At 45.9% G+C, this 127,965-nt stretch overlaps 1 protein-coding gene across 1 annotated transcript; it reads left to right on the plus strand.

Annotated features, from left to right (window-relative positions):
* Positions 1–22,375: 22,375 nt before the first annotated feature.
* On the plus strand, positions 22,376–117,568 carry LOC109896497 (fibroblast growth factor 14-like). The gene is made up of 5 exons (XM_031831351.1): positions 22,376–22,418; positions 27,239–27,382; positions 44,269–44,372; positions 115,580–115,778; positions 115,957–117,568. The coding sequence occupies exons 1-5, from the start codon at positions 22,376–22,378 to the stop codon at positions 116,097–116,099; spliced, it is 633 nt and encodes a 210-aa protein (XP_031687211.1). The 3' UTR covers positions 116,100–117,568.
* Positions 117,569–127,965: the final 10,397 nt, after the last annotated feature.

Consider the following 127,965-nt stretch of genomic DNA (forward strand, 5'->3'; position numbering starts at 1 on the left):
ATACTACGCTGTAGAGAAAATAACATGCTACACTGTAGAGTAGAGAAAACAACATGCTACACTGTAGAGTAGAGAAAACAACATGCTACACTGTAGAGAAAACAACATGCTACACTGTAGAGGAAACAACATGCTATACTGTAGAGGAAACAACATACTACGCTGTAGAGAAAATAACATGCTACACTGTAGAGGAAACAACATTCTACACTATAGAGGAAACACATGCTACATTACAGAGGAAACAACATGCTACACTGTAGCGAAAACAACATGCTACACTGTAGAGGAAACAACATGCTACACTGTAGAGGAAACAACATGCTACACTGTAGAGGAAACAACATGCTACACTGTAGAGGAAACAACATGCTACACTGTAGAGGAAACAACATGCTACACTATAGAGGAAACAACATGCTACACTGTAGAGGAAACAACATGCTACACCATAGAGAAAACAACATGCTACACCGTATAGAAAACAACATGCTACACCATAGAGAAAACAACATGCTACACCGTATAGAAAACAACATGCTACACCGTAGAGTGGAGAAAACAACATGCTACACTGCAGAGGAAACAACATGCTACACTGTAGAGGAAACAACATTCTACACTGTAGAGAAAACAACATGCTACACTGTAGAGAAAACAACATGCTACACTATAGAGGAAACAACATGCTACACTGTAGAGGAAACAACATTCCACACCGTAGAGAAAACAACATGCTACACCGTATAGAAAACAACATGCTACACCGTAGAGTGGAGAAAACAACATGCTACACTGCAGAGGAAACAACATGCTACACTGTAGAGGAAACAACATTCTACACTGTAAAGGAAACAACATGCTACACTATAGAGGAAACAACATGCTACACTGTAGAGGAAACAACATGCTACACTGTAGAGAAAACAACATGCTACACTGTAGAGGAAACAACATGCTACACTGTAGAGGAAACAACATTCTACACTGTAGAGAAAACAACATGCTACACTGTAGAGAAAACAACATGCTACACCGTAGAGAAAACAACATGCTACACTGTAGAGAAAACAACATGCTACACTGTAGAGAAAACAACATGCTACACTGTAGAGAAAACAACATGCTACACTGTAGAGAAAACAACATGCTACACCGTAGAGAAAACAACATGCTACACTGTAGAGAAAACAACATGCTACACTGTAGAGAAAACAACATGCTACACTGTAGAGAAAACAACATGCTACAGTAATGGAACAGGTATACATCATTATTATAATTAATGTAGAATTAGATGTTTACTTTTCATCTCTATAATAGGGATGTTACTCTATATAATAGAGTAGTATATAATATAATATTGTGCTTATCTTCAGTGTTAGTGAAGGGGGACTGGTCAAAAGTAGTGCACTATGTAGGGGATACAGTACCATTTTGGATGCCACCCTGCATCCCATTTGGGAGTCTAGATGCTGCTGAGAGTGGTGTTGGAGGGCCAGTAGGAGGAACTCTTTCCTCTGGTACAAAAAACTATCTCAATACTCCAGGACAGTGATTGGGGACATTGCTCTGTGTAGGGTGCCGTCTTTCGGATGGGATGTTAAACGATAGTACTGATTCTCTGTGGTCACGAAAGAGCCAATGGCAATATCATAGGGTTGTTAACCCCGGTGCCCTGGCTAAATTCCCAATCTGACCCTCATACCATCATGGCTACATAATCATCCCCAGCTTCCAATTGGCTCATTCATTCAACTACTCCTTGGTAATCCAAGATGGCATAGTAGTCGGACGTGTGTTTTGTTTTGTCAAGCCCTGTCCCTTGAATATATTGTTTTCTTTGTATATATTTTGTATATATTTTAATCTCACTTTCCATCTACGGTCTGAATATACTCTCCTGCAACCCGCCTCACCCAATGTGGTACGGATCTGCTATTTCTATACTTTAGAACCGGAACCCTCATCAGAAGCTAGCCAGCTAACTAGCTATCCTTGACTTCGGCGATGTCATTTACAAAATAGCCCCCAACACTCTACTCAGCAAACTGGATGCAGTCTATCACAGTGCCATCCATTTTGTCACCAAAGCCCAATATACTACCCACCATTGCAACATGTATGCTCTCGTCGGCTGGCCCTCACTACATATTTGTTGCCAAACTCACTGTCTCCAGGTCATCTATAAGTCTTTGCTAGGTGGTCACCATAGCAACACCCACCCGTAGCATGTGCTCCAGCAGGTATTTTTCACTGGTCATCCCTAAAGCCCACACTTCCTTTGGCCGTCTTTCCTTCCAGTTCTCTGCTGCCAATGACTGGAACTAATTGCAAAAATCACTGAAGCTGTAGTCTTATCTCCCTCTCTAACTTTAAGCATCAGCTATCAGAGCAGCTTACCGATCACTGCACCTGTACACAGCTATTCTGTAAATAGCACACCCAACTACCTCATCCCCATATTGTTATTTATCCTCTTTCTCTTTTGCACCCCAGTATCTCTACTTGCACATCATCATCTGCACATCTATCAGTCCAGTGTTAATGCTCAATTGTATTTGTTTTGCCTCTATGGCCTATTTATTGTCTTACCTCCCTACTCTTCTACATTTGCACACAATGTACATAGATTTTTCTATTGTGTTATTGACTGTACGTTTGTTTATGTGTAACTCTGTGTTCTTGTTTTTGTCGCACTGCTTTTCTTGATCTTGGCCAGGTCGCAGTTGTAAATGAGAACTTGTTCTCAACTGGCCTACCTGGTTAAATAAAGGTGAAATAAATAAAATACTTCAACTATTCCCCAGGTCGTTGCTGTAAATTAGAATGTGTCCTGAGTCAACTTACCTGTTTAGTGTAGCAGAACACCCTCCTCAAAGTAGGCTTTATAGTTACATGTGTATCCTGAGTATCCCCCACCACCCCAAAGTTTTACAGTAATAAATGAGACAGTATTTTAACAGAGTAAGAGCTCTTTGAGTATCTGTGGTATGTACTGTATTTCCGGTACGAAAGGTGCAGTACACCCTTTGGGGGTGGTGTTGTGTTTGTGGTGACGCTGAGAAGTTTTCAGACCCACTTATATCACATGGCGGGTGTTATAAATGTTGGATGGCAATCAGGAGGACCGGGAGGGACGATCTGAGAGAGGGGCTGTAATCATCATGTAATCATGTAGTAACCACAAAAGAGTTAAATAAATCAAAACATATTTAATATCTTAGATTCTTCAAAGTAGCCACCCTTTGCCTTGATGGCAGCTTTGCACACTCTTGCACACTCCAACAGACTTGAAGAAGTTTCCACATGTGCTGAGCACTTGTTGGCTGCTTTTCCTTCACTCTGCGGTCCAACTCATCCCAAACCATCTCAATTGGGTTGAGGTCAGGTGATAGTGGAGGCCAGGTCATCTGATGCAGCACTCCATCACTGTCCTTCTTGGTCAAATAGCCCTTACACAGCCTGGAGGTGTGTTGGGTCATTGTCCTGTTGAAAAACAAATGATAGTCCCACTAAGCGCAAACCAGAAGGGATGGTGTATCGCTGCATAAAGCTGTGGTAGCCATGCTGGTTAAGTGTGCCTTGAATTCTAAATAAATCACAGACAGTGCCACCAACAAAGCACCCCCACACCATCACACCTCCTCCTCCATGCTTCCCGGTGGGAACCACACATGCAGAGATCATCCGTTCACCACCGGTCTAATGCTCATTGCTAGTGTTTCTTTGCAAAATAAAGTCTATTCTTCTTATTGCTGTCCTTTAGTAGTGGTTTCTTTGCAGCAATTCGACCATGAAGGTCTGATTCACGCAGTCTCCTCTGAACAGTTGATGTTGAGATGTGTCTATTACCTGAACTCTGTGAAGCATTTGTGAAACACTAATGAACTTATCCTCTGTAGCAGAGTTAACTCTGGGTGTTCCTTTCCTGTGGTGGTCCTCATGAGAGCCAGTTTCATTACAGTGCTTGATGGCTTTTAAGACATTTTCTGGATTGACTGACCATGTCTTAAAGTAATGATGGACTGTCATTTCTCTTTGCTTTTTTTGAGCTGTTCTTGCCATAATATGGACTTGGTCTTTTACCAAAAAGGGCTATCTTCTGTATACCACTCCTACCTTGTCACAACACAACTGATTGGCTCAAACCTTTAAGAAGGAAGGAAATTCCTAAATTAAATTTAAACAAGGCACACCTGTTAATTGAAATGCATTTCAGGTGACTATCTTATGAAGCTGTTTGAGAGAATGCCAAGAGTGTGTAAAGTTGTCATCAAGGCAAAGGGTGGCTACTTTGAAGAATCTCAAATATAACATATATTTTGTTTAAGACTTTATTGGTTACTACATGATTCCATATGTGTTATTTCATAGTTTTGATGTCTTCACTATTATTCTTCAGTGTATACAATAGTAAAAATAAGGAAAAACCCTGTGTGTCCAAACTTTGACTGGTACTGTATGTGTACGTATCGGGCTATTGTGTGTGTGTGTGTGTGTGTGTGTAACTTTGCTTCCTTGCTTCCGTGCGTCTGTCACATGCATTAGTTTGCAGAGTGACTGAAGCGTGTATGGGGACCGACAGCACAGTAAGTTGTGTGATGTAAGTTCCTTGTGGCCAAGACATATGGCTGGTGAGGAAAATATCTTCTGAGAGTGACCGTGACCTCCTGAAAATGTTGTTGTAGTGTTAAAATTGATTTTATTGTAGTAGGAAGAGGCTGTGGCCTCGGCAACATATGGGCTGTTTGTGTTTGTTGTTGTTTTTGTTGACAGGATTTCATGATAATGGATCTCTCTCTCTCTCTCTCTCTTTTACCTCCCCATCTCTCTCCCTCAATCTCTCTCTTTACCTCTCTCAAAGTAAATTAAGCTATTACTTAGTTAAAACTGTCCAACTCCTCTCTCATTATCCCATAGCTAAAGGGCTTTGACAACAGTAATTGCTAAAAGACTGCATCCCACCCACACGCAATTAAGAGAAAACATTGGAAGGATTCCGGGGGTTTTCCCCTGTATTCCAATTAAACACAGAAAGAGAGAGCGCAGGGACAGAGATAGAGAAGAGAGACAGAGAGAGAATAATAAGAAGGGGAGAACAGAGAATCCCTCCCTCCCTCCATCCATCTCCCTCTCTTCTCCTCTCCTCTCCTCTAAAACCCATCTTTTAAACTAAACTCCAGGGACCGGAGGGTGGAAGCAATTACTAATGTTTCCCCTTGTATTGCATGATGATAATGATTAGACTGATGATGAACCACGGGGGTTGCCAGATGCTTGGAAAAACTCTTTTTAACTGACCAGTTTTTTTTTTACCCGGTGGCCTTTCTCCAGGAAAGAGCCAAATAGACATGATGAGACTGCACAAGCCTTTGTGAGTGGAGGGTTGTGTGTTACAGTATCCAACCTGGCAGTCCCTGAGAAATTAAAGACATAATGAGTGAGTCACTACCTAGGTTTCCATCCAATTGGTGACTAAAAACAATTTCCACCAGAGTTGTGCTTCTATCAAATTGACAAGTTGCGGATAAAAGACTGTGCGTGATGATGTAGTGCACATAAAATGTACTTCTGTGGTTAAGTTCCCATGTACCCATTGTGGAAATTCTTACACAGGGACACTCAAAGTCAATCTTAAATGTATTGTCAGCACGCTGGAGAGGTTCCAACAAACTTAATACACCATAGTGAACATCTGTCAGAAGCTCTGCTGGGGCAGTCCCAGCAGTTGTCTTATATACAGCTATACACAGACAAGTTATATTTGCATGATTTAACAGAATTAATTCATCATTAGCATTTTGTTTCATTCATGTGACCGAACCAATCATGACATGTGACAGACCAATAACTCACGAGGCCTCTTCTCTCTAAGCTGAGACCTTGAAACAGATCTTTTGTTCTCAAAACAAGGTCTGGGCGTACTGCCAAATTGCAGACACTGATAATGAGGATTTGTTCAGTCAGTCACTTGCACAAACACAGAAATTGGTAAATAGAAAAGCACTAGTATAACATTTCCATCACATACCAAATAAAAAATACAAGTTAAGTGGGTTTCCATCACATTTTCAACTCTGCTGATGGTATTGTCCCCACAAAGATTTGATTGCGAACTTGTCCACTCTGAACTCTGGCACACAGTGATAAAGTGCGGGTAAGCTTGCCTACATGATGAGCTTGTATTTGTCAAATGGCAGCAAAACATTGATCGATCATCATCATTTAATACATTTTACAGACATAAAAAGATCCCACCTTCTCTATCGTATTTTGTTTTGTCATCTGGACATCTGGAAAGTTTACCGACAAATCTGCTGCTTCCATCAGGCCTGTCTTGACATTTTTTATCTGATATAAAAAGGATGAATGCAGGTTTGGGTAGGTTACTTCATAAATGCAATCTGTTACAGTTACTAGTTACCTGTCCAAAATTGTGATCAGTCAGTAATGTAACTTTTTAATTACCCAAACTCAGTTACATAATCTGATTACTTTCAGTTACTTTACCCCTTAAGAGGCATTAGAACGAGACTAAAATAATCCATCACAAACATGTGGTGTGTCATCATAGGGGTCTCTGACTTGTGGTCAGTCTCGTTTAGGTGGAAGAAACGTAATTTTTTCAATGCTGAATTTAATGTCAATGAGAAAACAGAAATGTGTCATAATGTATTATATTTCGCAAACATCCTTTCTGAATTTAAAAGTAATCATCTAGGTTTTTCAAAAGTATCTGTATTCTGATTACAATATTTGACCGACCGCCTTGATTTCGGTCTTATGTAGCAATATTTGAAATTGTGATTTTTACATTGGATAAAAGCAGAGACACAGAGTTACAACATCTTATATCATACACTGCATTTGAGGAACAATGGGGAAAGTAATTCTGCTTTGAAAGTTGATAAACTTGTAACCTCACTTTTGAGAAAATGGCCTTTGAATATTTTGGTACATTCTGGAGAGCTCTTCTTTGTCTACACCCATTCAGCATCATTCACGATAAGCTTTAGCCCCCACCCAAACTCTGATCATTTTACTCGCCTTAGCAGAGCTGGTTAGGCTGTTTTCATGTTATCCAGAGCGTTGGTGACTGTAACTGTGCTGCTGGTAACAATTTAATTGCTTTTTTTGCCAACGTTTACTGACACCGGCCATATTCAACGGGTGTTGAGCGTTCGTAAATTCGCCTGTTATTCTGTGCTCTGGCACACTCAGACGAGAGTTCTCTGTAATCAGAGAAGATGGCCAGACTGAATTTATGAACACACCCGAAATGGTTAATTGTATAATGGAGTCTTTCGTTAAAACTTCTTAGGGCTGCAATCCCATTAACGCGGTGATATGACAACAGCCAGTGAAACTGCAGGGCGCCAAATTCAAAACAACAGAAATCTCATAATTACAATTCCTCAAACATACATGTATCTTATACCGTTTTAAAGGTAATCCTGTTGTTAATCCCACCACAGTGTTCGATTTCAAATAGGCTTTACAGCGAAAGCACCACAAATGATTAAGTTAGGTGACCACCATATTTATATAAAAAAAATCTTACATTGGCGCGTTACGTTCACTAGTTCCAAAAACATCCAGTGATTTTGCATAGCCACATCAATTCAACAGAAATACTCATCATAAATGTAGATGAAAATACAAGTTATACACATGGAATTATAGATATACCTCTCCATAATGCAACCGCTGTGTCAGATTTTTTTTTAACTTTACGAAAAAGAAAACCATACAATAATCTGAGACGGCGCTCAGAAAATAAATACAATTATCCGCGATGTTGGAGTCAACAGAAATCAGAAATCACATTATAAATATTCCCTTTCCTTTGATGATCTTCATCAGAATGTACTCCCAGGAATCCTAGTTCCACAATAAATGCTTGATTTGTTCGATAATGTCCATTATTTATGTCCAAGTAGCTACTTTTGTTAGTGGTTTAGTACACAAATCCAAACGCTCGTGCAGGTCCATCCAAACGTCGGACGAAAACTTCAAAAACGTATATTAGAGGTCGAAGAACCTGGTCAAACTAAGTATATAGAATCAATCTTTAGGGTGTTGTTATCATAAATCTTCAATAAAGTTCCAACCGGAACCGGAGCCATGGAACGCAGGTCGCTATCATGTGAATTGCGCGTGACTGCTCTCTGCCAGACACCTGACTCATTCAGCTCCCATTCATCCCCACAACACAGTAGAAGCCTCATTCAAGTTTCTAAAGACGGTTGACATCTAGTGGAAGCCCTGGGAAGTGCAACTTCATCCATATCCCACTGTGAATTCAATAGGGGCTGGGTTGAAAATCGACCAACCTCAGATTTCTCACTTCTGTTTGGATTTCTTCTCAGGTTTTTGCCTGCCATATGAGTTATGTTATACTCACATACATCATTCAAACAGTTTTAGAAACTGCAGAGTGTTTTCTATCCAATACTAATAATAATATGCATATATTAGCAACTGGGACTGAAGAGCAGGCCGTTTACTCTGGGCACCTCTGGTCACCTTTCATCCAAGCTACTCAATACTGCCCCTGCAGCCATAAGAAGTTAAGACATGTAGCTAGCTAAACAATGAACCATAATGCCAACTCTTGACGTTACTACCCTGCATGAATCTGCAGGTAGCTCACCAACCAGGTTCAATGTTAGCTAGCTAACATTAGACTATAACTAGCCAAGCAAATGGCTCTGAGATACGAATAATAAGATCATACGAGCCAGCCAGCTAACGTTAGCTAGCTAGCTAACAGTACACTAACTTGAAATGAAAAGATTAGAAACTTGTAAAATCTGAAAATGTAGCTAGCTAGACTATCTTACCCGTGGTCTGAAATCGGAGTAGATAGCCAGAGCGAATTTACCAGCTAGTGCGTCTATCAACAGTTGATGCAGTGGCATTCTATTAAAATGGATACTTGCAAAGTGGAGTCTTTTGTTAAGACATGTAGCTAGCTAGCTAAACAATGAACCATAATCCCAATTCATGACATTACTACCCTGCATGGATCTGCAGGTAGCTAACACACCAGGTTCAATGTTAGCTAGCTAACATTAGGCTATAACTAGCCAAGAAAATGGCTCTGAGATACGATGATCATAATATGATCATACACGTAACCTTACGTAGCGAGCCAGCCAGCTAACGTTAACTAGCTAACAGTACACTTTAACTTGAAATGAAACCACTTTCTGTCAAAATTAGAAGCATGTAATATCTGAAAAAGGTAGCTAGCAAGACTATCTTACATCATGGATGTATCCGTATACATCATGGATGGATTCCTTTCCTGTCGGATGCCATAGTTGCCCGTAGTTTGAAGACGTAATCCGTAAACACAGGTGTTTTCTCCATCTCCTTAGCTATCATACACAAATTCCACTGATTTCAACACTCGGTCCTCCAGAAAGTGGAGACACTTATGCAGTTTTACTACGCAATACAAAATATATATATACTTGCGTTATTCATTATTACCTAGACATACTGACCAGCTCAAATAGACAGAAGTGTGCTATATGGCAGACCAAACTAAACACATCTCTCGGCATGTCCAGCCCACTCATTATCTCAGCCAATCATGGCTAGTGGGAAGGTTGCTGTGTTTTTCTTCGGCTAAACCAACTAGGCCCGTAATTTAACAATTGCATTTTGTATTTACAGATGGCATGCATGTTTATTATTAAAGCACATGAAAGTTCACATGTTCGAGAAAGCAATTCTGCCAAAAAAACTGATTTCGATTTAAAAAAAAAGAAGTTTACGTACAAACGGCTCCTGTGAATCAGTGACCCGCGACATATGCCTAGTTTCCTGAAACGGGTTACATATGTTTGCTGGTAACGTAACTGATTACAGTTTTTTTGTAATGAGATTACTTATAACTCTCTACATTTACAATTGTCTTTCTACATACAATCAGTTTCTCCCCAACCTTGAGAGAGATTGAGAGAGAGAAAGAGAAAGATAAAAGGGTGATAAAAGGATGAACAGATGGAGCAGGAAGCACCTGCTGCAACTGTAAACCATGTGGGTAGCCTTGCTGGCTGGCAGAGAGAGAGAGAAAAAGAAACCACACCACTGCTCTCCCTGTCTCCCTTTGTGGTAGACTTACTACAGACCACACTGGGGTAGGATAGCAGTATTTTGGTTCAGTGGCCAGGAGACAAAAACACAGAACCACCGTTGCGAAAGCATTAAGTGAACAATATGAAACAATCATAAAAAGAATAACACTTCATTTGGTCCTGACCAAACTCTGTATCAGGACATGGTAGCCACAATTGATTTGAGCAGTTAGAGATGATTACGCAGGAGGTGGAAACAGCAGTGGTACAAATGAATGGGGGAAATTATTAGGACTAATATTTCAGGTGATTGCAGGGCAATCATGGGGGAATGATTGGTGTGTGTGTGGGTGCAGGCACTGACTGCGTGTGTGCGTGTAGCGGGGGAGCGGATAAACTGAGGACAGAATCAGAGAGGGACATAGAGACTCCCAGCAAATCAGATTAATTAAAGAGTTTTGATGCATGAGATTAGATTGGGAGCCTATGGTGTAAAGGATATGATTACACGAGAGAGAGAGAGAGAGAGAGAGAGAGAGAGACAGACAGACAGAGGAAAGATAAATACTGAGAAAGGGAGAACGAGATGGAGAGAGGCGAGTGAGAAAGACCAGATAAACAGAAGAAAGAGAGACCTCCCACCAACTCTCTCAATTGCCCACAGAGACTAAACAGTGTGCTTTTGCTTGGTTGCCAAGGCACCCAAGGTATTTCCTGTTGTCGTGGCAACGCCAGCTGACATGTGGGTGACTGTGACATTTACGGCTGTGTGCGCGTCGGCCTGTCACACACACACACACACACACTCTGTCCTCCAGTCCCTAATTAGGAATGTCACCCAGAAGAAGGTGACAAGACAGGGCCTGCCGGAGAGAGAGAGAGCCAGCGAGCTTAATCACACACACACACGATATGTCAGGACACCCATAGCATTTATTTGTCAACACACGCAGTGTCACACGTCACTGAATATGACAGTGAGAATACTAAATATGTCAGGTCTTTAATTTGTTTCTATCTTTATGGAGGACAGCTGTGAAATAGGGTGTGTGTGTGTGTGTGTGTGTGTGTATGTGAGACCATTAAGTTGCATAGTTACTTGCCCCCGTGGGAATTGACAGGGATGTATATAGAGATAGATTTTGGAGTAACGGAGGGAATGTGTGAGGGAGGGAAGTAAAGAGGTAAATAGCTAGCTGAGGTTTGTTTGTTTTTATGACTCCTGACACAAGGTAGTCAGGGTGTTTTTGAGCGAGAGAGAAAGAGAGAGAGAGAGAGGGAGAGAGAGAGAGAGAGAGGGAGAGGGAGAGATGTACACCATTGAAAGCTGATTAGCATTGTGGTCCATGTCCCACTGCCGTGGCTTCGACTCACCGCTAAAAAGAGAGAGAGAGATAGATAGAAAGACAGAGGGATGGAGAGAGAAAGTGGCAGAATCGCTGCCTCAGCACTCTGGGGCGGAGGAGAAGAGAGGAGTCTGGTGAACCTGTGTATTTAGAGAAAGAGAAAGAGAGATGGAGGGAGAGCGAGAGGGGGAGAGAAGGGAGAGAGAGAAGGGTGGAACTGCAGACAAGAGGGCACTTCACCCTCATACAGGATAATTGACACTTCTCTCTTCCTCCTCTCTGTCCTCTATCTTCCCCCCGTTCTCTGTGTCTGTGGTGCCTCATTGAACTGTGGTAATAAAACAGCTAGGTATTGCTCTTCTTCTTTTTCTCCTTCTGTTCTTCTTCCTGTCCTCCGCCGTCATTCTTTTCTCTCTTCTCGCTGTTGGGGGTGTGTCCTCTTCTCTCGTCCTGTGCATTGCTGCTGACGTGCTAAAAACACTCTGCTCCATACGGGTGTTTAAGGAGACAGCACATAGACTGTACACCGCTCAGACACAGTCACACACTGGTGCTCGCCGGGCGAACGGTGCAGCGGTCATTAACTAATGGACTGCGGGGAGAGCGTGCCCACCGCTGCCCGCCACACAGGGGTCAGTGGGGCACTGATGCAAGAGAACACCAGTCCATCGGAGGGTCACTCCACCCCATCTATCTCTGTCATACTGCCGTGCCAACACAACACACACGCACACTAGCTGTTAAACACATACACACACTCACTATCACACACTCGTTGATAAACACACAGGCAAACACACATGCACACTGATAAACACACACACTCGCTGATCAACACACAGATGAATGGAGCCGTCTTCAAAAACTGCTGAGAGAGAGATGTGTGTGTGCGTACGTGTAAGGCATTGGCAGCCACACACTGTCTCTCCTCAGCTCAGTGAGTCAGACACAGAACAGTAGCACTGCAGTGGGAGGACAAAGTCTCAGCTCACAATAGGAATTTGCAAGGTGATACGAATAGCTGCCTGGAAGAAGTGTTAACTGTGAAATATACAGTTGTATGGAATAGTGAGTCAGACTGTAGAATGATGCCAATCAGTAACTGTCTCCCTGAGAGTGACGGGACAGAGGTTTGAGAGGCAGATTAAGGGAATATCTAGAATGTATCTGTCCATAGGTCATACTACTTTAACATTACCACGTTGGATCACTTTCCTGTTAAATGTATTGGGTATTAAACCATTTAAACAGCTCAAAGACGAGTAGGGTTCCTCGATTGGTTCGTAGCCATCCTCCAACTTTGACGCCCTTTAACGATGCAAGTTGCAACGCAAGAGTTCAAGCTAGATAGATTTTTTCCCCCACTCCTTCGCTGACTCCGCCCCGCCTTTGATTTTCTCGCTCACCCTCGTTCTCGCTCACCCTTTCCCTTCCTCTCCCTTTTCTCTCTCGCTCATTCTCTCCTCCTCCTTCCACTCCTCTCTCTTTTCCCACGTTCTCTCTCCTTTCCTCTCCACTCCCTCCCTTCCTTTTCTCTCTTCCCCCTCCCTCTCCCCTCCATCCTCACCACTCTCTTTTCTTTATCTTGTTCCCTCTCTCCGCTCCTCCCTGTTCTATCAGGTGTTGGGTGGAGGCCAGACACCAGAGCATTGTGGGTCTAATCGTTAACGTCATTAACATCACTAACGGCTCGGCTTGGGAAACCTCCGCAATGGCTCTCTCCTTCACGCTTTCTCTCCATCTCGCTCTCCCTTCCCTCTCTCTCTCTTTAACTCTATCCATCTGTCTGTCTGTCAATTTGCCTGTCACTCTACCCGTCTGTCTGTTCATTTGTCTCTGTCTGCCTTCCTGCCCGCCTGTCTGTCTGTCTGTCGGTCTGTAAGTTAGTCTGCCTTTCTCACTCTTCCTATTTTCTCCTCTGAACATGACAGCCCCCAAGGGAAACTTTCCTCTTCTAGAGCATTGTCATGCCTCCCTCCCTCCCTCCCTTCTTTCCCCTCTCTTTTATCCCTCCCTCCCTTCCTCCCTCCCTCCCTCCCTGCCTCCCTTCTTTGCCCTCTCTTTTCTCCCTCCCTCCCTTCCTCTCTCCCTCCCTCCCTGCCTCCCTTCTTTCCCCTCTTTTCTCCCTCCCTCCCTCCCTTCTTTTCCCTCATTTTTCTTCCTCTCTCTCTTCCATATCAATACTCCCCTTCAACCTCCCTCTTATCTCTTCCTCGTTAGCCCATCGCTCACTCATTTCTCTGACAGCTGCTTTTCTTTCTCCGCCTTCTCCTTTCTCTGGCTCCCTCTATCTCTATCTCGGTCTTAATCATTCTGCTGTCCGTTAAGCTACAAATCATTAAGCTTTACAGACAAACTGCTCATTAGTCGCTCTTTAATTAATCCTCAACTCCCCTCCTTCACTCTGACCTCTCAGCGGGGTGTGTGTGTGTGTCGTGTGTGTGCATGTGTCTGTGTGTGTGCATCTGTTCGTATGTGTATGAGTGAATATCTGTGTGTGCGTGTGTGTTCTGTGTATAAGTGTCCTGTGTGTGTGTGTGTGTGTGTGTGACTGCCTTTCAGGAAGTAGATGGAGATAAATGTGATGTATGGCTTTGTGTCTTAGCCTCTCTGCCTTCATTGCATGTATCTAGTCTCTCTGGATATAGAGACAGACATTATGGAATTAGACTGAGACAGCTGACAAATATCCACTTTATCTCCTACTCACACACTTTCCCTTCCTTTTCTGTCCATTTTTGCCCATTTCTTAGGCCGCCATTGGCCAAATCTGCGTCCAAAAATGTACATATCTACGTCCTATGGCAGCCTATTTCCTAACTGCACTATATGTGATTACGGTGCCATTTAGGGCATATCCCAAGAGATGTGTACCATCTTCATTGGCTAGCTGTCATCTCTCTTCAGCCAATGCAATGTCAGGAGAGAAATACTGTCCCAGTTGGTGAGCCATTGTAACTTACTTAGTGGTCTAAGTGACAGCAAGGGTTGGAGCTGTTGTACGTCGTGACAGGGCTTCATTTCATTGGACCTGGTTGCTTTTTCCTCTTCCTATCACTAACCTTTCCTAACACGTTAATAGATGTCCAATAAGCTCCACAACCATTCATTTATCAACACCGAATAAATCCCTTTCATTAATTATCATTATCGATTTCCCTAAAAGCAGGCGTTGGGCGGGCTGCAGAGTCAGAGCAGCGGGGAGAAAATAGTTTGTTTTAAAGTGTCACCACGCCCATCTCTAGATGAATGATGAGGAAGTCTTTCACAGCCAGATATGATTGATGGTCCCACTAAATACGCCCATTAGGAAGTGGGCTCTCCCTGCCTCCCTCCCCATTACTCTTACTCACACAGGGCCACCAAGAGCAGCCATGGTCATTTGATGCAATTTAAATGCAGAGCTATCGTGAATATGAATATGTGAAAATGTGATGGAAGATACACCTAGAGCTTTTTATGCCTCCTGTGTGTGTGTGTGTGTGTGTGTGTGTGTGTGTGTGTGTGTGTATTTCTCTCAAACGCTCTAACTGCTCTCTAGAGTTTTGTTATTGGGCGTGACAGGAACAGCGATGGGAGATGTTGCAGCTTCACCGACAGCAGCTTTTGGTACAGTAGAGAAACCTGCTACATCCCAAAATGGCACCCTGCTCCCTTTGTAGTGCACTGCCTTTGACCAGGGCACATAGGGCTTTGGTCAAAAGTAGTGAACCGCATAGGGCATAGGGTTCCATTTGGGACACAAGCACAATTGTGTGTAGGTAAGAAGTGGTAGCTTGTTCTTTAGTGTTATTACTAATACTATTATTATTATATTAGTCTTCTTCTTCTTCTTATTATTATTAATTGGGTACCTTCAGTCCAGGTGATTTGCCATGGATGCAATAAATGGTTCAATGTGAAATATTAACGCTACAGTCGTGGCCAAAAGCTTTGAGAATGACACAAATATTAATCTTCACAGTCTGCAGCCTCAGTTTGTATGATGGCAATTTGCATATACTCCAGAATGTTATGAAGAGTGATCAGATGAATTGCAATTCATTGCAAAGTCCCTATTTGCCATGCAAATAAACTGAATCCCCCAAAAACATTTTCACTGCATTTCAGCCCTGCCACAAAAGGACCAGCTGACATCATGTCAGTGATTCTCTCGTTAACACAGATGTGAGTGTTGACGAGGACAAGGCTGGAGATCACTCTGTCATGCTGATTGAGTTCGAATAACAGACTGGAAGCTTCAAAAGGAGGGTGGTGCTTGGAATCATTGTTCATCCTCTGTCAACCATGATTACCTGCAAGGAAACACGTGCCGTCATCATTGCTTTGCACAAAAAGGGCTTCACAGGCAAGGATATTGCTGCCAGTAAGATTGCACCTAAATCAACCATTTACCGGATCATCAAGAACTTCAAGGAGACCGGTTCAATTGTTGTGAAGAAAGCTTCAGGGCGCCCAAGAAAGTCCAGCAAGCGCCAGGACTGTCTCCTAAAGTTGATTCAGCAGCGGAATCGGGGCACCACCAGTACAGAGATTGCTCAGGAATGGCAGCAGGCAGGTGTGAGTGCATCTAGATGCACAGTGAGGCAAATACTTTTGGAGGGTGGCCTGTTGTCACGAAGGGCAGCAAAGAAGCCACTTCTCTCCAGGAAAAACATCAGGGACAGACTGATATTCTACAAAAGGGATTGGACTGCTGAGAACTGAGGTAAAGTCATTTTCAATGGTGTATCCACTTTCCGATTGTTTGGGGCATCCGGAAAAAAACTTGTCCGGAGAAGACAAGGTGAGCGCTACCATCAGTCCTGTGTCATGCCAACAGTATAGCATCCTGAGACCATTCATGTGTGGGGTTGCTTCTCAGCCAAGGGAGTGGGCTCACTCACAATTTTGCCTAAGAACACAGCTATGAATAAAGAATGGTACCAACACATTCTCCCGAGAGCAACTTCTCCCAACCACCCAGGATGATGGAGCACCTTGCCATAAGGCAAAAGTGATAACTAAGTGGCTTGGGGAACAAAACATCAATATTTTGGGTCCATGGCCAGGATACTCCCCAGACCTTAATCCCATTGAGAACTTGCGGTCAATCCTCAAGAGGAGGGTGGCCAAACAAAACCCCACAAGTTCTGACAAACTCCAAGCATTGATTAAGCAAGAATGGGCTGCCATCAGTCAGGATGTGGCCCAGAAGATAATTGACAGCATGCCAGGGCGGATTGCGGAGGTCTTGAAAAAGAAGGGTCAACACTGCAAATATTGACTCTTTGCATCAACTTCATGTAATTGTCAATAAAAGCCTTTGACATTTATGAAATGCTTGTAATTATACTTCAGTATTCCGTAGTAACATCTGACAAAAATATCTAAAGATACTGAAGCAGCAAACTTTGTGGAAATTAATATTTGTGTCATTCTCAAAACTTTTGGCCACGACTCTACACCCTTAGAAAAAAAATGCTAAAAGGGTTTTTCTATTGTCCCCATAAGAGAACGCTTTTGGTTTGAGATAAAACCCATTCCACCAGGTTGGTTCTACATGGAAGCCAAAAGGGTTCTACCGGGAACCAAAAAGGGAAAGCCATGTAGTAAAGAGTGTAGTAAAAACCAATGTGGGTGTCTTAAAAGCCGTAAGTTGTGATTGAGGGAGCAAAGACAATATTAGCTGCAGTAAGGGGTAACACGGTGACTGGCTTAACAAGAGAGGAGAAGGAATCCGGAATCTATGCCAAACTATTGCAATTTGAGTTATTTGAGCTATTTGACCAGTATACGGAACAGCACCGTCTCACCCTCCAGTGTGTCTCAGCAGACAGACAGACTGATTTGCTTAAGCACGGTCTCGCCTCAGTGCTTTATTGACGTTGGGCGTGACGAGCCCTCCTCTTTTATTTAGTGTGAATCTCTCCTAATGAAATAACAGTGTCATTCCGCGTTACACTGCAGCCACGCTATTCCCACACACCCCTCCCTCATTATCTCTCCTTCTTACTCTCTACTCTCCCTCTCTTCCTTTTGTTTCTCTCTCTCTCACTTCCTTCTCTTCCTCTTCCTTCTCTCTTTATCTTTGTCTTAAAAGGCTAAACTGATCCTAGATTCAGCACTCATACTCTGAGCATACACTACATGACCAAAAGTATGTCGACACCTGCTCGTCGAACATCTCATTCCAAAATCATGGACATTAATATGGAGTTGGTTCCTCCCTTTGCTGCTAGAACAGCCTCCACTCTTCTGGGAAGGCTTGTTCCAACTACATGTTGGAACATTGCTGCGGCGACTTGCTTCCATTCACCCACAAGCATTAGTGAGGGTAGGCACTGATGTTGGGCGATTAGGCCTGGCTCGCAGTCGGCGTTCCAATTCATCCCAAAGGTGTTCAAAGGGGTTGAGGTCAGGGCTCTGTGCAGGCCAGTCAAGTTCTTCCACATCGATCTCGACAAGCCATTTCTGTATGGATCTCGATTTGTACCTGGGGGCATTGTCATACTGAAACAGGAAAGGGCGCAGTTGGAAGCGCAGCATCATCTAGAAAGTCATTGTAGGCTGTAGCTTTAAGAGTTCCCCTCACTGAAACTAAGGGGCCTAGCCCGAAACATGAAAAACAGCCCCAGACCATTATTCCTCTTCCACCAATCTTTACGGTTGGCACTATGCATTCGGGCAGGTAGTGTTCTCCTGGCATCCGCCAAACCCAGATCCATCTGTCGGACTGCCAGATGGTGAAGCGTATTCATCACTCCAGAGAACGCGTTTCAACTGCTCCACCACTTCAGCTTTACACTTTGGTGGTGGTAAAGTGGGAGATTTGTACAGGGTAAAAGGGATCTTGAAGAAGGAACTCCATACCCTGTGGATGGCGCTTAATTGGAGCCAATTTCCTCCTTCCTGCAGCAAGAAGCAGTCAGCTGGTATTCTGTCTATAATGTGTGGCCAGCACAGTCACCGGATCTCAACCCTATTGAGCTGTTGTTCAGCCACTCCAGCCGATGCTTGGCATTGCGCATGGTGATCTTAGGCTTGTGTGCGGCTGCTCGGCCATGAAAACTAATTTCATGAAGGCCCTGACGAAAGGTTCTTGTGCTGACGTTGCTTCCAGTGGCAGTTCAGCACTCGGTGGTCCCGTTCTGTGAGCTTGTGTGACCTACCACTTCGTGGCTGAGCCGTTGTTGCTCCTAAGCTTTTCCACTTCACAATAACAGCACTGACAGTTGACTGGAGCAGCTCTAGCAGAGCAGAAATTTGACAAACTGACTTGTTGGAAAGGTGGCATCCTGTGATGATGCCATGTTGAAAGTCACTGAGCTTTTCAGTAAGGCCATTCTACTGCCAATGTTTGTCTATGGAGATTGCATGGCGGTGGGCTCGATTTTATACACCTGTCAGCAACGGTGTGGCTGAAATAGCCGAATCCACTATTTTGAAGGGGTCTCCACATACTTTTGTATATATTGTGTATCTCTTTCCACCCTCTCTCTCTTTCCTCTCACTCCCACTTTCTTGCTTCCTTTTTAAAATGTACCCTCTCTCACTCTTTCCCTCTTTCTCCCCTCTCTCTTTCAGCAGAGAAAAGTAATGACTTGGTATCCCCTGCTGATTGTTTGATGTACACTACCATTCAAAGTTTGGGGTCACTCAGGATTTTTTTTGTTTTTGAAAGAAAATCATATTTTATGTCCATTAAAATAACATCAAATTGATCATAAATACAGTGTAGACATTGTTAATGTTGTAAATGACTATTGTAGCTGGAAAGGGCAGATTGTTAATGGAATATCTACATACTGTAGGCGTACAGAGGCCCATTATCAGCAACCATCACTCCTGTGTTCCAATGGCACGTTGTGTTAGCTAATCCAAGTATATAATTTTAAAAGGCTAATTGATCATTAGGAAACCCTTTTTGCAATTATGTTAGCACAGTTGAAAACTGTTGTTCTGATTAAAGAAGCAATAAAACTGGCCTTCTTCAGACGATTACAGGCTCAAAATGGCCAGAAATAAAGACTAGTCTATTCTTGTTCTGAGAAATGAAGGCTATTCCATGCTAGAAATTGCCAAGAAACTGAACATTTGTCTCTAACCAGAATAGAAAGAGGAGTGGGAGGCCCCGGTGCACAACTCAGGACAAGTACATTAGAGTGTCTAGTTTGAGAAACAGATGCCTCACAAGTCCTCAACTGGCAGCTTCATTAAATAGTACCCACAAAACACCAGTCTCAACGTCAACAGTGAAGATGTGACTCCAGGATGCTGGTCTTCTAGGCAGAGTTGCAAAGAAAAAGCCATATCTCAGACTGGCCAATAAAAAGAAAAGATTAAGATGAGCAAAAGAACACAGATACTGGACAGAGGAAGATTGGAAAAAAGGACAGACAAATCTAAGCTTGAGGTGTTTGGATCACAGAAGAAGAACATTCGTGAGACGCATAAAAAATGAAAAGATGCTGGAGGAGTGCTTGACGCCATCTGTCAAGCATGGTGGAGGCAATGTGATGGTCTGGGGGTGCTCTGGTGGTGGTAAAGTGGGAGATTTGTACAGGGTAAAAGGGATCTTGAAGAAGGAAGGCTATCACCTCATTTTGCAACGCCATACCCTGTGGACGGCGCTTAATTGGAGACAATTTCCTCCCTTTTTAGGGAAGAAGCAGGAAGCAGCAAGAAGCAGTCAGCTGGTATTCTGTCTATAATGGAGTGGCCAACACAGTCACCGGATCTCAACCCTATTGAGCTGTTGTGAAGGACACAATTATTATTTCAATTATAAATCATTATTTATAACCTTCCTATTAATTTTGCAACTCATTTCATGTATGTTTTCATGGAAAACAGGGACATTTCTAAGTGACCCCAAACCTTTGAACGGTTGTGTGCATGGAGAGAGAGAGAGAGAGAGAGAGAGAAGGAAAGATAAAGAGAGAGCGAGGGAGGGAAAGACAGGAGACTAGAAAGAAGAGATGGAGAGTAGAGAGAAAGAAAGAGGGAGAAACATTGCCAGTGAGGTCCCGTGTGGCTCTGTTGGTAGAGCATATGCTAGCTTGCAATGCTAGTGTTGTGGGTTTGATTCTCACAGGGGACCAGTACGAAAGTGTATGCACTCACTACTGTAAGTCGCTCTGGGTAACAGAGTCTGCTAAATGACTAAAATGTAAACTGAAAAAAATAGAGTGAGGTCCCACTGTGGGCATCTCTCTGTGTGTGACGGCTCCAGTCTTTGGCATGTCTGCTTCACCCCTCTGCCCCCTGCCAACCCCATTCCTTAAGATGTGTCCCTCACTGCCATTCTCTGGGATGAGGCCTGCCAACACTCATATGTCCATCTCAGAACTTGCACACACACATCCATATCAGAACTCTCAGATCCTACACACAGCCCTCCGACATGACAAAGAAACCAATGGGAATGGGTCAAGTTAGATGGGAGTCACAGGGGTATATTGGGACTGACAAGTCTTCTTACCTTTTGCTTCACAACCAGAATAGAAACAATGTCCTGTACAGCCCTGAGAGCCCTAACCCTGGATCGATGGCTCTCTCTATCAGGCGCCGGTGATGGCTGGGGCTTGGGATGAGCTGGGTGGGACTGTCTGTGTGTGCATGTGAGATGGTGTAGAGTGGTAGTGCCGCTGCAGTGTTTAGCATACAGAACAAGGGAGGGTCCGTCTAACAGCTTGTCCAGCCCTGGCAGGAGGCACTCAGGAGGGGGAAGCTCTCCTCAGCTCGCACCTGCCCTCTCCAGAACCCCCAGACGTCCTGCTGAACACAGCCCAGTGTAATTGACATGATCCCCCGCCTCCACACCACTCACAGCGGATACTGCTGCTTTTAACCTTGACTGGAGGGGGAGTGTGAGTGTGTTTGTGTGTGGTTTTGTGTCTGTGTATGCGTGTGTGATGTTACTGCAACATTTTTTTTGAAGAGTGAAGAATACTCCAGTCCAGAATGGAGATTACAGATTACAACCAAGTTGTCGAACTCTGACCCTGTTTGTCTGATGTTTGACCACCCATGTGATCTTTTTGTTGTTACTTGGAAGCAAAAATGTTAGTTCTTTGGGGACAGCCGAAGAACCCTTTTGGAACCCTTTTTCCTAATAGTGTATCCTCATGGATATTTGAATATCGTTCCTTAAATCTTGATTGCGGCGCTTAACTATTCTGACATTCCCTGTCATACAGTATTTCCCTGCTCTTCGGAGGTCTAAAGTAAAGGATTATCTCTGTTGTGTATAATATTGAGTTCCGCACCAGAATGTGACTGGCAGAATGGGTGTTGTATGTGGAGGATGAGGGCTGAAGTAGATATCTCAGATAGGGGATTGAGGCCTAAGAGGGTTTTATAAATAAACATCAACCAGTGGGTCTTGCGACGGGTATACAGAGATGACCAGTGTACAGAAGAGTATAGAGTGCAGTGATGTGTCCTATAGGGAGCATTGGTGGCAAATCTGATGGCCGAATGGTAAAGAACATCGAGCCGCTCGAGAGCACCCTTACCTGCCAATCTCTAAATTACGTCTCCATAATCTATCATGGGTAGGATGGTCATCTGAATCAGGGTTAGTTTGGCAGCTGGGGTGAAAGAGGAGTGATTACAATAGAGGAAACCAAGTTTAGATTCAACTTTAGCCTACAGCTTTGAAATGTGCTGAGAGAAAAACAGTGTACCGTCTAGCCATACTCCCAAATACTTGTATGAGGTGACTACCTCAAGCTCTAAACCTTCAGAGGTAGTAATAACACTTGTGGGAAGAGGGGCATTCTTCTTACCAAACCACATGACCTTTGTTTTGGAGGTGTTCAGAACAAGGTTAAGGGCAGGGAAAGCTTGTTGGACACTAAGAAAGCTTTGTTGTAGAGCATTGAAACACAAAATCCGGGGAGGGGCCCGCTGAGTATAAGACTGTACCATCTGCATAAAAATGGATGAGAGTTGATGCAAATTGAGAAGAGCATGGGGCCTATGATCGAGTCTTGGGGTACACCCTTGGTGACAGGCAGTGGATGAGACAGCAGATGTTCTGACTTTATACAATGCACTCTTTGAGAGGTAGTTAGCAAACCAGGCCAAAGACCCCTCAGAGACACCAATACTCCTTAGCCGGCCCACTAGAATGGAATGGTCTACCGTATCAAAAGCTTTGGCTAAGTCAATAAAAATAGCAGCAGAACATTGCTTAGAATCAAGGGAAATGGTGACATCATTGAGGACCTTTAAGGTTGCAGTGACACATCTATAACCTGAGTGGAAATCAGATTGCATACCAGAGAGAATACTATAGGCATCAAGAAAGCCAGTCAGTTGATTATTGAGAAGTTTTTCCAACACTTTTGATAAACAGGGCAAAATAGAAATAGGCCTATACCAGTTAGAACATTCACCCTCTGAATGGCATACAGAATCCATGTCTCAATTGTCTCAAGGCTTAAAAATCCTTATTTAACTTGTCTCTTCCCCTTCATCTACACTGACTCAAGTGGATTTAAGTGACACCAATAAGGGATCATAGCTTTCACATGGATTCACCTTGTCAGCTGTACTTAATGTGTTGTACACTCAGTGTATAGCACAGTGTTAGCTAGCTAGGATGCTACATAAGATGCAACACACTTCATGTCATACAGTAGTTCCCTGCTCTTTTGAGCTCTACATTGTAGGATTCTGTTGTGTGGAGGCAGAAAACAACAACTGCGGCTGTCCTGTAGCATTAGCTAGCACGCTACAGTAGCTCTCAACAGGCTACATAATTCCAGGTGTATTTCCTTGCTCTTTGGAGGTTGAAAGGGGAGGATTCTCTCGAAATAGCACAGCTGTCCCATAGCATTAGCTAGCACGCTAGCTGTCAACAGGAAGCTACACACGATGTTACATATTATTTCCCTGCTCTTTTGAGGTCTTATGGGAAAGATTTTCTCTGTTGTAGGAAGGGCCGTAACCAGGGTTTGAGTTTTAGTGAGTTCCGGAATAAGTTTACTGCATTTCGATACAATTAAAACACTTAAAAATGTTGTATGGAGAACAGAAATCAACAAGCAAAAGTGACCCTAGCCATTATCACCTTGGCTGCTGTAGGTTTATTCAGTCAATCTACAAACACATAGCCTATTAGATATGCAATTGTGATGTTATACCCCTGAAAGGGGGAAATATGAGAAGTGATTCACACTGACAAGTAGCATCAGCAACTCTTCAGTCAGTTGTAATGATGAATTCCATAAAATGCTCAACTCTACATAAATACAGTGCATTCGGAAAGTATTCAGACATTTTGTTACATTACAGCCTTATTCTTAAATGGATTAAATTGTTTTTTTTCTTCTCCTCTTCATTCTACACACAATACCCCATAATGACAAAGCAAAAACAGGTTTTTGGAATTTGTTGCAAATTTAAAAAAAAATTTTAAACTGAAATATCACATTCACGTAAGTATTCAGACCCTTTACTCAGTACTTTGTTGAAGCACTTTTGGCAGCAATTACAGCCTCAAAGGATTTCACGTGGCCAAACTCCTAAATCCCCCAAATGGGAAAATGAAACTATGTCCACTTGTGAGAATGGTCCGTGGACACTTAAGTTATGTTGAGTGTGTTTCACTTGGTGACCTCACACAACTATATCTCTGAATGTATACATTTCTCAATTATGGTGTTTTCATCTAATTATTGTATAAAATGAATGAGTAAAGATGAAACTATTTGTGAAATGATGTATGAGATGTTAACCTTTAATTTTGAGAGAATTGTATTCCCTGTAAAAATGTAACTAGTCAGCGGCCACGCCCCCATGAGCACAGACATGATCTGGCATCATGGAACCGCCCTCTTCTACTGTTACGAATAAAAGCCCCTCCTGAGAAAATCCTCTTAAGACTAAGCAAACCCACAGCGTGAGCTGTGTTTGCGAATAGTTAAGACCACAAAAACCTCAGTGTAAGCTAAGGTTGCAATGGTTGTTGAATTCCTAACCATACCACGTGGAGCATTGGCTACACAGCTGGAAATAAACTCAGACTATCGATCCCTAAAGAATGAGAGTAGAATAATCTTAGATACTAATTACTTGCTAGAAATTATGCAAACCTCGGAAGCGAATAACGACAACAGCTGAAACATTTATTCTAAGAACAATGGACGCCTGACGGTTCCATTACAACAGATACTATCAGGAGTCGCCACCATGAGTAGCCAGAGACTCTCTGATGAACTGACCAACGATTCCAACAGAGAAGACAACAACTACACAATGGCGTAAATATATTGATTGCAATTATTCCCGAATGAGCGAGCGTTCATGTGCAAAGGATTAGCATTTCAATGAATACAATTATCCACTGTGTGTAGTGATCCATTTTGTCTTTCCCGCTCTTTCTCTTCCACACCCCCTTCCCTTTGTGCACCAAGCCGTTATATCTCTTTAGCCCACTAGGGGATCTTCCCGATCATTGTTAGTAACCAATATTTGTTTGTTTATGCATTTCTGTGAGTTTATGCATTTCTGTTACTTAGTAAATAAATTATTAAGCCAATTGGTGTATGGATGATTCATAGTTTAGGCTGGGTTCGTGCAGAACCCAACAATTTACAATGTTTAGAATGAGACTGGCGTGAGGTAAAGAATAATTCATTAATAGAAGACTAATTGATCAAATATTAAAATATCTGAAGAGTTATATTCGGAAAAGTATAACTTTATAGTCTGAAGATTTTCCGTGGTGCCCCAACTATGACCATAGTTGATTTTCTTTATTGAGTACAAAATATACAGTACTGACATTCTCTCAACCAGCTTCATGAGGTAGTTACCTGGAATGCATTTCAATTAACAGGTGTGCCTTGTTAAAAGTTCATTTGTGGAATTTCTTTCCTTCTTAATGCGTTTGAGCCAATCAGTTGGGTTGTGACAAGGTAGGGGTGGTATACAGAAGATAGCCTTTTTTGGTAAAAGACCAAGTCCATATTATTGCAAGAACAGCTCAAATATGCAAAGAAAAATGACAGTCTATCATTACTTTAAGACACGAAGGTCAGTTAATATGGATAATTTCATAAAAGTTTCAAGTGCAGTCGCAAAAACCATCTAGCGCTATGATGAAACAGGCTCTCATGAGGACCGCCACAGGAAAGGAAGACCCAGAGTTACCTCTGCTGCAGAGAATAAGTTCATTAGAGTTACCAGCCTCAGAAATTGCAGACCAAATAAATGCTTCACGGAGTTCAAGTAACAGACACATCACAACATCGACTGTTCAGAGGAGACTGCGTGAATCAGGCCTTTATGGTCGAATTGCTGCAAAGAAACCACTACTAAAGGACACCAATAATAATAAGAGACTTGCTTGGGTCAAGAAACACAAGCAATGGACATTAGACCGGAAATCTGTCCTTTGATCTGATTGAGTCCGAATTTGAGATGTTTGGTTCCAACTGCTGTGTCTTCGAGAGACACAGAGTAGGTGAACGGATGATCTCTGCATGCGTAGTTCCCACCGGGATGCTTGCTGGTGACCCTGTCAGTGATTTATTTAGAAATCAAGACACACTTAGCCAGCATGGCTACCACAGCATTCTGCAGCGATATGCCATCCCATCTGGTTTGGGCTTATTGGGACTATCATTTATTTTTTAACAGGACAATGACCGAACACACCTCCAGGCTATGTAAGGGATATTTGACCCAGAAGGAGAGTGATGGATTTCTGCATCAGTTGACCTGGCCTCCACAATCACCCGACTTCAACCCAATTGAGACGGTTTGGAATGAGTTGGACAGCAGATTGAAGGAAAAGCAGCCAGCAAGTGCTCAGCATATGTGTGAACTCCTTCAAGATTGTTGGAAAAGCATTCCAGGTGAAGCTGGTTGAGAGAATGCCAAGAGTGTGCAAAGTTGTCATCAAGGCAATGGGTGGCTACTTTGAAGAATCTCAAATATAAAATAGATTTGGATTTGTTTAACACTTTTTTGGTTACTACATGATTGTGTTATTTTTATTGTTGGTATTTTCACTATTATTCTACAATTCTTTTGACTGGTTAATTTTTCTTCTCAGAAAAAAATTGCGGAGGCCCAGACCTGTGTCCTCATATGTAGTTACAGCCAGGGTTATGGGGAAGGGTAAACGACTGCTGTTGTCCCGTAGCATTAGCTAGCACGCTTGCTGTCAACCAGAAGCTACTACACAATAAGAGCCTGCAAATGTAGCAGGTAAACTCTGTTCATCTGGAGATACAAATCCCAGTTAGCTCTACAAACAATTTTTCTGCCTCAGAACATACTCTGTAAACAACAAAACGGAGCGTCACAGTAGATGGAAGACGTGGTCCCGTGTCATTAAACTTTTAGTAGCTCAGTCGAGTTTTTCTTGTTTGTGTTTTTGTCTTTAGCGCTCCTCCTATCTCTCTCTCTCACTCCTCTGCCTTATCGCGAACAGAGTAGGACAGCCTCACATGCTATTCATCTTTAACGAAGCATTCTCCGTGCTAGGCAGTAGGCAGGCACACACACCCTACCTCCCCTCATCGTAGACGCGGACCCTTTTTAAGCAGGCACCAAGGTCCCATCAATAGTCCGTCATTGTAAATAAGAATTTGTTCTTAACTGACTTGCCTAGTTAAATAAATGTTAGATAAACAATACAAAATAAAGGCCACTGTGGACACAGATGCTGCCTTTCAGTGTAAATCACGTTGTAATATATTTGGGAGAAAATACATTCGAGTGTAGAATCTTCCTTTACTGTTGTTTGTTCCCAGATGCTGAGTTTGAGTGCAAACATCACTGACTATCATGCAATATGAGGACACAAATTAACCCTGTCCTGTCCCCCTGCAGAGCCCCAACTGAAAGGCATTGTCACGAGACTCTACAACCGGCATGGCTTCTACCTCCAGATGCTTCCGGATGGCACCATGGACGGCACAAAGGACGAAAGCAGCTCCTTCTGTAAGTCTGTCTATCTGTCTCACACCTGTCTGTCTGTCTGTCTGTCTCTATAACCCTGCTGTCCTTCTGTAAGTCTGTCTATCTGTCTCACACCTGTCTGTCTGTCTGTCTCTATAACCCTGCTGTCTGTCTATCTGTCTGTCTCACACCTGTCTGTCTGTCTGTCTCTATAACCCTGCTGTCCTTCTGTAAGTCTCACACCCGTCTGTCTGTCTCTATAACCCTGCTGTCTGTCTATCTGTCTCACACCTGTCTGTCTGTCTCTATAACCCTGCTGTCCTTCTGTAAGTCTCACACCTGTCTGTCTGTCTCTATAACCCTGCTGTCTGTCTATCTGTCTCACACCTGTCTGTCTGTCTGTCTGTCTCTATAACCCTGCTGTCCTTCTGTAAGTCTCACACCTGTCTGTCTGTCTCTATAACCCTGCTGTCTGTCTATCTGTCTCACACCTGTCTGTCTGTCTGTCTGTCTGTCTGTCTGTCTGTCTCTATAACCCTGCTGTCTGTCTATCTGTCTCACACCTGTCTTTTTGTCTGTCTCTATAACCCTGCTGTCTGTCTATCTGTCTCACACCTGTCTTTTTGGCTGTCTCTATAACCCTGCTGTCTGTCTATCTGTCTCACACCTGTCTGTCTGTCTGTCTGTCTGTCTGTCTGTCTGTCTGTCTGTCTGTCTGTCTGTCTGTCTGTCTGTCTGTCTGTCTGTCTGTCTGTCTGTCTGTCTGTCTGTCTGTCTGTCTGTCTGTCTGTCTGTCTGTCTGTCTCTATAACCCTGCTGTCCTTCTGTAAGTCTCACACCTGTCTTTCTGTGTCTGTCTGTCTCTATAACCCTGCTGTCCTTCTGTAAGTCTCACACCTGTCTTTCTGTGTCTGTCTGTCTCTATAATCCTGCTGTCTGTCTATCTGTCTCACACCTGTCTTTTTGGCTGTCTCTATAACCTTGCTGTCTGTCTATCTGTCTCACACCTGTCTGTCTGTCTGTCTGTCTGTCTCTATAACCCTGCTGTCCTTCTGTAAGTCTCACACCTGTCTGTCTGTCTGTCTGTCTGTCTCTATAACCCTGCTGTCCTTCTGTAAGTCTCACACCTGTCTGTCTGTCTGTCTGTCTGTCTGTCTGTCTGTCTGTCTGTCTGTCTGTCTGTCTGTCTGTCTGTCTGTCTGTCTGTCTGTCTGTCTGTCTGTCTGTCTGTCTGTCTCTATAACCCTGCTGTCTGTCTGTAAGTCTCACACCTGTCTGTCTGTCTGTCTGTCTGTCTGTCTGTCTGTCTGTCTGTCTGTCTGTCTGTCTGTCTGTCTGTCTGTCTGTCTGTCTGTCTGTCTGTCTGTCTGTCTGTCTGTCTGTCTGTCTGTCTGTCTCTATAACCCTGCTGTCCTTCTGTAAGTCTCACACATGTCTGTCTGTCTGTCTGCCTGTCTGTCTCTCCACAGTTTGTATTGAAATATAAAAGTCTGTATAGGCACAGTGAGAATCTTTAGACAGTACGTATTTTTAGACAGTTATTGTACACAAGTTATTGCATAACAGTCTGTGAATCTTAAATATATTGTCGATGTGTACAGGGCTCTCACACTTTAGCCAGTGTGGACACTTTTTTAGGTAGGTACAGTATAGAAACTGTAAGCACAGTAAATCACTGCATAACATAACAGGTCCCGGTTGGGGTATTAAAGTTTGGACAACTGTGAAGTGTTTTTGAGTGTGAGTTACGGTATATTTCATAACAACTATAACTCTATCAATCCTTACATCAGGCTTACTGTTACTGTGAGCTTTCTGTAAGGGGAACAGGCTTAGGGGAGAGGAAGAGGCGAAGTGCAGGATGGGAGAGGGAGGCAGGGAAGGGTGAAGAGCGAGAGGAAAGAGGTGTAGAGAGAGAGAGAGAGAGAGGTGAAGAGCGATAAAAAGAGAGAGGGAGAGAGAGAAAGAGGCGGATGGAGGGAGATCTGGCATGTACAGCCCAGTACAGGACTCATAAATCGTTCACATTTCATTCAAAGCAGATTATTTATTCATTCCCACAGCACGGTAGAATTGTTGAGTGATTGACATCACAACGGCATAATCATCTACCCCACCGCACAGAATATTGAATGGGATAGATTAGTGTTTTGCGTGTGTGTATGTGTGTGTGTGTGTGTGTGTGTGTGTGTGTGTGTGTGTGTGTGTGTATGTGTGTGTGTGTGTGTGTGTGTGTGTGTATGTGTGTGTGTGTGTGTGTGTGTGTGTGTGTGTGTGTGTGTGTGTGTGTGTGTGTATGTGTGTGTGTGTGTGTGTGTGTGTGTGTATGTGTGTGTGTGTGTGTGTGTGTATGTGTGTGTGTGTGTGTGTGTGTGTGTATGTGTGTGTGTGTGTGTATGTGTGTGTGTGTGTGTGTGTGTGTGTGTGTGTGTGTGCGAAGTGTGTGCATGCGTCTCTGTTTGTGTATATGTTTGAGCGTCTATGATCAAGGTCTGGAATATCTCATTTTGTATTTACTGTAGGCCAGAACAGAATGGCAGGCCTCCCTGTGGAGGGAGCAGAAGTTCCTCTCATACACCACAACTGTGGTTCTGAGTGGCTGATGGACCTGCCTAGCTTTTTGTCTCACTACAGCGTAGCCTCCTCAGCCTCTCTCCTTCTCCCCCTCTCTTTCTCTCTGCCTTCAGCCCCAGGGTGGGACCCCCAACCTGTTCCCTGACCTCTCCTATGAAAAAAGTGTGTGTTTACGTGCATGCCCGGATGCGTGTGTGTGTGTCTGCCTGTGTACATGTCCATGTGTGTGTGTGTTTGCATGCGTGTGTCTCCATGTGTGTAATTACACACCCCACTGCAGAGTGCGCTGAGGCCAGTCAGTAAAGGGCCAAATCAGCAGCAAATGGAGATAAATAATTAAGGAGGAAACAGTCAGATTCATATCTGAGTTCTACAGAGACAAGCTGCCTCCCAAATTGCACCAGGCCTACCCAGGCTTCCCCTCCTCTCTCTTGCTAACAGGACAAACACACGCTACTTTCACACACACACACACACACACACACACACACACACACACACACACACACACACACACACACACACACACACACACACACACACACACACACACACACACACACACACACACACACACACGCACACACACACACGCCATTCAGCAATATGCTTTATCACAGGGGACAATTTTAGGGCTCATCATTGAGTCCTAAAATCCCACAAAAATGTGGGCTGGACCTCTCTGTCTGGAAGAAGAAAGCTGCATTCTCTTTGATTTATTTACAAAGCAATCAAACAGAAACTCCCTCTACATGTAACATCATTCATTAAGATAAAATCATGAGTTACCAAACCTGTTCACAGGAATGGATAACACTAGAGATCCCTCCAGTCTCCACAGATTTGGGAAAATCTGTGTTTGTATTTTTTTGCCCCTAATTTGTGGAACAATCTGCAGAGTTCACTGCAGTTAGATGTGCTGGTGTCACTCAGGCATTTCCATTATTGATTGAGGACCTCTATGTCGTTGAATATGATTTTTTGTTGTTGTGCTGAATTGTATTGTTTTATACACATGTGTACAGTCGTGGCCAAACGTTTTGAGAATGACACAAATATTAAGTCTGCTTGTCACACCCTGACCATAGTTTGCTTTGTATGTTTCTATGTTTTGGTTGGTCAGGGTGTGATCTGAGTGGGCATTCTATGTTGGATGTCTTGTTTGTCTATGTCTATGTCTGGCCTGATATGGTTCTCAATCAGAGGCAGGTGTTAGTCATTGTCTCTGATTGGGAACCATATTTAGAGTGGGCATCGAGCCAAGTGCCATGAAGCCGGCTCTACGCATCTGGTCTCCAGTGCGTCTCCTTGGGCCGGCTTACATGGCACCAGCCTTGCGCACGGTGTACCCGGTTCGCCTGCATAGCCCAGTGCGGGCCATTCCACCTCGCCGCACTGGCAGGGCGACCGGGACCATTCAACCGGGTAAGGTTGGGCAGGCTCGGTGCTCAAGAGCTCCAGTGCGCCTGCACGGTCCGGTCTATCCGTCACCACCTCCACGCACCAGCCCTCCGGTGGCAGCCCCCCGCACCAGGCTGTCTCTCCGGCTCATCCTTACAGAGGCTACCGCCTGTCCGGCGCTGCTGCCGGAGTCTCCCGCCTGTCCGGCGCTGCTGCCGGAGTCTCCCGCCTGTCCGGCGCTGCTGCCGGAATCTCCCGCCTGTCCGGCGCTGCTGCCGGAGTCTCCCGCCTGTCCGGCGCTGCTGCTGGAGTCTGAGGCGCCAGAGCCCCTCAGCCCAGAGGCGCCAGAGCTTCCGCCCCTCTGTCCCGAGCTTCCGCCCCTCTGTCCCGAGCTGCCGCCCCTCTGTCCCGAGCTGCCGCCCCTCTGTCCCGAGCTGCCGCCCCTCTGTCCCGAGCTGCCGCCCTTCAGTCCAGTGGGGTCATTAAGTAGGGTCGCCGTGGCTAGGAGGCCATGGAAGCGGACAAGGTGGGGGACTAAGACTATGGTGAAGTGGGGGCCACGTCCAGCACCAGAGCCGCCACCGCGGACAGATGCCCACCCAGACCCTCCCCAATAGGTTCAGGTTTTGCGGCCGGAGTCCGCACCTTGGGGGGGGGGGGGTACTGTCACACCCTGACCATAGTTTGCTTTGTATGTTTCTATGTTTTGGTTGGTGAGGGTGTGATCTGAGTGGGCATTCTATGTTCTACTTCACCACAAGAAAGCCGTTACACTGCTGCCTCAGTTTTTATGATGGCAATTTGCATATACTCCAGAATGTTATGAAGAGTGATCAGATGAATTGCAATTCATTGCAAAGTCACTCTTTGCCATGCAATTGAACTGAATCCACAAAAAACATTTCCACTGCATTTCAGCCCTGCCACAAAAGGATCAGCTGACATCATGTCAGTGATTCTCTCGTTAACACAGGTGTGAGTGTTGACAAGGACAAGGCTGGAGATCACTCTGTCATGCTGATTGAGTTCGAATAACAGACTGGAAGCTTCAAAAGGAGGGTGGTGCTTGGAATAATTGTTGTTCCTCTGTCAATCATGGTTACCTGCAAGGAAACATGTGCCGTCATCATTGCTTTTCACAAAAAGGGCTTCACAGGCAAGGATATTGCTGCCAGTAAGATTGCACCTAAATTAACCATTTATCGGATCATCAAGAACTTCAAGGAGAGCGGTTCAATTGTTGTGAAGAAGGCTTCAGGGCGCCCAAGAAAGTCCAGCAAGCGCCAGGACTGTCTCCTAAAGTTGATTCAGCTGCGGGATCGGGGCACCACCAGTACAGAGCTTTCTTAGGAATGGCAGCAGGAAGGTGTGAGTGCATCTGCATGCACAGTGAGGCGAAGAGTTTTGGAGGATACCCTGTTGTCACGAAGGGCAGCAAAGAAGTCACTTCTCTCCAGGAAAAACATCAGGGACAGACTGATATTCTGCAAAAGGGATTGGACTGCTGAGGACTGGGGTAAAGTAGTTTTCGATGAATCCCCTTTCCGATTGTTTGGGGCATCCGGAAAAAAGCTTGTCCGGAGAAGACAAGGTGAGCGCTACCATCAGTCCTGTGTCATGCCAACAGTAAAGCATCCTGAGACCATTCATGTGTTGGGTTGCTCCTCAGCCAAGGGAGTGGGCTCACTCACAATTTTACCTAAGAACACAGCCATGAATAAAGAATGGTACCAACACATCCTCTGAGAGCAACTTCTCCCAACCATCCAGGAACAGTTTGGTGACGAACAATGCCTTTTCCAGCATGATGGAGCACCTTGCCATAAGGCAAAAGTGATAACTAAGTGGCTCGGGGAACAAAACATCGATAGTTTGGGTCCATAGCCAGGAAACTCCCCAGACCTTAATCCCATTGAGAACTTGCGGTCAATCCTCAAGAGGAGGGTGGACAAACACAAATCCACAAATTCTGACAAACTCCAAGCATTGATTATGCAAGAATGGGCTGCCATCAGACAGGATGTGGCCCAGAAGTTAATTGACAGCATGCCAGGGCGGATTGCGGAGGTCATGAAAAAGAAGGGTCAACACTGCACATATTGACTCTTTGCATCAACTTCATGTAATTGTCAATAAAACCTTTGACACTTATGAAATGCTTGTAATTATACTTCGGTATTCCGTAGTAACATCTGACAAAAATATCTAAAGATACTGAAGCAGCAAACTTTGTGGAAATTAATATTTGTGTCATTCTCAAAACTTTTGGCCACGACTGTATGTTTATGTTTTTATTGTCATGTGTACAGGGCTCTCTGTGTAAAGAGATTCTTCATCTCAATGTGACCCCCTGTTTAAATAAAGGTTAAATAAGACAAGATCTAGACGTAAAATGATGTTCAACGAACACACACACACACACACACACACAAAAACATAGAGAAACTCCCTCAAAGTCCATTTGACCGTTGGAAGTTGTCAAAGGACACTGGGATGGGATGCATCCCTCCCTCCCTCGTTCTGACAATTAAGTAGAGAGGCTGTTGTTGGCGGAGGCCCCTGGGTGTTTGGTCCCTGGCCAGGGGTATTACACACTGCGGCTGCACCTCCCTGTCAGTTAATTGCTCATTTTACTAACGCCGGCCTGTCAGGATGACCCCTGCGGCCCCCTCAGCCTTCAGCCTCCGCCCTGGGAACTTCCACCCCCGGCCCCCTGACAGACCCCAGACACAAGGCCCCAGTCCTGGGCACATAGACCCATCCCCCACCCTGGGCACATAGATCCAGCCCCCGGCTTCAGCCATGGGAACTTTCCCCCAAGGCCCCCTTACAGCCACGACGGGTCGGGCCACGGGAACCAGCACACACCTAGGAGCGAAAGGGGGGATGGGGGTATACATGCACCCCCATCACCTATGTCTTGATTCAACCCCTCTGCTCTCATCTCGGGGGAAAATGCTTATTTTCTTCAACTATGACTTTAGAGGTCTGGACCTTTGAAGGGATGGAGGAAGGGAGGAAAAAAGAAAGGGGGAAGCAAGCAAGGGAGGGAGGGAGGGAGGGAGGGAAGTGAGCAGAGGAACAGAGGGGAAGACAGAGAATAGGGAGAGAGGGGAGGGATGAGAGATGAGGGAAAGAGGATAGAGAGAGAGGAGGGAATGCGCTGCCAAAGAAGCAGCTGGCGAGCCACTGATGGCCATTCAATCACTGTGTCTCCCCCCTCTGGTGGGAGGTACAAGAGACTGGATTTTTCTCTACCCCCCCCCCTCTCTCTCTTTCAGATGGTTATGTAATGGGGTAATGAGAGAAAGGGGGAGGAGGGAGGGATGGAGGGAGAGAAGGAGAGAAGGGGGATCCAGAGTTTGGACACCTCTTCTCTGTCCAGCTGGACTGACCAGTGGATTTTCACGGTGACATGAATGTGTGTGTAAGAGAGCCAGACCTCCCACCTGACGGACATGGAGGAGGGAGGGGAGACAGGGGGAGAGAGGAGGAGAGGAGTGGGGGAGGATGTACCAAGAGAGGAGGGACTCTCCCGTCCTATACAAAAAGGCAGGAAGAAGAAACAGAATGGAAAATGAAATGATGAGGGAGAAAAATACAGGGAGGGTGAGAGAGAGAGGGTGAAAGAGAGAGAGGGTGAGAAAGAGAGAGGAAGGGAGGGTGAGAGAGAGAGGGTGAAAGAGAGAGAGGGTGAGAAAGAGAGAGGAAGGGAGGGTGGGGAGAGAGGGTGAAAGAGAGAGAGGGTGAAAGAGAGAGGAAGGGAGGGTGAGAGAGAGGGTGAAAGAGAGAGAGGGTGAGAAAGAGAGAGGAAGGGAGGGTGAGAGAGAGAAGGTGAAAGAGATAGATGGTGAACGAGAGAGAGGAAGGACGTGTGAGAGAGAGAGGGTGAAAGAGAGAGAGGGTGAGAAAGAGAGAGGAAGGGAGGGTGAGAGAGAGAGGGTGAGAGAGAGAGAGGGTGAAAGAGAGAGAGGGTGAGAAAGAGAGAGGAAGGGAGGGTGAGAGGCTGCGAGATAAGTTTTACAAGAGGGTGGCTGAGACAGAAAAACAGAGAACCAGAGAGTTGCAGAGGAAGACAAGAAAGTGAGATATTGGGTTTGAAAGGGTGGTGTCAATGGATTTGGCCTGCTTTGGAGATCTCCATCCATCCGGAGGGACAGGGGGAGTGGGAGGAATGGAAATTCCATCAGAAATCCATAAAGACCAGTTAACTTGATTCCCTGAACATTTATCCCCTCCAATTCCTGCTGCGAAAAACATTTATTCATCTCTCTCAGCTTCGGGATTGGTCTACGCTGACATCGTCTTTTCAGTTTCAGCAACTCAATAACACACACACACACACACACACACACACACACACACACACACACACACACACACACACACACACACACACACACACACACACACACACACACACACACACACACACACACACACACACAGAGAGTGAGCAAGAGGGAGAGAGAGATAATGACATTTGAAATGTATTTATTCTTTTGGAACTTTGTGAGTGTAATGTTAACTGTTAATGTTTATTGTTTATTTCACTTTTGTTTATTATCTACTTCACTTGCTTTGGCAATGTTAACATATGTTTCCCATGCCAATACAGCCCTTAAATTGAAATTGAATTGAGAGAGAATGAGAGGACCATGCCTCAGGACTAACTGGCATGATGATTCCTTGCTGTCCCCAGTCCACCTAGCCGTGCTGCTGCTCCAGTTTCAACTGTTCTGCCTGTGGCTATGGAACCCTGACCTGTTCACCGGACGTGCTACCTGTCCCAGACCTGCTGTTTTCAACTCTCTAGAGACAGCAGGAGCGGTAGAGATACTCTTAATGATTGGCTATGAAAAGCCAACTGACATTTACTCCTGAGGTGCTGACTTGTTGCACCCTCAACAACTACTGTGATTTATTATTATTTGACCATGCTGGTCATTTCTGAACATTTGAACATCTTGGCCATGCTCTGTTATAATCTCCACCCGGCACAGCCTTAAGAGGACTGGCCACCCCTCATAGCCTGGTTCCTCTCTAGGTTTCGGCCTTTCTAGGGAGTTTTTCCTAGCCACCGTGCTTCTACACCTGCATTGCTTACTGTTTGGGGTTTTAGGCTGGGTTTCTGTACAGCACTTTGAGATATCAGCTGATGTACGAAGGGATATATAAATACATTTGATTTGATTTGATGAGCAGGAGAGGAATATGGAGAAGGTGAAATCAAGGAACTATTGTGTGAGAGAGAGGGAAAGAGAGCGAGTCAGGGAGACAGAGAGAGTGAAAGAGAGAGAGAGAGAGAGAGAGAGAGAGTCAAGGAGACAGAGAGAAAAGAGTGAAGAAAGAGAAGAGGTACTGAGAAATGAGGATTTAGAACAATACAGATGCAGGAGAGAAGAATAAGAGATATTAGCTTCGCAGGAGGGAGAATGAAAGACAAGAATAGGGGATTGAATGAGAGATCTAGATAGGGAAACAACAGCACTAAAGGAATAGAGTCAGGTTAAATGCATACAAAATGTTTGACAGACAGACAGAGGCAGGTAGATAGAGTTTAAAGGTTGTGTGAGTAGGTGGGGAGAGAAAGGGAGAGTAGATGGATGGTCAGAGAGAAATTGAGAAAATAATATATATATTTTGTATTATATATCCTAAAAAGAGAGGTATGGGTAGATGGCTTGTGGTCTCTATAGTATTTGACCTCTCGTGACCCCTATCCTCTTCCTGTTGATCTGTCTCTGATCTGATTGGTGAGTGATGGTGGAGGGAGCAGAAGCTTGTCACCAGCCATCCAGGCAACTCTAATCCCTTACAGCAGCATTGCCATGGCGATGAGAGATGAGTGACAGCCCGATAGGGGTGCACTCAGGCTTTGAACATAAAAAGAGTATGACACTATACTTCAATAACATGTCGAACACCCAAGCCCTTAACAATGAGCGACTGTCTGAATACCCATACTAGCGTACTTCCTACTTAAACTGCCTACATACGCAGTAGCGGCTGAGTAGGTGGGGCGGGGCCTAGTTCAGGTGGATCTTTCCAAATTCAACAGACATGCACCTGATAATAGATCCTTTTCAATTTGATTCATTTCTCTAAACTCTGAATAGAATAGGAATGGAGTTATAATCCTACTCAGGCTGGTTATAGGCAGACTATTAGACCTTTACCGTAGCCCATATCGCCCATCTATCCTATTTAAAAAGGACTGAAGACAGAAACATATCATTTGGTTCCATTTCAACATATGTATTAGTGAAACCAAAGTGCTGTAACATATATCAATGAAATCAAATAGCCTAGTAAACAGCTAAACTAAGGCTATTGCACAAAAAAAAACATAGACAGTCAGTCGGGTGCATCGCAAATTCAGAACCACTGGACAGCAACATAATAAACTAAAGCCCTGATCATTGGAAACGAGATCAGAATGACTGCTAAAGGCAGGATCCATACATGTAATAATTATATATGTAGCCACGCCTACAAAACGAAAACAATCCGTGTGTTCAAATCAAAAGGCCTCATTAACACAGCCACATCCCGAATCCCAGACACATTCACAAAAAGAGGGTTTAGCATTTAGTTTAAAAGCTCAGACGAAGGAACACTTTTCAAAATAATCACTTTTCAATGACAAAAAAAGGGGGGAAAAAATACTTCTGTTTATATCAAAGATGTAGCGATGCAATATGTTCATTTAAAGGAGAACAAAAAACTACTTAGCTTACATTTGAACACCACCGCAGAAGCTTTGCTGTACAGCATCTTCCCAAATAAGTCACCTCGTTTTGTTGTTTGGCTACTTGAAGAGAACCCGGCACTATCATTCGCAGCTCACCTCTTCCAATGCACTGTGGGAAAGTGTGCATCGGATTCTACTAGATGAAGAGCCTAAATGACTATAACATCCTGGCATTTAAACCATACTTGATTTAAGAAAATTCACATACTGTAACTTGTTTTATTTTCACATATTGAGAATACTTTGTTTCCCGCTATTCATTGATTTCGCTAGTACGTCCCCATATCTAACTGATCAGCTGTTGTCAAAGCCAAAATGAGTATGACATCCAGGCTTTTAAAGTATACTCAATCTTCAAAATGTCACATACTATTAAACAACATTTTTCACATACTCAAACGGCCTACTATTTAGGACGCAAGTACGAGTATTAGGTCTCTCTCACCCGTCATCCCAAACAGGAAGTTGAGAATGAGCAATACTTCCTGTATTTCTTCTACTTGTAGTCCCTCTACTACCTGTCCATCTACTTCCTGTCCATGTGTTGAACTCTCTCCATGACACAGACAGCTAATCCTCTCGTTCTCGGCTCAATACAGCACAACATCTTCAGAAAGACCACTGATGCCCTCTCCTCCATACCTTCCATCCATCTCCCCATCCTCCCTCTCCTCCATGCCTTCCATCCATCTCCCCATCCTCCCTCTCCTCCATACCTTCCATCCATCTCCCCATCCTCCCTCTCCCCCACGCCTTCCATCCATCTCCCCATCCTCCCTCTCCTCCATACCTTCCATCCATCTCCCCATCCTCCCTCTCCCCCACGCCTTCCATCCATCTCCCCATCCTCCCTCTCCTCCATATCTTCCATCCATCTCCCCATCCTCCCTCTCCTCCATACCTTCCATCCATCTCCCCATCCTCCCTCTCCCCCATGCCTTCCATCCATCTCCCCATCCTCCCTCTCCTCCATACCTTCCATCCATCTCCCCATCCTCCCTCTCCTCCACGCCTTCCATCCATCTCCCCATCCTCCCTCTCCTCCATACCTTCCATCCATCTCCCCATCCTCCCTCTCCCCCACGCCTTCCATCCATCTCCCCATCCTCCCTCTCCTCCATATCTTCCATCCATCTCCCCATCCTCCCTCTCCTCCATACCTTCCATCCATCTCCCCATCCTCCCTCTCCCCCATGCCTTCCATCCATCTCCCCATCCTCCCTCTCCTCCATACCTTCCATCCATCTCCCCATCCTCCCTCTCCTCCACGCCTTCCATCCATCTCCCCATCCTCCCTCTCCTCCACACCTTCCATCCATCTCCCCATCCTCCCTCTCCTCCATACCTTCCATCCATCTCCCCTTCCTCTCTCTCCTCCATGCCTTCCATCAATTTCCCCTAACTCTCTCTCCTCCATGCCTTCCATCCATTTCCCCTTCCTCTCTCTCCTCCATGCCTTCCATCCATCCATCACCCCTTCCTCCCTCTCCTCCATGCCTTCCATCCATTTCCCCTTCCTCTCTCTCCTCCATGCCTTCCATCCATCCATCACCCCTTCCTCCCTCTCCTCCATGCCTTCCATCCATCTCCCCTTCCTCTCTCTCCCCCATGCCTTCCATCCATCTCCCCTTCCTCTCTCTCCCCCATGCCTTCCATCCATTTCCCCTTCCTCTCTCTCCTCCATGCCTTCCATCCATTTCCCCTTCCTCTCTCTCCTCCATGCCTTCCATCCATCCATCACCCCTTCCTTCCTCTCCTCCGTGACTTCCTGGTTGTTGTTCTCCTCGTTTATTTATTGTGTATTGACTTGCTGGGATTGATTCAGCAAAGCCGCCTATCTCCCCATCTCCCCCCACCCATCTCTATCTCTCTCTTTCGCTCTCTCCCTCCCTCTGTCTCTTACTCTAACAACTTTAATTAACCTAGCAGTCTCCCCAGCGCCACGCCGAGTGTCTTGGGAAAGAAAGAGGGGAGGGGAAGAAAGAGAAGGGGAAGCGAAAGAGAGAAACGGCAGGCTGACCTATTATCTGCTGTAATCCATATGATTAGAAAGAGAGACACCTTTCATGGAGAGAGAAAGGAGAACTAACTCTCACTCTCGTAGAGAGAATGAGTGTTATGAGAGACTTGGGAGGGAGGGAGAGATTAATAGGAAAGTGGAAGACTTTAGTAGATACAGTATCTTCAGAAAGTATTCACACCCCTTGACTTTTTCCACATGTTGTTGTGTTACAGCCTGAATTTAAAATTGATTAAATTGCGATTTTGTTTGGTCACTGTCCTACACACAATAGCCCAGAATCTGAAAGTGGAATTATGTTTTCAGAAAATAGTTAAAAATGAAAAGCTGAAATGTCTTGAGTCGATAAGTATTCAACCCCTTTGTTAATGCAAGTTGCATGGACTCACTCTGTATGCAATAATAGTGTTTAACATGATCTTTGAATGACTACCTCATTTCTGTACCCCACACATACAATTATCTATAAGGTCTCTCAGTTGAGCAGTGGATTTCAAATACAGATTCAACCACAAAGACTAGGGACGTTTCCCAGTGCCTCACAAAGAAGTGCACCTATTGCAGTCATTGAATATACTTCTGAGCATGGTGAAGTTATTCATTACTCTTTGAATGGTGTGTCAATACGCCCATTCACTACAGAAATACAGGCGTCCTTCCTAACTCAGTTTTACGTTAGTGCAATAAGGCACTAAAGTACAACTGCCAAAATTTGGCAAATAAATTAACTTTATGAGAGCGTTGTGTTTGAGGCAAATCCAAAAAAACACATCACTGAGTACCACTCTTCATATTTTCAAGCATGCATCATGGTACAGGTATGCTTGTCATCTGCAAGTTTCAGGGAGTTGTTTAGGATAAAAAGAAATGGTATGGCTAAACACAGGCAAAATCCTAGAGGAAAACGTGGTTCAGTCTGCTTATCAACAAACACTGGGATACAAATTCACATTTCAGCAGGACAATAACCTAAAAGAAAAGGCCAATATACACTGGAGTTGCTTATCAAGACAACATTGAATGTTCCTAAGAGGCCTAGTTACAGTTTGACGTAAATCAGCTTGAAAAACTATGGCAAAACTTGAAAATGTTTGTTTAACAATGATCAACAACCAACTTGACAATCCAGGTGTGCAAAGCTCTTAGAGACTTACCCAGATCACTGCTAAATATGATTTGAACATGTATTGATTGTTGAATACTTATCAATACATGTTAAAATATCAAATCAAGATACACAATATATACAAACGTATGTGAACACCCCTTCAAATGAGTGGATTGGCTATTTCATCCACAGCTGTTGCTGACAGCTGTATAAAATCAAGTACACAGCCATGCATCTCCATAGACAAACATCGGCAGTAGAATGGCTTTACCGAAGGGCTCAGTGACTTTCAACGTTGGACCGTCATAGGATGCCACCTTTCCAATAAGTCAGTTTGTCAAATTTCTGCCCTGTTAGAGCTGCCCCAGTCAACAGTAAGTGCTGTTATTGTGAAGTGGAAACATTGCAACACTCACTACCAGTTTCCAAACTGTTTGTTGGGAGCTTCATGAAATGGGTTTCCATGGCCGAGCAGCCGCACACAAGCCTAAGATCACCATGCGCAATGCCAAGCATCGGCTGGAGTGGTGTAAAGCTTGCAGCTATTGGACTCTGAAGCAGTAGAAATGTGTTCTCTAGAGTGATGAATCATGCCTCACTATTTGACATTCCGACGGATGAATCTGGGTTTGGTGGATGCCAGGAGAACGCTACCTGCCCCAATGCACAGTGCCAACAGTAAATATTGGTGGAAGAGGAATAATGGTCTGGGGCTGTTTTTCATGTATTGGGCTAGGCTCCTTAGTTGTAGTGAAGGGAAATCTTAACGCTACTGCATACAATGAAATTCTAGACGACTCTGGGCTTCCAACTTTGTGGCAACAGTTTGGGGAAGGCCCTTTCCTGTTTCAGCATGACAATGCCCCCAGGCACAAAGCGAGGTCCATGCAGAAATGGCTTGTCAAGATCGATGGGAAAAACTTGACTGGCTTGCACATAGCCCTGACCTCAATCCCATCGAACACCTTTGTGATGAATTGGAAGACAGTCTGCGAGCCAGGCCTAATCGCCCAACATCAGTGCCGACCTCACTAATGCTTTTTAGGCTGTATGGAAGCATGTTCCCGCAGCAATGTTCCAACATCTAGTGGAATGCCTTCCCAGAAGAGTGGAGGCTGTTATAGCAGCAAAGGGGGGACCAACCCCATGTTAAAGAGTCCCGACGAGCAGGTGTCCACATACTTTTGGTCATGTAGTGTATCTTAGTGTTTTATTTTTGTTAACTTTTTTAAATATATTTTTTTACAAATGTTAGAATTCTTTATCCAATTTGACATTAGATCATTTTTGTTGATAGTTGACAAAAATATATTTTTATCGAACTTTGTAACAGCAAAATGTGGAGGGGTCTGAATAATTTCTGAAGGCAATGTAGATATACACACACACACACAGAGACAGCGAGACAGAGAGACAGAGAGAGAGAGAGACAGAGAGAGAGAGAGAGAGAGAGAGCAGACAAATGGTGGGAGAAATGGTTAAAGAGAGGAGATTGGAGAAAGTAGAGGGAAGGGGAGAGTGAAACTGAGATACAGGAGAGCGAATGGTCAAAATGAGAGAGAAAGGAAGAGAGAGCGAGTGTCTGTCTGTAGCAGTGTCCAGGGTTACAGAGGGTCATAGACTCCATGTGTGAGTAGGGGGTACTATATATTCTATACATGTATGTGTGGCTGTGTGAGTGTGAGTGTGTGAGAGAGAGACAAGAGAGAGGGACTGTGTGTGCTCTTCTATGTGTCACCTTCTCCGTGGTCTTTAGTGACACCATGTTCATTTGCGAAACGGCCTGGTTGAGATTCAGGGATCAATAGAACAAATAAAAGCAGGGCCTAGAGAGAGCGGGGGGGGGGGGGGGGGGGAGGGAGATACAGAGGACCAGGGCAGCCTGCACTCCTTCATCACCCATCCTATCATCACTCTCTTTCTTTCGGCAAGAAAACCCTATTAGACGAAAGCAGTTGTTGGCTGATACTTGTGGTTGCTGTTGTTCTTCCATTTTTAAACTGACTATTAAATGGCCTATTCAAAGCTACTATTCCTGGCTGGGTTTTTTGGGGGACCTTTTAGGACCTTCAAGGGCAGTCATTGAGGGCTTTGGTTGTCACGGCAGCAGTCGCCGCAATGCTTTCAGGCGTCCGTTTAAAATCTGCATGGCACCTCGCAGTGTTGTGTAGCCGAGGGGCGTTTTGTCAATATCACTCAAGTTAACATGTTACTTAGCATATCCCCCCCAACACAGAGGGCTTACGGTCAAGACTCTCTGACAACGCACAAACACACACATAATGCTTTTTTACATCGACCCAGGTGTGGTGTCTTTATGGAAAACAATGCACATTAAAACGGTTCAAAATAGAGGAGATGCACTCAACTGCATTAAAAAGACAGAAAACTAAATGAATGTGGTGTTTACAGTGTTGTTAAGAGGTGTTTTAAGAGGTGTCACTCAGTAATGTATTCCAGATGCATAAAGCCTTCTGTTCTCTCTCTCTCCCTCTCATTCGCCTCCCCCTCTTTCCCTCTGTCCTCTGTCTCCGTTCTCCTCTCTCTTTCTATCTCCGTCTATCTCACTCCCTCTCTCCCCTACCTCAAACAGAAAAAAATATGTTTTATTGTCAGATACACCGGGTAGGTGCAATGAAATGTGTTGTTTTACAGGGTCAACCATAGTAGTGGGGCAGGCCTGAAGCAAATTAGGGCACAATGGATTTTTCACCTTGTCGGCTCAGGGATTCTAACCAGCTACCTTTTGGTTACTGGTCCAATGCTCTACCACTAGGCTACCTGCCGCCCTTTAAATCAAGTAACTCGGGTGAGATTGAGTTATTTGTGGCAGAAGGGCGCGCTGAAGGAAGCGGCTGAAGCGTTTCTAAAAGCTTGATCGCCCCAGGCGGCCTCTCCCTCTCTTCCTTCTCTCTCTGACGGATGGTGGGAGGAATGAAACGAGAGGAGGCTCCAATTGTCTTTTTCAAACACTGAGAATGTTTTAGTAAGAAACAAGGGCAGATTACTCTAACACCTCTCTCTCCCTCTCCCCAATCCCTCTATTTCTTGTCATTGTGTCTGTTTTGCAGTGCAGTTCAACTTGATTCCTGTGGGCCTGAGGATAGTAGCCATCCAGAGCACTAAGACAGGGCTCTACATTGGGATGAACAGCGATGGATACCTCTACACTTCGGTAAGGCAGCCAATTATTATTAACGTTATAATGCTATAGATACCACTTCTACTATAGTTATAACATCTCTACACCTCGGTACGGCAACCTCTTAGGAAGTTATAGCAGCATAGGGACACCTACTCATTCAAGGGTTTTTCTTAATTTTTTTACTATTTTCTACATTGTAGAATAATAGTGAAGAGACATCACAACTATGAAATAACACATATGGAATCATGTAGTAACCAAAATTGTTAAACAAATCAAAATATATGTTATATTTGAGATTCTTCAAAGTAGCCACCCTTTGCATTGATGACAGCTTTGCGCACTCTTGGCATTCTCTCAACCAGCTTCATGAGGTAGTTACCTGGAATGCATTTCAATTAACAGGTGTGCCTTGTTAAAAGTTAATTTAGGAATTTATTTCCTTCTTAATGCGTTTGAGCCAATCAGTTGTGTTGTGACAAGGTAGGGGTGGTATACAGAAGATAGCCCTATTTGGTAAAAGACTCCATATTATGGCAAGAACAGCTCAAAAAAGCAAAGAGAAACAAAACGGAACATTTCAAGAACTTTGAACGTTTCTTCAAGTGCAGTCGCAAAAACCATCAAGTGCTATGATGAAACTGGCTCTCATGAGGACCGCCACAGGAAAGGAAGACAGAGTCACATCTGCTGCAGAGCAAAGTTCATTAGAGTTACCAGCAAGTAACAGACACATCTCCTCATCAACTGTTCAGAAGAGACTGTGTGAATCAGGCCTTCATTGTCGAATTGCTGCAAAGAAACCCCTATTAAAGGACACCAATAACAAGAAGAGACTTGCTTGGGCCAAGAAACGAGCAATGGACATTAGACTGTTGAAAATCTGTCCGTTGGTCTGATGAGTCTAAATTTGTGATTTTTGGTTGTAACCGCCGTGTCTTTGTGAGATACAGAGTATCTGATCTCTGCATGTGTGGTTCCCACCGTGAAGCATGGAGGAGGAGGTGTGATGGTGTGGGGGTGCTGTGCTGGTGACACTGTCAGTAATTTATTTTGAATTCAAGGCACACTTAACCAGCATGGCTACCACAGCATTCTGCAGCGATACACCATCCCATCTGGTTTGCGCTTAGTGGGGCTATCCTTCATTTTTTAATAGGACAATGACCCAAAACGCACCACGAGGTTGTGTAAGGGCTATTTGACCAAGAAGGAGAGTGATGGAGTGCTTCATCAGATGACCTCACCTCCACAATCACCCAACCTCAACCCAATTGAGATGGTTTGGGATCAGTTGGACTGCAGAGTGAAGGAAAAGCAGGCAACAAGTGCTCCGCATGTGGGAACTCCTTCAAGACTGTTGGAAACACATTCCTCATGAAGCTGGTTGAGAGAATGCCACGGGTGTGCAAAGCTGTCATCAAGGCAAATGGTGCACCTCAATAACAGTCTACACATTATCACCTGTACTGTTGTTATAGCAGTGTGTACAACAGTCTCCCCTGTAACTATTCCCCAGGTTGTTGATGTAAATCAGAATGTGTTTTCAATCAACTTACCTGGTAAAATAAGGGTTCAGAAAAAATACTGTCAGACCCACAGAGATGATGCAGTACCTGATGAGAGAGAAATTGTTGATTGAATGTTTATTATCTCTATGGAACTGTGTTTAACAGTCATTGATAGAGTTTTCAGTGTCACTACAAATCTGACAGTCTAATGCACGGTGCTCTCTACGTCCTAAATGGCACCCTATTCCCTATTGAATGCACTTCTTTTTTTTTTACCAGGGCCTATAAGGTACTATATAGAAAATAGGGTGCCATTTGGGCCGATCAACAGTGTACTGGTCCACAGCTCTTTAAGAGGGTGGTTTCACCTTGATTTGGGAGAGTGGAGAGGGAAGGTAAAAAGAGAGATGCTCCCATCTAGTCTGCTGTGAAGTAAATAAAGTGTGCAAGTTTCTATTTGAAGTAGATCTGTGCGTTCACTTCAAAGTCGACATACTGCCTGCCTACTGCAGGAGCTGGGGTATACAGAGGATTGGTGTGAAGTTTTTAAACACCTTGCCTTTCCGGCGGATCAATCTACACACACACTTTGACACACACCTTCACCCCCCCCCCCCACCCCACCCCCCACACACACACACACACGCGGCTGTAGAGGATATACTACCCAGGCATTCTCCAAACAGAAGAAAGGTGACCTATTTTCACAGGGGAAAGAATCACAAAAGAGAGAAAGAGAGAAAATCCCTTTGAAGAGAGGAGAAGAGAGGGAGCTGTTTTTTTGGGGGGGTCTTTTTCCACAGTGTGAATGAAGGCTCACCTCAAATTACCTGAACACTAGCTGCTGCTGTGGCAGTTTCTCACACAAAACCCATACACATTCACATTCACTACACACACCTCCAAGTAACTCAGAGGACTGAAAGCATCAGAACAAGGGAAGGTGGTAGGGACTATAGCGCTTTAACACACAAAAATAAATAATATCCCAATTCCCCAGGGCAGTGATAGGAGACATTGCCCTGTGTAGGGTACTGTCTTTCGGATGGGCTGTTAATTGTCCTGACTCTCTATGGCTACTAAAAATCCCATGGCACTTATCGTAAGAGTAGGTAGTATTAACCCCGGGGTCCTGGCTAAATTCCCAAACTGTCACCAGGTTGTCATGGTAACGATGTGATATCATGCAGTGATACTTTAGAATTTTAACTATTCTTCATAAGGCCAATATACACCGAATGTACAAAACATAAGGAACACCTGCTCTTTCCATGAATCCAGGTGAAAGCTATGATCACTTATTGATGTCTCTTGTTAAATCCACTTCAATCAGTGTAGATGATGGGGAGGAGACCAGATAAAGAAGGATTTTTAAGCCTTTAGACAATTGAGACATGGATTATGTACAGTATGTGTGTGCCATTCAGAGGCTGAATGGGAAAGACAAAAGATTTAAGTGCCTTTGAACGGGGTATGGTAGTAGATGCCAGGCGCACCGGTTTGAGAGTGTCAAGAACTGCAATGCTGCTGGGTTTTTCATGGTCCACAGTTTCCCATGTGTATCAAGAATGGTCCACCACACAAAGGACATCCATCCAACTTTACATAACTGTGGGAATCATTGCTGTCAACATGGGCCAGCATCCAACAGCAACTTGTAGAGTCCATGCCCTGACAAATTCATGTGGTTCTCAGGGCAAAAGGGAGTGCAACTCAATATTAAGAAGGTGTTCCTAATGTTTAATGGTGAAACTGCCACATCCATTTGTGATATTACAACAACAAAGAAGTTACTGCAAACAATGAACACAGTTTTTCCCCCTCGGACATCATTGCACGTGACGCATACAACAATATTAGTCTCAAAAAGACAGTCTGCCATCAAAATTGAGAGTAGTAATGGAAAGCTCCACTAGCCTGTTGGAGAGGATTAGTGTACAGCGCCGTATCTTAATTTGATGAACATGTCGTTGCAGGAATTTGCAAACTATTAGGTTTAGGTTTAGGTTTAAAAAGTCTTCTAAAGTTTGTAATTTCCACTTCAACATTTCAGACTTGATTTGCCCTAATGAAAAATGTATCAACCCCTACAAACAATATCCATTGCTGCAGGATTATTTAGCTGCTGTGAGAAACTGGGTCAAATTAAGATACGGCATCTGTATCATGTCTTAAATCAGAAAGGTGTACAAGTTCAAAGTGAGTTAGGAAGGCGTTGATAGCCATAACTTTGGCAAGGAATATAGAAGTAGTAGGCTGAGTACAGAGCATACCGCGCTGGGATTGCGAGTGTGGTTTTAAACAATTGATGTACAGTTGTGGGGTTAATTTAAGAACAGTCAAAACACACACGCACACACACACAACTGGTCCAGTAGTCTCTCAGCATTAATCATTAATGTGTCCCTATGGCAAACAAAGCCCCAACACACTGTCATTATGTTCTCCTCCGAGGCCACACACACACACACACACCTTTCCTCTCCTCCACTCTTGTCTCCTTTAACTAGAGAACACACTCTCTCTGCAGGAAAGCAAGTCAGGATCTGAGGATGTAAACAAGGATATAATTGAAAGAAGAGAGCTTTCTGAGCAGAAAGTCTTTCTTAGCAGATCAAGGAGAAGTTAAATCATCCCACTTCAGACCTACTGCTGGTATTTTAGGATCACTCAACTAGCACTAGAGAGAGAGAGACAGAGAGACAGAGAGACAGAGAGAGAGAGAGAGAGAGAGAGAGAGAGAGAGAGAGAGAGAGAGAGAGAGGGGACACAGAGAGAGAAAGATCGGGAGAGAGCGAGTGAGAGAGAGAGAGAAGACAAAGAGAGAAAGATTGAGAGCGAGAGCGCGTGCGAGAGAGAGAGAGCGAGAGAGAGAGGGGACACAGAGAGAGAAAGATCGGGAGAGAGCGAGTGAGAGAGAGACTGAGAGAAGACACACAGAGAGAAAGATGGAGAGCAAGAGCACGTGAGAGAGAGAGAGTAAATAGGTTCAGCTCAGTCAATGTCAAGAAACTAAAGTGGTGTCTTGAAAAAGTTCTAACAATACACTGTGGATCACTGTCCTGTAAAGAACTAAAGCACCTCCACAAGGACAGAGGCAAAGCACGTCACAGAATGTGTGGTGTAAGAACAGCGGCACAAAATCAACAGAGACATGGTATAGTACAGGACTGGTTCTCTGGTGGGATGGTATAGTGCAGGACTGGATTCCTGGTGGCATGGTATAGTACAGGACTGGATTCCTGGTGGCATGGTATAGTACAGGACTGGATTCCTGGTGGCATGGTATAGTACAGGACTGGTTCCCTGGTGGCATGGTATAGTACAGGACTGGTTCTCTGGTGGCATGGTATAGTACAGGACTGGTTCCCTGGTGTCATGGTATAGTACAGGACTGGTTCCCTGGTGGCATGGTATAGTACAGGACTGGTTCTCTGGTAGCATGGTATAGTACAGGACTGGTTCCCTGGTGGCATGGTATAGTACAGGACTGGTTCTCTGGTGGCATGGTATAGTACAGGACTCATTCTCTGGTGGCATGGTATAGAACAAGACTGGTTCTCAAGTGACATGGTATAGAACAAGACTGGTTCTCAAGTGACATGGTATAGAACAGGACTGGTTCTCTGGTGGCATGGTATAGTACAGGATTGGTTCTCTGGTGGCATGGTATAGTACAGGTCTGGTTCTCTGGTGGCATGGTATAGTACAGGACTGGTTCTCTGGTGGCATGGTACAGTACAGGACTGGTTCTCTGGTGGCATGGTACAGTACAGGACTGGTTCTCTGGTGGCATGGTACAGTACAGGACTGGTTCTCTGGTGGCATGGTATAGTACAGGACTCATTCTCTGGTGGCATGGTATAGAACAAGACTGGTTCTCAAGTGACATGGTATAGAACAAGACTGGTTCTCAAGTGACATGGTATAGAACAGGACTGGTTCTCTGGTGGCATGGTATAGTACAGGATTGGTTCTCTGGTGGCATGGTATAGTACAGGACTGGTTCTCTGGTGGCATGGTATAGTACAGGACTGGTTCTCTGGTGGCATGGTACAGTACAGGACTGGTTCTCTGGTGGCATGGTACAGTACAGGACTGGTTCTCTGGTGGCATGGTATAGTACAGGACTGGTTCTCTGGTGGCATGGTACAGTACAGGACTGGTTCTCTGGTAGCATGGTATGGTACAGGACTGGTTCCCTGGTGGCATGGTATAGTACAGGACTGGTTCTCTGGTGGCATGGTATAGTACAGGACTCATTCTCTGGTGGCATGGTATAGAACAAGACTGGTTCTCAAGTGACATGGTATAGAACAAGACTGGTTCTCAAGTGACATGGTATAGAACAGGACTGGTTCTCTGGTGGCATGGTATAGTACAGGATTGGTTCTCTGGTGGCATGATACAGTACAGGATTGGTTCTCTGGTGGCATGGGAGAGAAAACTAGTTCTCTGGTGGCATAGTATAGTATAGGACTGGTTCCCTGGTGCCATAAAATAGTACAGGACTGGTTCTATGGTGGAATGGTATAGTACTGGACTGGTTTTCCGGGTGGCATGGTACAGTACAGAACTGGTTCTCTGGGGACATGGTATAGGACAGGACTGGACTGGTTCCCTGGTGGCATGAAATAGTACAGGATTGGTTCTCTGGTGTCATTGTATAGTACTGGACTGGTTTTCCGGTGGCATGGTAAAGTATAGGACTGGTTCCCTGGTGCCATGAAATAGTACAGGATTGGTTCTCTGGTGTCATTGTATAGTACTGGACTGGTTTTCTGGTGGCATGGTATAGTACAGCACTGGTTCTCTGGGGACATGGTATGGTACAGGACTGGTTCCATGGTATAGCACAGGACTGGTTCCCTAGTTGCATGGTATAGTACAGGACTGGTTCTCTGGGGACATGGTAGAGGACTCGTTCTCTGGTGGCATGGTACAGTACAGGATTGGTTCTCTGGTGGCATGGTACGGTACAGGATTGGTTCTCTGGTGGCATGATACAGTACAGGATTGGTTCTCTGGTGGCATGGTAGAAAACTCGTTCTCTGGTGGCATAGTATAGTATAGGACTGGTTCCCTGGTGCCATAAAATAGTACAGGACTGGTTCTATGGTGGAATGGTATAGTACTGGACTGGTTTTCCGGTGGCATGGTACAGTACAGAACTGGTTCTCTGGGGACATGGTATAGGACAGGACTGGACTGGTTCCCTGGTGGCATGAAATAGTACAGGATTGGTTCTCTGGTGTCATTGTATAGTACTGGACTGGTTTCCAGGTGGCATGGTATAGTACAGGACTGGTTCTCTGGGGACATGGTAGAGGACTTGTTCTCTGGTGGCATGGTACAGTACAGGATTGGTTCTCTCAGGGCATGGTATAGTACAGGACTGGATTAATGGGGACATGAACGAGTACAGGACTGGTTCTCTGGTGGCATGGTATAGTACAGGACTGGTTCCCTGGTGGCATATTATAGTAATGGACTGGTTCTCTGTGGACATGGTACAGTACAGGACTGGTTCCCTGGTGGCATAGTATAGTAATGGACTGGTTCCCTGGATGCATAAAAAAGTACAGGACTGTTTCACTGGGGACATGGTATAGTACAGGACAAGTTTCCTGGATGCATGGTATAGGACAGGACTGGTTCTCTGTGGACATGGTATAGTACAGGACTGGTTCTCTGGGGACTTGGTATAGTACAGGACTGGTTCTATGGGGACTTGTTATAGTACAGGACTGGTTCTCTGGGGACATGGTATAGTACAGGACTGGTTCTCTGGGGACATGGTATAGTACAGGACTGGTTCTCTGGGGACATGGTATAGTACAGGACTGGTTCTCTGGGGACTTGGTATAGTACAGGACTGGTTCTCTGGGGACATGGTATAGTACAGGACTGGTTTTCTTGTGGCATGATCTGATACAGGACTGGTTCCATGGTTGCATGGTATAGTACAGGACTGGTTTTCCGGTGGCATGGTACAGTACAGGACTGGTATTCTGGGGAAATGGTCTAGTACAGGACTGGTTCCCTGGTTGCATGGTATAGTACAGGACTGGTTCTCTGGGGACATGGTATCGTACAGGACTGGTTCTCTGGGGACATGGTATAGTACAGGACTGGTTCTCTGGGGACATGGTATCGTACAGGACTGGTTCTCTGGGGACATGGTACAGTACAAGACTGATTCCCTGGTTTCAAAAAAAAGCACAGGACTGGCTCTCTGGTGGGATGGTATAGTACAGGACTGTTTTTCTGGTGGCATGGTATAGTAAAAAGACTGGTTCTCTGGTGGAATGATACAGCACAGGACTGGTTCTCTGATGGCATGGCATAGTACAGGACTCGTTCTCTGGTGGCATGGAAGAGGACTGGTTCTCTGGTGGCATTGTATAGTACAGGACTGGTTCCATTGTATAGTACAGGACTGGTTCTCTAGGGACATGGTATAGTACAGGACTGGTTCCCTGGTGGCATGGTAGAGGACTGGTTCTCTGGTGGCAGGGTACAGAACAGGATTGGTTCTCTCTGGGCACGGTATAGTAGAGGACTGGATTAATGGGAACATGAAAGAGTACAGGACTGGTTCTTTAGAGGTATGTTATAGGACAGGACTGGCTCTCAGGTGGCATGAAATAGCACAGGACTGGTTCTCTGATGGCATAGTGTAGTATAGGACTGGTTCTCAGGTGGCATGAAATAGTACAGGACTGGTTCTCTGGTGGCATGGTATAGTATTGGATGGTTCCCTGGTGACATGGTTTCGTACTGCACTGGTTTTCCGGTGGTATGGTACAGTACAGGACTGGAGGAGATCCCTGGTGGCATGAAATAGTACAGGACTGGTTCCCTGGTGGCATGAAATTGTACAGGACTGATTCTCTAGAGGTATGTTATAGGACAGGACTGGACTGGTTCCCTGGTGGCATGAAATAGTACAGGATTGGTTCTCTGGTGTCATTGTATAGTACTGGACTGGTTTTCTGGTGGCATGGTAGAGCACAGGACTGGTTCTCTGGTGTCATTGTATAGTACTGGACTGGTTTTCCGGTGGTATGGTATGGTACAGGACTGGTTCCATGGTATAGCACAGGACTGGTTCCCTGGTTGCATGGTACAGTACAGGATTGGTTCTCTGGTGGCATGGTACAGTACAGGATTGGTTCTCTGGTGGCATGATACAGTACAGGATTGGTTCTCTGGTGGCATGGTAGAAAACTCGTTCTCTGGTGGCATAGTATAGTATAGGACTGGTTCCCTGGTGCCATAAAATAGTACAGGACTGGTTCTATGGTGGAATGGTATAGTACTGGACTGGTTTTCCGGTGGCATGGTACATTACAGAACTGGTTCTCTGGGGACATGGTATAGGACAGGACTGGACTGGTTCCCTGGTGGCATGAAATAGTACAGGATTGGTTCTCTGGTGTCATTGTATAGTACTGGACTGGTTTTCCGGTGGCATGGTATAGTATAGGACTGGTTCCCTGGTGCCATGAAATATTACAGGATTGGTTCTCTGGTGTCATTGCATAGTACTGGACTGGTTTTCTGGTGGCATGGTATAGTACAGGACTGGTTCTCTGCGGACATGGTATGGTACAGGACTGGTTCCATGGTATAGCACAGGACTGGTTCTCTGGTGTCATTGTATAGTACTCGACTGGTTTTCCGGTGGCATGGTATGGTACAGGACTGGTTCCATGGTATAGCACAGGACTGGTTCCCTGGTTGCATGGTATAGTACAAGACTGGTTCTCTGGGGACATGGTAGAGGACTCGTTCTCTGGTGGCATGGTACAGTACAGGATTGGTTCTCTCGAGGCATGGTATAGTACAGGACTGGATTAATGGGGACATGAAAGAGTACAGGACTGGTTCTCTGGTGGCATGGTATAGTACAGGATTGGTTCCCTGGTGGCATATTATAGTAATGGACTGGTTCTATGTGGACATGGTACAGTACAGGACTGGTTCCCTGGATGCATAAAAAAGTACAGGACTGTTTCACTGGGGACATGGTATAGTACAGGACAAGTTTGCTGGATGCATGGTATAGAACAGGACTGGTTCTCTGTGGACATGGTATAGTACAGGACTGGTTCTCTGGGGACATGGTATAGTACAGGACTGGTTCTATGGGGACTTGGTATAGTACAGGACTGGTTCTCTGGGGACTTGTTATAGTACAGGACTGGTTCTCTGGGGACATGGTATAGTACAGGACTGGTTCTCTGGGGACATGGTATAGTACAGGACTGGTTCTCTGGGGACTTGGTATAGTACAGGACTGGTTCTCTGGGGACATGGTATAGTACAGGACTGGTTCTATGGGGACTGGGTATAGTACAGGACTGGTTCCCTGGGGACTTGGTATAGTACAGGAGTGGTTCTCTGGGGACATGGTATCGTACAGGACTGGTTCTCTGGGGACTTGATATAGTACAGGACTGGTTTTCCGGTGGCATGGTACAGTACAGGACTGGTTCTCTGGGGAAATGGTACAGTACAGGACTGGTTCTCTGGGGACATGGTACCCGACAAGACTGATTCCCTGGTTTCATAAAAAAGCACAGGACTGGCTCTCTGGTGGGATGGTATAGTACAGGACTGTTTTTCTGGTGGCATGGTATAGTAAAAAGACTGGTTCTCTGGTGGAATGATACAGCACAGGACTGGTTCTCTGATGGCATGGCATAGTACAGGACTCGTTCTCTGGTGGCATGAAGAGGACTGGTTCTCTGGTGGCATTGTATAGTACAGGACTGGTTCCATTGTATAGTGCAGGACTGGTTCTCTGGGGACATGGTATAGTACAGGACTGGTTCTATGGGGACTTGGTATAGTACAGGACTGGTTCTCTGGGGACTTGTTATAGTACAGGACTGGTTCTCTGTGGACATGGTATAGTACAGGACTGGTTCTCTGGGGACTTGTTATAGTACAGGACTGGTTCTCTGGGGACATGGTATAGTACAGGACTGGTTCTCTGGGGACATGGTATAGTACAGGACTGGTTCTATGGGGACTTGGTATAGTACAGGACTGGTTCTATGGGGACTTGGTATAGTACAGGACTGGTTCTCTGGGGACATGGTATAGTACAGGACTGGTTCTCTGGGGACATGGTATAGTACAGGACTGGTTCTCTGGGGACTTGGTATAGTACAGGACTGGTTCTCTGGGGACATGGTATAGTACAGGACTGGTTCTCTGGGGACTGGGTATAGTACAGGACTGGTTCCCTGGGGACTTGGTATAGTACAGGAGTGGTTCTCTGGGGACATGATATAGTACAGGACTGGTTCTCTGGGGACTTGATATAGTACAGGACTGGTTTTCCGGTGGCATGGTACAGTACAGGACTGGTTCTCTGGGGAAATGGTACAGTACAGGACTGGTTCTCTGGGGACATGGTACAGTACAAGACTGATTCCCTGGTTTCATAAAAAAGCACAGGACTGGCTCTCTGGTGGGATGGTATAGTACAGGACTGTTTTCTGGTGGCATGGTATAGTAAAAAGACTGGTTCTCTGGTGGAATGATACAGCACAGGACTGGTTCTCTGATGGCATGGCATAGTACAGGACTCGTTCTCTGGTGGCATGGAAGAGGACTGGTTCTCTGGTGGCATTGTATAGTACAGGACTGGTTCCATTGTATAGTGCAGGACTGGTTCTCTGGGGACATGGTATAGTACAGGACTGTACCATTTTGTTGATCCCTGCCTACAGACAGAAACTAAAACAAGAGGCTCCCACGCTGAGGTCTGTCCAACGCTGGTCCGACCAAGCTGACTCCACACTCCAAGACTGCTTCCATCACGTGGACTGGGATATGTTTCGTATTGCGTCAGATAACAATATTGACGAATACTCTGATTCGGTGTGCGAGTTCATTAGAACGTGCGTTGAAGATGTCGTTCCCATAGCAACGATTAAAACATTCCCTAACCAGAAACCGTGGATTGATGGCAGCATTCGCGTGAAACTGAAAGCGCAAACTACTGCTTTTAATCAGGGCAAGGTGACTGGTAACATGACCGAATACAAACAGTGCAGCTATTCCCTCCGCAAGGCTATCAAACAAGCTAAGCGTCAGTACAGAGACAAAGTAGAATCTCAATTCAACGGCTCAGACACAAGAGGCATGTGGCAGGGTCTACAGTCAATCACGGACTACAAGAAGAAATCCAGCCCAGTCACGGACCAGGATGTCTTGCTCACAGGCAGACTAAATAACTTTTTTGCCCGCTTTGAGGACAATACAGTGCCACTGACATGGCCTGCAACGAAAACATGCGGACTCTCCTTCACTGCAGCCGAGGTGAGTAAGACATTTAAACGTGTGAACCCTCGCAAGGCTGCAGGCCCAGACGGCATCCCCAGCCGCGCCCTCAGAGCATGCGCAGACCAGCTGGCCGGTGTGTTTACGGACATATTCAATCAATCCCTATACCAGTCTGCTGTTCCCACATGCTTCAAGAGGGCCACCATTGTTCCTGTTCCCAAGAAAGCTAAGGTAACTGAGCTAAACGACTACCGCCCCGTAGCACTCACTTCCGTCATCATGAAGTGCTTTGAGAGACTAGTCAAGGACCATATCACCTCCACCCTACCTGACACCCTAGACCCACTCCAATTTGCTTACCGCCCAAATAGGTCCACAGACGATGCAATCTCAACCACACTGCACACTGCCCTAACCCATCTGGACAAGAGGAATACCTATGTGAGAATGCTGTTCATCGACTACAGCTCGGCATTCAACACCATAGTACCCTCCAAGCTCATCATCAAGCTCGAGACCCTGGGTCTCGACCCCGCCCTGTGCAACTGGGTACTGGACTTCCTGACGGGCCGCCCCCAGGTGGTGAGGGTAGGCAACAACATCTCCACCCCGCTGATCCTCAACACTGGGGCCCCACAAGGGTGCGTTCTGAGCCCTCTCCTGTACTCCCTGTTCACCCACGACTGCGTGGCCACACACGCCTCCAACTCAATCATCAAGTTTGCGGATGACACAACAGTGGTAGGCTTGATTACCAACAACGACGAGACGGCCTACAGGGAGGAGGTGAGGGCCCTCGGAGTGTGGTGTCAGGAAAATAACCTCACACTCAACGTCAACAAAACTAAGGAGATGATTGTGGACTTCAGGAAACAGCAGAGGGAACACCCCCCTATCCACATCGATGGAACAGTAGTGGAGAGGGTAGCAAGTTTTAAGTTCCTCGGCATACACATCACAGACAAACTGAATTGGTCCACTCACACAGACAGCATCGTGAAGAAGGCGCAGCAGCGCCTCTTCAACCTCAGGAGGCTGAAGAAATTCGGCTTGTCACCAAAAGCACTCACAAACTTCTACAGATGCACAATCGAGAGCATCCTGGCGGGCTGTAGCACCGCCTGGTACGGCAACTGCTCCGCCCACAACCGTAAGGCTCTCCAGAGGGTAGTGAGGTCTGCACAACGCATCACCTGGGGCAAACTACCTGCCCTCCAGGACACCTACACCACCCGATGTTACAGGAAGGCCATAAAGATCATCAAGGACATCAACCACCCGAGCCACTGCCTGTTCACCCCGCTATCATCCAGAAGGCGAGGTCAGTACAGGTGCATCAAAGCTGGGACCGAGAGACTGAAAAACAGCTTCTATCTCAAGGCCATCAGACTGTTAAACAGCCACCACTAACATTGAGTGGCTGCTGCCAACACACTGACACTGACACTGACTCAACTCCAGCCACTTTAATAATGGGAATTGATGGGAAATGATGGGTAAATATATCACTAGCCACTTTAAACAATGCTACCTTATATAATGTTACTTACCCTACATTATTCATCTCATATGCATACGTATATACTGTACTCTATATCATCGACTGCATTCTTATGTAATACATGTATCACTAGCCACTTTAACTATGCCACTTTGTTTACATACTCATCTCATATGTATATACTGTACTCGATACCTTCTACTGTATCTTGCCTATGCTGCTCTGTACCATCACTCATTCATATATCCTTATGTACATATTCTTTATCCCCTTACACTGTGTATAAGACAGTAGTTTTGGAATTGTTAGTTAGATTACTTGTTGGTTATCACTGCATTGTCGGAACTAGAAGCACAAGCATTTCGCTACACTCGCATTAACATCTGCTAACCATGTGTATGTGACAAATAAAATTGGATTTGATTTGATTTGACTGGTTCCCTGGTGGCATGGTAGAGGACTGGTTCTCTGGTGGCAGGGTACAGAACAGGATTGGTTCTCTCGGGGCACGGTATAGTACAGGACTGGATTAATGGGAACATGAAAGAGTACAGGACTGGTTCTCTAGAGGTATGTTATAGGACAGGACTGGTTCCCAGGTGGCATGAAATAGTACAGGACTAGTTCTCTGATGGCATAGTATAGTACAGGACTGGTTCTCTGGTGGCATGGTATAGTATTGGACTGGTTCCCTGGTGACATGGTTTCGTACTGCACTGGTTTCCGGTGGTATGGTACAGTACAGGACTGGAGGAGATCCCTGGTGGCATGAAATAGTACAGGACTGGATCTTCGGTGGCATGGTACAGTACAGGACAGGACTGGATACCTGGTGGCATGAAAAAGTACAGGACTGTATCTCCGGTGGCATGGTACAGTACAGGACTGGTTCCCTGGTGGCATGAAATTGTACAGGACTGGTTCCCTGGTGGCATGAAATTGTACAGGACTGGTTCCCTGGTGGCATGAAATTGTACAGGACTGGTTCTCTAGAGGTATGTTATAGGACAGGACTGGACTGGTTCCCTGGTGGCATGAAATAGTGAAGGACTGGTTCTCTGGTGGCATGGTATATTACAGGACTGGTTCCCTGGTGGCATGAAATAGTGAAGGACTGGTTCTCTGGTGGCATGGTATAGTATAGGACTCGTTCTCAGGTGGCATGAAATAGTACAGGACTGGTTCTCAGGTGGCATGGTATAGGACTGGACTGGTTCTCTGGTGGCATGTTATGGTACAGGAGTGGTTCCCTGGTGGCATGGTATAGTACAAGACTGGTTCTCTGGTGAAATGATACAGTGCAGGACTGGATCCCTGAAGGCATGGTATAGTACAGGACTGGTTCCCAGGTGGCATGAAATAGTACAGGACTGGTTCTCTGGTGGCATGGTATAATGTAGGACTGGTTCTCAGGTGGCATGAAATAGCACTGGACTGGTTTCCTGGTGGCATGGTATAGTACAGGACTGGTTCCCTGGTGGCATGAAATAGTGAAGGACTGGTTCTCTGGTGGCATGGTATAGTATAGGACTGGTTCTCAGGTGGCATGAAATAGTACAGGACTGGTTCTCAGGTGGCATGGTATAGGACTGGACTGGTTATCTGGTGGCATGTTATGGTACAGGAGTGGTTCCCTGGTGGCATGGTATAGTACAAGACTGGTTCTCAGGTGGCATGAAATAGTACAGGACTGGTTCTCAGGTGGCATGGTATAGGCCTGGACTGGTTCTCTGGTGGCATGTTATGGTACAGGAGTGGTTCCCTGGTGGCATGGTATAGCACAAGACTGGTTCTCTGGTGGCATGATACAGTGCAGGACTGGATCCCTGAAGGCATGGTATAGTACAGGACTGGTTCCCAGGTGGCATGAAATAGTACAGGACTGGTTCTCTGGTGGCATGGTATAATGTAGGACTGGTTCTCAGGTGGCATGAAATAGCACTGGACTGGTTTCCTGGTGGCATGGAAAAGTACAGGACTGGTTCCCTGGTGGCATGGTATAGTAAAGGACTGGTTCTCGGGTGGCATGAAATAGTACAGGACTGGTTCTCTTGTGGCATGGTATAGTATAGGACTGGTTCTCAGTTGGCATGAAATAGCACAGGACTGGTTCTCTGATGGCATAGTATAGTATAGGACTGTTTCTCTGGTGGCATGGTATAGTACAGGACTGGTTCTCTGGTGGCATGGTATAGTACAGGACTGATTCTCAGGTGGCATGAAATAGTACAGGACTGGTTCTCTAGAGGTACGTTATAGGACAGGACTGGACTGGTTCCCTGGTGGCATGAAATAGTGAAGGACTGGTTCTCTGGTGGCATGGTATAGTACAGGACTGGTTCTCAGGTGGCATGAAATAGTACAGGACTGGTTCTCTGATGGCATAGTATAGTATAGGACTGTTTCTCTGGTGGCATGGTATAGTACAGGACTGGTTCTCTTGTGGCATGGTATAGTACAGGACTGGTTCTCAGTTGGCATGAAATAGCACAGGACTGGTTCTCTGATGGCATAGTATAGTATAGGACTGGTTCTCAGGTGGCATGGTACAGTACAGAACAGGACTGGAAACCTGGTGGCATGAAAAAGTACAGGACTTTATCTCCGGTGGCATGGGACAGTACAGGACTGGTTCCCTGGTGGCATGAAATTGTACAGGACTGGTTCTCTAGAGGTATGTTATAGGACAGGACTGGACTGGTTCTCTGGTGTCATGGAATAGTATAGGACTGGTTCTCAGGTGGCATGAAATAGTACAGGACTGGTTCTCAGGTGGCATGAAATAGTACAGGACTGGTTCTCTGGTGGCATGGTATAGTACAGGACTGGTTCTCTGGTGGCATGGTATAGTACAGGACTGGTTCTCTGGTGGCATGGTATAGTACAGGACTGGTTCTCTGGTGGCATTGTATAATATAGGACTGGTTCTCAGGTGGCATGAAATAGTACAGGACTGGTTCTCTGGTGGCATGGTATAGTACAGGACTGGTTCTCTGGTGGCATAGTATAGTGTTGAACTGGTTCTCTGGTGACATGGTTTCGTACTGCACTGGTTCCCTGGTGGCATGGTATTGTACAGGACTGGTTCTCTGGTGGCTCGGTATAGTACAGGACTGGTTCTCTGATGGCAGGGTATAGTAAAGGCCTGGTTCTCAGTTGGCATGAAATAGCACAGGACTGGTTCTCTGATGGCATAGTATAGTACAGGACTGGTTCTCTGGTGGCATGGTATAGTACAAGACTGGTTCTCTGGTGGCATGGTATAGTACAGGACTGGTTCTCTGGTGGCATGTTATAGTACAGGACTGGTTCTCTGGTGGCATGGTATAGTACAGGACTGATTCTCAGGTGGCATGAAATAGTACAGGACTGGTTCTCTAGAGGTATGTTATAGGACAGGACTGGACTGGTTCCCTGGTGGCATGAAATAGTGAAGGACTGGTTCTCTGGTGGCATGGTATAGTACAGGACTGGTTCTCAGGTGGCATGAAATAGTACAGGACTGGTTCTCTGATGGCATAGTATAGTATAGGACTGTTTCTCTGGTGGCATGGTATAGTACAGGACTGGTTCTCTTGTGGCATGGTATAGTACAGGACTGGTTCTCAGTTGGCATGAAATAGCACAGGACTGGTTCTCTGATGGCATAGTATAGTATAGGACTGGTTCTCAGGTGGCATGAAATAGTACAGGACTGGTTCTCTGGTGGCATGGTATAGTACAGGACTGGTTCTCTGGTGGCATAGTATAGTGTTGAACTGGTTCCCTGGTGACATGGTTTCGTACTGCACTGGTTCCCTGGTGGCATGGTATTGTACAGGACTGGTTCTCTGGTGGCTCGGTATAGTACAGGACTGGTTCTCTGATGGCAGGGTATAGTACAGGACTGGTTCTCAGTTGGCATGAAATAGCACAGGACAGGTTCTCTGATGGCATAGTATAGTACAGGACTGGTTCTCAGGTGGCATGAAATAGTATAGGACTGGTTCTCTGGTGGCATGGTATATGGTATAGTACAAGACTGGTTCTCTGGTGGCATGGTATAGTACAGGACTGGTTCTCTGGTGGCATGTTATAGTACAGGACTGGTTCTCTGGTGGCATGGTATAGTATAGGACTGGTTCTCAGTTGGCATGAAATAGTACAGGACTGGTTCTCAGGTGTCATGGTATAGTATTGGACTGGTTCCCTGGTGACATGGTTTCGTACTGCACTGGTTTTCCGGTGGCATGGTACAGTACAGGACTGGAGGAGATCCCTGGTGGCATGAAATAGTACAGGACTGGATCTCCGGTGGCATGGTACAGCACAGTACAGGACTGGATACCTGGTGGCATGAAAAAGTACAGGACTATCTCCGGTGGCATAGTACAGTACAGGACTGGTTCACTGGTGGCATGAAATTGTACAGGACTGGTTCTCTGGTGGCATGAAATAGTACAGGACTGGTTCTCAGGTGGCATGAATTAGTACAGGACTGGTTCTCAGGTGGCATGAATTAGTACAGGACTGGTTCTCATGTGGCATGGTATGTTATAGGACAGGACTGCACTGGTTCCCTGGTGGCATGGTATTGTACAGGACTGGTTCTCTGGTGGCATGGTATAGTACAGGACTGGTTCTCTGATGGCAGGGTAAAGTACAGGACTGGTTCTCAGTTGGCATGAAATAGCACAGGACTGGTTCTCTGATGGCATAGTATAGTACAGGACTGGTTCTCAGGTGGCATGAAATAGTACAGGACTGGTTCTCTGGTGGCATGGTATAGTACAAGACTGGTTCTCTGGTGGCATGGTATAGTACAGGACTGGTTCTCTGGTGGCATGTTATAGTACAGGACTGGTTCTCTGGTGGCATGGTATAGTATAGGACTGGTCCTCAGTTGGCATGAAATAGCACAGGACTGGTTCTCTGATGGCATAGTATTGTATAGGACTGGTTCTCAGGTGGCATGAAATAGTACAGGACTGGTTCTCAGGTGTCATGGTATAGTATTGGACTGCTTCCCTGGTGACATGGTTTCGTACTGCACTGGTTTTCCGGTGGCATGGTACAGTACAGGACTGGAGGAGATCCCTGGTGGCATGAAATAGTACAGGACTGGATCTCCGGTGGCATGGTACAGGACAGGACTGGATACCTGGTGGCATGAAAAAGTACAGGACTATCTCCGGTGGCAGGGTACAGTACAGTACAGGACTGGATCTTCGGTGGCATGGTACAGTACAGTACAGGACTGGATACCTGGTGGCATGAAAAAGTACAGGACTATCTCCGGTGGCATGGTACAGTACAGGACTGGTTCCCTGGTGGCATGAAATTGTACAGGACTGGTTCTCTGGTGGCATGAAATAGTACAGGACTGGTTCTCAGGTGGCATGAATTAGTACAGGACTGGTTCTCAGGTGGCATGGTATGTTATAGGACAGGACTGGACTGGTTCCCTGGTGGCATGAAATAGTGAAGAACTGGTTCTCTGGTGGCATGGTATAGTACAGGACTGGTTCTCAGGTGGCATGAAAAAGTACAGGGCTGGTTCTCAGGTGGCATGAAATAGTACAGGACTGGTTCTCTGGTGGCATGGTATAGGACTGGACTGGTTCTCTGGTGGCATGTTATGGTACAGGAGTGGTTCCCTGGTGGCATGGTATAGTACAAGACTGGTTCTCTGGTGGCATGATACAGTGCAGGACTGGTTCGTTGGTGGCATGGTATAGTATAGGACTGGTTCTCAGTTGGCATGAAATAGCACAGGACTGGTTCTCTGGTGGCATGGAATAAGACAGGACTGGTTTCCTGGTGGTATGGTATAGTACAGGACTGGTTCCCTTGTGGTATGGTATAGTATAGGACTGGTTCTCAGTTGGCATGAAATAGCACAGGACTGGTTCTCTGGTGGCATGAAATAGTACAGGAAGGGTTCTCTGGTGGCATGGTACAGTACAGGACTGGTTCTCTTGTGGCATGGTATAGTGTAGGACTGGTTCTCAGGTGGCATGAAATAGCACTGGACTGGTTTCCTGGTGGCATGGTATAGTACAGGACTGATTCTCCGGTGGCATGAAATAGTACAGGAAGGGTTCTCTGGTGGCATGGTACAGTACAGGACTGGTTCTCTGGTGGCATGGTATAGTATAGGACTGGTTCTCAGGTGGCATGAAATAGCACTGGACTGGTTTCCTGGTGGCATGGTATAGTACAGGACTGGTTCCCTGGTGACATGGTATAGTATAGGACTGGTTCTCAGTTGGCATGAAATAGTACAGGAAGGGTTCTCTGGTGGCATGGTACAGTATAGGACTGGTTCTCTGGTGGCATGGTAGAGGACAGGACTGGATTCCTGGGGACATGAAATAGTACAGGACTGGTTCTCTAGAGGTATGTTATAGTACAGGACTGGTTTTCCGGTGGCATGGTATAGTATAGGACTGGTTCTCAGTTGGCATGAAATAGCACAGGACTGGTTTTCTGATGGCATAGTATAGTATAGGACTGGTTCTCAGGTGGCATGAAATAGTACAGGACTGGTTCTCTAGAGGTATGTTATAGTACAGGACTGGTTCTCTGGGGGCAAGTTTATAGTATAGGACTGGTCCTCAGTTGGCATGAAATAGCACAGGACTGGTTCTCTGATGGCATAGTATAGTATAGGACTGGTTCTCAGGTGGCATGAAATAGTACAGGACTGGTTCTCAGGTGTCATGGTATAGTATTGGACTGCTTCCCTGGTGACATGGTTTCGTACTGCACTGTTTTTCCGGTGGCATGGTACAGTACAGTACTGGTTCTCTGGTGGCATGGCAGAGGACAGGACTGGATTCCTGCAGACATGAAATAGTACAGGAATGGTTCTCTGGTGGCATGGTATAGTACAGGACTGGTTCCCAGGTGGCATGATATAGTACAGGACTAGTTCTCTGACGGCATAGTATAGTATAGGACTGGTTCTCCGGTGGCATGGTACAGTACAGGACAGGATACCTGGTGGCATGAAATAGTACAGGACTGGATACCTGGTGGCATGAAATTGTACAGGACTGGTTCTCTAGAGGTATGTTATAGGACAGGACTGGACTAGTTCCCTGGTGGCATGAAATAGTGAAGGACTGCTTCTCTGGTGGCATGGTATAGTATAGGACTGGTTCTCAGGTGGCATGAAATAGTACAGGACTGGTTCTCTGGTGGCATGGTATAGGACTGGACTGGTTCCCTGTTGGCATGGTATAGTACAAGACTGGTTCTCTGGTGGTATGGTATAGTACAGGACTGGTTCCCTGGTGGCATGGTATAGTACAAGACTGGTTCTCTGGTGGCATGGTATAGTACAGGACTGGTTCTCTGGTGGCATGAAATAGCACAGGACTGGTTCTCTGATGGCATAGTATAGTATAGGACTGGTTCTCAGGTGGCATGAAATAGTACAGGACTGGTTCTCTGGTGGCATGGTATAGTATTGGACTGGTTCCCTGGTGACATGGTTTCGTACTGCACTGGTTTTCAGGTGGCATGGTACAGTACAGGACTGGAGGAGATCCCTGGTGGCATGAAATAGTACAGGACTGGATCTCCGGTGGCATGGTACAATACAGGACTGGTTCCCTGGTGGCATGAAATTGTACAGGACTGGTTCTCAGGTGGCATGAAATTGTACAGGACTGGTTCTCTAGAGGTATGTTATAGGACAGGACTGGACTGGTTCCCTGGTGGCATGAAATAGTGAAGGACTGGTTCTCAGGTGGCATGAAATAGTACAGGACTGGTTCTCAGGTGGCATGAAATAGTACAGGACTAGTTCTCTGGTGGCATGGTATAGTACAGGACTGGTTCTCTGGTGGCATGGTATAGTACAGGACTGGTTCTCTGGTGGCATGGTGTAGGACTGGTTCTCTGGTGGCATGGTATAGGACTGGTTCTCCGGTGGCATGGTATAGTACAGGACTGGTTCTCAGGTGGCATGAAAAAGTACAGGGCTGGTTCTCAGGTGGCATGAAATAGTACAGGACTGGTTCTCTGGTGGCATGGTATAGGACTGGACTGGTTCTCTGGTGGCATGTTATGGTACAGGAGTGGTTCCCTGGTGGCATGGTATAGTACAAGACTGGTTCTCTGGTGGCATGATACAGTGCAGGACTGGTTCGTTGGTGGCATGGTATAGTATAGGACTGGTTCTCAGTTGGCATGAAATAGCACAGGACTGGTTCTCTGGTGGCATGGTATAGGACAGGACTGGTTTCCTGGTGGTATGGTATAGTACAGGACTGGTTCCCTTGTGGTATGGTATAGTATAGGACTGGTTCTCAGTTGGCATGAAATAGCACAGGACTGGTTCTCTGGTGGCATGAAATAGTACAGGAAGGGTTCTCTGGTGGCATGGTACAGTACAGGACTGGTTCTCTTGTGGCATGGTATAGTGTAGGACTGGTTCTCAGGTGGCATGAAATAGCACTGGACTGGTTTCCTGGTGGCATGGTATAGTACAGGACTGATTCTCCGGTGGCATGAAATAGTACAGGAAGGGTTCTCTGGTGGCATGGTACAGTACAGGACTGGTTCTCTGGTGGCATGGTATAGTATAGGACTGGTTCTCAGGTGGCATGAAATAGCACTGGACTGGTTTCCTGGTGGCATGGTATAGTACAGGACTGGTTCCCTGGTGACATGGTATAGTATAGGACTGGTTCTCAGTTGGCATGAAATAGTACAGGAAGGGTTCTCTGGTGGCATGGTACAGTATAGGACTGGTTCTCTGGTGGCATGGTAGAGGACAGGACTGGATTCCTGGGGACATGAAATAGTACAGGACTGGTTCTCTAGAGGTATGTTATAGTATAGGACTGGTTATCCGGTGGCATGGTATAGTATAGGACTGGTTCTCAGTTGGCATGAAATAGCACAGGACTGGTTTTCTGATGGCATAGTATAGTATAGGACTGGTTCTCAGGTGGCATGAAATAGTACAGGACTGGTTCTCTAGAGGTATGTTATAGTACAGGACTGGTTCTCTGGTGGCAAGTTTATAGTATAGGACTGGTTCTCAGTTGGCATGAAATAGCACAGGACTGGTTCTCTGATGGCATAGTATAGTATAGGACTGGTTCTCAGGTGGCATGAAATAGTACAGGACTGGTTCTCAGGTGTCATGGTATAGTATTGGACTGCTTCCCTGGTGACATGGTTTCGTACTGCACTGTTTTTCCGGTGGCATGGTACAGTACAGGACTGGTTCTCTGGTGGCATGGCAGAGGACAGGACTGGATTCCTGCAGACATGAAATAGTACAGGAATGGTTCTCTGGTGGCATGGTATAGTACAGGACTGGTTCCCAGGTGGCATGATATAGTACAGGACTAGTTCTCGGACGGCATAGTATAGTATAGGACTGGTTCTCCGGTGGCATGGTACAGTACAGGACAGGATACCTGGTGGCATGAAATAGTACAGGACTGGATACCTGGTGGCATGAAATTGTACAGGACTGGTTCTCTAGAGGTATGTTATAGGACAGGACTGGACTAGTTCCCTGGTGGCATGAAATAGTGAAGGACTGCTTCTCTGGTGGCATGGTATAGTATAGGACTGGTTCTCAGGTGGCATGAAATAGTACAGGACTGGTTCTCTGGTGGCATGGTATAGGACTGGACTGGTTCCCTGTTGGCATGGTATAGTACAAGACTGGTTCTCTGGTGGTATGGTATAGTACAGGACTGGTTCCCTGGTGGCATGGTATAGTACAAGACTGGTTCTCTGGTGGCATGGTATAGTACAGGACTGGTTCTCTGGTGGCATGAAATAGCACAGGACTGGTTCTCTGATGGCATAGTATAGTATAGGACTGGTTCTCAGGTGGCATGAAATAGTACAGGACTGGTTCTCTGGTGGCATGGTATAGTATTGGACTGGTTCCCTGGTGACATGGTTTCGTACTGCACTGGTTTTCAGGTGGCATGGTACAGTACAGGACTGGAGGAGATCCCTGGTGGCATGAAATAGTACAGGACTGGATCTCCGGTGGCATGGTACAATACAGGACTGGTTCCCTGGTGGCATGAAATTGTACAGGACTGGTTCTCAGGTGGCATGAAATTGTACAGGACTGGTTCTCTAGAGGTATGTTATAGGACAGGACTGGACTGGTTCCCTGGTGGCATGAAATAGTGAAGGACTGGTTCTCAGGTGGCATGAAATAGTACAGGACTGGTTCTCAGGTGGCATGAAATAGTACAGGACTAGTTCTCTGGTGGCATGGTATAGTACAGGACTGGTTCTCTGGTGGCATGGTGTAGGACTGGTTCTCTGGTGGCATGGTATAGGACTGGTTCTCCGGTGGCATGGTATAGTACAGGACTGGTTCTCTGGTGGCATGGTATAGTACAGGACTGGTTCTCTGGTGGCATGGTATAGGACTGGTTCTCAGGTGGAATGAAATAGTACAAGACTGGTTCTCTGGTGGCATGGTATAGTACAGGACTGGTTCCCTGGTGACATGGTATAGTATAGGACTGGTTCTCAGGTGGCATGAAATAGCACTGGACTGGTTTCCTGGTGGCATGGTATAGTACAGGACTGATTCTCAGGTGGCATGAAATAGTACAGGAAGGGTTCTCTGGTGGCATGGTACAGTACAGGACTGGTTCTCTGGTGGCATGGTATAGTATAGGACTGGTTCTCAGGTGGCATGAAATAGCACTGGACTGGTTTCCTGGTGGCATGGTATAGTACAGGACTGGTTCCCTGGTGACATGGTATAGTATAGGACTGGTTCTCAGTTGGCATGAAATAGTACAGGAAGGGTTCTCTGGTGGCATGGTACAGTATAGGACTGGTTCTCTGGTGGCATGGTAGAGGACAGGACTGGATTCCTGGGGACATGAAATAGTACAGGAATGGTTCTCTGGTGGCATGGTATAGTACAGGACTGGTTCCCAGGTGGCATGATATAGTACAGGACTAGTTCTCTGACGGCATAGTATAGTATAGGACTGGTTCTCCAGTGGCATGGTACAGTACAGGACTGGAGGAGATCACTGGTGGCATGAAATAGTACAGGACTGGATCTCCGGTGGCATGGTACAGTACAGGACAGGATACCTGGTGGCATGAAATAGTACAGGACTGGATACCTGGTGGCATGAAAAAGTACAGGACTGGATTTTCAGTGGCATGGTACAGTACAGGACTGGTTCCCTGGTGGCATGAAATTGTACAGGACTGGTTTTCTAGAGGTATGTTATAGGACAGGACTGGACTGGTTCCCTGGTGGCATGAAATTGTGAAGGACTGGTTCTCTGGTGGGATGGTATAGTATAGGACTGGTTCTCAGGTGGCATGGTATAGTATAGGACTGGTTCTCAGTTGGCATGAAATAGCACAGGACTGGTTCTCTGGTGGCATGAAATAGTACAGGAAGGGTTCTCTGGTGGCATGGTACAGTACAGGACTGGTTCTCTGGTGGCATGGTATAGTATAGGACTGGTTCTCAGGTGGCATGAAATAGCACTAGACTGGTTTCCTGGTGGCATGGTATAGTACAGGACTGATTCTCAGGTGGCATGAAATAGTACAGGAAGGGTTCTCTGGTGGCATGGTATAGTATAGGACTGGTTCTCAGGTGGCATGAAATAGCACTGGACTGGTTTCCTGGTGGCATGGTATAGTACAGGACTGGTTCCCTGGTGACATGGTATAGTATAGGACTGGTTCTCAGTTGGCATGAAATAGTACAGGAAGGGTTCTCTGGTGGCATGGTACACTATAGGGCTGGTTCTCTGGTGACATGGTAGAGGACAGGACTGGATTCCTGGGGACATGAAATAGTACAGGACTGGTTCTCTAGAGGTATGTTATAGTACAGGACTGGTTTTCCGGTGGCATGGTACAGTACAGAACTGGACTAGATCCCTGGTGTCATGAAATAGTACCAGACTGGATCTCCGGTGGCATGGTACAGTATAGGACTGGTTCTCTGGTGGCATGGCAGAGGACAGGACTGGATTCCTGCGGACATGAAATAGTACAGGAATGGTTCTCTGGTGGCATGGTATAGTACAGGACTGGTTCCCAGGTGGCATGATATAGTACAGGACTAGTTCTCTGACGGCATAGTATAGTATAGGACTGGTTCTCCGGTGGCATGGTACAGTACAGGACTGGAGGAGATCACTGGTGGCATGAAATAGTACAGGACTGGATCTCCGGTGGCATGGTACAGTACAGGACAGGATACCTGGTGGCATGAAATAGTACAGGACTGGATACCTGGTGGCATGAAAAAGTACAGGACTGGATTTTCGGTGGCATGGTACAGTACAGGACAGGATACCTGGTGGCATGAAATAGTACAGGACTGGTTCCCTGGTGGCATGAAATTGTACAGGACTGGTTTTCTAGAGGAATGTTATAGGACAGGACTGGACTGGTTCCCTGGTGGCATGAAAGAGTGAAGGACTGGTTCTCTGGTGGCATGGTATAGTATAGGACTGGTTCTCAGGTGGCATGGTATAGTATAGGACTGGTTCTCAGTTGGAATGAAATAGCACAGGACTGGTTCTCTGGTGGCATGAAATAGTACAGGAAGGGTTCTCTGGTGGCATGGTACAGTACAGGACTGGTTCTCTGGTGGCATGGTATAGTAGAGGACTGGTTCTCAGGTGGCATGAAATAGCACTAGACTGGTTTCCTGGTGGCATGAAATAGTGAAGGACTGGTTCTCTGGTGGCATGGTATAGTATAGGACTGGTTCTCAGGTGGCATGAAATAGTACAGGACTGGTTCTCAGGTGGCATGAAATAGTACAGGACTGGTTCTCTGGTGACATGGTATAGTACAGGACTGATTCTCAGATGGCATGAAATAGTACAGGACTGGTTCTCTGGTGGCATGGTATAGGACTGGACTGGTTCCCTGTTGGCATGGTATAGTACAAGACTGGTTCTCTGGTGGTATGGTATAGTACAGGACTGGTTCCCTGGTGGCATGGTATATTACAAGACTGGTTCTCTGGTGGCATGGTATAGTACAGGACTGGATACCTGGTGGCATGAAAAAGTACAGGACTGGATTTTCGGTGGCATGGTACAGTACAGGACTGGTTCCTTGGTGGCATGAAATTGTACAGGACTGGTTTTCTAGAGGAATGTTATAGGACAGGACTGGACTGGTTCCCTGGTGGCATGAAAGAGTGAAGGACTGGTTCTCTGGTGGCATGGTATAGTATAGGACTGGTTCTCAGGTGGCATGGTATAGTATAGGACTGGTTCTCAGTTGGAATGAAATAGCACAGGACTGGTTCTCTGGTGGCATGAAATAGTACAGGAAGGGTTCTCTGGTGGCATGGTACAGTACAGGACTGGTTCTCTGGTGGCATGGTATAGTAGAGGACTGGTTCTCAGGTGGCATGAAATAGCACTAGACTGGTTTCCTGGTGGCATGAAATAGTGAAGGACTGGTTCTCTGGTGGCATGGTATAGTATAGGACTGGTTCTCAGGTGGCATGAAATAGTACAGGACTGGTTCTCAGGTGGCATGAAATAGTACAGGACTGGTTCTCTGGTGACATGGTATAGTACAGGACTGATTCTCAGATGGCATGAAATAGTACAGGACTGGTTCTCTGGTGGCATGGTATAGGACTGGACTGGTTCCCTGTTGGCATGGTATAGTACAAGACTGGTTCTCTGGTGGTATGGTATAGTACAGGACTGGTTCCCTGGTGGCATGGTATAGTACAAGACTGGTTCTCTGGTGGCATGGTATAGTACAGGACTGGTTCTCTGGTGGCATGAAATAGCACAGGACTGGTTCTCTGATGGCATAGTATAGTATAGGACTGGTTCTCAGGTGGCATGAAATAGTACAGGACTGGTTCTCTGGTGGCATGGTATAGTATTGGACTGGTTCCCTGGTGACATGGTTTCGTACTGCACTGGTTTTCCGGTGGCATGGTACAGTACAGGACTGGAGGAGATCCCTGGTGGCATGAAATAGTACAGGACTGGATCTCCGGTGGCATGGTACAATACAGGACTGGTTCCATGATGGCATGAAATTGTACAGGACTGGTTCTCTGGTGGCATGGTATAGTATAGTACTGGTTCTCAGGTGGCATGAAATAGTACAGGACTGGTTCTCAGGTGGCATGAAATAGTACAGGACTGGTTCTCTAGAGGTATGTTATAGGACAGGACTGGACTGGTTCCCTGGTGGCATGAAATAGTGAAGGACTGGTTCTCTGGTGGCATGGTATAGTATAGGACTGGTTCTCAGGTGGCATGAAATAGTACAGGACTGGTTCTCAGGTGGCATGAAATAGTACAGGACTGGTTCCCTGGTGGCATGAAATAGTACAGGACTGGTTCTCTGGTGGCATGGTATAGTACAGGACTGGTTCTCTGGTGGCATGGTGTAGGACTGGTTCTCTGGTGGCATGGTATAGGACTGGTTCTCCGGTGGCATGGTATAGTACAGGACTGGTTCTCTGGTGGCATGGTATAGTACAGGACTGGTTCTCTGGTGGCATGGTATAGGACTGGTTCTCAGGTGGAATGAAATAGTACAAGACTGGTTCTCTGGTGGCATGGTATAGTACAGGACTGGTTCTCTGGTGGCATGGTATAGTACAGGTCTGGGTATCTGATGGCATGAAAGAGTACAGGACTGGTTCTCTGGTGGCATGGTATAGTACAGGACTGGTTCTCTGGTGGCATGGTATGGCACAGGACTGGTTCTCAAGTGGCATGAAATAGTACAGGACTGGTTCTCTGGTGGCATGGTATAGTACAGGACTGGTTCTCTGGTGGCATGGTATAGGACTGGTTCTCTGGTGGCATGGTATAGTACAGGACTGGTTCTCTGGTGGCATGGTATAGTACAGGACTGGTTATCTGATGGCATGAAATAGTACAGGACTTGTTCTCTGGTGGCATGGTATAGTACAGGACTGGTTCTCTGGTGGCATGGTATAGGACTGGTTCTCAGGTGGCATGAAATAGTACAGGACTGGTTCTCTGGTGGCATGGTATAGTACAGGACTGGTTCTCTTGTGGCATGGTAGAGTATAGGACTGGTTCTCAGGTGGCATGAAATAGTACAGGACTTGTTCTCTGGTGGCATGGTATAGTACAGGACTGGTTCTCTGGTGGCATGGTATAGGACTGGTTCTCAGGTGGCATGGAATAGTACAGGACTGGTTCTCTGGTGGCATTGTTTCGTACAGCACTGGTTTTCCGGTGGCATGATACAGTACAGGACTGGACGATATCTCTGGTGGCATGAAACAGTACAGGACTGTATCTCCGGTGGCATGGTACAGTACAGAACTGGACTGGTTCTCTGGTGGCATGGTATAGTACAGGACTGGTTCTCTGGTGGCATGAAATAGCACAGGACTGGTTCTCTGATGGCATAGTATAGTATAGGACTGGTTCTCAGGTGGCATGAAATAGTACAGGACTGGTTCTCTGGTGGCATGGTATAGTATTGGACTGGTTCCCTGGTGACATGGTTTCATACTGCACTGGTTTTCCGGTGGCATGGTACAGTACAGGACTGGAGGAGATCCCTGGTGGCATGAAATAGCACAGGACTGGATCTCCGGTGGCATGGTACAATACAGGACTGGTTCCCTGGTGGCATGAAATTGTACAGGACTGGTTCTCTAGAGGTATGTTATAGGACAGGACTGGACTGGTTCCCTGGTGGCATGAAATAGTGAAGGACTGGTTCTCTGGTGGCATGGTATAGTATAGGACTGGTTCTCAGGTGGCATGAAATAGTACAGGACTGGTTCTCAGGTGGCATGAAATAGTACAGGACTGGTTCTCTAGAGGTATGTTATAGGACAGGACTGGACTGGTTCCCTGGTAGCATGAAATAGTGAAGGACTGGTTCTCTGGTGGCATGGTATAGTATAGGACTGGTTCTCAGGTGGCATGAAATAGTACAGGACTGGTTCTCAGGTGGCATGAAATAGTACAGGACTGGTTCTCTGGTGGCATGGTATAGTACAGGACTGGTTCTCTGGTGGCATGGTATAGTACAGGACTGGTTCTCTGGTGGCATGGTATAGTACAGGACTGGTTCTCTGGTGGCATGGTATAGTACAGGACTGGTTCTCTGGTGGCATGGTATAGTACAGGACTGGTTCTCTGGTGGCATGGTATAGTACAGGACTGGTTCTCTGGTGGCATGGTATGGTACAGGACTGGTTCTCAAGTGGCATGAAATAGTACAGGACTGGTTCTCTGGTGGCGTGGTATAGTACAGGACTGGTTCTCTGGTGGCATGGTATAGGACTGGTTCTCTGGTGGCATGGTATAGTACAGGACTGGTTCTCTGGTGGCATGGTATAGTACAGGACTGGTTATCTGATGGCATGAAATAGTACAGGACTTGTTCTCTGGTGGCATGGTATAACATAGGACTGGTTCTCTGGTGGCATGGTATAGTACAGGACTGGTTCTCTTGTGGCATGGTAGAGTATAGGACTGGTTCTCAGGTGGCATGAAATAGTACAGGACTGGTTCTCTGGTGGCATGGTATAGTACAGGACTGGTTCTCTGGTGGCATGGTATAGGACTGGTTCTCAGGTGGCATGAAATAGTACAGGACTGGTTCTCTGGTGGCATTGTTTCGTACAGCACTGGTTTTCCGGTGGCATGATACAGTACAGGACTGGACGATATCTCTGGTGGCATGAAACAGTACAGGACTGTATCTCCGGTGGCATGGTACAGTACAGAACTGGACTGGTTCTCTGGTGGCATGGTATAGTACAGGACTGGTTCTCTGGTGGCATGAAATAGCACAGGACTGGTTCTCTGATGGCATAGTATAGTATAGGACTGGTTCTCAGGTGGCATGAAATAGTACAGGACTGGATCTCCGGTGGCATGGTACAATTCAGGACTGGTTCCCTGGTGGCATGAAATTGTACAGGACTGGTTCTCTGGTGGCATGGTATAGTATAGTACTGGTTCTCAGGTGGCATGAAATAGTACAGGACTGGTTCTCAGGTGGAATGAAATAGTACAAGACTGGTTCTCTGGTGGCATGGTATAGTACAGGACTGGTTCTCTGGTGGCATGGTATAGTACAGGTCTGGGTATCTGATGGCATGAAAGAGTACAGGACTGGTTCTCTGGTGGCATGGTATAGTACAGGACTGGTTCTCTGGTGGCATGGTATAGTACAGGACTGGTTCTCTGGTGGCATGGTACAGGACTGGTTCTCTGGTGGCATGGTATAGTACAGGACTGGTTCTCTGGTGGCATGAAATAGCACAGGACTGGTTCTCTGATGGCATAGTATAGTATAGGACTGGTTCTCAGGTGGCATGAAATAGTACAGGACTGGATCTCCGGTGGCATGGTACAATACAGGACTGGTTCCCTGGTGGCATGAAATTGTACAGGACTGGTTCTCTGGTGGCATGGTATAGTATAGTACTGGTTCTCAGGTGGCATGAAATAGTACAGGACTGGTTCTCAGGTGGAATGAAATAGTACAAGACTGGTTCTCTGGTGGCATGGTATAGTACAGGACTGGTTCTCTGGTGGCATGGTATAGTACAGGTCTGGGTATCTGATGGCATGAAAGAGTACAGGACTGGTTCTCTGGTGGCATGGTATAGTACAGGACTGGTTCTCTGGTGGCATGGTACAGGACTGGTTCTCTGGTGGCATGGTATAGTACAGGACTGGTTCTCTGGTGGCATGGTATAGTACAGGACTGGTTATCTGATGGCATGAAATAGTACAGGACTTGTTCTCTGGTGGCATGGTATAGTACAGGACTGGTTCTCTGGTGGCATGGTATAGGACTGGTTCTCAGGTGGCATGAAATAGTACAGGACTGGTTCTCTGGTGGCATGGTATAGTACAGGACTGGTTCTCTTGTGGCATGGTAGAGTATAGGACTGGTTCTCAGGTGGCATGAAATAGTACAGGACTGGTTCTCTGGTGGCATGGTATAGTACAGGACTGGTTCTCTGGTGGCATGGTATAGTACAGGACTGGTTCTCTGGTGGCATGGTATAGTACAGGACTGGTTCTCTGGTGGCATGGTATAGTACAGGACTGGTTCTCTGGTGGCATGGTATAGTACAGGACTGGTTCTCTGGTGGCATGGTATGGTACAGGACTGGTTCTCAAGTGGCATGAAATAGTACAGGACTGGTTCTCTGGTGGCGTGGTATAGTACAGGACTGGTTCTCTGGTGGCATGGTATAGGACTGGTTCTCTGGTGGCATGGTATAGTACAGGACTGGTTCTCTGGTGGCATGGTATAGTACAGGACTGGTTATCTGATGGCATGAAATAGTACAGGACTTGTTCTCTGGTGGCATGGTATAACATAGGACTGGTTCTCTGGTGGCATGGTATAGTACAGGACTGGTTCTCTTGTGGCATGGTAGAGTATAGGACTGGTTCTCAGGTGGCATGAAATAGTACAGGACCGGTTCTCTGGTGGCATGGTATAGTACAGGACTGGTTCTCTGGTGGCATGGTATAGGACTGGTTCTCAGGTGGCATGAAATAGTACAGGACTGGTTCTCTGGTGGCATTGTTTCGTACAGCACTGGTTTTCCGGTGGCATGATACAGTACAGGACTGGACGATATCTCTGGTGGCATGAAACAGTACAGGACTGTATCTCCGGTGGCATGGTACAGTACAGAACTGGACTGGTTCTCTGGTGGCATGGTATAGTACAGGACTGGTTCTCTGGTGGCATGAAATAGCACAGGACTGGTTCTCTGATGGCATAGTATAGTATAGGACTGGTTCTCAGGTGGCATGAAATAGTACAGGACTGGATCTCCGGTGGCATGGTACAATACAGGACTGGTTCCCTGGTGGCATGAAATTGTACAGGACTGGTTCTCTGGTGGCATGGTATAGTATAGTACTGGTTCTCAGGTGGCATGAAATAGTACAGGACTGGTTCTCAGGTGGAATGAAATAGTACAAGACTGGTTCTCTGGTGGCATGGTATAGTACAGGACTGGTTCTCTGGTGGCATGGTATAGTACAGGTCTGGGTATCTGATGGCATGAAAGAGTACAGGACTGGTTCTCTGGTGGCATGGTATAGTACAGGACTGGTTCTCTGGTGGCATGGTATAGTACAGGACTGGTTCTCTGGTGGCATGGTACAGGACTGGTTCTCTGGTGGCATGGTATAGTACAGGACTGGTTCTCTGGTGGCATGAAATAGCACAGGACTGGTTCTCTGATGGCATAGTATAGTATAGGACTGGTTCTCAGGTGGCATGAAATAGTACAGGACTGGATCTCCGGTGGCATGGTACAATACAGGACTGGTTCCCTGGTGGCATGAAATTGTACAGGACTGGTTCTCTGGTGGCATGGTATAGTATAGTACTGGTTCTCAGGTGGCATGAAATAGTACAGGACTGGTTCTCAGGTGGAATGAAATAGTACAAGACTGGTTCTCTGGTGGCATGGTATAGTACAGGACTGGTTCTCTGGTGGCATGGTATAGTACAGGTCTGGGTATCTGATGGCATGAAAGAGTACAGGACTGGTTCTCTGGTGGCATGGTATAGTACAGGACTGGTTCTCTGGTTGCATGGTATAGTACAGGACTGGTTCTCTGGTGGCATGGTACAGGACTGGTTCTCTGGTGGCATGGTATAGTACAGGACTGGTTCTCTGGTGGCATGGTATAGTACAGGACTGGTTATCTGATGGCATGAAATAGTACAGGACTTGTTCTCTGGTGGCATGGTATAGTACAGGACTGGTTCTCTGGTGGCATGGTATAGGACTGGTTCTCAGGTGGCATGAAATAGTACAGGACTGGTTCTCTGGTGGCATGGTATAGTACAGGACTGGTTCTCTTGTGGCATGGTAGAGTATAGGACTGGTTCTCAGGTGGCATGAAATAGTACAGGACTGGTTCTCTGGTGGCATGGTATAGTACAGGACTGGTTCTCTGGTGGCATGGTATAGGACTGGTTCTCAGGTGGCATGAAATAGTACAGGACTGGTTCTCTGGTGGCATTGTTTCGTACAGCACTGGTTTTCCGGGTGGCATGATACAGTACAGGACTGGACGATATCTCTGGTGGCATGAAACAGTACCGGACTGTATCTCCGGTGGCATGGTACAGTACAGAACTGGACTGGTTCTCTGGTGGCATGGTATAGTACAGGACTGGTTCTCTGGTGGCATGAAATAGCACAGGACTGGTTCTCTGATGGCATAGTATAGTATAGGACTGGTTCTCAGGTGGCATGAAATAGTACAGGACTGGATCTCCGGTGGCATGGTACAATACAGGACTGGTTCCCTGGTGGCATGAAATTGTACAGGACTGGTTCTCTGGTGGCATGGTATAGTATAGTACTGGTTCTCAGGTGGCATGAAATAGTACAGGACTGGTTCTCAGGTGGAATGAAATAGTACAAGACTGGTTCTCTGGTGGCATGGTATAGTACAGGACTGGTTCTCTGGTGGCATGGTATAGTACAGGTCTGGGTATCTGATGGCATGAAAGAGTACAGGACTGGTTCTCTGGTGGCATGGTATAGTACAGGACTGGTTCTCTGGTGGCATGGTATAGTACAGGACTGGTTCTCTGGTGGCATGGTACAGGACTGGTTCTCTGGTGGCATGGTATAGTACAGGACTGGTTCTCTGGTGGCATGAAATAGCACAGGACTGGTTCTCTGATGGCATAGTATAGTATAGGACTGGTTCTCAGGTGGCATGAAATAGTACAGGACTGGATCTCCGGTGGCATGGTACAATACAGGACTGGTTCCCTGGTGGCATGAAATTGTACAGGACTGGTTCTCTGGTGGCATGGTATAGTATAGTACTGGTTCTCAGGTGGCATGAAATAGTACAGGACTGGTTCTCAGGTGGAATGAAATAGTACAAGACTGGTTCTCTGGTGGCATGGTATAGTACAGGACTGGTTCTCTGGTGGCATGGTATAGTACAGGTCTGGGTATCTGATGGCATGAAAGAGTACAGGACTGGTTCTCTGGTGGCATGGTATAGTACAGGACTGGTTCTCTGGTTGCATGGTATAGTACAGGACTGGTTCTCTGGTGGCATGGTACAGGACTGGTTCTCTGGTGGCATGGTATAGTACAGGACTGGTTCTCTGGTGGCATGGTATAGTACAGGACTGGTTATCTGATGGCATGAAATAGTACAGGACTTGTTCTCTGGTGGCATGGTATAGTACAGGACTGGTTCTCTGGTGGCATGGTATAGGACTGGTTCTCAGGTGGCATGAAATAGTACAGGACTGGTTCTCTGGTGGCATGGTATAGTACAGGACTGGTTCTCTTGTGGCATGGTAGAGTATAGGACTGGTTCTCAGGTGGCATGAAATAGTACAGGACTGGTTCTCTGGTGGCATGGTATAGTACAGGACTGGTTCTCTGGTGGCATGGTATAGGACTGGTTCTCAGGTGGCATGAAATAGTACAGGACTGGTTCTCTGGTGGCATTGTTTCGTACAGCACTGGTTTTCCGGGTGGCATGATACAGTACAGGACTGGACGATATCTCTGGTGGCATGAAACAGTACCGGACTGTATCTCCGGTGGCATGGTACAGTACAGAACTGGACTGGTTCTCTGGTGGCATGGTATAATACAGGACTGGTTCTCTGGTGGCATGAAATAGCACAGGACTGGTTCTCTGATGGCATAGTATAGTATAGGACTGGTTCTCAGGTGGCATGAAATAGTACAGGACTGGTTCTCTGGTGGCATGGTATAGTATTGGACTGGTTCCCTGGTGACATGGTTTCGTACTGCACTGGTTTTCAGGTGGCATGGTACAGTACAGGACTGGAGGAGATCCCTGGTGGCATGAAATAGCACAGGACTGGATCTCCGGTGGCATGGTACAATACAGGACTGGTTCCCTGGTGGCATGAAATTGTACAGGACTGGTTCTCTAGAGGTATGTTATAGGACAGGACTGGACTGGTTCCCTGGTGGCATGAAATAGTGAAGGACTGGTTCTCTGGTGGCATGGTATAGTATAGGACTGGTTCTCAGGTGGCATGAAATAGTACAGGACTGGTTCTCAGGTGGCATGAAATAGTACAGGACTGGTTCTCTAGAGGTATGTTATAGGACAGGACTGGACTGGTTCCCTGGTAGCATGAAATAGTGAAGGACTGGTTCTCTGGTGGCATGGTATAGTATAGGACTGGTTCTCAGGTGGCATGAAATAGTACAGGACTGGTTCTCAGGTGGCATGAAATAGTACAGGACTGGTTCTCTGGTGGCATGGTATAGTACAGGACTGGTTCTCTGGTGGCATGGTATAGTACAGGACTGGTTCTCTGGTGGCATGGTATAGTACAGGACTGGTTCTCTAGTGGCATGGTATAGTACAGGACTGGTTCTCTGGTGGCATGGTATAGTACAGGACTGGTTCTCTGGTGGCATGGTATAGTACAGGACTGGTTCTCTGGTGGCATGGTATGGTACAGGACTGGTTCTCAAGTGGCATGAAATAGTACAGGACTGGTTCTCTGGTGGCGTGGTATAGTACAGGACTGGTTCTCTGGTGGCATGGTATAGGACTGGTTCTCTGGTGGCATGGTATAGTACAGGACTGGTTCTCTGGTGGCATGGTATAGTACAGGACTGGTTATCTGATGGCATGAAATAGTACAGGACTTGTTCTCTGGTGGCATGGTATAACATAGGACTGGTTCTCTGGTGGCATGGTATAGTACAGGACTGGTTCTCTTGTGGCATGGTAGAGTATAGGACTGGTTCTCAGGTGGCATGAAATAGTACAGGACTGGTTCTCTGGTGGCATGGTATAGTACAGGACTGGTTCTCTGGTGGCATGGTATAGGACTGGTTCTCAGGTGGCATGAAATAGTACAGGACTGGTTCTCTGGTGGCATTGTTTCGTACAGCACTGGTTTTCCGGTGGCATGATACAGTACAGGACTGGACGATATCTCTGGTGGCATGAAACAGTACAGGACTGTATCTCCGGTGGCATGGTACAGTACAGAACTGGACTGGTTCTCTGGTGGCATGGTATAGTACAGGACTGGTTCTCTGGTGGCATGAAATAGCACAGGACTGGTTCTCTGATGGCATAGTATAGTATAGGACTGGTTCTCAGGTGGCATGAAATAGTACAGGACTGGATCTCCGGTGGCATGGTACAATACAGGACTGGTTCCCTGGTGGCATGAAATTGTACAGGACTGGTTCTCTGGTGGCATGGTATAGTATAGTACTGGTTCTCAGGTGGCATGAAATAGTACAGGACTGGTTCTCAGGTGGAATGAAATAGTACAAGACTGGTTCTCTGGTGGCATGGTATAGTACAGGACTGGTTCTCTGGTGGCATGGTATAGTACAGGTCTGGGTATCTGATGGCATGAAAGAGTACAGGACTGGTTCTCTGGTGGCATGGTATAGTACAGGACTGGTTCTCTGGTGGCATGGTATAGTACAGGACTGGTTCTCTGGTGGCATGGTACAGGACTGGTTCTCTGGTGGCATGGTATAGTACAGGACTGGTTCTCTGGTGGCATGAAATAGCACAGGACTGGTTCTCTGATGGCATAGTATAGTATACGACTGGTTCTCAGGTGGCATGAAATAGTACAGGACTGGATCTCCGGTGGCATGGTACAATACAGGACTGGTTCCCTGGTGGCATGAAATTGTACAGGACTGGTTCTCTGGTGGCATGGTATAGTATAGTACTGGTTCTCAGGTGGCATGAAATAGTACAGGACTGGTTCTCAGGTGGAATGAAATAGTACAAGACTGGTTCTCTGGTGGCATGGTATAGTACAGGACTGGTTCTCTGGTGGCATGGTATAGTACAGGTCTGGGTATCTGATGGCATGAAAGAGTACAGGACTGGTTCTCTGGTGGCATGGTATAGTACAGGACTGGTTCTCTGGTGGCATGGTATAGTACAGGACTGGTTCTCTGGTGGCATGGTACAGGACTGGTTCTCTGGTGGCATGGTATAGTACAGGACTGGTTCTCTGGTGGCATGGTATAGTACAGGACTGGTTATCTGATGGCATGAAATAGTACAGGACTTGTTCTCTGGTGGCATGGTATAGTACAGGACTGGTTCTCTGGTGGCATGGTATAGGACTGGTTCTCAGGTGGCATGAAATAGTACAGGACTGGTTCTCTGGTGGCATGGTATAGTACAGGACTGGTTCTCTTGTGGCATGGTAGAGTATAGGACTGGTTCTCAGGTGGCATGAAATAGTACAGGACTGGTTCTCTGGTGGCATGGTATAGTACAGGACTGGTTCTCTGGTGGCATGGTATAGGACTGGTTCTCAGGTGGCATGAAATAGTACAGGACTGGTTCTCTGGTGGCATTGTTTTGTACAGCACTGGTTTTCCGGGTGGCATGATACAGTACAGTACCGGACTGTATCTCCGGTGGCATGGTACAGTACAGAACTGGACTGGTTCTCTGGTGGCATGGTATAATACAGGACTGGTTCTCTGGTCGCATGAAATAGCACAGGACTGGTTCTCTGATGGCATAGTATAGTATAGGACTGGTTCTCAGGTGGCATGAAATAGTACAGGACTGGTTCTCTGGTGGCATGGTATAGTATTGGACTGGTTCCCTGGTGACATGGTTTCGTACTGCACTGGTTTTCAGGTGGCATGGTACAGTACAGGACTGGAGGAGATCCCTGGTGGCATGAAATAGCACAGGACTGGATCTCCGGTGGCATGGTACAATACAGGACTGGTTCCCTGGTGGCATGAAATTGTACAGGACTGGTTCTCTAGAGGTATGTTATAGGACAGGACTGGACTGGTTCCCTGGTGGCATGAAATAGTGAAGGACTGGTTCTCTGGTGGCATGGTATAGTATAGGACTGGTTCTCAGGTGGCATGAAATAGTACAGGACTGGTTCTCAGGTGGCATGAAATAGTACAGGACTGGTTCTCTAGAGGTATGTTATAGGACAGGACTGGACTGGTTCCCTGGTAGCATGAAATAGTGAAGGACTGGTTCTCTGGTGGCATGGTATAGTATAGGACTGGTTCTCAGGTGTCATGAAATAGTACAGGACTGGTTCTCTGGTGGCATGGTATAGTACAGGACTGGTTCTCTGGTGGCATGGTATAGTACAGGACTGGTTCTCTGGTGGCATGGTATAGTACAGGACTGGTTCTCTGGTGGCATGGTATAGTACAGGACTGGTTCTCTGGTGGCATGGTATGGTACAGGACTGGTTCTCAAGTGGCATGAAATAGTACAGGACTGGTTCTCAGGTGGCATGAAATAGTACAGGACTGGTTCTCTGGTGGCATGGTATAGTACAGGACTGGTTCTCTTGTGGCATGGTAGAGTATAGGACTGGTTCTCAGGTGGCATGAAATAGTACAGGACTGGTTCTCTGGTGGCATGGTATAGTACAGGACTGGTTCTCTGGTGGCATGGTATAGGACTGGTTCTCAGGTGGCATGGAATAGTACAGGACTGGTTCTCTGGTGGCATTGTTTCGTACAGCACTGGTTTTCCGGTGGCATGATACAGTACAGGACTGGACGATATCTCTGGTGGCATGAAACAGTACAGGACTGTATCTCCGGTGGCATGGTACAGTACAGAACTGGACTGGTTCTCTGGTGGCATGGTATAGTACAGGACTGGTTCTCTGGTGGCATGGTATAGTACAGGACTGGTTCTCTGGTGGCATGGTATAGTACAGGACTGGTTCTCTGGTGGCATGGTATAGTACAGGACTGGTTCTCTGGTGGCATGGTATGGTACAGGACTGGTTCTCAAGTGGCATGAAATAGTACAGGACTGGTTCTCTGATGGCGTGGTATAGTACAGGACTGGTTCTCTGGTGGCATGGTATAGGACTGGTTCTCTGGTGGCATGGTATAGTACAGGACTGGTTCTCTGGTGGCATGGTATAGTACAGGACTGGTTATCTGATGGCATGAAATAGTACAGGACTTGTTCTCTGGTGGCATGGTATAACATAGGACTGGTTCTCTGGTGGCATGGTATAGTACAGGACTGGTTCTCTTGTGGCATGGTAGAGTATAGGACTGGTTCTCAGGTGGCATGAAATAGTACAGGACTGGTTCTCTGGTGGCATGGTATAGTACAGGACTGGTTCTCTGGTGGCATGGTATAGGACTGGTTCTCAGGTGGCATGAAATAGTACAGGACTGGTTCTCTGGTGACATTGTTTCGTACAGCACTGGTTTTCCGGTGGCATGATACAGTACAGGACTGGACGATATCTCTGGTGGCATGAAACAGTACAGGACTGTATCTCCGGTGGCATGGTACAGTACAGAACTGGACTGGTTCTCTGGTGGCATGGTATAGTACAGGACTGGTTCTCTGGTGGCATGAAATAGCACAGGACTGGTTCTCTGATGGCATAGTATAGTATAGGACTGGTTCTCAGGTGGCATGAAATAGTACAGGACTGGATCTCCGGTGGCATGGTACAATACAGGACTGGTTCCCTGGTGGCATGAAATTGTACAGGACTGGTTCTCTGGTGGCATGGTATAGTATAGTACTGGTTCTCAGGTGGCATGAAATAGTACAGGACTGGTTCTCAGGTGGAATGAAATAGTACAAGACTGGTTCTCTGGTGGCATGGTATAGTACAGGACTGGTTCTCTGGTGGCATGGTATAGTACAGGTCTGGGTATCTGATGGCATGAAAGAGTACAGGACTGGTTCTCTGGTGGCATGATATAGTACAGGACTGGTTCTCTGGTGGCATGATATAGTACAGGACTGGTTCTCTGGTGGCATGGTACAGGACTGGTTCTCTGGTGGCATGGTATAGTACAGGACTGGTTCTCTGGTGGCATGAAATAGCACAGGACTGGTTCTCTGATGGCATAGTATAGTATAGGACTGGTTCTCAGGTGGCATGAAATAGTACAGGACTGGATCTCTGGTGGCATGGTACAATACAGGACTGGTTCCCTGGTGGCATGAAATTGTACAGGACTGGTTCTCTGGTGGCATGGTATAGTATAGTACTGGTTCTCAGGTGGCATGAAATAGTACAGGACTGGTTCTCAGGTGGAATGAAATAGTACAAGACTGGTTCTCTGGTGGCATGGTATAGTACAGGACTGGTTCTCTGGTGGCATGGTATAGTACAGGTCTGGGTATCTGATGGCATGAAAGAGTACAGGACTGGTTCTCTGGTGGCATGGTATAGTACAGGACTGGTTCTCTGGTGGCATGGTATAGTACAGGACTGGTTCTCTGGTGGCATGGTACAGGACTGGTTCTCTGGTGGCATGGTATAGTACAGGACTGGTTCTCTGGTGGCATGGTATAGTACAGGACTGGTTATCTGATGGCATGAAATAGTACAGGACTTGTTCTCTGGTGGCATGGTATAGTACAGGACTGGTTCTCTGGTGGCATGGTATAGGACTGGTTCTCAGGTGGCATGAAATAGTACAGGACTGGTTCTCTGGTGGCATGGTATAGTACAGGACTGGTTCTCTTGTGGCATGGTAGAGTATAGGACTGGTTCTCAGGTGGCATGAAATAGTACAGGACTGGTTCTCTGGTGGCATGGTATAGTACAGGACTGGTTCTCTGGTGGCATGGTATAGGACTGGTTCTCAGGTGGCATGAAATAGTACAGGACTGGTTCTCTGGTGGCATTGTTTCGTACAGCACTGGTTTTCCGGTGGCATGATACAGTACAGGACTGGACGATATCTCTGGTGGCATGAAACAGTACCGGACTGTATCTCCGGTGGCATGGTACAGTACAGAACTGGACTGGTTCTCTGGTGGCATGGTATAATACAGGACTGGTTCTCTGGTGGCATGAAATAGCACAGGACTGGTTCTCTGATGGCATAGTATAGTATAGGACTGGTTCTCAGGTGGCATGAAATAGTACAGGACTGGTTCTCTGGTGGCATGGTATAGTATTGGACTGGTTCCCTGGTGACATGGTTTCGTACTGCACTGGTTTTCAGGTGGCATGGTACAGTACAGGACTGGAGGAGATCCCTGGTGGCATGAAATAGCACAGGACTGGATCTCCGGTGGCATGGTACAATACAGGACTGGTTCCCTGGTGGCATGAAATTGTACAGGACTGGTTCTCTAGAGGTATGTTATAGGACAGGACTGGACTGGTTCCCTGGTGGCATGAAATAGTGAAGGACTGGTTCTCTGGTGGCATGGTATAGTATAGGACTGGTTCTCAGGTGGCATGAAATAGTACAGGACTGGTTCTCAGGTGGCATGAAATAGTACAGGACTGGTTCTCTAGAGGTATGTTATAGGACAGGACTGGACTGGTTCCCTGGTAGCATGAAATAGTGAAGGACTGGTTCTCTGGTGGCATGGTATAGTATAGGACTGGTTCTCAGGTGGCATGAAATAGTACAGGACTGGTTCTCAGGTGGCATGAAATAGTACAGGACTGGTTCTCTGGTGGCATGGTATAGTACAGGACTGGTTCTCTGGTGGCATGGTATAGTACAGGACTGGTTCTCTGGTGGCATGGTATAGTACAGGACTGGTTCTCTGGTGGCATGGTATAGTACAGGACTGGTTCTCTGGTGGCATGGTATAGTACAGGACTGGTTCTCTGGTGGCATGGTATAGTACAGGACTGGTTCTCTGGTGGCATGGTATGGTACAGGACTGGTTCTCAAGTGGCATGAAATAGTACAGGACTGGTTCTCTGATGGCGTGGTATAGTACAGGACTGGTTCTCTGGTGGCATGGTATAGGACTGGTTCTCTGGTGGCATGGTATAGTACAGGACTGGTTCTCTGGTGGCATGGTATAGTACAGGACTGGTTATCTGATGGCATGAAATAGTACAGGACTTGTTCTCTGGTGGCATGGTATAACATAGGACTGGTTCTCTGGTGGCATGGTATAGTACAGGACTGGTTCTCTTGTGGCATGGTAGAGTATAGGACTGGTTCTCAGGTGGCATGAAATAGTACAGGACTGGTTCTCTGGTGGCATGGTATAGTACAGGACTGGTTCTCTGGTGGCATGGTATAGGACTGGTTCTCAGGTGGCATGAAATAGTACAGGACTGGTTCTCTGGTGACATTGTTTCGTACAGCACTGGTTTTCCGGTGGCATGATACAGTACAGGACTGGACGATATCTCTGGTGGCATGAAACAGTACAGGACTGTATCTCCGGTGGCATGGTACAGTACAGAACTGGACTGGTTCTCTGGTGGCATGGTATAGTACAGGACTGGTTCTCTGGTGGCATGAAATAGCACAGGACTGGTTCTCTGATGGCATAGTATAGTATAGGACTGGTTCTCAGGTGGCATGAAATAGTACAGGACTGGATCTCCGGTGGCATGGTACAATACAGGACTGGTTCCCTGGTGGCATGAAATTGTACAGGACTGGTTCTCTGGTGGCATGGTATAGTATAGTACTGGTTCTCAGGTGGCATGAAATAGTACAGGACTGGTTCTCAGGTGGAATGAAATAGTACAAGACTGGTTCTCTGGTGGCATGGTATAGTACAGGACTGGTTCTCTGGTGGCATGGTATAGTACAGGTCTGGGTATCTGATGGCATGAAAGAGTACAGGACTGGTTCTCTGGTGGCATGATATAGTACAGGACTGGTTCTCTGGTGGCATGATATAGTACAGGACTGGTTCTCTGGTGGCATGGTACAGGACTGGTTCTCTGGTGGCATGGTATAGTACAGGACTGGTTCTCTGGTGGCATGAAATAGCACAGGACTGGTTCTCTGATGGCATAGTATAGTATAGGACTGGTTCTCAGGTGGCATGAAATAGTACAGGACTGGATCTCTGGTGGCATGGTACAATACAGGACTGGTTCCCTGGCGGCATGAAATTGTACAGGACTGGTTCTCTGGTGGCATGGTATAGTATAGTACTGGTTCTCAGGTGGCATGAAATAGTACAGGACTGGTTCTCAGGTGGAATGAAATAGTACAAGACTGGTTCTCTGGTGGCATGGTATAGTACAGGACTGGTTCTCTGGTGGCATGGTATAGTACAGGTCTGGGTATCTGATGGCATGAAAGAGTACAGGACTGGTTCTCTGGTGGCATGGTATAGTACAGGACTGGTTCTCTGGTGGCATGGTATAGTACAGGACTGGTTCTCTGGTGGCATGGTACAGGACTGGTTCTCTGGTGGCATGGTATAGTACAGGACTGGTTCTCTGGTGGCATGGTATAGTACAGGACTGGTTATCTGATGGCATGAAATAGTACAGGACTTGTTCTCTGGTGGCATGGTATAGTACAGGACTGGTTCTCTGGTGGCATGGTATAGGACTGGTTCTCAGGTGGCATGAAATAGTACAGGACTGGTTCTCTGGTGGCATGGTATAGTACAGGACTGGTTCTCTTGTGGCATGGTAGAGTATAGGACTGGTTCTCAGGTGGCATGAAATAGTACAGGACTGGTTCTCTGGTGGCATGGTATAGTACAGGACTGGTTCTCTGGTGGCATGGTATAGGACTGGTTCTCAGGTGGCATGAAATAGTACAGGACTGGTTCTCTGGTGGCATTGTTTCGTACAGCACTGGTTTTCCGGTGGCATGATACAGTACAGGACTGGACGATATCTCTGGTGGCATGAAACAGTACCGGACTGTATCTCCGGTGGCATGGTACAGTACAGAACTGGACTGGTTCTCTGGTGGCATGGTATAATACAGGACTGGTTCTCTGGTGGCATGAAATAGCACAGGACTGGTTCTCTGATGGCATAGTATAGTATAGGACTGGTTCTCAGGTGGCATGAAATAGTACAGGACTGGTTCTCTGGTGGCATGGTATAGTATTGGACTGGTTCCCTGGTGACATGGTTTCGTACTGCACTGGTTTTCAGGTGGCATGGTACAGTACAGGACTGGAGGAGATCCCTGGTGGCATGAAATAGCACAGGACTGGATCTCCGGTGGCATGGTACAATACAGGACTGGTTCCCTGGTGGCATGAAATTGTACAGGACTGGTTCTCTAGAGGTATGTTATAGGACAGGACTGGACTGGTTCCCTGGTGGCATGAAATAGTGAAGGACTGGTTCTCTGGTGGCATGGTATAGTATAGGACTGGTTCTCAGGTGGCATGAAATAGTACAGGACTGGTTCTCAGGTGGCATGAAATAGTACAGGACTGGTTCTCTAGAGGTATGTTATAGGACAGGACTGGACTGGTTCCCTGGTAGCATGAAATAGTGAAGGACTGGTTCTCTGGTGGCATGGTATAGTATAGGACTGGTTCTCAGGTGTCATGAAATAGTACAGGACTGGTTCTCTGGTGGCATGGTATAGTACAGGACTGGTTCTCTGGTGGCATGGTATAGTACAGGACTGGTTCTCTGGTGGCATGGTATAGTACAGGACTGGTTCTCTGGTGGCATGGTATAGTACAGGACTGGTTCTCTGGTGGCATGGTATGGTACAGGACTGGTTCTCAAGTGGCATGAAATAGTACAGGACTGGTTCTCTGGTGGCATGGTATAGTACAGGACTGGTTCTCTGGTGGCATGGTACAGGACTGGTTCTCTGGTGGCATGGTATAGTACAGGACTGGTTCTCTGGTGGCATGGTATAGTACAGGACTGGTTATCTGATGGCATGAAATAGTACAGGACTTGTTCTCTGGTGGCATGGTATAGTACAGGACTGGTTCTCTGGTGGCATGGTATAGGACTGGTTCTCAGGTGGCATGAAATAGTACAGGACTGGTTCTCTGGTGGCATGGTATAGTACAGGACTGGTTCTCTGGTGGCATGGTATAGTACAAGACTGGTTATCTGATGGAATGAAATAGTACAGGACTTGTTCTCTGGTGGCATGGTATAACATAGGACTGGTTCTCTGGTGGCATGGTATAGTACAGGACTGGTTCTCTTGTGGCATGGTAGAGTATAGGACTGGTTCTCAGGTGGCATGAAATAGTACAGGACTGGTTCTCTGGTGGCATGGTATAGTACAGGACTGGTTCTCTGGTGGCATGGTATAGGACTGGTTCTCAGGTGGCATGAAATAGTACAGGACTGGTTCTCTGGTGGCACTGTTTCGTACAGCACTGGTTTTCCGGTGGCATGATACAGTACAGGACTGGACGATATCTCTGGTGGCATGAAACAGTACAGGACTGTATCTCCGGTGGCATGGTACAGTACAGAACTGGACTGGTTCTCTGGTGGCATGGTATAGTACAGGACTGGTTCTCTGGTGGCATGAAATAGCACAGGACTGGTTCTCTGATGGCATAGTATAGTATAGGACTGGTTCTCAGGTGGCATGAAATAGTACAGGACTGGTTCTCTGGTGGCATGGTATAGTATTGGACTGGTTCCCTGGTGACATGGTTTCGTACTGCACTGGTTTTTCGGTGGCATGGTACAGTACAGGACTGGAGGAGATCCCTGGTGGCATGAAATAGCACAGGACTGGATCTCCGGTGGCATGGTACAATACAGGACTGGTTCCCTGGTGGCATGAAATTGTACAGGACTGGTTCTCTAGAGGTATGTTATAGGACAGGACTGGACTGGTTCCCTGGTGGCATGAAATAGTGAAGGACTGGTTCTCTGGTGGCATGGTATAGTATAGGACTGGTTCTCAGGTGGCATGAAATAGTACAGGACTGGTTCTCAGGTGGCATGAAATAGTACAGGACTGGTTTTCTAGAGGTATGTTATAGGACAGGACTGGACTGGTTCCCTGGTGGCATGAAATAGTGAAGGACTGGTTCTCTGGTGGCATGGTATAGTATAGGACTGGTTCTCAGGTGGCATGAAATAGTACAGGACTGGTTCTCAGGTGGCATGAAATAGTACAGGACTGGTTCTCTGGTGGCATGGTATAGTACAGGACTGGTTCTCTGGTGGCATGGTATAGTACAGGACTGGTTCTCTGGTGGCATGGTATAGTACAGGACTGGTTCTCTGGTGGCATGGTATAGTACAGGACTGGTTCTCTGGTGGCATGGTATAGTACAGGACTGGTTCTCTGGTGGCATGGTATAGTACAGGACTGGTTCTCTGGTGGCATGGTATGGTACAGGACTGGTTCTCAAGTGGCATGAAATAGTACAGGACTGGTTCTCTGGTGGCATGGTATAGTACAGGACTGGTTCTCTGGTGGCATGGTATAGGACTGGTTCTCTGGTGGCATGGTATAGTACAGGACTGGTACTCTGGTGGCATGGTATAGTACAGGACTGGTTATCTGATGGCATGAAATAGTACAGGACTTGTTCTCTGGTGGCATGGTATAACATAGGACTGGTTCTTTGGTGGCATGGTATAGTACAGGACTGGTTCTCTTGTGGCATGGTAGAGTATAGGACTGGTTCTCAGGTGGCATGAAATATTACAGGACTGGTTCTCTGGTGGCATGGTATAGTACAGGACTGGTTCTCTGGTGGCATGGTATAGGACTGGTTCTCAGGTGGCATGAAATAGTACAGGACTGGTTCTCTGGTGGTATTGTTTCGTACAGCACTGGTTTTCCGGTGGCATGATACAGTACAGGACTGGACGATATCTCTGGTGGCATGAAACAGTACAGGACTGTATCTCCGGTGGTATGGTACAGTACAGAACTGGACTGGTTCTCTGGTGGCATGGTACAGTACAGGACTGGTTCTCTAGAGGTATGTTATAGGACAGGACTGGACTGGTTCCCTGGTGGCATGAAATAGTACAGGAATGGTTCTCTGGTGGCATGGTATAGTACAGGACTGGTTCTCTGGTTCCATGGTATTGTACAGGATAGGTTCTCTGGTTCCATGGTACAGTACAGGACTGGTTACATGGTACAGTACAGGACTGGTTCCATTGTATAGTACAGGACTGTTTACATGGTATAGTAAAAGGACTGGTTCCATGGTACAGAACAGGATTTTATCCCTGGTGCCGTGGTATAGTACAGGACTGGTTCCCTGGTGGCATGGTATAGTACAGGACTGGTTCCCTGGTGGCATGGTATAGTCCAGGACTGGTTCCCTGGTGGCATGGTACAGTACAGGACTGGTTCCCTGGTGCCATGGTACAGTACAGGACTGGTTCCCTGGTGGCATGGTATAGTACAGGACTGGTTCCCTGGTGCCATGGTACAGTACAGGACTGGTTCCCTGGTGCCATGGTACAGTACAGGACTGGTTCCCTGGTGGCATGGTATAATACAGGACTGGTTCCCTGGTTGCATGGTATAATGCAGGACTGGTCCCCTGGTGCCATGGTACAGTACAGGACTGGTTCCCTGGTGGCATGGTACAGTACAGGACTGGTTCCCTGGTGGCATGGTATAATACAGGACTGGTCCACTGGTTGCATGATATAATACAGGGCTGGTTCCCTGGGGCCATGTTATAGTACAGGACTGGTTCCATGGTATCGTAAAAGGACTGGCTCCATGGTATAGTACAATATTGGTTCCATGGTGGCATGGTATCGTACAGGACTGGTTCCCTGGTGGCATGGTATAGTGCAGGACTGGTTCCCTGGTGGCATGGTATCGCACAGGACTGATTCCCTGGTGGCATGGTATAGTACAGGACTGGTTCCCTGTGGACATGGTATAGTACAGGACTGGTTCCCTGGGGACATGATACAGTACATGACTGGTTCCCTGGGGGAATGGTATAGTACAGCACTGGTTCCCTGGGGACATGGTATAGTACAGGACTGGTTCCCTGGGGACATGGTATAGTACAGGACTGGTTCCCTGGTTCCATGGTACAGAACAGGATTTTATCCCTGGTGCCATGGTACAGATCAGGACTGGATCCCTGTTGGCATGGTACAGTACAGGACTGGTTCTCTGGTGGCATGGTATAATACAGGACTGGTTCCCTGGTTGCATGGTATAATACAGGACTGGTTCCCTGGGGCCATGTTATAGTACAGGACTAGTTTCACTGTATAGTACAGGACTGGTTCTCTGGTGGCATGGTATAGTACAGGACTGGTTCCCTGTGGACATGGTATAGTATAGGATTGGTTCCCTGGGGACATGATACAGTACATGACTGGTTCCCTGGGGGAATGGTATAGTACAGCACTGGTTCCCTGGGGACATGGTATAGTACAGGACTGGTTCCCTGGGGACATGGTATAGTACATGACTGGTTCCCTGGTTCCCTGGGGGAATGGTATAGTACAGCACTGGTTCCCTGGGGACATGGTATAGTACAGGACTGGTTCCCTGGGGACATGGTATATTACAGGACTGGTTCCCTGGGGACATGGTATATTACAGGACTGGTTCCCTGGGGACATGGTATAGTACAGGACTGGTTCCCTGGGGACATGGTATAGTACAGGACTGGTTCTCTGGGGACATGGTATAGTACAGGACTGGTTCCCTGGGGACATGGTATAGTACAGGACTGGTTTTCTGGGGACATGGTATAGTACAGGACTGGTTTTCTGGTGGCATGGTATAGTACAAGACAGGTTTCCTAGGGGAATATTATAGTACAGGACTGTTTCCAAGGTACAGTACAGGACTGGTTCCATGGTGGCATGGTATAATACAGGACTGGTTTCCTGGTTGCATGGTATAATACAGGACTGGTTTCCTGGTTGCATGGTATAATACAGGACTGGTTTCCTGGCTGCATGGTATAATACAGGACTGGTTTCCTGGCTGCATGGTATAATACAGGACTGGTTCCCTGGTTGCATGGTATAATACAGGACTGGTTCCCTGGTTGCATGGTATAATACAGGACTGGTCCCCTGGTTGCATGGTATAATACAGGACTGGTTCCCTGGTTGCATGGTATAATACAGGACTGGTCCCCTGGTTGCATGGTATAATACAGGACTGGTTCCCTGGTTGCATGGTATAATACAGGACTGGTCCCTGGGGCCATGTTATAGTACAAGGACTGGTTCCATGGTATCGAAAAAGGACTGGTTCCCTGGTTGCATGGTATAATACAGGACTGGTCCCCTGGTTGCATGGTATAATACAGGACTGGTCCCCTGGTTGCATGGTATAATACAGGACTGGTCCCCTGGTTGCATGGTATAATACAGGACTGGTCCCCTGGTTGCATGGTATAAGACAGGGCTGGTTCCCTGGGGCCATGTTATAGTACAGGACTGGTTCCATGGTATCGTAAAAGGATTGGTTCCATGGTATAGTACAATATTGGTTCCCTGGTGGCATGGTATAGTACAGGGCTGGTTCCTTGGGGCCATGTTATAGTACAGGACTGGTTCCATGGTATCGTAAAAGGATTGGTTCCATGGTATAGTACAATATTGGTTCCCTGGTGGCATGGTATAGTACAGGACTGGTTCCCTGGTTGCATGGTATAGTACAGGACTGGTCCCCTGGTTGCATGGTATAATACAGGACTGGTCCCCTGGTTGCATGATATAAGACAGGGCTGGTTCCCTGGGGCCATGTTATAGTACAGGACTGGTTACATGGTATAGTAAAAGGATTGGTTCCATGGTATAGTACAATATTGGTTCCCTGGTGGCATGGTATAGTACAGGGCTGGTTCCCTGGGGCCATGTTATAGTACAGGACTGGTTCCATGGTATCGTAAAGGATTGGTTCCATGGTATAGTACAATATTTGTTCCCTGGTGGCATGGTATAGTACAGGACTGGTTCCCTGGTTGCATGGTATAGTACAGGACTGGTTCCCTGGTGGCATGGTATAGTACAGGACTGGTTCCCTGGTGGCATGGTATAGTGCAGGACTGGTTCCCTGGTGGCATGGTATCGCACAGGACTGGTTCCATGGTACAGAACAGGATTTTATCCCTGGTGCCATGGTACAGTTCGGGACTGGTTCCCTGTTGGCATGGTACAGTACAGGACTGGTTCTCTGGTGGCATGGTATAATACAGGACTGGTTCCCTGGTTGCATGGTATAATACAGGACTGGTCCCCTGGTTGCATGTTATAGTACAGGACTGGTTCCCTGGGGCCATGTTATAGTACAGGACTAGTTTCACTGTATAGTACAGGACTGGTTCCCTGGGGCCATGTTATAGTACAGGACTGGTTCCCTGGGGGAATGGTATAGTACAGCACTGGTTCCCTGGGGACATGGTATAGTACAGGACTGGTTCCCTGGGGACATGGTATAGTACAGGACTGGTTCCCTGGGGACATGGTATATTACAGGACTGGTTCCCTGGTGGCATGGTATAGTACAGGACTGGTTCCCTGGTTGCATGGTATAATACAGGACTGGTTCCCTGGGGCCATGTTATAGTACAGGACTAGTTTCACTGTATAGTATAGGACTGGTCCTCTGGTGGCATGGTATAGTACAGGACTGGTTCCCTGTGGACATGGTATAGTACAGGACTGGTTCCCTCGGGACATGATACAGTACATGACTGGTTCCCTGGGGGAATGGTATAGTACAGCACTGGTTCCCTGGGGACATGGTATAGTACAGGACTGGTTCCCTGGGGACATGGTATAGTACATGACTGGTTCCCTGGTTCCCTGGGGGAATGGTATAGTACAGCACTGGTTCCCTGGGGACATGGTATAGTACAGGACTGGTTCCCTGGGGACATGATACAGTACATGACTGGTTCCCTGGGGACATGGTATAGTACAGCACTCGTTCCCTGGGGACATGGTATAGTACAGCACTGGTTCCCTGGGGACATGGTATAGTACAGGACTGGTTCCCTGGGGACATGATACAGTACATGACTGGTTCCCTGGGGGAATGGTATAGTACAGGAGTGGTTCCCTGGGGGAATGGTATAGTACAGGAGTGGTTCCCTGGGGGAATGGTATAGTACAGGAGTGGTTCCCTGGGGGAATGGTATAGTACAAGAGTGGTTCCCTGGGGGAATGGTATAGTACAAGAGTGGTTCCCTGGTGGCAGGTTGTGAGCAGCAGTGGCAGACAGATCTTACAGCAGTAGCAAACAGTAGTAATAAAGAGAAGTAACAAACAACAGTATTTAACAGCAGTAACAAACAGTAGTAATAAAGAGAAGTAACAAACAACAGTATTTAACAGCAGTAACAAACAGTAGTAATAAAGAGAAGTAACAAACAACAGTATTTAACAGCAGTAACAAACAGTAGTAATAAAGAGAAGTAACAAACAACAGTATTTAACAGCAGTAACAAACAGTAGTAATAAAGAGAAGTAACAAACAACAGTATTTAACAGCAGTAACAAACAGTAGTAACAAACAGCAGAGGCAAACACCAGGAGCAAACAACAGTATTTAACAGCAGTAACAAACAGGAACAGAGCAGAGTAGGAGGGATGGTCTGACAGGGGACCAGAACACACACACACACACACACACACACACACACACACACACACACACACACACACACACACACACACACACACCCTGTAGGGAGACACAAAGTAAAGTCTGTGTCTGTGTATGCGTGCAAGTGCAAATGCATGTGTAGAAGAATGGCCTGACAGTGCCAGATACACTCAGTACTGCCTGTAGGGAGAAGAAAGCACTCTCTCGTTCCCTCCTCTTTCTCTCACCCCGTCCATCTCGTCTCTCTCCTTTTTCTCATCTCATTCCTTTTCACTCCCTGTCCAGCCATCTATACTGAACAAAAATATAAATGCAACATGCAACAATTTGATTGATTTTACTGAGTTACAATTCATATGAGGAAATCAGTCAATTGAAATAAATTCATTAGGCCCTAATCTATGGATTTCACATGACTGGGAATGCAGATATGCAGATATGCATCAGTTGGTCACAGATACCTCGGGAAAAAATGGGCCTCACAATGGGCCTCAGCATCTCATTATGGTATTTTTGTGCGTCCCCTGCTAATGCATTACCATAACTCCACCACCACCATGGGGTACTCCGTCCACAATGTTGACATCAGCAAACCGCTCGCCCACACGACACCATATATACGTGGTCTGCGGTTGTGAGGCCGGTTGGAAGTACTGCCAAATTTTCTAAAATGGCTTATAGTAGAGAAATTAACATTCAATTCCCTGGCAACAGCTCTGGTGGACATTTCTGCAGTCAACATTCCAATTGCACGCTCCCTCAAAGCTTGAGACATATGTGGCCTTGTGTTGTTTGACAAAACTGCACATTTGAGTGACCTTTTTTTGTCCACAGCACAAGATTAACCTGTGTAATGATCATGCTGTTTAACCAGCTTCTCGATATGCAACACCTGTCAGGGGGATGGATTATCTTGGCAAAGGAGAAATGCTCACTAACAGGGATGTAAACACATTTTGTGCAAAACATTTGAGAGAAATATGCTTTTTGTGCATATGGAACATTTCGGGGATCTTTTAATTCAGCTCATGAAACGTGGGACCAACACTTTATATTTTTGTTTGGTGTATATCCATCGTGCTATTCGCCTTTCTCTCGGACTTGTGGTTTCTCTCTCTCTTTCTCTTTTTTATTTATATTTTTGTCCTGATATGTACCTGGCTTTGTATATCCTCATTTATTGTCCTTGACCTCCCTTCTTCCCCTTCCCCTTTCTCTGTCCTCTTTAACTAGCACTCCCTCTCTCTCTTCCTCTCTTTCACCCTGCACCCTCCACAACTCTCTCTCCTCCCCCACCCTCTCTCTATATCCCTCCCTCCTCTCTCTCCCTTTCCCCTCTCTCCCTACCCTCTCCCCCTACACCTCTCGCCCTCACTGCTCTCTCTCTCCCCTTCCCTCCATCCCTCCTGTCTCTTCCTTTCCACTAGAAGAGGGGCCTTGGGGTGCGGGCCATGCCTAGCCTCAGCTCCTGGGGGAGCTGTAGGGACTAGAGAAAGGTTCATGTTTGAGGGAAACTCCTTGTCATTGGTCTATTGTCTGAGACGCGGCTTGCCTGGGCTCAACTACAGCTACCTGTGGGGCGACGGGTGGCAATTGCTTCTGATGAAAATAGGTCTGGCCCACTTTATTAGCTGTGTGTTCTGGAAAACCCTCCTGGGTAGAGCGAGAGAGGGATGGAGGGATGGATGGATGGGAGGAGGGAGGGTGGGTGATGAAGTTGCACACGCACACACACACGGAATAACAGGGGCGCCCACACACACACACACACACACACACTGGATGCAGGTCTAAACAAACTGACAGAGGGAGGTAGACATAATTAGGACAGTAGGCTATGACCAGGCAGCTAGAACTGACCGGCTTTTTTCTCTCTAAGAGGCTGGGGGAAAGAAAGTTGCCTGGAAGATGTTTAAACGGAGGGATGACATTGTGGGTTAATACAGTAGAGGTAAACGAACACTTGAATAATGTTGTGAAACTGAGCGAGAGAAAGACGTAGAGAGACTAGACATTTTTAATACACACCGCAGGCATATTTGTGTGCTTAAAGGGGCAATCAGAAGGTGAAACAATAACAAAGTGTATCAGGGGAAAAGAGGGATGGTCCTGGAGAAATGGAACCACTCTCAAATTCATTGACAGAGCAATGGATGCAAGGACTGACCATCCATGATATCAAAATGATAGTTTTAACCATGTTTTGAGGCTATGTAGTTTTTGCTTACATTTACTTTGTTTATAAACATTGGGGTAAAACAAGGTTGTATTTTGGGTTCTGACGGGGTACGACAGCTATATTCTTCATGAATCAATGTGTACATATCACTATTTATATATCCAAAAATGGATGTAGCAATTGCTCTCTCTCTCCCATTCGTCCTTCCTCTCTTCTCCTCTCCTACACTCTTTCCTCTCTCTATCTGTTCATTTCTCCCTCTCTGGCCCTCTCTCGGTTTCCTTCTTCCCTGCCATCCTCCTTGAGTAGCTCGTTTCATCTCTTTAAAAGGCCTTATTGAGATGCAGCAAGGCAATGCCCGCAAGATAGGGATCACCTCCCAGTCACGTGACTCACACAACCACTGAGGGAGGGAGAGAATGAGAGAGGAGTAGGGGTGGAGAAGAAGGAGTGGAGGAGAGGGAACAAGGGAAGGAAGGAAGAAGGGAAGGAAATATAGGGACACAAAAGGCAGGAGGAGAGAGGAGGATTCCACATTCACCTAAATATATTGCAGCTATGGCTAACACAAGAAATTACCTGCAATCTGATAGAGTTATGTGCCCAATGAGTGGGTGAAGCACTGAATGGGCCTTGTTCTGTAGTCTGATCACCACTAATAATCCATAAACACACACTACACAGAATAATGTACAGTAGCACACACACACAGAAATGTACATTGCACACACTCAAGTGTTTGTTTCCCCCCCACACACACACACACACTAATTTTCCAATATTTATTATCACAGACATGCTTTATGAACTACATCCAGTGTCATGTAATGGCTGTCATACAAAACACGCTAATTGAGAGAGATTATATTTCGGGGTTTCTCAGCTCCCAAATGTATACATTTTTAATAGTTAGATGTTCCCCTCCCCGTATGCATGGTGTGTGTGTGTGTGTGTGTGTACATGGTTTCTCTTAAACACAGTACAGTTGTGCGCCCATCTGTGCTTTGCTGCAATGCCATTGTTAACAGTAGAGGAGAACACAATGCCATTGTGAACAGTAGAGGAGAACACAATGCCATTGTGAACAGTAGAGGAGAACACAATGCCATTGTGAACAGTAGAGGAGAACACAATGCCATTGTGAACAGTAGAGGAGAACACAATGCCATTGTGAACAGTAGAGGAGAACACAATGCCATTGTGAACAGTAGAGGAGAACACAATGCCATTGTGAACAGTAGAGGAGATCACAATGCCATTGTGAACAGTAGAGGAGAACACAATGCCATTGTGAACAGTAGAGGAGAACACAATGCCATTGTGAACAGTTGAGTGACATTTATCCCTGTAACCAACCCAGTGGAGCGTGTGTGTGTGTGTGTGTGTGTGTGTGTGTGTGTGTGTGTGTGTGTGTGTGTGTGTGTGTGTGTGTGTGTGTGTGTGTGTGTGTGTGTGTGTGTGTGTGTGTGTGTGTGTGTATGTTGTTGAAATGATGCCAAAGTGAGAGTGCTCTCATATATAGATATTTTATTAGGATGTTCTATTCATATGAATGGTCTGTTGTCGGGGGTGTGGACACAGTGACACACACAGTGTATACAGGACAGTATATAGGCCTATAGACAACCTGTTGTATGTGGACACACACATAGTATATATAAAGTACATTGTTGTGTGTGTTTGTCCACCTTCTCCAGGAGTCAGGGTGATCCTTCATACTGGTCATGTCTGGTTTGGGAGGCGGTTGAAGGGGGTGAGTTGTAGGGGTCATATTCCTCTGGCCCCCCTCACACCTGACCCTCCTTGGCCCTCACCCCTGGCCCTCCTTGGCCCTCAGCCCCTGGCCCTGACGGATGAGCTAATTAGTCAATATCACTAGAACCTGCAAGGATCCACACTGACCTCAGAGGACCAATCTGCACTGTGCAACACACACGCGCGCCGGTTATGCATGCGCACACACACACACACACACACACACACACACACACACACACACACACACACACACACACACACACACACACACACACACACTGATCACCCTCTCCATCCCTCTCTTCTGACCTTCCACACCTTTCATCGAATCAGAAAACGCTTGTCTTTTTTTTGATTGAGTCAGCACTCTCTCCTCTTACTCCCTCTCCCTCCGTCCCTTTAGTCAACCTCTTCTCAGTGTTTTTCTCATTCTGTTTATCCTCCCCTACTTCCCTCTTCTCCCCCTCCCTTCCCTGAAACTGACCAAGCAGTAAAGGCATGCAGACACACGTGGCCCTCAGATTTGGGGGGAGGTAAAGAGGTAGGAGAGAGAGAGAGAGAGATGAGAAAGGGTGAGAGAGCAAGGGTTACAGAGTGAGAGAAAGAGAGCAAGGGAGCGAGCGAGAAAAAGAGAGGTAGAGAGAGAAAAATAATGAGGTAGAGAGAGAGCGAGAACGAGGGAAAGAGAGTGTGAGAGAGAGAACGAGAGAGTGTAGGTTAGTTCTAGTTTCCTCTGGAAAATCCCCAAACGCGGGGTCTGGCAGACAAGGTGAGATGCAGAGGACACCCCCTCCTCCTCCTCCTCCTCTCCAGCTGTTCTGAACATGGTGTGTGTGCGCCTGTGCAAGTGCGTGTGTTTCTGTATGTGTGTGTGTATGCATATGTTTGTTTGGCAGTGGGGTCAGTGACTGTGAAGGCTCCTGCAGCTCAGAGGTCCTGGTAATGATCCAAGGCGTCCATCTAGTTGCCAGTTTATTGGCTTAGGACCTCTCCATGCACCTGGTCTACGGTACTACTACTGTACTATAACCTCCACCTGTGTGTGCCTGTGTAAGACACCCTACTACAACCCTGCCATCACGACAGTTATGTCCTAATCTTCGTCCATTATAAAGACATGGACTGATGATTGATATGACTGATAAAGGACTGATGAAGGATGTTATGACTACTAGGATATCTTATTATGACTACTAGGATATCTTGTTATGACTTCTAGGATATCTTGTTATGACTTCTAGGATATCTTGTTATGACTTTAGGATATCTTGTTATGACTTCTAGGATATCTTGTTATGACTACTAGGATATCTTGTTATGACTTCTAAGTTGTTTGATTTTTGCAGATCATGTTTGAGACTATGACATTGCAACACACTCACGCACGCACATACGCACACGCTTGCATGCACGCACGCACGCACACACACACGTCCGGTCCTATCGACGGTGTGAAATACATTTGTCCCCTGGGAGACATTCGATAAGTGTCAGGATGGTTAAACCCAGGCGTAACTTCTAGTTGGCCGATACGGAGCTTGTAATGTAAGTGCTCCTATCTTCTCCATGCTTGGGTGTATGCATGCGTGGCGTGGCCAACCCAATGCCTATTGACGTTTCACATATGTCCAACATGAAATCAATTCTCCAGTAGACTGCAATGAGAGCTCAATGGTTAATGTCAACCCAGCAAGTACTGGCAAGGGAGAAGGGGGGAAAGGGGGAGTAGAGGAGGGGTGTTTCTGGTAGTGTATGGAAATCAACCTGCTTCCTCGGACCTGTGCATGTTCAGATTTTAGCAGTAGGATGTAAATTGGCTCCATCCCTTTAAGCGTACAATAGTATTTATATTGGCCTTATGAAGAAGAGTTCTAAAGTGCCACGGCATGATATCATATTGTTGCCATGACACCCTGGGGTTAAGGTGCTTTGGTAAACCTTTTCAACTCTGCTGTACCCCCCCCCCCTCTCTCCCTATAGTGTTGTAGAATATTATGTAACATGTGTTAAACTACCTACCACCTCTTCTACCACCTCTCTCCCACTCACTCTCTATCCCTCTTTTTCTCTCTCCTGCCTCTCTTCCCAATTTCCCTCTCTATCCATATCTTTCTACATCTCTCTCTCCCCATCTCGCTCTCCCTATCTCTCAGAGTGAGAGTGAGTGATGAGTGAGGGGACTGGTCCATCTGTTACTAATGTCAGTGAGAATTGGATGGTTCACCTCCCTCCTTCCCTAACTCCATCCTTCTATCCTGCTGCCTGGTGAAGGAGAGGAAGGATCTTTCATGTCTGGCTGTCACAACAAGACTGGGCCCACAAGCAGACAAGAAGACACACACCAACAGTAGACCTGCCCTATCCCATCTGGACAAGAGGAATGCCTATGTACTGTAAGAATGCTATAGCTCAGCATTCAACACCATACTCCCATCCAAGCTCATCATTAAGCTTGAGGCCTTGGGTCTGAACCCTGCCCTGTGCAACTGGGTCCTGGACTTCCTGACGGGCCACCCCCAGGTGGTGAAGGTAGGAAACAACACCCCCGCTTCGCTGATCCTCAACTCTGGGGAGCCACAAGGGGACGTGCTCAGCCCCCTCCTGTACTCCCTGTTCACCCATGACTGTGTGGCCAAGCATGCCTCCAACTCAATCATCAAGTTTGCAGACGACACAACAGTAGTAGGCTTGATTACCAACAATGACGAGACAACCTACAAGGAGGAGATGAAGGCTCTGGTAGTGTGGTGCCAGGAAAATAACCTCTCACTCAATGTCAACAAAACAAAGGAGATGATTGTGGACTTCAGGAAACAGCATAGGGAGCACCCCCTCTAGCCACGGGACAAGGGGACTACAGTGGAGAAGGTGGAAAACTTCAAGTTCCTTGACGTACACATCAATGACAAACTGAAATGGTCCACCCACACAGACAGTGTGGTGAAGAAGGCACAACAGCGCCTCTTCAACCTCAGGAGGCTAAATCATTTTGTATTGGCACCTAAAACCCTCACAAACCTTTACAGATGCACAATTGAGAGCAACCTGTCGGGATGTGTCACCGCTTGGTACGGCAAAGAACCAACCGCAACCGCAGGGCTCTCCAGAGGGTGGTGCGGTCTGCCCAACACATTCCCGGGAGCAAACTACCTGTCCTCCAGGACACCTACAGCATCCGATGTCACAGGAATGCCAAGGACAACACTCAAGCCACTGCCTGTGTGTGTTAAGATGGAGCCGGAGGGGTGGATGAGAATTTATGGGCTCTTAACCAACCTTGCTATTTTGTTTGTTTTTGCGCATTGTACATAATGTTGCTGCTACCGTCTCTTATGACCGAAAATAGCTTCTGGACATCAGAATAGCGATTACTCACCTTGAACTGGATAAAGATTTTTTCTTTAATGAGTCGGACGAGAGGGATTTACTCCAGACACCCGAACAGGCCATCATCCCCCTCATTCGCTCGAGAAAGCGAAGGAGGTATCACGGAAGGAGATCGAGGTGCCTTGTGAGGATCCGGCGAAGAGTGGCTAATTTGACTAATCTACTATTGGCCAACGTACAATCGCTGGAAAATAAAGTGGACGAACTACAAGCACGTGTATTCTACCAACGGGACATTAAAAACTGTAATATCTTATGTTTCTCAGAGTCGTGGCTGAACGACGACATGAATAACATGCTACTGGCGGGTTATACACTGTATCGGCAGGATATAACAGCCACCTCTGGTAAGACAAGGTGGTGGTGGTCTATGTACATTTGTAAACAACAGCTGGTGCACGATAGCTAAGGAAGTCTCAAGGTTTTGCTCGCCTGAGGTAGAGTATCTCATGATAAGCTGTAGACCACACTATATACCGAGAGAGTTTTCATCTATATTCTTCGTAGCTGTATATTTTCCACCACAAACCGATGCTGGCACTAAGACCAGCTGTATACGGCCATAGGCAAACAGGAAAATGCTCATCCAGAGTAGGCACTCCTAGTCGCCGGGGACTTTAATGCAGGGTAACTTAAATCCATGTTACCTCCTTTCTACCAGCATGTTAAATGTGAAAACATAGGGGAAAAAAACTCTAGACCACCTTTACTCCACACACAGAGACATGTACAATGTTCTCCCTCGCCCTCCATTTGGCAAATCTAACCACAATTCTATCCTCCTGATCACTGCTTACAAGCAAAAAATCAAGCAGGAAGAACCAGTGACTTGGTCAATAAAAAAGTGGTAAGATGAAGCAGATGATAAGCTACAGAACTGTTTTGCTAGCACAGACTGGAATATGTTCATGGATTCTTCCGATGGCATTGAGGAGTACACCACAGTCACTGGCTTCATCAATAAGTGCATTGATGACGTCGTCCCCACAGTGACTGTACGTACATACAACCAGAAGCCATGGATAACAGGCAACAGGCTACACGTCTGTAGCCGTGAAGTGCTTTGAAAGGCAGGTCATGGCTCACATCAACATCATTATCCAGAAACCCTAGACCCACTCCAATTTGCATACCGCCCCAACAGATCCACAGATGATACAATCTCTATTGCACTCCAGACTGCACTTTCACACCTTGACAAAAGGAACACCTATGTTATAATGCTGTTCATTGACTACAGCTCAGCGTTCAACACCACAGTGCCCTCATCACTAAGCTAAGGACCCTGGGACTAAACACCTCCCTCTGCAACTGGATCCTGGACTTCCTGACGGGCCGCCCCCAGGTGGTAAGGGTAGGTAACAACACATCCGCCATGCTGATCCTCAACACGGGGGCCCCTCAGGGGAGCGTGCTCAGTCCCCTCCTGTGCTCCCTGTTCACTCATGACTGCATGGCCAGGTACAAATCCAACAGCATCATTAGGTTTGCCGATGACACAACAGTGGAAGGCCTGATCACCGACAATGACGAGACAGCCTATAGGGAGGAGGTCAGAGACCTGGCCGTGTGGTGCCATGACAACAACCTCTCCTTAAATGTGATCAAGACAAAGGAGATGATTGTGGACTACAGGAAAAGGAGGACCGAGCACGCCCCCATTCTCATCGAAGGAGCTGTAGTGGAGCAGGTTGCTTCAAGTTCCTTGGTGTCCACATCACCATCAAACTAACATGGTCCAAGCACACCAAGACAGTCATGAAGAGGGCACGACAAAACCTATTCCCTCTCAGGAGACTGAAAAGATTTGACATGAGTCCTCAGATCCTCAAAAGGTTCTACAGCTGCCCCATCGAGAGCATCCTGACTGGTTGCATCACTGCCTGGTATGGCAACTGTTCGGCCTCCGACTGCAAGGCACTACAGAGGGTAGTGCGTACGACCCAGTACATCACTGGTGCCAATCTCCCTGCCAACCAGGACCTCTATACCAGGCGGTGTCAGAGGAAGGCCCTAAAAATTGTCAGACTCCAGCCACCCTAGTCATAGACTGTTCTCTCTGCTTCCTACATTGACATATTACCTAATTTACCTCGGCTAACTGGTGCCCCCGCACATTGACTCTGTGCCTGTACCCCCTGTAATAGCCTTGCTATTGCTATTTTACTGTTGCTTTTTAATTAATTTGTTATTTTTATTTCTTTATTTTAGGCATTTTTATTAAAACTGCATTGTTGGTTAAGGGCTTGTAAGTAAGCATTTCACTGTACCTGTTGTACACCTGTTGTATTCGGTGCACGTGACAAATACAATATGAATTGATTTGATTCACCCCGTTATCATCCAGAAGGCGAGGTCAATACAGGTGCATCAAAGCTGGGACCGAGACTGAAAACATCTTCTATCTCAAGGCCATCAGACTGTTAAACAGCCATCACTAGCACACAGAGACTGCTGCCTTTATACATAGACTTACAAATCACTGGCCACTTTAATAAATGGAATACTAGTCACTTTAATAATGTTAACATGTCTTGCATTATTCATATGTATATACTGTATTCTATACTATCCTATTGTATCTTAGTATATGCCGCTCTGACATTGCTCGTCCATATATTTATATATTCTTACTTCCATTCTTTTACTTAGATTTGTGTGTATTGGGTATATGTCGTGAAATTGTTAGATATTACTTGTTAGATATCATTGCACTGCCAGAGCTAGAAACACCATCATTTTGCAACACCCGCAATAACATAAACACGTGTACGTGACCAATAGAAAATGTGATTTAATTTACCTCCGTCCCTCTGTCTGTCCCTCTGTCTGTCTCTGTGTCTATGCCCTGTCCATGATTCTGTGTACATGTCCCTCTCCTCCTCTCTCTATGGCACCTTTCCATCTCACTCCTTCTTTCCCTTGGTTTCTTTCCCTCTATTCCCCCCATCCCCAATCTCCTCTGTTCCTGATTAACTTATGTAATGTGGAGCGAGAGGATGTGCTAATAACAAATCTGCCTCAAATCCCCCAACATGCAAGTCAGAGTCAGCTAAAAAAAACACACGTGGATTTGTAACGCGGGTCTGCAAAAAATTAAATGGGCTTTAGCGTGTTTTAAGAGGGCCCAGGCGGTGGTAGGTCTGAGGTTTGGGTAAGTGGTAAGAGAGGAGAGGTCTTTATGTTAATATTGTGTGTGTTTGAGCAGCCCCTGCTGGAGAGAAGTGGATTTGCATTAGTGCTTATAGTACAGTCGTGGCCAAAAGTTTTGAGAATGACACAAATATGAATTTTCACAAAGTCTGCTGCATCGGTTTGTATGATGCGAATTTGCATATACTCCAGAATGTTATGAAGAGTGATCAGATGAATTGCAATTAATTGCAAAGTCCCTATTTGCCATGCCAAAACGACATTTCCACTGCATTTCAGCCCTGCCACAAAAGGACGAGCTGACATCATGTCAGTGATTCTCTCGTTAACACAGCTGTGAGTGTTGACAAGGACAAGGTTGGAGATCACTCTGTCATGCTGATTGAGTTCAAATAACAGACTGGAAGCTTCAAAAGGAGGGTGGTGCTTGGAATCATTGTTCTTCCTCTGTCAATCATGGTTACCTGCAAGGAAATATGTGCCGTCATCATTGCTTTGCACAAAAAGGGCTTCACAGGCAAGGATATTGCTGCCACTAAGATTGCACCTAAATTAACCATTTATCGGATCATCAAGAACTTCAAGGAGAGCGGTTCAATTGTTGTGAAGAAGGCTTCAGGGCGCCCAAGAAAGTCCAGCAAGCGCGAGGACCGTCTCCTAAAGTTGATTAAGCTGCGGGATCGGTGCACCACCAGTACAGAGCTTTCTTAGGAATGGCAGCAGGAAGGTGTGAGTGAATCTGCACGCACAGTGAGGCGAAGAGTTTTGGAGGATGGCCTGGTGTCAAGAAGGGCAGCAAAGAAGCCACTTCTCTCCAGGAAAAACATCAGAGACAGACTGATATTCTGCAAAAGGTACAGGGATTGGACTGCTGAGGACTGGAGTAAAGTCAATTTCTCTGATGAATCCCCTTTACGATTGTTTGGGGCATCCGGAAAATAGCTTGTCCAGAAAAGACAAGGTGAGCGCTACCATCAGTCCTGTGTCATGCCAACAGTAAAGCATCCTGAGACCATTCATGTGTGGGGTTGCTTCTCAGCCAAGAGAGTGGGCTCACTCACAATTTTGCCTAAGAACACAGCCATGAATAAAGAATGGTACCAACACATCCTCTGAGAGCAACTTCTCCCAACCATCCAGGAACAGTTTGGTGACGAACAATGCCTTTTCCAGCATGATGGAGCACCTTGCCATGATGGAGCACCTTGCCATACGGCGAAAGTGATAACTAAGTGGCTCGGGGAACAAAACATCAATAATTTGGGTCCATGTCCAGGAAACTCCCCAGACCTTAATCCCTTTGAGAACTTGTGATCAATTCTCAGGAGACAAACAAAAAACCTACAATTCTGACAAACTCCAAGCATTGATTATGCAAGAATGGGCTGCCACCCAGAAGTTAATTGACAGCATGCCAGGGCGGATTGCAGAGGTCTTGAAAAAGAAGGGTCAACACTGCAAATATTGACTCTTTGCATCAATTTCATGTAATTGTCAATAAAAGCCTTTGACACTTATGAAATGCTTGTTATTATACTTCAGTATTCCATAGTAACATCTGACAAAAATATCTAAAGACACTGAGGCAGCAAACTCTTTGAAAATGAATAGTTGTGTCATTCTCAAAACTTTTGGCCAGGTACACATTCATACAAGGTCCAATGCCAACAAGCTCTCACAGTCTCACGTCAGCATCAAACGTTCAAAAATTTCGAAGTCATTCCAAACGTCAAAGTGTTTGGTTACTTCTCTGTATCGTTTCAAAGTTTAAGTTTAGCCATTAACTCCGAATGGTTAAGGTTAGGCATTAACTCCAAATGGTTAAGGTTAGGCATTAACTCCAAATGGTTAAGGTTAGGCATTAACTCCAAATGGTTAAGGTTAGGCATTAACTCCGAATGGTTAAGGTTAGGCATTAACTCCAAATGGTTAAGGTTAGGCATTAACTCCAAATGGTTAAGGTTAGGCATTAACTCCAAATGGTTAAGGTTAGGCATTAACTCCAAATGGTTAATGTTAGGCATTAACTCCGAATGGTTAAGGTTAGGCATTAACTCCGAATGGTTAAGGTTAGGCATTAACTCTGAATGGTTAAGGTTAGGCATTAACTCCATATGGTTAAGGTTAGGCATTAACTCCGAATGGTTAAGGTAAGGGTTAAGGTTTTAAAACAAACATTCTAAAACAACTTTCTATCGCTGGATCCAAACATGCATCTTTTGGAACCAGAGGCAGATACAAGCAACCCACCATCCCCATCCACAAGGCCCTTAACTTAGCCATTCCCTAGCTAAACCAAAGCTTACTTGAAGGTAACAGCGCTCACTGTTGCCCCTAGTGGCCGGTTTCCACATCATCTCCTGACGTCCTCAGACATGGATGGACCTTGAATACTGACTTGCATCACAGGTGACCTGACTGGTAATGCAGACTATTATTAATAAAAACATGTTTTTTAAATCTCAACATCAAATCATTTCTGGGTAACAATTAACCCCTTAGAGTTGATGTCCACATCCGACATACATCAAATTTGCGTAATAAAAAAATCCCCATCAAGGTCTGTTTTAGCAAATTTGTTTGTATGGGCTGCGTCTCAATCCATCTCATCCACCAATGGCAGCCTTCTGCATCTGTGGTGGAAGATGGATGAGCTACAGAGGTGTTTGTCAGACCACGAGAGAGCTCAAGAATCGGCCTTCTCACGAAAACGATCTGCCATCTTCTGTCTGTAGCGTCCGAACAGTTTGGGCTACACACTAATATGACCCGCTATGGAAAGGTGAGACTCTTTTGCTGTTTTGCTCTCGGATGGACAAAAATTCAAAATTGCTTCTTAGCAAAAAGCTATTTCTTAAGCAAGAATTTTTCTTGGACTATCTGGGAATGGCCTGAGTGAGGGGCCTAATTGGAGGACCTTAATGGGAGGGGGACATGTAATCTGAAACCTACTGTTATTGGCAGAGATGTGGGCAAACTCTGTTCGTTATTGGGCTATTAACTAATACTGCCTGGTGATGTCACCAAGTGATCTGAGATCAGTTTTGCCTTTTGCATCATAATGAATACGATTAAATGAACAGGGCCGCCTGATACTAGGTCAGTCCTACTCGGAGAGGGTAAACTCTTCTCAGGTTATAGCATGTGTTTTCAACTCACTAGATTCATCATATTAATACAAGAAAGAAGGACTACTAAACTAACATTCTGACCACTGTCATTATAAAAGGAGTTCACTGGTTGGTTAGAGAGTGACTAACAACTGACGTTTTACTCGGGCCACCCCCTTCCAGCATCGGGGAACATCCCCCGCCTCCCCTGCATGCACGCACCCACCACATCTATTTCTAAGGGCACAAGCACTGTTCAAGACACAAACTGTTCACACCCCTCTTGTTGGTGGAGAGAATTTTGCAGGTTTAAAGCATATTTCCTGCAATTCTACACATTTTGTCATGGGGTGCAAAGAACATTTTGTAGTTTTAAAGCAACTTTTCTTGCAATTCTATACATTTTGCCATGTCTAATGTGTTTTTATGATATTTGAGTGATAAATAAACTCACATGGGCTAGTTGACCTGGACATAACCCGACAAGTTATAAATAGCTATCTAAGGTATGCAATGACTAACGTGACAAGAGGAACTGATGATGCACTACCCAACTTCGCACCTTCTGCATTCTACTAGTACAACTTTCAAGAGAAAGTTTAAAGCCGGACTAAGCCCCCCCCCCCCCCCCCCCCCCCCCCCCCCCAGGAGGCACGCACCACAGTTTGGGAACCACTGACCTAAAGCCACTGACCTAAAGATAGAGACAGCACCCATTTCTAAGCTAGTGAGAAATCAATCTTAACCTGTAATAAACACCACAGCAACATGGATTAATTTATTTATTTTTAAACAATAGAAACGGGGTAGACAGAGTGGAGGACCAAAACAAAGAGAAGGATTCGAGGGGGCTACCAATGAGAATAGCCTACAGCAGAGGAAAGAAAGAGAGGGATGAGAAGGATGTCTACGATAAATGGGTGTGCAGTTGTGTCCTGTGGTTGGTGTGTTGGGTGGCTCAGCCTCCTGTCCAAACGATCGTTCTGTTTAAATGGCTGTTATCCTATTAAGAAACACTGCTGATGTCCTGCAGAGTTGATATAATCAGTTCAGGGGGAGTCATTGTCTGTGTGTGTGTGTGTATGTGCGTGCGTGCGTGCGTGTACGCATGTAAGCTTGACTGTCTGCGTGAGTGAGTGAATGGTTGTGTGTGTGTGTGTGTGTGTGTGTGTGTGTGTGTGTGTGTGTGTGTGTGTGTGTGTGTGCGTATGTGCATCCATGCGTGCATGTGTGTGTAAGCATGCCTGCCTGTGTTAATATGTCTGTGTGTGATGGAGAGTTTGGGCCGGGCACGCGTCCTGATACAAGTCTCCTACCCTCCTAGTCCTAGGCTAAGGGATGCAGCTTTGGGTTCATTCATTTCAACACAATCATTCCTTTTTGGAGTGAAGGGTACTTTTTTAGGGTACTTTTTCTTCATTTCCTTAATTTTAGGCCTTAGAGTACCGAAGGGTGCTACTTTCTATCATTCTCTGTTTAAGTCTTCCCCTCCCTCCATTAATTCATTCCCCAATTGCAGCTCAGAGGGCAGCGTGGTTATTATTGTCCCCCACAATTAAATCGGGGAGGGGACTGTGGATCTGTCTCCGTCTGTTAGTGCATACGTTAGCCACACACGATCTCAGACAGCACTGGCCCGATCTTCACGAAACTTGGCTGAATTATTTGTTTTGCAATAGAGATCCGGCATTTACAAAATTACACTCATTGGCCAGATGGTGGCACTATAACAGGAGATTTGAAATGCAAACATTGAAAGATCACGCCCCGCACCCAATTTGACCTAGTCAGGAAATTCGGTTCATAGGTCACTCTCCTCACAAGGAAAGAAATTGCCCTGGGACGCATAAGGTCTGCCATGGTGGATTTTCCGCCATTTTGAAGTTTGTGAAAAACATGCTACTCTTCTGGCACCGAATGACCGATCTACACAAAACTGTGGCACCTATGGACAAAGGTCTCGTAACGCAGTAAACCTTTACATGGGCGTGGACCAATAAACCTTTACATGGGCGTGGACCAATAAACCTTTACATGGGCGTGGACCAATAAACATTCACATGGGCGTGGACCAATAAACATTCACATGGGCGTGGACCAATAAACATTCACATGGGCGTGGACCAATAAACATTCACATGGGCGTGGTCTGGTACATATATGCATATAAATCAGTCAAGGATATTCGTATTGTAAAAAATTAAGTACACATGTTGCAAACACTGTCAAGACTCACCATATGTGAGAACATTCATATCGACCACACGGTGGTGCTATAACAGGCACATGTTTATATCTCTTGATCTGTTTGACTCAGAGTGATGAAATTTGGCACACATGCTCAGGGATATGAGTCTAACTGACCCACGCGATATCTGACATCACTGGCCCAATTTTGATGAAACTTGGGTGAATGATGCGTCTTGCCAAAGAGATCTGACATTTTCAAAATTACACTGATTGGCCCAAGGGGGTGCAGCATCATTCGTGGGGGACAACATGTTTACTGTCGCCATGTTTATTGATGAACCTGGTGGGGAGAGGGACTGACTGGCTGTGTTTAGGCGCCCCAATGGACTCCTGCTTATTTAATGAGGTGGCATGGGCCCTGCCATGTCTGGGGCCCTCAGATCCGAGGAATCCAGGATGCAAGGAATCGAGGACAGATTCATTGAGAAAGAGCTGATGTGTGGCCCCTGGGAGGACCCAATCTTTGTCAGACAAAGGTGAGATGGAGACATTTGGTAAAATTCCTCGCATCCTCTCTCTTCGCCTCCGCCTCAACTGTATTGGAGGAGAGGGTCTAAGGTCCTTCCCTTCTGACCTTCTCCTCCAATGAGATTTGAGGAGGTGAGGAGCTAGGATGTGATGAATCAAGGAAAGGTGCCACTACATTGTGTAAAGAAGGATTTTTAAGCCTTGAGACAACTGACAAATGGATTGTGTATGTGTGCTATTCAGAGGGGGAATGGGCAAGACAAAATATTTAAGTGCCTTTGAACGGGGTAAGTGCCAGGCACACTGGTTTAAGTGTGTCAAGAACTGCAATGCTGCTTGGTTTGCATGCTCAACAGTTTCCCGTGTGTATCAAGAATGGTCCACCACCCAAAGGACATCCAGCAAACTTGACACAACTGTGGGAAGCATTGGAGTCAACATGGGCCAGCATCCTTGTGGAACACTTTCAACACCTTGTAGAGTCCATGTCTCAACAAATACAAGCTGTTCTGAGAAGGTGCAACTCAATAGTAGGAAGGTATTCTGAGAGTGTCTGAGGACCTGGAAGATATTTCTGAGAGTGTCTGAGGACCTGCTATTTAAGGGTACTGTCCCTCGTGGCTTCACATTGTTAGCTCAGGGAGATATATCTATGAAGGTTTGTGTGTGGGCAACTATGCATGCCGTATTAACTCGGTAACTCTGTATTAACTCCCTCAATAGATCCACCACATATAATTGTTTTTACCCCTTTTTCTCCCTAATTTCGTGGTATCCAATTGGTAGTTACAGTCTTGTCTCATTGCTGCAACTCCCGTATGGACTTGGGAGAGGCGAAGGTCGAGAGCCGTGCGTCCTCCGAAACACAACCCTGCAAGCCACACTGCTTCTTGACACAATGCCCACTTATCCCGGAAGCCAGCCGCACCAATGTGTCGGAGGAAACACCTTTACACCTGGCGACCGTGTCAGCACTGCGCCCGGCCCGCCACAGGTGTCCCTATTGCGCGATGGGACAAGGACATCGCTGCCGGCCAAACCCTCCACTAACCCGGACGACGCTGGGCCAATTGTGCACCGCCTCATGGGTCTCCCGGTCGGGGCCGGCTGTGACGGAGCCTGGACTCGAACCAGGATCTCTAGTGGCACAGCAAGCACTGCGATGCAGTTCCTTAGACCACTGCGCCACTCGGGAGGCAATCCACCATGTTTTGAGGATGATATCATGGGCTGGATCTTATAGTGCAAACAATTTCATTAACTAATGATAGATAATACTATTAACAGTAAGTTAATGAGTGAATCAGATAATTGGATGGGATTTATCATTTTAGGTCATTCAGAGTTTATGTGACTGTTTGTCATATCATTCTTCATACAGGGCGCCATTCCTTCGCTGGGAAATGTTTGGCAAAATTAGAATACACCCACTTCTCCAGCCACTAAGAGAGAGAGAGCGAGAGAGTGGGCGAGAAGGGGGAGAAAGAGAGTGAGAAGGGGGAGAGAGAGAGGGAAGGGAGATATAGAGAGAGAGGGAGAAATGGAGAGAGAGGGAGAAAAGGGGGAAAGAGAGAGGGAAAAGGGGGAGACAGTGGGGGAGTGAGAGAGTGAAGATAATGAGGGAAAAAAATGAAAAAGAGGGAAGTAGGAGGTAAAGAGCGGGAAAAGGATAAATAAAGAGAGGGATGAGAAAGAGAGGGAGAGTAAAGTCCTTATTCAGGGCGTTTCTGTTCACCAGTCACATCAAGGCTCCAAATCAATCCTGCAAATTGGTTTGCTCCTCAACAAGGTTACCAAATGACGGTGGGATGGAGGAAGAGAGATAGATAGGAGAGAGACAGAGAGAAAGGAGAGAGAGAGAGCGAGAGACAGAGACAGACAGACAGACAGACAGACAGACAGACAGACAGACAGACAGACAGACAGACAGACAGACAGACAGACAGACAGACAGACAGACAGACAGACAGAGAAAGGAGAGAGACAGAGAGAAAGGAGAGAGAGAGAGCGAGAGACAGACAGACAGAGACAGACAGACAGACAGACAGACAGACAGACAGACAGACAGACAGACAGACAGACAGACAGACAGACAGACAGACAGACAGACAGACAGACAGACAGACAGACAGACAGACAGACAGACAGAGAGACAGAGAGAGGAGAAAGAGAGAGAAGGAGAGAGAGAGAGAGAGAGAGAGACAGACAGACAGACAGACAGACAGACAGACAGACAGACAGACAGACAGACAGACAGACAGACAGACAGACAGACAGACAGACAGACAGAGAGACAGAGAGACAGAGAGACAGAGAGACAGAGAGAGAGGATAGAGACAGAGAGAAAGGAGAGAGAGAGCGAGAGATAGACAGACAGAGACAGACAGACAGACAGACAGACAGAGAGAGACAGAGAGAGGAGAGAGAGGAGAGAGACAGACAGAAAGGAGAGAGAGAGAGCGAGAGACAGACAGAGACAGACAGACAGACAGACAGACAGACAGACAGACAGACAGAGAGAGACAGAGAGAGGAGAGAGACAGAGATTGTGGTGGTGATATGGGTGACTATAGATGGGACAGTTTAACTGGGGAAGGAGTGAAGGACTTCTGTTGATTGCTGGTTGTTACTGGAAACAGAATGTCATCCGTATGTAAAAAAAAAAAAATCTTCCTTCTTTAAATTTTTTCCTTGTGTGTGTGTTTGAGAGCGAGCGTGTGTTTGTTATGACACAAGAGAGAGAGAGAAGACAGATAGCCTCCGTGTGTGGGCGTGTGTGTGTGTGTGTGTGTGTGTGGTTATGTGTTCATTTTCCTCACAGCAGACACAGATGCTCTCCTAACCCTGTCACAATGAAATGTGGGCTCCATTTCCCGCCATTCCCCAGCTGAGCCTTTGGAATTGGAAAATAAATAAATAAAAAATGGAATGAATAAAAAATGGTCAGCACTTCCAATCTGTTATTCTTCTCCGCTGACCCGGAGTGTGTGTGTTTGTGTATATGTACACGCATTGACAAAAAGGTGCTATCTAGAACCCTTCTGAGTTCAATGCAGAACCCTTTACACAGAGGGTTCTACATGGAACCCAAAACAGCACTACCTGGAACCAAAAAGGATTCTCTCTAAAAACCAAAAAGGGTTCTCCTATGGGGACAGCCCAAAAAACCTTTTGAGTTTTTTCTAAGAGTGTGTGTGTGTGTGTGTGTGTGTGTGTGTGTGTGTGTGTGTGTGTGTGTGTGTGTGTGTGTGCGCACATGCGCTTGTATTCGCTATGTGTTCACCTATGCTTTATCTGTGTGTGTCTGTCTTCTAATCCACAGGAACACTTCACCCCAGAGTGCAAGTTCAAAGAGAGTGTGTTTGAGAACTACTATGTGACATACTCGTCCATCCTGTACCGGCAGACCCAGTCGGGCAGGGCCTGGTACATCGGCATCAACCGGGACGGGCAGGTCATGAAGGGCAACAGGGTCAAGAAGACCAAGGGGGCCGCCCACTTCCTGCCCAAACTCATCGAAGGTGCAGTACAGTAGGAAGTTAATTATGGTCATTAGTTGGCTCTGTCATTTTGTCACGTTTGCTTTTCGTGATGCACTCTGGTCTCATTTAAAAAAAAAGAGTTTTGTTCTGTTCAATATTATTCTGTCTCCCTCTTTCCCTCTTTCCTTTTCTCACATCCCTTCCCTCCCCCCTACAGTGGCTATGTACAGGGAGCCGTCACTACATGAAGTGGTGGTGGTCGCCGAGCTGAGTTCGCCCAGGAAAATGGCCAAGGCCTCCGATTCACCTGTGCTGCAGAACGGCAAAAAAGACCCGCCCTCAAAAACCAAAACCTCCTAGCGCACAGAGAACACAGAGGCGGTCATACGGGCACTGGGCACTGGCAAGGGCACCTAAAGGAACTACAGGGATGATATATAGAAGCAATGGAGCTACTTGATGGTAGCATTAGAAGAACTCTATCTCCCATAATGCAATAGTGAAGGGTTGGGGAAATAAATGCCAATGGAACCCTTCTTTAAAGACATGGTGTCCCCCCCACCCACTGCAGCCCCCTCCCCTTCTCTTACCCAACACCGCCCCTGTATGAGTCTGAGATTTCAGAGCAATAAAACTTGAGGAATGAGGCTGGGTGCGTCGTAGCATGCACTGGTCACGTCACAACTATATACACATCCACTACGGGAAATTCCTGGAAAGAAGACCGACACCTGTCATCAGCATCGTCTGTTTTTAATCTACGTCACTTCACAACGAACAATGTCTTCCTGTTTTTATTACACAGGGTTGTCACGGTTAAATGTTTCCCCCCTGCCCCACTGAGCAGCGGGGGGGGGTCCTATTGTTCTACATTCCCAAAGCTTCCATCCATACTAATGTAAGGTTGATCCAGGATGCGTCTGCACCCTATTTTCAATATAGTGCACTACTTTGTGTGGGTTGTGGTCAAAAGTTGTGCACTACAAAGGGAATAGGGTGCCATTTTGGATGCAAGCCCAAAACATCCTTTTGTTCTTAGTTATCGGTTAGCAGGTCTTCTCTGTCCGTCAGCACCTTTGTGACCATAGCTATGTATCTCCTCCATACTTAAAAAAAATATATATATTTCCCTCGTTAACCTCAGTTTTCCACTCGGCAGCACAAGAAAAACACTCCTTGTTCCTCTCTAGGGCTGTTTAACAGCAGCTTCCACTGATCAAAATCTCCCCAACTCTTGAAAGAGAGAGAGAAACCTCCCTGCTGCACTGAACTACACACACACACACGATTGTGTTCACACACACACACACACCGGCTGGGCAGCAGAGGGAGAGGGTGATTGTGTGCGGGTCAGAGGTTGAAGAATGATGACGATATAATCAGTGAGATGGTGTAGATGTTCTGGGAGTCTGTTTGTCCATGTAGGTTATTATTAAACTGACTGCTTTACCCTCTCTGTGCCCAGCCATGCGTTACACCATCCTTTAACCACACTAGATCATTTCTCTAGCTCATGTCCCTAACATGCTGACCACACCGCCCGCGTCGCGTGCGCAAGCATTGCAAAACAAATGTACACATACATGTTATTCAATCATTGCACCCACACTGCTAGCCAGGTGCTAGAATAGAACTTGGTTCTATTTGTGACGCTTGATGCGCTACAAGTCTCGCCTCTCCTATCTCCTATTGGTTTTTAGGAGCATATTCCCACGTGGGCGATTGAAAAATGAACTGAGAGCCACACTCCAGTCCTGTTGGAACCTGTGCATTTCAGGTAAAATAACAACCCAATTTTTATATCCCAGGACAAATTAACTAGCAACAGCAAGCTAGCTAGCTAAATTGCCATAAATGTTTAATGCTTTTCGACCTTTCCCCAAATTAATATAGTTGGTTCAGAGTTCGTTTTGATATTTTAACCTGGGTGTCCTGATCGCGTCTGGTGTTCGCGTCTGGTGTGGGTGGACAAGATCAACATGCGCGCGAACGGTCTGGTCAGCATGTAAGCCAGGGAGATACAGCACACATTCCCACTGTGGGGTTTATTTTCTGGTTGGGTATGTGATATTGCAGGACAGTTGTGGTTCTTTTCAGAGGGCTACAACCTCCTAGCCCGGGTGCCAGCCAGTTTCCACTGTCAAAATCCTTATGGGATTGTCATAGCAAACAGACTGGCACCCGGGCTAACGACCTCCTAATTCCACGTTGATTTCTTCTTGTTAATCTCTACTTCATATGTAATAAGCAACTAGTATGCACTGAACCTCTCCAACACTGGGTCAAGTGTGTTAGTTATTATGCAAAGGAAACAAGCCTTCTTTAAAAACGCACATCTCGCCATCGTGTCTCATAGGGGGCGTCCAAAATGGCACCCTATCCCTATATAGTGCACCACTTTTGACCAGAGCCCTGGTCAAAAGTAGCTCTCTACAGGGGAAAGGAACCATAGACTATTATCAACCTGTAACTTGTGCTGTCAATGTCACACCCCATGCTGCACAACAAGGATGTTGCTAATGGTAAAGACCGGATGCTAAAGGCACAGACATAATACAAAGAGGGCGATGGCTTAGTAATAAGGATGAGAACGCAAAGCTAGAAGAAGCTACATGTGCTTCCTCCTCCATTTAAAAAAAGAAGATTAGCCATGAACAATCTTTCTGCCAGTCAGTGACGTAAGTCTATAATTCTATGAGTGTTTTTTTTGTTCATGTTGACGTGTTTACTGGAGGGATTTGAGCTCTGTATGCATCCCATCCCAAATTGCACCCTAGAGCCCTATGGGGACTGGTCAAAAGTAGTGCACTATGTAAGGAACAGGGTGCCATTTGGGAAGTATCCAGAGCTAGAGCAGAGTGGTAGATAGGGAGGTCCTTATTTTAGACTGAGCATGCTTGTTTGGTCGAGCAAAAGGAGAGAAAGGAAGTAACGAAGGTTCAGTCAGAGAGAATTATGATGGCTTCTCCCCGTGGCAGACCAGGTAATCCCAAATAAGGTGTTGACAACAGGCATCTCTCTCACACACACACACACACACACACACACACGCACGCACACACACACGCACACAAACAACCTGCTGTGAAGATTTGTAAGCTGTATACACTGCAGTGTTGCAACCCTACTGGACCAATGTTGTACAGTCCACCTTCATAAGCAGCAGAAGATAGAGGCCTACAGGGTGTCTGTCTGTCTACGACTGTGGCTAAAACTTCCTTACCACCCCCCCCCCCCCCCCGGGTGCTGAGACAATAGGCTCACGTTAACACAGACACATACAAAACACACATTAACACACCACGCCTGATCCACTGATTCCGCAAGCTAATTTCCAAGCACGTCCTTCTGAAGAAAGGTTTTGAAAACATGAGTCTCTGGGAAGATTCCCAACTAAAGGGTGTGAGACTGTCAGGTGAGGGGGAGGAGGAGACAGGGGGGAGGGAAAGGAGAGGAGAGAAAAGGAGGAGATGGGGGTAGAGGGAAGGAGAGGGGGAGGGGATGAGGGAAGAGGTGAGCAGAGCAGCGAGAATAAGAGGATACATTAAGCGAGGGCTTCTACTGGTTTATCAAACCAGTCAATGTTGAATAAGGTCAGTGAATCCATAAATGGGATTTTTGGGAAATAGCTAAGAATCCTGTGATTTTACTGTTTTCTTTAAGGGCTGGGAAGATCTGTCGCAACATATTATTATTATAATACGCCTCTCCAATGTCTTTCCTTGGCATAACGTTTCCATCACAACTCTCCAAACGCACCTTGATAAGCGTTAGTTACTATTAGCTATGAGATTAGAGTGTACTGTAAGTAAGTTAAGGGCTAACGCTGAGTAAGTTACCTGAGTAGCAGCAGATGACGTACGAAGACAACGCAGTCGTGATAGTACACTGATACCCACTAGTCCCTTGGCCATGCAATAGAGTACTGTCCTCTTCAGCTGGTTGACATCACGCTACATTAGAGGTAATGACTGTGAGTGCGTTTACGTGTGTGTATGTCATTGTTATTACACATCACATCTGACCGGGGTGTGTTCATAAGGGTATGTTTGTGTCACTGTAGGGATAGGTGCAACTTTACACCACATTCAATTTGTTCTAACATCTAAAAACGTTTTGTGTGTGTGTGTATATACACATGCATGTACAGTATATCTATGAACACACAAGGTGTGAGCACCTGTACGTACATGTACATAGCCACAGGGTGCTTTTATGCTAGTGTATGTAGGTAGGTTATGGAGTGTATGGTGGCAGTTTATAACATATCGATGCAGGGGTATAATGGATTGTGTATGGCTCTAATCTGACGTAGCTGACGAGTCGGATTCCTCCTCTTCTCGTGTTAATCTGACATCAAAACCAGCAGGGTAGACGCTTCCGTCTTAAAATGTACACACATGCCCACGCACACACGGAACAAAACAAATCAAGTCCGACTGTATTCAAAGTTGACTTATTAACATCTGCGTCTAAGTTTCAATAATGAAGATGGGATAGCATCCAATAGCATATTGTAAATGGTACTGTACAGTAGAGGAGGATTATGTTGTTATTCAGATGGACTGCTGTTTTATATAGTCCCGTAGATGTTGGGTTTGCAGTGTTTGACCTTCTTTCATTAGATGCAGAGGGGAGACTATAAATATGTGTATAGAGTGGCAAGTGTGTGTGTGTGTGCGTGCGCGCGTGTGTGTTTGTGAGTTCATGGATTTCTGTGTGTGCATTCATAAGTGTGTGTGTGTGCGAGTGTGTTTGTGAGTTCATGGATTTCTGTGTGTGCATTCATAAGTGTGTGTGTGCGCATGTGTTTGTGAGTTCATGGATTTCTGTGTGTGCATTCATAAGTGTGTGTGTGTGTGTGTGTGTTTGCGCGTGTGTGTTTGTGAGTTCATGGATTTCTGTGTGCGCATTCATAAGTGTGTGTGCGCGTGTGTGTTTGTGAGTTCATGGATTTCTGTGTGCGCATTCATAAGTGTGTGTGTGTGTGTGTGCATTCATAAGTGTGTGTGCATGCGCGTGTTTGTGAGTTCATGGATTTCTGTGTGTGCATTCATAAGTGTGTGTGTGTGTGTGTGTGTGCGCGTGTGTTTGTGAGTTCATGGATTTCTGTGTGTGCATTCATAAGTGTGTGTGTGTGTGTGTGTGTGTGCGCGCGCGCGTGTGTGTTTGTGAGTTCATGGATTTCTGTGTGTGCATTCATAAGTGTGTGTGTGTGTGTGTGTTTGCGCGTGTGTGTTTGTGAGTTCATGGATTTCTGTGTGCGCATTCATAAGTGTGTGTGTGTGCGCACGCGTGTTTGTGAGTTCATGGATTTCTGTGTGTGCATTCATAAGTGTGTGTGTGTGTGTGTGTGTGCGCGTGTGTTTGTGAGTTCATGGATTTCTGTGTGTGCATTCATAAGTGTGTGTGTGTGTGTGCGCGTGTGTTTGTGAGTTCATGGATTTCTGTGTGTGCATTCATAAGTGTGTGTGTGTGCGCGAGCGCGCGTGTGTGTTTGTGAGTTCATGGATTTCTGTGTGTGCATTCATAAGTGTGTGTGTGTGTGCGCGTGTGTGTTTGTGAGTTCATGGATTTCTGTATGCGCATTCATAAGTGTGTGTGCGCGCGTGTGTTTGTGAGTTCATGGATTTCTGTGTGCGCATTCATAAGTGTGTGTGTGTGCGCGCGCGTGTGTTTGTGAGTTCATGGATTTCTGTGTGCGCATTCATAAGTGTGTGTGTGTGTGTGTGGTGTGTGTGTGTGTGTGTGTGTGTGGTGTGTGGTGTGTGTGTGTGTGTGGTGTGTGTGTGCGCGCGTGTGTTTGTGAGTTCATGGATTTCTGTGTGCGCATTCATAAGTGTGTGTGTGTGGTGTGTGTGTGTGTGTGTGTGGTGTGTGTGTGTGTGATGTGTGGTGTGTGTGTGCATCATAAGTGTGTGGTGTGCTGTGTTTTTAGCCGTGTTCAACGTGTTCCTTGAACTGTTAAAGTGTTGAATACATCGAAGAACAGACGCCCTCCTCATCATCTCTTCATATCCTACGTCTTCCTTCGGCCAATCAGATAACACCTCAAGTCATTCAGCTTGAATTACTGTGTCTAAAGACGGCCATTCATCTCGTTTTTTAATTGTTTAATTGTCCCCCCCCCTTTGGAGGACAAAGTAACTTTGTTACAAATACATTTTAACATACATGGTTTTTTAAAATATATTTTTTGTTACATATTCTAACATACACTGAGTGTACAAAACATTAAGAACACCTGCCTAATATTGAGTTGAACCCCCCGTCGTCGTCCCGTCGTCCCCCCGTCCTCAGAACAGCCTGTATTCATCAGGGAGTGGACTCTACAAAGTGTTGAAGTGCTCCACAGGGCTGCTGGCCCATGTTGACTCCAATGCTCCCCACAGTTGTGCCACGTAGGCTGGATGTCCTTTGGGTGGTGGACCATTCTTGATACATCATTTGGATACATTGGATTTTTTCTAAACATTTGGATTCATAGTGCTCAGACATGTCCAGTACACATGATATATATTATTTTCAGTCACAACTACTACAGATTATATTCACCCCCCCCTCTCAGCCCTTCCCACCCATCTCCATAGACCATCCTCTCTTGATTTCTTTGTGTCCTATATATGTCTTACATAGATTCTGAACCTTTGTAATCCCATATTATCAACAGATTGTGATTCAAAAATGAACATTTTAGCTAAGAGTATTATTATGGTGTTGATTGATTGACTATGGCTTTCCAGAACGCCCAACAGTGCTATTTGTAAGGTTCATTCTGGAACACTGACTTTTTACCCACTCCTGAACCGGTGACCAGAATCAAGCTACATAGGGGCAATACCAGAATAAGTGATCTAATGATTCTGTCTTTTCGCAGCAAAATATGCTCAGCTGAAATGGGTGTTTGCCCTGTATACTGTACACAACATTCTGTTTGTGGCAGGAATTTACCATCATTTTAATTGAAAAACATATTTTTGAATCAAGCGTCGTTTTGTGTGTCAGTTTATAAACCACGTGCCATGGAATCGGGGCATCGAAAATCTATTCCAAACTATTTTGCAACCTGTATAGCGCCTCCATTCATCTTTTTGCTAGATACTTTATCTGTCCATCCCATGGTTTACCTGACCACATACAGTACCAGTCAAACGTTTAGTGTCCAAAGCTGTCCTCAAGGCAAAAGATGGCTACTTTGAAGAATCTCAAATATAAAATAAATTTTTGAGTTGTTTAACACTTTTTTGGTTACTACATGATTCCATATGTGTTATTTCATAGTTTTGATGTCTTCACTCTTATTCTACAATGTAGAAAATAGTAAAAAATTAAGAAAAACCCTTGAATGAGTAGGTATGTCCAAACTTTTGACTGGTACTGAAACATTGGATTAGAAAGATAAAGAGCTGGATTTACAGCTGCTAAACTCCCCATAAATTGCTCCAGGATTTCACGTGCCTCCCTTTAGAACGTGTATGACATGACATTAATACATTCATTCTGACCGTGTAAGTGGGAGAGAGCTGGTGGACGCTTGTGCATGCTTAAGTATGTGTGTGTAAGGCCGTTCGAATATGTGTGTGTGTTGTGACAGATATGGTTATTAAACAAGGTTAAGCGTTAGAGGTTCTGTGCAGGAGTACACTTCACACGCTCAGTTTGCCCTTGGTTCCCAGGGGGACTTCTCTCCCTCCCCTCCGTTTCTCCCGCCTTCTCATCCTCCATTTCTCCCCCAGTCAGAGAAAGAGAGAACTGCAGTTTAGGTCTTCTGGAGGACTCGGGGGAGAGGGATGGAGAGAGAAAGACAGAGAGAGGGAGAGGGAGAGAGTCTTCCTGTATTGATCCGTCTCCCGAACACAACTTCCCTTCAACCTGAAGGCAGAGGCTGTGCGCGTGCGCACGCATCTCCTCTGCATCCCATCTGTCTGTCTGTGTCCATCTCTGTGTACGGCCTGTCTACAGTACATGTATTTTAAGTGTGGAAATGTGTCTGTTCACTCCGTGTGCGCTCCTGACAGCATAAGGGTGTGTGAATGAGGAGAGGAATACGTGGAGAAGCCAAATCAATGAGCGCTAGTCCTCGGGCAGAAAGCAGTGAACTTCATTAAAACATGCAACGCAGAGGATATATCTAGGAGAGTGTTTAACGACTTAGCAAATATAAAGCTAAAATGTGTTGTTTGTCAGATCTTTTTATTTTTCTAATGTTTTGTTTGTGAGTGAGTGGGGTTGCCGTCACATGTCTGTGTGTGCTCCTTTGGGGTGTAGTCTTTCACCCCACATCTGCAATGCAGTAGAAAATAGACACAAAAAAAACAGAGAGAGATGAACCAGCCGCCTCGTTCTCAGATATATATATATTCATTTTTTAAAAGCCTGACCCAACTCAGCACTGAGTTTAATGCTAAAATACCACTGGCCCGTAGCTATCTCCAATCCCCCATCCTATTAGACCTTGGAGTAACGCTGCATTTTAAAAGGTATAGTGCTCTCCTGAAGCACATCTGCAATGCACACACAGCACTTCTGCATGGAGTCGGGCTGGGCTGGCGCAGATGTAAATTGCAGAGGTCACCTTTAAAATAAGAGCTAAGCTGGGGAGCTGCCCAGAGGTACTGTATACCAGACCTGGGTTCAAATACTATTTGAAATCATTTCAAATACTTTATCATGGCTTGATTGAGCTTGCCCGGCATAATGGAACCAATAGAATACTGGCATGAGTGCAAACCCCTCCCATTGGGCACTTCATGAAGACTAGGGCAAACAAACACTCAAACTGTTTGAAAGATTTACAATAGAATTTGAGCCCAGGCCTACTATAGTATGACGGTACACAGTGGCTTCGCATAGTGATTGTACATTGACTATGCTAAAGGGAAGATGTACTACTGTTTTAAAAAGTAAAATCTTGTTGCTGAAGACAGCGATTGATTGATTGTCATCGGTGGGGGTATTGTTGTTGGGGATATTGTGATATTGTGACTGTTGTACAAAACGTTATTTTGAAGTGACTGTATGTCTCTATTCAACCTGTTTATTTTCTAATCAGACTCTGACGTGCGCCACCCACCCAACATTGAACCTCAACCCGACAATGCAAACTAAAAGACAAACAGAAAAGTAAAATATTAGTGAGTGATAGAGTGCAAAGGAGGAAGGATATTCACCTTTTGGCTACAATCAAACTGGATGACCTCTGACCTATGAACCTTGAAAGGAATCTAACTAGCTCTCCAGCAGCATGTACACTGCTCGCTCACCGTCTCTCTCTCTCTCTCACACACACACACACACACACACACACACACACACACACACACACACACACAGTATAACCCACGTGTGTGATTTTGCAATCAATCAAAGTGGTCTGCTTTGTACATTGGAGCCCCTAGAGTTTTGTATTGCATGGATGATCCAAGTTATTGTGATGATGATAATAATGAAGTCTTCCAAAAAAGGATTTTAAGAAAATCTCCATATAACTTTTTTTCTCGTCTTCCAATGCAAAAACAGTGCATCAGTCTTCCAGCTGACTAAAAAGCCACAATGACACTATTTTTGTAACAAAACAATGAGACTATAAATAAACATGGACGACAGGAAAAAAGAAGGGAATGGGAGGTGGGACAATAAAGTTCTATCTATCCAAGGTTGATTTGAGCACTATAGCCTACGGCAGCAGAGAGGGTCACAGACAGACCGTACTACAAGCATGCATGCGTCCAACATTTACTGGAAACATCAAAAAAGAAAGTCAAGGAGTCCTCTATTTACTCTCCCCTTCCCTTTCCCCATAAACACCTCCTTGAACCCTTGTCTTCTCTGCATTTGCAATATGATCTGTATTCATTTCTATAATAACTTACACAATGTCAAGGGAGGCATATTATTGGATATAATTGAATAAAAACTAATATATTTGTATGATTGTAAAAAAAAAAAAAAACTGGTCTCCTGGATTTGCTTCTTTAAATTGTGTTCTGTGCTTTCTTTCATACTTGTTACAACTACGTAAATAACCAAGGCTATATCCTGTTTGACAAATAACTAATGTCTGGTCATTCACTTGTGCATATGACTACGTAAATAAGATATCATTGATGACTACTTAATTAAGATATCATTGCTGAGCATATCTGATAGATGAACAGTCTGATTCCCATATCTCCTCGCCATCAGATGCAACCCATTATTATGCCACTTGATATTCTTCAAGAGATAAGAAAGACGGGTGTGAAAAGATGGTACAAATGAATCCCCTTCTTTGAGTTAGTACCAAAAAGGAAGCTTTATAAACTGACTTTTGACTAGCGTGGGTGTTGAGTTGACACCAGTTGCAGAGTTGTTAATAGTTAGCTTCTATGGTAATTAAATTGGCGGGGCTCCAGATGCTACTGACAGTGCATCATAAAATACCGGGACATCACGAGGGTGCTCGTGAAGTGCGGATCGGTGGCGGCATATGCTGTGGGTGCCTTCGGGGCTTTGTCTCTGCATTATGCCGGGTCCGGTGCGACCGCAACCGGCCAAAATTGAGCCAGCACAGCGGGCTTTATTTCAAAGAGAAGCAGGACCCGTCAATATTATCAGATGTGCCAATGACTCTCTGTGATGACAGCCCATCCATCTACTTATGCAATTGCATCTTTATCCTGACAGTGACAGGCAGCTAATGCGCGTTGCCTAACTGTAGGCTATTTGAGTCACCCATTCTCTGCCTTTCACCTCAGAAGTCCTCTGTTGAGTTCAACTGTAACACCAGTGTTACACTAGTGTATACACCCTTATGTTATATTAGTGAAATTATGTTTCCATAGCTAGGGCTGACAGTAAACACTCGCGAAGAGCAGAGTCAACAACCTCTGCGGAATCAAAACGGCTGCTTGTGAGGTGTACATTTCACAGTTAGTGAAAAGTACCAGTGGTCTGGCTTTGGCCCAAGTGAGAGCAGGTCCCCCGGAGCCATGGCCCAGTGAGACACAGGTGCGTGCTTGAGTAGATGGAAAAAGACAAGTCTGAGCCTTTTGGGGAAAACACTGGCGTAAATCTTGTATGGAAATGCGCCATTAAGTATGCAAGGGCTTCAACAGCATAATTCATCTCACTATTAGTTTCTCTGTATCATATTTGAGTTTAATAGCAGAGATAAGAGTGAGTAATTCCTATGAATAACTTTCACTAATGACCTAAAAGTACATTGCATTAATAACTAGGGCTATGAGGACTACTCTTCTGGCCAAAACACTTCAGAAACCACATAGGCTAATTATGCTGGCAGTGATTCAAATGCATCTTCAAATGATATTCCCCCATAAAATAAAAACCCAAACTCTCATCCCTTGTTATTTCTTTAATATTTTAGTAATTTTTGTAGAATTTTATGCATTCCCAACCTTGTAGCCTCGAACATAACCTTCCTCTTAAAAAAAAAAAACAGGCAAGGGATCAAATTGATAAGTAAGTTTGAATGTATCCCTTAATCAATTGAAAAAGTTTTGATATACCCTAATCTAGCACAGTCATGCCCTGAATATGGATGTGTAGGCTAAAGAAGTTTATCATTATACAGTACCAGTCAAAAGTTTGGACACACCTACTCATTCAAGGGCATTTCTTTATTTTTACTATTTTCTACATTGTAGAATAATAGTGAAGACATCAAAACTATGAAATAACACATATGGAATCATGTGGTAACCAAAAAAGTGTTTAACAAATCAAAATATATTTTCTATTTGAGATTCTTCAATGTAGACACCCTTTGCCCTGATGACAGCTTTGCACACTGTTGGAATTCTCTCAACCAGCTTCATGAGGTAGTCACTTGGAATTAGAGGTCGACCGATTAAATCGGAATGGCCGATTAATTGGGGCCGATTTCAAGTTTTCATAACAATCAGAAATCGGTATTTTTGGACACCAATTTCTTTAATCTTTATTTAACTAGGCAAGTCAGTTAAGAACACATTCTTATTTTCAATGACGTCCTAGGAACGGTGGGTTAACTGCCTCGTTCAGGGGCAGAACGACAGATTTTCACCTTGTCAGCTCGGGGGAACCAATCTTGCAACCTCTCGTTGCACTCCACAAGGAGACTGCCTGTTTACACAAATGCACTAAGCCAAGGTGAGTTGCTAGCTAGCATTAAACTTATCTTATAAAAAACAATCATTCAATCATAATCACTAGTTAACTACACATGGTTGATGATATTACTAGT

Source organism: Oncorhynchus kisutch, linkage group LG9, assembly GCF_002021735.2.
Source record: "Oncorhynchus kisutch isolate 150728-3 linkage group LG9, Okis_V2, whole genome shotgun sequence".
Lineage (NCBI taxonomy): Eukaryota > Metazoa > Chordata > Actinopteri > Salmoniformes > Salmonidae > Oncorhynchus > Oncorhynchus kisutch.

What these genes read in the sequence shown, in the direction of transcription:
- LOC109896497 (XM_031831351.1), top strand. Translation starts at nt 22,376, where the DNA reads ATGCAAATTGAGAAGAGCATGGGGCCTATGATCGAGTCTTGGG. An exon ending in GCCTATGATCGAGTCTTGGG is followed by an intron (nt 22,419 to 27,238) that starts GTACACCCTTGG and finishes ATGCAATATGAG; the next exon opens with GACACAAATTAACCCTGTCC. An exon ending in GGACGAAAGCAGCTCCTTCT is followed by an intron (nt 27,383 to 44,268) that starts GTAAGTCTGTCT and finishes TCTGTTTTGCAG; the next exon opens with TGCAGTTCAACTTGATTCCT.